At 41.2% G+C, this 144,179-nt stretch overlaps 2 protein-coding genes and 1 long non-coding RNA gene across 3 annotated transcripts; 1 reads left to right on the top strand and 2 right to left on the bottom strand.

The window, feature by feature from the left end:
* Nucleotides 1–34,721: 34,721 nt before the first annotated feature.
* LOC148037315 (uncharacterized) lies at nt 34,722–88,054 on the bottom strand. The gene is made up of 3 exons (XR_015690631.1): nt 87,199–88,054; nt 87,001–87,093; nt 34,722–35,106 (listed from the first exon to the last, which is right to left on the bottom strand). It is a non-coding gene; the product is annotated as an uncharacterized LOC148037315 (long non-coding RNA).
* On the top strand, nt 38,699–86,789 carry LOC148037316 (transcription factor RF2b-like). Its single transcript, XM_087676223.1, has 4 exons — nt 38,699–39,771; nt 40,103–40,235; nt 83,021–83,105; nt 85,977–86,789. The coding sequence occupies exons 1-4, from the start codon at nt 39,029–39,031 to the stop codon at nt 86,294–86,296; spliced, it is 1,281 nt and encodes a 426-aa protein (XP_087532349.1). The 5' UTR covers nt 38,699–39,028; the 3' UTR covers nt 86,297–86,789.
* A 6,135-nt stretch (nt 88,055–94,189) lies between the features above and the next one.
* LOC148037314 (oxygen-evolving enhancer protein 3-2, chloroplastic-like) lies at nt 94,190–95,944 on the bottom strand. Its single transcript, XM_087676222.1, has 3 exons — nt 95,599–95,944; nt 94,779–95,074; nt 94,190–94,601 (listed from the first exon to the last, which is right to left on the bottom strand). Exons 1-3 carry the CDS (start codon nt 95,885–95,887, stop codon nt 94,503–94,505), a joined length of 684 nt encoding a protein of 227 aa, XP_087532348.1. The 5' UTR covers nt 95,888–95,944; the 3' UTR covers nt 94,190–94,502.
* Between the last annotated feature and the right edge of the window lie 48,235 nt (nt 95,945–144,179).

Genomic DNA, 144,179 nt, shown 5'->3' with positions numbered 1-144,179 from the left:
TGTTACACCTAGAGTAAGGAAGACTAGGGATGTTTTGAGAGCACCTGGGAGTGAATCTACTTTGTGCAGGTCTACCAGAGCTAGGTATCCTGTGGATAGGCTGAAATATGATGGATTTACAGCCATTCACTATGCATATATGGTCAAAGTGATACAGGAACCAGAACCCACTTCTTTTGAGCAAGCCATGGGAAAAGCAAAATGGGAGAAAGCCATGGATGAAGAAATGGATGCCTTGGAAGCAAATTCTACATAGGAATTGGTACCTTTGCCTAAAGGTAAGAATGCAATTGGCTGTAAGTGGGTTTATAAGGTAAAGCACAATGCAGATGGTTCTGTGAACAGATACAAGGCAAGATTAGTAGTCAAGGGGTATGCACAAACATATGGCATTGACTATGAAGAAACATTCAGTCCGGTTGCAAGGATGGCAACCGTAAGAGCAGTCATTGCTATGGCTGCATCAAAGGAATGGTCTTTACATCAGATGGATGTAAAGAATGCCTTCTTGCATGGTGATTTGCAAGAAGAGGTCTATATGGAGCAGCCATCAGGTTATGTGCATGTTGTTCATCCTGAGTTTGTTTGCAGGTTGAAGAAAGCCTTGTATGGCTTGAAGCAAGCACCTAGAGCATGGTCTGACAAGATAGGACAGTATCTTGTCACTATTGGCTTTCAGATTTCCAAGGCAAATTTTTCACTTTATGTGAGAAAAACGGAGAAAGGTATTATGCTACTTGTCATTTATGTTGATGATTTGATTATGACAGGTGATAGTGATGAAGATATCCTTCATGTGAAAATGCTATTGAAGCAAAAGTTTGAGATGAAGGATTTGGGAGAGCTGCGTTATTTCTTGGGCATTGAGGTGATTAGATCACCAAGTGGGATACGGCTCTTGCAGAGGCAATATGGATTGGACATGCTATCCAAATATGGGATGACAGGCTATAAGCCTATTTTAGTTCCTTTGGAGCAGAATGTGAAGCTGAGCGCAGATGCAGGTGAGCTTCTGGAAGACCCTACTATGTACAGATGCATAGTAGGAAGTTTGATTTATATGACTATTACCAGGCCAAATTTGAGCTATGATGTTGGATTGGTAAGTCAGTTTATGCAGGCTCCAAGGAAACCGCATTTTGATGCGGCTAGATGCATACTCAGGTATGTGAAGTCCACATTGCAGTATGGACTACTTTATGAGACTGGGGTTCAGATACAGTTGCATGGATACACTGATGTTGATTGGGCTGGTAGTATTTCTGATAGACGATCTACCAGTGGATATGTGTTCTCTTTTGGGAGTACTGCAGTCACTTGGAGTAGCAAGAAACAGCCTATAATTGCCTTGTCGAGCACAAAGGCTGAGTATAGGGGTGCAGCAATGGCTGCATGTGAGGTAGCTTGGTTGCATAAGCTACTTTATGATATGCATCAGCCTACAGATGGGCCAGTTGTCATTTATTGTGACAACATGAGCAGTATACACTTGGCAAATAACCCAGTCTATCATGCTAGAACAAAGCACATTGAGCTGCATTATCACTATGTGTGGGAGAGGGTTTTACTAGGTCTTATTGATCTAGTTTATGTCAGCACAGAGGATCAGGTAGCTGACATATTTACGAAGGCATTGGACAAAGAGAAGCTGCGCAAGTTCAGAGACCTGCTTGGTGTGCAGGAATTGGGATTGAGCTCGAGGGGGAGTGTTGAGATATCAAGCTCCACTTGTGATATGCCAGGGTGACCGTTGTGCGTTTATGTCACCGACTTGTCAGTTGCAGATGCGGTTGGTACACCGCTCATGAATAATAGCTAGATGACAACTATCCTTATCTACTCTAGTTAGTGGCTCAGTTAGTATGCCACCTTAGTTAGTTGAGTTTGGTTTGAGACCCATATATAGGGTTCTTCTATTTCTATGTACTAGAGTTCTTTTTGGTTTACACAACTAAGAAGAGGAAAACTGTTTTCAGCCTCCACCTTTGTGTGTATTCCCCCATTGTGCAAGCAAGAAAGCTACAAGTGAGACTCCTTCCTTCTCTCCCACAATCTTGACAAATAGATCAAAGGGTAGGGATGTCCAAGATTTTTCGTATTTTAGATATTTCTATTTTGCCTCCAAAAACATCTCCAAAAAACACGAAATTTGACCAGTTGGTTTGTTTTTTGACCAAAAGCTAGGATATAAAAAATCCCCAAAATATCTTAAAAGAAACTTTCAAAATTTCATTTTCCTTGTTCTTGATTAAAAAATCAATTACCTCGTATCTAGTGATCATTTTGCATTGAAAACGAAGCACCACACTCCCGTAACTAACTCCTTTTTTAATATAAAATTTGGTTGAAAAAGACTTCTTGAATGAGGAGAGAGAAGGAATCTGAGTATATCTTTGTAGATAATATAAAAAAGGCAAAACGAGATTGCAAAAGTGGAGAGAGAGGTGTATCATTTTACTATTATTCTCTCCTATTTTCCTTGTTTTAAGGAGGAGAGGGGAGGGCTAAAAGGCCCATTTGTCAGTTCATTTTTTTCCTAATGACTTTGCACTTTTCTAATAGTGAGTAGGGTTTCTCCCCATATGGATTTGATTTTAACACTGGTCAAGATCAACTAGAGCTATCCTATGTTTTTCTAGTCCTCATAAGTGAGTATATTGTTATTAGCCCCTTCATTGATCAATGCATCAACTACATAGCTTTTCTTAATGGTAATAGAAAGGCTCACCTGTATCTATCACTATAACATAATCTATGGAGGGTGTAAAGCACTCAAGTTGACATCTAGCTCTAGTAGAGCATCTCAAAGTAGGCTAATCCTATACAACAAATGGGGCCTAGGCCACTGGAGCATCAACTACTATAAGCTATCTAGTTGGTTGTATAGGCTATTTATGCATCTTTTCCTAATGGAAAATGAAAGTATGGCTGTGGATAACCTTGAGAGCCCATGGATCCGATAATTAATAACTCTTACTACCTACATCTCCATAACCAAAAAAGATGCATTTCACGGACTTGGGATCTAGTCTATTGCCCTTGTATGTGGGAACATGGAAGAATTCCTCACAACCAAAGGTGTGCAAAGAACATATGATGGAGATTTGCAGTCTAGACCTCCTTTACAGAGTGGCAATCAATAGTAGTGTAAGGGGACCGATTGATCAACTATACGATAGTAGTAACCACCTCACCCCAAAAGTGCTAGGGTAAGCCTTCCTAGCTAAGTATACTATGGACTCTTTCCTAAATCATCATGTTCATGTGTTTGGAAATACCATTCTAGGGAGGGGTTTAGGGAGCGATAAACTGATGCTTAATATCTTGGTCATCATAAAATTACTCAAAAGCTTTTCAGACATACTCACCTCCGTTATGGGACCTTAGACATTTCAATCTATAGACTAGTTCTTAACAAGAGCAAGCCAATGCTAAAAGGTAGACAAGACATTTGATTTATGCTTAATAGGGTAAGCCCGGACCTTATATAAGTAATCATCAATGAATTTCACAAAGTACTTCATACCACCTAGTGACTAACAGGGCATGGGACCACATACATCCAAATTGACAAGAGCCAAAGGCTCACCCATGCGCTTAGTGCCAGACTCATAATGTATGCTATGCGCTTGCCAACCATATAAATAATGATCATAAGACTCAAAACACTTATAGTCTAGGGGCGATAGATATTGCAAACTAGAAAGCATTTTCATTCCTTTCAAAGACATGTGCCAAATCCAACAATACCAAAGAGATACATGTGGAACTGCAGCCACAACCAAAACATGGTCAACTGACCCAGAGACAAGCAAAGGATAGAGAGTACTATACTTAGCACCATGTGCAATAACGAGATTCCTATGTAATCTTCCATGAGGAATCACTAAAAGAGACATCATAACCTACATCATCCAAGGTGCCAACAGACATAAGGCTCTCCATGAATGAGAGTCGGTACATGACACATCATGAAGAGTGAACATGCTACTTGAACCAAAATGTAGCTAGACATCACTAATACTAACTATCTCCAATGCCAGGTTATTACCCATATGGACAAATCTAGTCATACTACGATAGGAGTGAAACCACTCTCTTTGAGGGGTCATATGAAAGGAATTCCTTGAATCTATCAATCAGCATTGAGTATATCCTGACAAAGCATCAAGCATCCAATGAAGAAGCTACCAAGATAAGATCATCAGATATAGTAGGCTGCACTACATTAATCTCTTCAATCTTGACACTAGACTTGCTAGGCACAATGATGTGATCATCATTCTTGTCATTCACTTTACCCTTTCCCTTTTCCTTGTGCTTCTCTTCGTGCATTTTATGGCATTGTGGCTGAATATGACCTACTTTCCCACAATAATGACAAGTAAGACCGGACTTACGGCCATGGGACTTACTGTGAGACTATCCACATGTCCTAGACTGAGACTTATTAGAGTTTCTACCACTGCCATTTCCATCCTATCTGTCTCTCATAGTGAATGCATGTGGCATATGGGAAACATCCACATTCTTTCTATTCACCTCTTTTGTCAAGAGGGCACTCTCAACGTCCTACAATTTTAGCCCATCCTTAGCACATAGAGCTATCAAAAAGTATCCCACACCTCAAGTAGAATACTAAGAAAAAATAAAGGATGCAAAGTATCATTGGACTCAATCTCCTGCTATATGAAGCTAAATGGTTGATGACAAAATAAAACTCATTTAAGTGTGTAGACATAGATGTCCCTTTCAGGTGCACAAATCGGATGATGTATGCACTCATAGTGAACACTGGAAGGTCCTCAAGAACAAAGAACTCTACTAAAACTCATAAACCAAGAAGAAAGGTTTGCATGACATAAGGCAAAAAGACAAATTGGGTACAATCTCCCCCCATGCCTTGTGTGAGCGCTCCACAAGGCATGTATTTATAAATGTATTAATCTCCAAGCTCAAAAATAGCCCAATTTACAATTAGCATGCTTTGGCTTTTGTGTTTGCTTTTGTCCAAATAAAGAATAAAGTAGTTGGGCATCCCAAAAATTGGATTGTGCCCAAATACAATGTCCAATAATGAAATATTTAAATCTAGCATCTATGCACATACAAAATAATAAATGTTTGTCAAGATCTTTAATAAATAAGCGTGCCTAAGTAAATATTGATGCCATGCATTTAGTGATAAGACGCATGCCCATCAAAAGTAATAATTTTTCTAGATAATCTGAACACACACCATCATCCTCGGTGCTTCCTAATGCCACCGTTGCCTACTCTACACATCAACTGAAGCATTCACAATTGTTAGAAAATAATAAGATAAAACCCACAAAAGTGAATACCTAGCAGTCTTCAACTACAAAATAATCAAATAGGTTGGAACTATATCCTAACCTTAATTAAATATGAGTGCACTCTAAACTCATAAACATCCATTAATTTAAATATGTATTTTATGGAATCACCCATGTGCACATTAAATTAACATGATGCCCAAAAAGGACAGGCTTCCTCGTCAACTTCTCACACAATGAATCCACCTTGTGTACGAGCCCCGGTAAATAAATATGGTTTTACGGAATCCACTACAAAACCTTACAGAATCTACCATAGAATAAAACCTCACGAAATCCACCATGGAATATGCCTCTTGGCATCATACCTCCCCCCCCCCCGGGTTGGGATAGCAATTGTCCTCAATTGCTATTAGCTCAATGTGGAGCAAGCAGTGAGGGATAAGCACTTAGGTCATGGGCGTACATCCATTGGGCTTCTTCAACATGATGATTTTTAAACTTAACCAAATATCTAGAATATCTACGGCCAGTTCTAGTGGTCATAAATTTGATGTCTAGAATAGTTTCGGGTTCAAGGATTTCAATTTCTTCTTCTAACAAAGGAGGGTTTTCATAAATAGGGTGGATAGGTAATTGGCCTCTAAAAGATCGTAGTAAACTGATTTGAAAAGTATTATGGATTTTCCAATGTTGGGATAGTTCTAATTTAAATGCATTATCATTGATCTTGTGAATTATTTTGAAAGGTCCATAGAATCTAGGTGTTAATTTAACAACAGGGTGTTTCTCAACACTTTGCAATCTTCTCTTTTCAATGCATAACCAAACATAATCATCAACATTGAAACTTATGGATTTTCTTTTTTTATTAGCTTATTTAGCATATGATTGTTGGGCTTTCGCAATCATATCTTTAACTTCAGTAAAAATTCTAGCATGCGTATTTGCAATATCATCAGCAGCTTTAACTTTGTTAGACAACAGTGTAGGCAATCTATGTCCATAAATGATTTCAAAATGTGCTTTTGTGTAGCTGTGTGTGGTGTATTATTGTATGCAAATTGAAGCAAATGTAAATGTATATCCTCGAGTAAGTTACTCATGAATATATGTTTGCATCACGTGGGTTCAAAATAAGATATTTTTAAAATACCATTTTTTACATACAGAAGTGTGTAATATAAGGGGATTATTTAAAGATTGAATAGAAAAGGGTTATGTTTTATTCATGAAAAATTCATAGATAAAGATATTTATAAATAGGCCTTGAACGCACGTGATGTAGATGATATACACATAGTAACTTCTCTAAGTGTGTATCCCATGTTTGTGGTTTTGAAATTGTGTATTTCACGCAAAAGATCTAGAATTGTACTGTTAGTAGCTTTTGTTTGCCCATTGGTTTCAGGATGAAATGCAAATGAGAAATCAATCTTAGTACCCAAATTAGCAAAAAAAGTAGTCCAAAAATTGTTATAGAATCTAGAATCACTATCTGAAATAATAACTTTTGGCAAACCATGGTTAGTGAAAATAGTCTTCAAAAACAAATGTGCAGCTTGAGATGCAGTTAATGTTTTCTTACATGGTAGAAAATATACTTGTTTGCTAAATCAATCTACTATAGTCCAAATTATATCATGATTAGATTGTGTGTTAGGCAAACCAGTTATAAAATCCATCGAAATATATTCCCATGGTCGTTCAGGAATTGGTAAAGGCATTAACAAACCATATTGCTTACCATGGTGTGGCTTGACTCTTTGACAAATTCAACACTCAAAAACAAAGTTAAAAACATCAAATTCCATTTATGGCTAGTAAAAATCTTCAACTAATGTTCTTAAAGTAGAAATAATACCTCTATGGCCTTGATATGGGGGACAATGAATTTCGTGCAACACAAATTATCTAAATGGAATAGTGACACAAAATCTTTCCTCATAAAACATAAATCCATCAAAATAAGACAAAGAATCAATTGGAATCTAGTTATTAGCAACTAATTTATTCCAATCCGCTTGAAAAATGGGGTCATGGTCATAGATATCCTTCATAGGAATAAGGGAATAAAAAGATAGAACGGAAATATTATGGATACTTGGTCTTCTACTCAATGCATTGGCAACATTTTCTCTTCCGGGTTGATATTGGATAAATGGATGAAACCTTGAATGAAATCTGTCCATTTAATATGACGATCAGAGATTTGTGGTTGACTAAGAAGATGTCTAATACTTTGTTGATTAGTTTTGATCATAAATTCGGATCCCATTAGATAGTATTTCCATTTATATAAGGCGTGTACTACAGCTAACAATTCTTTATCATAAGTAGAATACTTCAGTTCAAAGGGTTTAAGTTTGCAACTTGAATAAGCTATGGGATGTGAATCTTGCATGAGGAAAACTCCTATTCCTGATCCGCTAGCATCAGTGACTACTAGAAAGAATGGTTGATTAAAAGCAGGTAATTGCAAAATAGGTGCATGTGTTAAAGCATGTTTCAATAAATCAAAAAACTTTTATTGGTTATTAGACCAATGATATACAACACCTTTCTTTAATAATTTCGTTAAAGGCAATGCAAAGCAATGAAAATTTTCTCGCAAATTTTCTATAAAAGCTGGCAAGACCTAAGAAAGAATGTAACTCATGCACATTTTTAGGGATTGGCCAATTCAAAATTGCTTTTGTCTTTTTAGGATTGACTTGAATACCATCAAAAGAAACAATGTGACCTAAGTATTCAATGTGGGTTTGGAAAATTTCACTCTTGTCAGGGTTAGCATATAATTGATTCTCTTTCAATAATTTGAAAACCAAATATAAATATTCACAGTGTTCACTCTCATTCTTATTGAAAACCAGTATATCATCAAAGAAAACAATTGAACAATGCTGATACTTCAAAAATATACGATTCATCATACGACTGAAAGTAGCTAGTGCGTTGGTCAAACCAAAAGGCATAACAAGGAATTCATAATGACCAAACTGAGTTCTAAATGCATTCTTGAAAATGTCAGGTGTATCCAATCAAACTTGATTATATCCAGATTTGAGATCTATCTTGCTAAAAATAGTGGCTCCTTGTAGTTTATCCATGAGATCATCTACCCTAGGGATCCGATATCTATTCTTAATAGTGATCTTGTTTAGGACACAATAGTCAATGCACATCCTATAGGTATTTTTTTTATTCTTGACTAACGGGACAAGTGCACCAAACGGAGAACTACTGGGCCTAACAAGTCCTCGGTTTAATAATTCTTCAACTTGTGCTTGGATTTCTTTCTGCTCAATCTGATTAGTATATTTCAACCAAGGAAAAAGGTTGAAATCGGACGAGATAGCAAGACAATAGTGAGGTGAACCTCCCTTGCTATTTATGACTCTATAGGGATGCACAACCTGGCCCGGAAGGAGCTTTGCACACCTTTCAAAGTTTCAAAGACCATTTAGGTGCCCGTCCTACCATTTTATCCCTCACCACAAGTGGTGGACCATGGAAGAGTGGATGAAGACTTGAAGACTTATGGTACAAACATGGCAAAATAGGGCAAATTGTGACATTTTTGAACAGATATATAGGTCTACAAGTACTGTGAAGTTGATTCCAAGTGGATGATTGAGCCTCTAGGTCATACTTCAATGCCCATAGGTGGTTCTTGATGATCTATGACCTAAGGCATTGAAACAGGGTTCAAATAGTGAATCTACATGTTATTACAGGTTATTGTCTCATTCTGGACAGTCATAAAGAATCAATTACAAAAATGGGATATTTTTGTGAAAATTTGGTTCTTATACTCATTGCATAGAGGACAAAGTTAGCTTTTGACCCCAACTATAGTGCACCTCATTTGGACCAATGGTTCAAAATTTTTGGCCATTTGTGACAGGTGGTCACTGTAGACAACACTTGGATAGGTTAACAGGGTACACTGTTTTGATCTGAAGCAACCATATACCTCTTCCAAACTTGTTACCTCAGTAAATCTAGTATATCTACGTATTATTATCTTTTTTTGGAGCTATCAAGAACTTAGATTGGAAGAGTATAGCTTCGGTTATTGACCATTCTTTGTCAAACAATCTTGAATTACTACAGTTTCCATGATGGCTAGGAACAAGAAGAAGGAGCAGGTATTGGAGCACATAAATGATGGTTTAGAAGATTATTGTACTGAAGCTAATCCTACCATAGGGGCCACAAATTATGGACAAGAATTTATGGGCAATAGTACAACTAATGAAGAGGTCCATTGGCCAAGGGTTCCTCATGACAATGAGCCTAGAACTAAAGTAAATGCTACTCATGATTCCAATTATTTCCAACAACTATCAAAGCAAGTTGGTAACATGAATGAAGGTCTAATCCTCATCTAATCCAACTTACCCATTCAATGGATGGCAAGATTGGTAAGATGATTACACACATGGAGCAGCAAAACCATAGGTTGGATGACAAATTCGAATAGCTAGTCACAATATTCAGTTGCAAAATAATCCACCTTCTCATGATGAAGATGTACCTATTGTTCATGGCAATGTGAGGCTCACAAAAGCCCATCAGCATATACCATCCACTTTTGAACATGGATTACATTCTAAGATGAATGAAAAAATTCAGTCTCATACCAATTCTTGGAATAGGAACATGCCAAACTTTACTAATTCAAGCGATAAAGGACAACAAGATTATTCCCTGCATGATGACATAAATGAGTTTGTACATGGATATCATCCCTTCTACAAAGAGTTTGGTTCTCAACATACTCAAGTTCATCATGCAAGAGATGATCAAGGGCAGTATGCACATGATAAAGCAAGGAAAGGAGGTAATTTCCAGCATGCTGAAGTTCATGAAGATAGGCTACCACATGGGATATCCACTCATAACCAACAATCACATGGTAACTCATTGTTTGGACGTCAATCTTTTGGAAATAATGGAAATGGACAGCATTCATCTACCCCTAATCATGGACAGCAAGCAATGAGTGATTATTTTAATAGACAATACTCTTTTGGATATATCAACCATAATGAACAGCACTTTCATTATGACAAGGAATACAAGGACAAGATCAATATATCCAATTCAAAGGAGATAACCCTTCACCGACCAAACTTGAAGAATGGCTCAACAAATTGGAAATGTATTTCACTCTCTACCCATGCAACGATCAAGCAAAGATTTGTTATGCAGCCCTACACCTAGAAGGATATGCGCATATGTGGTGGAGATACATGAACAAGATTGGAGAGAATTTTCAATCTTGGGAGGACTTCAAATTGGTCATGACTCAAGTGTTCACGTCACCAATGGAGAAGGAAAGGCTTGAAAGGTAATGGTATGATCTTAGGCAAAAGGGTTCTACTGTGAGGGAATATTCCAACCAATTTCTAAACCTTTCCATGTATGTGGAAGGCATTTTCGATTCAGCCAACTTGAACAAATATATTTTTGGTCTTGATCCAAACCTTTCAGCTGAAGTTGGGGCAACCAAGCCAACAAATGTTCATGCATCCATTCAATATGCTAAGAGGTACAGCCAGAAATATAGAAGATATTTAACTTCATTTCATCCCAAAACAGAAATGAATTATCAATTAAATCAGCCTATCAGATTTGGACAGTAGTTTAGCCAACAAAGAGAGGGATTTAGAGCTGAAAAGAGGTTTCAAAATAATTTCAGCAAGGTTCCAACCTATCCTACAGTATATGCTTCAAAACAGGGCAATAATTTCAAATATAATGCTGATCCAAAAGGAGAATTCAAAAGGGCTGAAGGTGCAATTAGGCAATATCCCAATAACAACAGCAACAAGGCACTTCCCAATTACAAATCCAAGGGTCTATGTTATAAATGTGGGGAGAAATGGTCTCCTGAGTACAAGCAAAAGTGCAAAGGATATATGGCAAAGTCTAATATGCTGAATATTGAAGATTTTGATGAAGAAGGAACACTAGAAGAAAATCTTTTGCAAGTAGAGGCAATTCCTACTTGTGATGAGATCCATGAGCATGATGAATAGGACACACAGGAGGAATTAGAGCCGGTTAGTAATTTTCCTTATGATCCAGGTGGTCCATTTGATCCTGGTGGCCAGACTGAAAGAGTGAACAAATGGCTTGAGACAATGAGGCACTTTTGCCATGATGTACAACACAATTGGGATACGTGGCTCAACTTGGCTGAGTTTGCATATAATAACTCCACACACTCTAGCATTGGAGTTTCCCCTTTTGAGGCCTTATATGGTATAAGATTCCCCTTCCCACAATCTTATTTAATGATAAGATTAACCCTCAGAGTCAGGCTGAGTTGGATCTCATGCAAGCCTTACTTGAACGATGTGAAGTGAACCTTCAAAAGGCCCAAACACACATGACACTCTATGCTGATGAGAAAAAGAAGGCATTTGGAATTCCAGGAAGGGGAATTGGTCCTTTTGAAAGGGCCTAAGTCTTGCTACTCGACTCTCAAAGGGGGCAGTAGTAACAAGCTGGCCTAGCGCTTCTATGGCCCATACTAGATCCAGAAGAGAGTTGGTGACTTGGCCTACCCCTTAGAACTCCCCCCTACCACCAAAATCCACAATGTGTTTCATGTCGGCTAGATAAAACCCTTCGTGGGCTCCTCAGTGGACTATGTGGAAGAACTTCCCTCCATAGATGAAGAAGGCATCACTCAATATATCCCTGAAGCAATCATTAGGCAGTGAGATAAGCACTTACGGTCTCAATCCATTAAAGAATACCTCATCAAATGGCAAGGCCTGCCCCTGAAAGAAGCCTCTTGGCACCCAGCAACCATTGTCAATGAATTCCCCTACCTCCAAGAGGCCCCATGCTGGAAGGCTAGCCATTCATGCCCCATTTGACCACCCTCTGCCTGCAGACTGCACACTTTTTAGAACAATTTTGTACTTATTCAAATCTCATGCATGTGCATCCTACATAGGCTGAAAGTTGTAACGTGCCTGCTCCTCAAATCGCAGGACACGTCTTAGCAGTCCATCAAGAGATATATCTAAAGACGCCGCCCGGCACTCCCAAGGAATGATATAGGGTTTGCCAACTAGGGTCTCTCAAGTCTGCCCCGCAACGGAACTTATCTAGCCATTCTCACTAGGATCGACCTAAAGTCCGGATTCCTTGTAATCAGGTCTTCCTAATACAAGAGGGATGCGTCGCTCGACCTCTCTGCCCGTAGGGAATAGTCCCATTTCAGTCCCTTAAAATGGTATGAATCAGGGTTCTAACCAACATTGTCTAAGGTCATCGTCTGACTTTTCCTAATATTCCTCGTTAACATTTCCTTTTAGGAAAGCTCTCAACTAACCGAGACCACCCTTCCGTAGGATAGACCCATTGGTCACATCCACCATGCTTCCCTTGGGGGTTGTTTTAGTTATCTAATTAGATACCACATTATGTTTGACATATAAAAGCAGCTTTCTTAATTAACCCGTTAATCACAGGTTTCTTTACGTAATTTAGGGCACAGACACGAAGACAAGATAAAACAAGATCAAGCACTTCCTTAGCTTATCTTCATATTAATATTTGTCTCCCACCCATACAAGAGAATTAAGTGTTCCTTTCTGCCTCCGCAGAAAAATCCTTCCGTCTCCCGGCAACAAAACCCAAAGGTTTATCCTACCAAGATTCCACCTTGTAACTAGTATCAAGGCCTTGAGATCCCATCTCGAGTCATGTAGAACACTTGTGTAGGGCCTGGAGGCATTGGGATTTATGGCCACAGCCCCCACTGGCACCCTAGCGTCCTCCTATGGCAAGTAATTTCCACGGAGAGACCTCTCGCGATAGGTTCGGTCCACATTCCCGGCGCGGATTCATAACCCCCTTGATTAGGGTTTGGCAGTTCGTGGGGGGCAGCTAGCGCCATCCTCCTTAATTAACCCTTTAGGAAATCAACCACAGCTGAAGCAACCAGCTTAAAAACAATTAGTAGGGAAAACATGTCAAGATTGTGGGAGACAAGGAAGGAGTCTCACTTGTAGCTTTCTTGCTTGCACAATGGGGGAATACACACAGAGGTGGAGGCTGAAAACAGTTTTCCTCTTCTTAGTTGTGTAAGCCAAAAGAACTCTAATACAAAAAAATAGAAGAACCCTATATATGGGTCTCAAACCAAAGACAACTAACTAAGGTGGCATACTAACTGAGCCACGAACTAGAGTAGATAAGGATGGCTGTCATCTAGCTATTATTCATGGGCGGTGTACCAACCGCATCTGTAACTGACACGTCGGTGACATAAATGCACAACAGTCACCCTGGCATATCACGAGTGGAGCTCGATATCTCAACACTCCCCCTCGAGCTCAATCCCAATTCCTGCACACCAAGTAGGTCTCTGAACTTGCGCAGCTTCTCTGCGCCCAATGCCTTCGTGAATATGTCAGCTACCTGATCCTCTGTGCTGACATAAACTAGATCAATAGGACCTAGTAAAACCCTCTCTCGCACATAGTGATAATGTACCTCAATGTGCTTTGTTCTAGCATGATAGACTGGGTTATTTGCCAAGTGTATACTACTCATGTCACAATAAATGACAACTGGCCCATCTGTAGGCTCATGCATATCATAAAGTAGCTTATGCAACCAAGCTACCTCACATGCAGCCATTGCTGCACCCCTGTACTCGGCCTCTGTGCTCGAGAAGGCAACTGTAGGTTGTTTCTTGCTGCTCCAAGTGACTGCAGCACTCCCAAAAGAGAACACATATCCACTGGTAGATCGTCTATCAGAAATGCTACCAGCCCAATCAGCATCAGTGTATCAATGCAACTGTATCTGGACCCCAGTCTCATAAAATAGTCCATACTGCAATGTGGACTTCACATACCTGAGTATGCGTCTGGCCGCATCCAAATGCGATTTCCTTGGAGCCTGCATCAACTGACTTACCAATCCAACAGCATAGCTCAAATCTGGCCTGGTAATAGTCATATAAATCAAACTTCCTACTATGCGTCTGTACATAGTAGGGTCTTCCAGAAGCTCACCTGCATCTGCGCTCAGCTTCACATTCTGCTCCAAAGGAACTGAAATAGGCTTACAGTGTGTCATCCCATATTTGGACAGCATGTCCAATCCATACTGCCTCTGCAAGAGCTGTATCCCACTTGGTGATCTAATCACCTCAATGCCCAAGAAATAACCCAGCTCTCCCAAATCCTTCATCTCAAACTTCTGCTTCAATAGCATTTTTACATGAAGGATATCTTCATCACTGTCACCTGTCATAATCAAATCATCAACATACATGACAAGTAGCATAATACCTTTCTCTGTTTTTCTCACATAAAATGAAAAATCTGCCTTGGAAATCTGAAAGCCAATAGTGACAAGATACTGTCCTATCTTGTCAGACCATGCTCTAGGTGCTTGATTCAAGCCATACAAGGCTTTCTTCAACCTGCAAACAAACTCAGGATGAACAGCATGCACATAACATGGTGGCTGCTCCATATAGACCTCTTCTTGCAAATCACCATGCAAGAAGGCATTCTTTACATCCATCTGATGTAAAGGCCATCCCTTTGATGCAGCCATAGCAATGACTGCTCTTACGGTTGCCATCCTTGCAACCGGACTGAATGTTTCTTCATAGTCAATGCCATATGTTTGTGCATACCCCTTGACTACTAATCTTGCCTTGTATCTGTTCACAGAACCATCTGCATTGTGCTTCACCTTATAAACCCACTTACAGCCAATTGCATTCTTACCTTTAGGCAAAGGTACTAACTCCCATGTAGCATTTGCTTCCAAGGCATCCATTTCTTCATCCATGGCTTTCTCTCATTTTTCTTTTCCCATGGCTTGCTCAAAAGAAGTGGGTTCTGGTTCCTGTATCACTTTGACCATATATGCATAGTGAATGGCTATAAATCCATCATATTTCAGCCTATCCACAGGATACCTAACTCTGGTTGACCTGCGCAAAGTAGGTTCACTCCCAGGTGCTCTCAAAACATCCCTGGTCTTCCTTACTCCAGGTGTAACAATAGAAGGAATACCCAACTCATCATCAATGCTCTGTTCTGAGCCACTGGATTCACCATCCACATAAGAGTGACCTGCATTCACATCAAACATGGGCTGATCTACCTTCTCTTTTCCTTTTCGTGACACCTGCATACCACTATTTGCACTGCCTTGAGAAGATTCTCCTGATCTCAATCTGCCTATCCATGGTGAAGAATGTGAACCACTGCTAGAGGACGCTCCAGGTCCACTAATATTTTGTGACTGCTGCTGTGAATTCTGTGCAGAATTACCATTTTGTGCATCTACATCATCAATCACATTTACTGGTTTATACCAGCTACTCATCTCATCAAAAACAACATCTCTGCTCACTGTAAACTTACAAGTAGAAGGGTTATAGCATCTATACCCTTTTTGCTGCAAAGAGTAACCAATAAAGATGCACTTCTCAGCTTTTGGATCCAACTTGGATCTCAACTCACCTGGCACATGTACATAGGCAATGCAACCAAAAATTTTCAAATGAGAAATATCTGGTTTCCTACCAGTATACCTCTCCTCTGGAGTCATCCCATGTATTGCTGCAGTGGGAGTCCTATTCATTATATAGACTACTATAGCAACTGCTTCAGCCCAATAAAAATCTGGCAAGTCTTTTTCGTTGAGCATGGCATGAGATACCTCTCCAATATGCCTGTTTTTCCTTTCTGCAATTCCATTTTGTTGTGGGGTATGACTACATGAATATTGCTGCTTTATGCCATGCTCCTGCAAGAACCTTGCAAACTCATTTGAGAGGTACTCTCCCCCTCCATCTGACCTTAGGCATTTTATTTGCAGGCCTGTTTCTTTTTCAACTATAACTTTAAGAGTTTTGAAATGCCCAAAAACTTCACTTTTCTTTTTCATTAAATACACCCAAACTTTTCTGCTATAGTCATCAATAAAAGTGACAAAATAATGACAGCCTCTGAGAGATGCAGCTTTAGTAGTCCACACATCAGAGTGGATTAATTCCAATGGCTTCTTACTCTCTTGAACATGTCTAAGAAATGGTTTCCTTGCCTGTTTTCCAAACTGACTGGCTTCACATACCTTATGCATTTCTACAACCTTGAATTTAGGCAATCCTGCAACAATATTTTGGGCCTGCATTGATTTAAGTCACTGTACATTAACATGACCAATGTGTTTATGCCAGATATCAATATCTGCAACTACACTGGTCCCATGTGCAAACATTGCTGCACTCAATTCAGGCATGTCTGCATCCAATGTAAACATTCTGCCCTTCTTCTTTCCTTTTGCTATCAAGCGACCTTTATTTTTCATATCCTCAACAAAGCATCCATGAGGATTAAATCTGACCTGCAAGCCCTGCTCAACCATTTGACCAACAGAAACCAGATTCTTGGTGATATTCGGGACATGAAATACATCGGACAGGTATTTCTTTTTCCCATCCTGCATAGACAAGGGAATTTTTCCAATCTGCACAATAGGATGTGCAGTATCATCACCAGTCTCCACAAATCCTGGTTTTTTCATTTCCCTTGCATCCTCCATCCATTCTGCATGACTTGTCATGTGGTTTGATGCACCTGAGTCAACATACCATACACATTGCTTTCTTCTGCACTTGTCACAGAATTGTTCATGTGCTGTACCATGAACAAATGCTCATTTTTGTCATCACCCTGTCTACTAGAATATGCATAATTCCCTTGTTGCAGTTTTCCATTCATGATGTCATTCTGCTTTTTATAGCAGTCTTTAGCCATATGACCCATTTTACCACAGTAGTAGCATTCAACATTACTGTTTGCATTTTGACCTCTTTGCCATCCACCACGACCTCTTTGGCTCCCCCTGCCTCTAGAGTTACCACGTCCTCCTCCATAGGACTGGTTTTCTTGAGTTTGCTACATATTCTAATTTCTACCACGGCCTCCAAATCGGCCTCCTCTACCTCTGCCTCTACCTCTTCCAGCATTTGAGTAGAAGACAGCTTCTTTTGAAGTTCCTCCTGAAGAAGATGCACCACCATTTCTCTGCTCCTCAGAAATTAGAAGAGCAATCAACTCCTCAAAATCAGGAAATCTTTCACGGATGGAAATGGATATTCGAAACTGTGCATAATCCTTTCCTAGACCATTCAAGGTCACAGAAACTAAATCATCATCTTCCACTGGCGACCCAATGGAAGCAAGTGCATCTGCAATCTTCTTCACCTTCATGTGGTAGTCATTGATGCTCATATTTTCTCTTTGCACATTATGCAACTCTTGCTTGAGCTGCATTTTCCTGGCTTGCGTATTTGTGCTATACATTTTTGACAAAGTATCCCATGCCTCCTTTGGCGTACTTGCATCCTGAATATGCACAATCATAGAGTCTGAAATACTGATAGACAATCAGTACATAACTTTCCTGGCTCTCTCATGCCATGCTTTAAATGCCTGCATTTGCTGTTGATTGGAAACATCAGGAAGAACTGGTTCTTCTTCGTTTCCTGCAACAAATTCCCAATATCCTTTTCCCATAAGGAAATTCATCATTCTAAACTTTCATGCTTGGAAGTTTTTCTTGTCAAGCTTTTCAGTGACAATCTATGAGAGAGAATCAGATGCCATTACAGAACACTGCAAAAAGTTTTGTCACTGCAAAGAACACAGCTTCAGCCTCACAAGGGCTAATCTGCAAAACTGACGAAAGTGGTATTTGACCACACAGTCACTTCCTAATGACGATTTTGCATCAACAGGCAACAAGGATGATTCTGTAACTCCCAATGTCTCTGCACACAAGCATACGATGCAATTTCTACAGTATATTTTCACCGACCTGTAGAACAGTGGTCGCACAGCATAAAACTAGGCCTTTTCCTGAGTACATACAGAAAACTTTCGCCTCCAAAACAGGCCCCGAAATGGCCTCAAATCAAAAAAACAGGGTCGCCGAGAGCTAAAGCTCTCGCCCGCAGCATATACTGCCCTCTTGCTTCACCGCGAAGGGCATCTCAACCAGAACACCGGGAGCTTGGCTTGCTTTCTTGAGCTCCTTACCACGAACAAGGCTCTGATACCATGTCAAGATTGTGAGAGAGAAGGAAGGAGTCTCACTTGTAGCTTTCTTGCTTACACAATGGGGGAATACACACAGAGGTGGAGGCTGAAAACAGTTTTCCTCTTCTTAGTTGTGTAAGCCAAAAGAACTCTAATACAAAGAAATAGAAGAACCCTATATATGGGTCTCAAACCAAAGACAACTAACTAAGGTGGCATACTAACTGAGCCACGAACTAGAGTAGATAAGGATAGCTGTCATCTAGCTATTATTCATGGGCGGTGTACCAACCGCATCTGTAACTGACACGTCGGTGACATAAATGCACAACGGTCACCCTGGCATATCACGAGTGGAGCTCGATATCCCAACAAAACATCCATTTTGTTTCCATGGCAATTAGTCATCTCAGACCCGGCCATGCAATCATCAATCACACCCCACTTGGGTTAACATCCAAAACCACATATCAACCTTCCTTAGAAACCATTTCAACAGTCCCAAGCAACATGCTTAGCATAAATCAATTACCCCTAAGTTCGCTCTCCCCCTTGGGTTAGGGCTTCGGTCAGATTAACAAATTCCTTCTAGATCCTTTAAATGAACTAAGTGATTTCATCTTGACCTTTATTAATCCTGGCTACCTATTTAGGGTAGAAGATCAACCCAATTCCTAGAGTAGCTATCTAATATCATAGGTTACCAAGTGCTAACCCATATTGTTAGTACATCACCAAGAGTACATTAATGAGATTCCAACTTGAATAGCCATAGGTTATCCAATCTTCATCTATCGGCTAGAGTTTGGACAAGGATCTCTAAACGGAATTTCTTTTAGTATCACTGTTCTAACAATGTTTATCGTGCAATCCCATTGAGCGTGCAAGTTAACATATACCAACATGTGCATGATCTAACTGTTACTTTAATGTACTCTATCATCCTTGCGCTTGAAAAACTAGTTTGCAATCTTAGGATGCTATTGCATTATTTTTTTATAAGGGAGTATTTTTATCTCTTTCGATGCGAGGCTCCAATCCTTTTCATGAAAATAATGCAAGATTCGAGCTCTTTCTAAATGCAAACTAAGGTAATCCATTCAGTGTATAATACAAAAATATATTCTATTACTAGTCAGTGGAATGTTCTTCATGCAAGTGTTTGTGTCAAGCAATTCGGCATCTTATAATGTGTTTGCCTTAATCAATTTTACCTATCATTTCATTGACCATAAACATGAAATATCTTATTATTATTACAACTATCATAACTAGATTCATGCCTAGGTTCTTTACCTATCAAACCATGCAATATGAATTTTATTATGATCCCCTATCCTCATGAGATAAGCAAGACATCGAAGTAGTACCTAATTGTGGGGAGAAACTTTAGTGTTTACCCTTGGCAGTGTGTTTGCATGGGTGGTGGCCTCTTGAACCGAATCTCCGTCCATGGTTGTGGGATTCCCATTCAAGTTATCTTCTCTCTCCCTCCTTCTTCCTCTTCTTCTTCTTCCTCTTCTTCTCTTCTCTCTTCCTCTTGTTCTCCTTCTCTCTCTCCCTCTTCTCCTTCTTCTTCTTCTCCTCTCGCTCCCTTCTTCTTCTCTTTCTTCTTCTCCTTCTCCTACTCTCTCTCTTCTTCTCCTTTCTCTCCCTTCTTCTCTTCTTCTCTCCCTTCCTTTCTCTTCTTCTTCTGCTCCTTTTTCTACTCCTCTCTCTCCTCTTCTTCTTCTTCTCCTTCTCTCTCTCCCTCTTCTTCTCCTTCTCTCTCTCCCTCTTCTTCTCCTTCTCTCTCTTCCTTCCTCTTCTTCTTCTTCTCCTTCTTCTACTCCTCTCTCTCCTCTTCTTCTTCTTCTCCTTCTCTCTCTCCCTCTTCTTCCCCTTCTTCTTCCCCTCTCTCTCCCTCTTCTTCCCCTTCTCTCTCTTCCTTCCTCTTCTTCTTCCTCTCCTTCCCTCCCTTCTCTCCTTCCTCCTCTTCTTCTTCTTCTTCTTTTATTACTCACGGGGCGTAGCTGCCTGGCGATGGGGGGGAGTTTCTGTTGGACGGCCCAGGGCCATTGTGTCAAGATTGTGGGAGAGAAGGAAGGAGTCTCACTTGTAGCTTTCTTGCTTGCACAATGGGGGAATACACACAAGGGTGGAGGCTGAAAACAGTTTTTCCTCTTCTTAGTTGTGTAAGCCAAAAGAACTCTAATACAAAGAAATAGAAGAACCCTATATATGGGTCTCAAACCAAACTCAAATAACTAAGGTGGCATACTAACTGAGCCACGAACTAGACTAGATAAGGATAGCTGTCATCTAGCTATTATTCATGGGCGGTGTACCAACCGCATCTGCAACTGACAAGTCGGTGACATAAATGCACAACGGTCACCGTGGCATATCACGAGTGGAGCTCGATCTCTCAACACACTGCTGTCGCACAGAGGGGGGGGGAAGCTTGCAACGAAGGGGGTGCAACGTCTGCCATGAAGCTAAAGGGGGGCCGCTGCATGTAGTCGAGGGAGGGGGAGGAAGGCTCCCCTTTATAGGGGAGGGAGGACGGTGCCACCCGCCACCTGCGGGGGTTGCATGCCCCCCCTTCTTTCACTTCACTCCCTCTCTCTCTCTCTCTCTCTCTCTCCCCACCATGCACATGGCAAGGGAGAGAGAGAGGGAGAGATTAAAAAAATTCAAAAAATTTTAATACTCTAAGGGGGGGTTCTCATGGGGGAGGGCACGGGGGTCACGGGGGAACATTATATCCTCTCCCCCTTAGAGGAATCGAGATGTCCTTATCTCGAGAAGAAACTGGGGAAGACAAGCACTAGTGGGGCTTATGACCTGTGGGTTAGCACCCATCATGCTTCCACTGTGCAACTCTGATGATGTAGCATAGCCCTTAGCTTAAGCAGTTTTGCTCTGATACCAACTGTAATGTGCTCCTCAAATCACGGGACACATCTTAGCAGTTCATCGAGAGATATATCTAGAAGACGCCGCCCGACACTCCCAAGGAATGACACGGGGTTTGCCAACTAGAGTCTCTCATTCTTTGCATGCAAGAAGTCGATCCCCTTCACTTGTTTGTCCAAGTTGAAATGAGTCCATATTCTCTCTCTCTCTCTCTCTCTCTCTCTCTCTCTCTCTCTCTCTCTCTCTCTCTCTCTCTCTCTCTCCCCCTCAAGCTCTCTACCTCTACTACAACAACTCTCTCCCTCCACCTCTCAAACTGGGAAGGATCCCAAGAAGATGAGAAGAAAAGATGAACGAGCAAACAATAGGAAGCCAAGAACTAGCTCACAAGCCCTCCCAAGAATCCTCTCTCCCTACTTCAAAGAATGCTTGCATGCATAGATTACTTTAGAGATGGAGAACCAACACAGTGGTAGAGTAAAAGATAAGCTCGGGTTACATTAGTCATGGAATATCTTTGTAATAAGGTCTTTCACCTTATATATAAAGTTTTATTTATTTTTTGGACCTTGGGTAAGGCCTAATTCTCTATCAATGCCCATCACCCATTCTCTTGAGATCTACCTTCACGGTCCTACAACCCGCAAGCTATCTATTTCTCGAAAGAGATTGACTCACATACCTGCATTGTCAAAGGGATTTATGTCTATGGTGTGAAAGCGTATTAGCAATTCCGTCTTGAATATGTCAATGGTCTACATGCGAGATTGTGGAAGACATGTTCTAAAAGACACTTTAGTGGATTGTCCTTATTAGAATGGACAAATGTTGACCATGCTATGTTGGGGAAGGACTCGAGTAAGTTAGGAAGTAGAGTTGCATGCGTGAGACTTGAATTTGGTAGACAAGGGGGACTTAACTAAGGCTCAATAGCCTCACTTTAAAGAAAATGACAATAAGTTTGTGGTGGGTGGAAGCAACATTGGAGACGAAATTATTTCAAAGAAGAAAGACATGAATGGGGAAAAGAAGTACGACACCTTCTATAGCAACGATGATGAAAGCTTCCCTCTTAGATTTTCTGCAAGTTATCCATCAATGATATGGGCATCCTCGTGAAGAAAGAGCTAAATGGAAGTGAAAGCATGAGAACTATTGCAATTATCGAGAGAGAAAAGGAATTCACAATCATCAAGAAGGGGTCTGTTGTGATCAGTGTATGATTAGTTTTCATCGTCTTCCTCTATAATAGTGGCAATTATAGCCAACAGACTAGCCTTCCTCCCCCTCATGCCTTTGCATGGTAAAAATGGTGCAAACTTTTGACGATAGAGATCTAACATCAACATTGCACAACATAAAAGCTAACTACAAAGTTGCAAGAGCAGAGTTAAATGGAGTGTAATCCTGACTGCAATACCTTGAGCTTGTGTGAGTCATCATGTATATGAGGTAATTGCAAATTAGAGAATTGAATTGGAAGCATCACCCTTCCCAGCCACTTACTTCAATCGTGCTCTGAGCACCATCATGTGGAGTCCCAACTTGATGGAAAGCCTACAATTTTTCTTCAAGGGCATAATAGTTGGAGTGAAACCAATCTAGTATAGAGGGACTTGAAAACATATTAAGAGTTGGAGAAGCAAAGAAATATTAGGGTAATACTGGTGGTGTAAATCTATATTCTCAATATGTTGAGGTGGATGGAAAACGCATGATAACTCGAATATCTATGAGAAGGCATGAAAGCTTTTAGAAACATACTGGCTAGAGAAGGAAGAGGATGAAAGTGTTGCCTCTTGTGTCATTGATCAATAAGCCTTCAACTTTGGGGGGTATTAGTAGTATGTTCCAATTGGAGGATTCAACTTTACTTGATGGTACTCCCAAGGATTCCATAGAGGCTTCAAAGTGAGAGTTGGTGATAGTTTACTACTATATAAACTGTTTATACAATAGGGTATCTACTATCCATAGGGTTTTACATGTTGATTTATGGTTTTCAGAGACTCCCGATAAATGCCACTAATGGTCTTTGGTGGATGGATGGTTGCCAGAATCAAAGTACATTCTTTGGATTGACTTTTGGGCAACATATGTATGTTAGAGTATATCTAAGTCATAGTCTCGAAGTGTGTTTTGGGCTATCATCCCAAGTGTGCCTTCATACTACCTAGGACTTGAGCATATTATATGGATGTACTGAGATTGCTTTGTTGAGCTACATGTGATACAAGGTCTTTGGATTGTGCCTTGATCATTGTCTTTGGATTAATCTAATCTTTATATTCTCTTTATTTCATTTTGTTCCTGGACTCAAAATCTCTATACCCTTTCATCTTTTAACCCTACATTAGACCTTTAACTTTACACACATTGGCATTGGTGAACCCAATGTGAAGGTTTGCAAAAGCAGTGCGGATATGGGGGACTCATCAGGTTCCATTGGTGATGTAGTGCAATAGGTTGTGCTATTGTTGTAGGCACAACAACAGCAACAACAAAAAAATAGTTACAATTGCAACAACAATAGCAACAACAACAAAGAAGGAAGGATTCGAATAAGATAGAAACTATAGCTGTGAATGCTTTGCATGCTATGGGACAAGAGATGAAACAATTCAATGGTCAAAATGTATCATCTTTTATATGTTTGTATGCTGAAAAGAAGTTATTTTATGGGGTTCTGCAATATGCATGGAGTTGGTAATTTTCCCATTTGGCTATACATGCACTGCAGGAACGCATAGATGGTTTGTATCGTCAAGATGCAAATTGGGCACTATTTATGAAGGCTCTTAGGGAAGAGTTCTTCCTTGAGGACACAAGATTGGATACCAAGAAGAATTTTCAAGATTAGATTGAAAAGCCTCACAAGGGACTTGTAGCTACAACCCTATTATGTGAATTCAAGAGCCGTTATGCTTAGTTAGAACTGATGATCAATAGTCTTTGGAAAGTCAAAACATTGAGATGTTTTTAAAACCTACAAGTCACGTATTGCAAGAGAAGTTGATTGATTAGCTTGAAGATGCATCTTCAGACACTAGGCTTAAAACTTAGTGGACTGATGTTATGGAGGCTATTAATATGCTTGTCAAGCAAGAACGGATGAGATTAAGGCTCAGTGTAGGATCTATGCTTGCAGTTCCTATAAAAGGGGCTAAATTTGTAACCAAGTCAACTATATAGGAATAGACAATTATGCCTACTGGTCTAGCCTTAAAAGGGGATGTTATGGATGAATTAGTCAAAGGCATGCAAGATCTTCACTTGAATTTGACAAAAATTAGCTCAAAGGTTGAAATTTTGGATTTAAAAGTGGAAGAGAAGGGGCAAGCAGCAGCCTAAAGGCCTAACTAAGAGGGGTTTAAGACGAGATGTATTTGATGTGATAGCTTGTAGCATGAAAAGTGAGAATGCATGGCTTATTGGGAGGTAGAGGCCAATAAAGTAGTATTTTCAAAAGATGGGAAAATACATGCAATAGAAATAGAGCTCCCTCTTGAACCCAACTTTGGGAAAGGAAGCATGCAGAAGAGATTGGAGGAATTGGCAATTAGGATAGGATTTGCAGCTATAAACGCAACCACTTATGGGGGCTGAAAATTGAAAGGGCTGATGGAATGCTCAATGTATGTAAAGCTAAAGCAAAATCAAGAGTATGATTGCATACTTTAGACTGTGTGAAGAAGGGCAAAATAGCAAAGGCTGATTTAACAAATGCTAGTCAATCTATACTGGGCAGGACTAGATGGAATAAGCTAATCGATTCATTTACAACAATTACATGCTTGGCTAAGGTAAATAATATGGATGCTATTGTGGATTAGAAGAGAAGGAGAGATAAGGAGGCTACCTGACCTTCAATAGCAACGATAGGACCTTCCAAACGTATGACACAAAGCAAAGCTGAGCAACAAAAGGCCACTGAAAATGAAATTCGAGCATGACATGGAAGATGCATCACAAGAGAAGAAGCAAAAAGGAAAGAGGAGAGGCAAGTAGCCTAGCTACAAGCTATAGTCAGATATTGAAACTACTACAAACATCAAAAAGGTGCTTGAAGAGTGCATACTTGGCAATAGGGTTGAATTCATGCTTGGTGAAGTTCTTGGCATCGCTAAGTATGAGTTCCATGATGAGATTATTGACATAATCAAAAGAAAGAGGCAGTTTGTGGGAGAGCCCACTCAAGCACACTTGCAGAGGTTATTGAGGGTATGGAAGCATAAGGCATTTAGTTAGAATATGTGGATGCATCAACTACTATATGGAAATACTAAAGGTGAGGTTATGGCTGAAATTATCATGGTGGGCAGCCCTAATCATAGGGGGAGCGCCATGCAGAAGGGAGATGTACAACAACAGGCAAATGAGGAAGAGGATGTTCATTTTATTCCTATCAGCCACTAATCGTATACAAATTGGGCACAAGCAACAATAGAAACTATTGTGAAGATCGAAGAGTAGAAGATGCCATGCATCACTCTCTTGTGATGCAAACAAGTTTGCAATTGAGGACTTTTTATCTCTTTTTTGGTATTTTGTGAGCTAACACAATCTAGTCAACTTTGGGAAAACTTTTTAGTACCACTCATAAAGGATATAGTACATCGATTATCCTTGCAAAATAGACCAAAATGCTTATTTACAACATGAGGCTACTAACAAAACATTGATGCATATGTAGGCTCTTTTGCATCATTATGGTCGCACTTTAGGTGACTATAAAGAATTGCGTGAGATGAGGATACACCACTATGCAAACCCTTTGTTGCAGGGGGAATTAGCTTATGTAATAGAATAGAAAAAGAGAGAACTGTTTGTACTTTGGAAGCTATACTCAATAATGGAAAAAAGAATGCTTCCCTAGCTATAATGAATGCTATCGATAATGATTTAGGTGAAATATTCTTTCTGGATGGTCCAAGTGGTTTAGGGAACACATTTCTCTATGAATGTTTACTAGCAAAGCTACATAGTCAAGCTCGCATTACCTTGGATAGAGCATCTTTTGATACTGTTGCATTGCTTCTACCAAATGCTCATATAGGCCACTCCAAATTTAAAATACCCTTGCAACCAAAAAACCATTCTACTTGCAATATACTTGTTTAGAGTAATTTTGTAGAATTATTGAAAGAGACTCACCAAATTTTGAAGCGCTTGATAGGACTTTGAAGGATGTAATGCACAATCATAAGCCATTTGGGGGTAAGGTTATTTTGCTTGGTGGAGATTTTAGGAAGATCTTACTTGTTGTACCAAATGATAGTTGTGCAAACATTATGGATGCAACTCTTTGTTGTTTAATTTGTGGCAATACACCAAGGTTTTGAAATTAACATAGAACATATGGGTGACAATGGATATACATTAGTTTATCAAAGGGTTGCAAGACATCGGAGATGGAAAATGTTTGTCACATAACGATGGTGTGCTAGAAATTCCATCTAAAATGGTATTAGAGGGGATGTCAATGCAATATTTGGTCAAATGTATCTATCAAGATGTACATATCATAAATGATCACGTCTTTTTTCAATACATATCATAAATAATTACATGTCCTTTTTCATTGAGTGCACCATTCTTGCATTCTAAAATAACTAGGTGGAAATATTAAATAATCATGCATTGCCATTGATGCTAGAAGAGTTCAAACAACATTATAGCGTTGATTTCATTGTACAAAAATATCAAAACTATTTTCTGTACTCTATGGAATATCTTAATCCATTTGACCTCAGTGGAGGTATTCCTCCTCATGTCTTGCTACTAAAGATAAATGCTCCAACAATGTGGCTTAGAAATTTGAATCCTACTAAATGGTGCGCAGATCGGTCGCAGTATGCTCACATAGTGAATCCCGGAAGGTCCCCAAGAACAATGAACTCTACCTTTTTGCACAAAAAACAATGTAAAAAGCATGAACGACAAGAGCAAGAGACCAATTGGGTTCGATCTCCCCTCATGCCTTGTGTGAGCGCTTCACAAAGCATGTATTTTATGTATATTTCCATCTTTATGCTCAATAATAGCCCAATTTACAAAAATATGACAAGCTTTTAGCTTTTGAGTTTGCCTTTTACAAAAATAGGAAATAAAGCTAATGGACGGTGCCCATAGAGTCTGGCACGCCCAATCTCAATGTCCAAATAGAAATAACATATCCGTGCGCATAGGCGCATACAAAATAATAATCAATAATCAATGCCTCAATAGACATAACAAAATATAGGCGTGGCGCCTATCAAAATATAATCCATAGGTCGAATACTCGCTAGACTCCAATGCTTTCCTCCGCCACTGCTGCTATCTCTACACATCAACTGAAGCATTCACAATCGTTAGTAAAATAATACAATTAAACCGACAAAAGTGAATACCTAGCAGTCTTCAGCTACATAAATAAATCAACTGGTTAGAAATAAATCCTAACCTTAATTTATTACGAGTGCGCACTCTAAACTCATAAACGTTTATTAATTTAATATGCATTTTGCGGAATCACCCGCTATGGAATCACCCATGTACACACTAAATTAATGAAACGCCCGAAAAGGACAGGCGTCCCCATCAACTTCTCGCACAAAGAATCCACTTTGTGTATGAGCCCCGGTCATCTAAGTTTACGGAATCCACCGTAAATCCTCACGGAATCCACCGTGGAGTATGCCTCCTGGCATCATACCCCCGGGGTGGGATAGCAATTGACCTCAATTGCTATTAACTCAATGTGGAGCTAACAGAGTGGGGAAAGCATTTAAGTCTCTAGCGTGCATCCATTGTGCTTCCTCTACAGGATGGTTCTTAAATTTAACTAGATATCTAGAATACCTCCGGCCAGTTCTAGTGGTCATAAAGTCAGTGTCTATGATAGCTTCTGGTTCAAGTATTTCAGTCTCTTCCTCTAATAAAGATGGGTTTTCATAAACAGGGTGGATAGGTAATTGGCCTCTAAATGGTCTCAATAAGCTAATGTGAAATGTATTGTGAATTTTCCAATGAGATGGTAATTCTAACTTGAATGCATTATCATTAATTTTATGAATGATTCTAAATGGTCCATAGAATCTAGGAGCTAGTTTAACAACTGGATGTCTATCTACACTTTGCAATCTACGTTTTTCTATTCTCAGCTAAACATAATCATCAACTTTGAAATTCATGGCTTGTCTTTTCTTGTTGGCTTGTTTGGTATATGATTGCTGGGCTTTAGCAATCATATCCTTAACCTCATAAAAAATAATGTTATGCATACTAGCAATATCATCAGCACTCTGAATTCTATTAGACAAAGATGCAACAGGTGTAGACAATCTATATCCATAAATGACTTCAAACGGTGCTTTCTTTGTAGATGTGTGCGGTGTATTGTTATATGCAAACTGTAATAAATGCAAATGAGTGTCCCATGTCTGAGGTTTAGAGATAGTATATGCACGTAAAAGATCTAGAATGGTGCTGTTTGTGGCTTCTGTTTGTCCATTTGTTTCTGGATGAAATGCAGATGAGAAATCAATCTTTGTGCCTAGATTAGCAAACAAGGTAATCCAAAAATTGTTACAAAATCTAGAATCACGATCTGAAATAATCACTTTTGGCAATCCATGGTTAGTAAAAACAGTTTTCAAAAATAACTGTGCTACTTGTGATGCTGTTAAAGTTTTCTTACATGGAATGAAATATGCTTGCTTACTAAATCTATCTACAACTGTCCAAATCATGTCATGGTTAGATTTAGTATTTGGTAAACCAGTAATGAAATCCATAGAAATATGTTCCCAAGGTTTAGATGGAATAGACAAAGGCATTAGTAATCCATACTATTTACCATGATGTCTCTTAACTCTTTGACAAATCAAACATTCAGAAACAAAATTAGATACATCTGCATCCATATGCGGCCAATAAAAATCTTCAGTTAGCATACGTAATGTAGATATGATACCTCTATGACCTTGATATGGGGGACAATGAATTTCATTCAAAACAAAAGATCGGAATGGAATAGTAACACACAATCTCTTTTCATAAAACATAAATCCATCATTATATGACAATGAATCAACAGGAATTAAATTATTTTGAACTAATTTATTCCAATCAGAATGAAAAGTAATATCCTGGTGATATGTATCTTTCATAGCAATCAAAGAATCAAAAGATATGACAGAAATATTATGAATTGCAGGTCTTCTACTCAATGCATCAGCAACTACATTTTCTTTTCCAGGTTGGTATTGAATGATAGGATGAAAACTTTGAATAAAGGAAGCCCATTTGATATGACGGTCAGAAATTTGGGGTTGGCTAAGTAAATGTCTAATACTTTGCTGATCGGTCTTTATCATAAATTCTGAACCCATTAAGTAGTGTTTCCACTGTCTTAATGCTTGTACTACTGCTAATAGTTCTTTGTCATATGTGGAATATTTCAGCTCAGAGGTTTTCAGCTTACAACTAGAATATGCTTTATGATGATTGTCTTGCATTAGTACAGCTCCTATTCCTGATCCGCTAGCATCAGTCACAACTAGAAAGAATGGTCTATTAAAGTCAGGCAACTGTAGAACAGGGGCATTGGTTAATGCATGTTTCAGTAAGTCAAAGGATTTCTGTTGATTTTCGGTCCATTGATAACTAATTCCTTTCTTGAGAAGTTTGGTTAATGGTAAAGCAAGTAATGAAAAATTACGTACAAACTTCCTATACAAACTAGCAAGACCAAGGAATGAGCGTAACTCATGCACGTTTTTAGGAACAGGCCAATGGAATATTGCATCAATTTTCTTAGGATCAACTTTAATTCCTTCAGATGATACAATATGACCTAAATACTCAATTTCTATCTTAAAGAATTCACTCTTTTCAGGATTTGCAAACAGTTGATTTTCTTTCAATAATTGAAAAACTAATGACAAATGCTCATAATGCTCTTTTTCATTTTGACTAAACACCAAAATATCATCAAAGAAAACAATCACACAGTACTGGTATTTCAGAAAGATACGGTTCATCATTCTACTAAAAGTGGTAGGTGCATTAGTCAATCTGAATGGCATGACTAAAAATTCGTAATGGCCAAACTGTGTTTTGAATGCAGTCTTAAATATGTCAGATTTATCTAGCCTCACCTGATGATATCCAGACTTAAGGTCAATTTTACTAAATATAGAAGATCCTTGTAGTTTGTCCATAAGGTCATCAACTCTAGGTATAGGATACCTATTCTTTACAGTGATCTTATTTAAAGCTCGGTAGTCAATACATATACGATAGGTATTATTCTTTTTCTTGACTAAAAGTACAGGTGCACCGAATGGAGAACTGCTAGGTCGAATCAAACCTCTATTTAGTAATTCTTCAACTTGACTCTGGATTTCTTTTTGCTCTATCTGGTTGTGCCTACATGGTGCTTTGCAAGGTGGTTGTGTGCCAGGTATCAAATCAATCTTATGGTCTTCTGGACGTGAAGGAGGTAAACTTGGTGGTAGGTCTTTTGCAAAACAGTCCTTAAAATATGCAAGAAATTCCTTATGCCTAGGGTGCATATGATTTTCCTTTGCGTGCAATTCATTCACCCAAATGAGATATGATTTACTACTCTTGCGTAATGCACGTTTTGCTTGAGTATGCGAAAGCAGTGGAAAAACATTAGATGCATGCATACCATATAATATAATAGATTTTTCTTGAAAATTAATATTCATTGTGTGTGTGGAATAATCTATATCTGGATTATGCTGGTGTCGCCAAGGCATTCCTAAAATAATGTCACTCGACTGTAATGGAACAACTAAGAAATTTCTTCTTTCAGTGTATGAACCAATTTGAATCTCTAAATCTTGCACTTCCTGTGTACCATTATACCTAGTGCCTAAAAATGCAGCTTTTATGTGATAATGCGTAGATACAGTCTGTAATTTCAATTCCTTTACCAATTTTGCTGAAATAAAGTCATGAGTACTACCGTCATCATGCAAGATAGTCTTTTCCTTTCCATGCACCAAACATTTCATAGTCAATAATGAATGTGGAGTAGGCATACCTGGTAAAGTATCGGAAGTAGTAGTAGTGTCGTCCTCATCTTCAATGAAATCAGGCATATCCTCATGTTCGTCTTCGTCCATGGCTCCAAGATAATTGATATGAGCTGGCGGCTTCTTTGAATGACAATTTGCTGCGAGATGTCCAGGCTGGTGACATTTATAGCATACTATTGGCTTGGCTTTGGTTACATTATTTGCAATGGCGGGAAGTCTAGGTACATTTGGATTTGCTGTGGAATAGGCTTAGGATTTGGATTGACATTGGATGGTAATGCAGGTGGTTTAGCCCAATTCTTGCGGAAAGATGGTGAAGAGAAACGACCTGGATTAAACCTTCTAAAATTGGAATTGAATTGTTTAGATCCATAATTACCATTGGCTTGGAATTGCTGTGGTCGTTTGTCTCTACCGCATAACTTATCTTCAGTGTCGTGAGCTAGTGAGATGGCGTCTTCAAGAGTAGCAGGCTTGAACATGTTCACTTCAGCGTAGTAATGTCTAAGAAGTCCAGACATATACTTCCGCTTATGTGTCGTCTCTGGTACGTCCTCAAGCATGCGTAGCTGTAGGAGTGCATTCCAAAAACGCTCTGTATACTGTGGTATAGGCTCACGATCCCGTTGTTGAAGTAGATCCCATTGCTTGATAGCCTTCTCATGAAATTGCGGTGGAAGGAAATTCTGCATGAACTTCTTCTTGAAATCTTCCCAAGTAGCAGGACATTCTATGCTCTTGCGTACTACAGTCCACCAAAGTGATGCTCTGTCTACCAAATGATTAGTAACACACTTGATTTTATATTTTTTTGGATAGGTTTCCTCATGGAAATAGTCATCAAACTAACTAATGAATGATAAAACAGTCTTTCCTTCTCGTATGCCATTGAAAGTGCGAAATTTGAAACTTCGTTTACTTATCTTTGATTCCTTGCGAATGGTTTGAGCTTCAAGAGTGGCATCGATGGTACGTCGAATCAAATCTTCAGCTTGAGGTTCTTCTTTGTCGGTAGATACTCTTTGTAATTTTGTCAATTGCGCTTGCAATGCTTGCCTAGCCCTTCGTTCTTCTTCCAATTGCAGCATGATTAGATCCAGCTTTTGCTCCATGGTAGGCTCAGGTAGGTCGTTGTCAGCCATAGGATCATCCATATGTGGTTCCGTCATCCTGTAAAACTCAAAAGACCTTTCTCACTCAAAATCAGGTTAGCGGGATGAGCGTAGCTCAAATTCGGGGTTACAAGGCTATGTGTTTTTTTGTATTTCTTTCTCAATTTTCAGAAAATCTGCAATATTTCCTTCTTCGTATGCTGAACATACTTCAACGAACCTGCGTATGGGTAGAATACTTTGCCACGAACAACTTTGCAGTTCGGAGTTTCTGCGCAGGAACAACCCTTCTAGGAGTTTTGAGCACTAGTCAGTTCTGACTCCAGTTGACTAGTCTGACTTGCAGAGTTGCAGACTTAGGTGACTTGCAGAGTTGCAGACTTAGCCGACTTAGTGAACTTGCAGGACTTGATCACGATTGACTTGCAGAACTTGATTTCGGAAGTGCAGGACCTGAAGTTTGTTGACTTGCTTGTCTTGTCCAACTTGATTAAGCTTAATGATTTAAGCTTAGTAGCTTAAGCTTATGGAGGGGGTAATTCTTTGACAAACGGCGCAGTACGTGGGGGGGGGGGGGGGGGGCCGTTTTTTCCACCATGCGGAAAAATCGGAGGTCCTCTGAGACCTCATGATTCAGAAATTTGAAGCTATAAGCTTCTTTTAAGCTTATAAGCTTAACAATTAAGCTTTTAAAAAGTTGGTTTATGGAGGTTGCTCACTGGTTTTTTGACTACTTGTCTATGAGGATGTAGGAGTGGTCCTTCGCCTGTACAGCCTGGTCCTTCGCGATCTGAGAGTAGAAATAGGGGTTCTTGATCGCCAGAAGTCTACCTGTATCGACGGTTCGCGACGAGAGTGACCGTAGAGCCCGATCGTTCCAGGAGCTCCGCCTTCGCACGAGATGGGTAGCGATTGGAAGCTCTTGATCTCAGCTCCGCTCTGATACCACCGGTGCGCAGATCGGTCGCAGTATGCTCACGTAGTGAATCCCGGAAGGTCCCCAAGAACAATGAACTCTACCTTTTTGCACAAAAAACAATGTAAAAAGCATGAACGACAATAGCAAGAGACCAATTAGGTTCAATCTCCCCCCATGCCTTGTGTGAGCGCTTCACAAAGCATGTATTTTATGTATATTTCCATCTTTATGCTCAATAATAGCCCAATTTACAAAAATATGACAAGCTTTTAGCTTTTGAGTTTGCCTTTTACAAAAATAGGAAATAAAGCTAATGGACGGTGCCCATAGAGTCTGGCACGCCCAATCTCAATGTCCAAATAGAAATAACATATCCGTGCGCATAGGCGCATACAAAATAATAATTAATAATCAATGCTTCAATAGACATAACAAAATATAGGCGTGGCGCCTATCAAAATATAATCCATAGGTCGAATACTCGCTAGACTCCAATGCTTTCCTCCGCCACTGCTGCTATCTCTACACATCAACTGAAGCATTCACAATCGTTAGTAAAATAATACAATTAAACCGACAAAAGTGAATACCTAGCAGTCTTCAGCTACATAAATAAATCAACTAGTTAGAAATAAATCCTAACCTTAATTTATTACGAGTGCGCACTCTAAACTCATAAACGTTTATTAATTTAATATGCATTTTGCAGAATCACCTGCTATGGAATCACCCATGTACACACTAAATTAATGAAACGCCCAAAAAGGACAGGCGTCCCCATCAACTTCTCGCACAAAGAATCCACTTTGTGTATGAGCCCCGGTCATCTAAGTTTACGGAATCCACCGTAAATCCTCACGGAATCCACCGTGGCACGAAATCCACCGTGGAGTATGCCTCTTGGCATCACTAAAGGTTTGTGCAATGTTACGAGACTTATATGTAAGGCATTTAACAAACAGGTCATTGAGACAGAGATAACAATAGGAACCAATGTTGGGGACACAGTATTCATTCCAAGAATAACTTTTATCCCAACTACATTACAACTTCCTTTTTATGTAAATTCTTATTCATTTAACATTTGTAATGACAGTAATAAATCTCAAGGACAAACACTATCATATTTGGGATTGTATCTAAAAACCAAAGTCTTTATTTATGGGCAAGCTTATGTTGCATTGTCTCAAGTAAAGTCGCCCTATGGATTGAAGGTCTTGCTTAGTAAGAAAGAGGATATAGAAAATATCACCATCAACGTCGTATACAAGGAAGCTCTACAAAAAGTAATATAGCTTCTCATTTCCTACTTCAACAAATTGTTAATATTTTTGTGCAATTCTAAAATCTTTTATTGCCTACTTTGAGACTTGATACTTATCTTCTTTTAAGATAGGTTCATTTACAAGTGTAGAGGTAGTTTTTTAGAAGAATTATTTATTGTTAGTTTGGTTATTAAGAAAAAGATTAATGAAAATATTTTTAAATGAAATTCTTTGAGTGTTAAAAAACTTTTTATTTAGATGGCTACCTCTATTTTTGAGTTTTATTGTGCTTTTGAATACCGAAAGAAATTGCAAGATGTTACATCCAGGAGCTAGAAATGATATCATTCGTAGAAGCCTGGCACAAGTTATAGAGAGGCTGCTTGATGACCACTTTACTCATATGGGCACTCCTTTGTTTACAGAGATTAGCTACTACATCTATGTTCGATGCTATCACCTATTGCCACACACAAATCGGATTCACTATAAGTAGAGTTAGTGGGAGTTCTAGCCCTTATGCTACATTGTGACTTTACATTAGTTTCAACCCAAATCTACAAGCTATTAAAGAAATACCAAGGTTATTACTTTACCAAGTATGAATTATTCACTTAAATTTAGATTTAATAGATAAATGAGATAAATAATGCATATTCTTTTATCTCTTAGGTAAAATATCATAGTCTAGGATTGGGTATGAGAAAGCTTCGCCCTTGCATATGGTCATTGTACTAGATTTGACTAAATTTGGGAAGAAGGGGAAGCCATCCTTTACATAAATGTGTTTGTCCTTGTGATATATTCTCTTGAACTTTGGGGTTATGGAGAAATAAACTATGGCTTCAAAATCTTTTTATAGTTGTCTTTTCATCTATTTGAGATGTTGATCCCGATGCTTAGAGATATATTTTGTATTCTACTACAAAAGGCATGATATTAACATATGGTTTCTTCTAACATATTTTGTGTAATTTAGTGAAATTATTGTAAAAAACACACATATGATTTCGTTTGACAATTTTTGTGTGATTTAGAGTATGAGCCATAAAACAAATTTAGTGTAAGAGCCATAAAGCATAAGTATATTTTATTGTAATTGTAAAGGTAGACCAAGGTATTATGATGAAAGATAAATCATTGTATACGAAACATGATAATATGTATCAGCCCCATAAAAGATAGAATATTAAGCATATGTATGAAATATATATTTCTGATAGTGCTTTTACCTATCAACCATGTGAAGCATAAGTATTCGTATTTATTAGAAGCTTATGAGTAGAATATGTATACTAATAACATTCTTACCATACATTCTATTTGTGTAAATTGATTTATTAGGTCATTATATGTGTGTGTGTGTGTGCACATGATAATTTATTATTTATTAGTTAATAAATAAAAACTACTTATTTATAACTTATTTTTAAATATTTTACCTTGAAATGATTATTAACCCTCTTGCCACATAAAATGTACATTCAAACCCTAGTGTAAAGCATTGGAGAAACACTGGTGTGAAATGTCAGAGGAGAATCTAGGTGTGAAGTGCCTATTATGTATTGAGCACACATTTACATATGAACACATGCATGCGCGCGCACGCACGCACGCACACACGCACGCACGCATGCACGCACACGCGCGCGCGCACACACACACCACACGCACACACACACACACACATACACGCGCGCGCGCACCACACGCACACGCGCACGCGCACGCACGCACGCGCACACACACACACACACACACACACACACACACACACACACACACACACACACACACACACACACACACACACACACACGCACACACACAAAATGTATTGCCTCTTCCTATTTTTCTTATGCTTTGAATGTATATGCATGTGCACACACTCACAAACATACACAAAGCATAAAAATAACAAGAAGAGGCAATGCATTGTGTGTGTGTATAATTAATATTTATACATATATTTATAACAATAATAATACATATTATTATATTTAATATGTATAATAATGATAGATATGATACAATTATATATTAATTCAATAATATATGTATTGATTATAGTTGTTAATACATTCACATAATTGATTACATATTAATAATCAATATGTTTATTAATTTTTAACAAAAGATGTATAATGTATATAATAATTAGTACATAGGCTAATGTATGTATGGATCATGTATTATGTATATATGTTAATATATACCTATAATTTGTAATAATAATTAATTTCTTATTATTTTACATAATAATTATTACATATAATTATATTTCATATATTATTTGTATCAATGATAATTGTAACACACACACACACACATATAATGATACATATGAGACAATTGTACATTAATTCAATAATATATGTATTAATTATAATTATTAATACATTCACATAATTGATTATGTATTAAAAACTAACCAATATGTTAATTAATTTTGAATAAAAGATGTATAACATATATAACAATAAGTAAATAAGTTAATGTATGTACATATTATGTATATATCTCAATATATAACTATAATATGTAATATTAATTAATATGTTATTATTTTACCTAATAATTAGCCCATATAATTATCTTTCATATATTATTTGTATTAATAATAGATGTAATATATGTATTATAATTATTATTACTTCAAAATAATTAATAATATATTAATAATGAATAAAAATATATAGTTATATTTAAATTAATGTATTATACATACATATTATGTACACATGTTCTAATTATTAATCATTAATTTTTGAGAGAGAGAGAGAGAGAGAGAGAGAGAGAGAGAGAGAGAGAGAGAGAGAGAGAGAGAGAGAGAGAGAGAGAGAGAGAGAGAGAGAGAGAGAGAGAGAGAGAGAGAGAGAAGTAATTCTCAATATGATTTATGGGTTGTTGAATTTATGAGATGTTATAGGCTTAGGGTAGTATGAGGATAATACGCATGGTATGATAGGCTCAATGTTATTTCAAATCAATGTTAAATGTGTTTGTATTTGAGAAAGTTTGAGAAATGCCCATAAGGTTTGGAGATAGAGTTTAGGCTTCCCATGAACCATCTTGCCACATGAAACTTGCTTTCAAAGCACGAAGAGAACATTAGTGCAAAGTGTTGGGAGAATCTAGGCATGGAGTGCCTAGTTCGATATTAAAACCAACAAAATCACCATATTATTCATACACAAACCTCCACATGTTAATAAACAACCACATTGACTAGAACCATGCGTAGCACATTGTGAACAATGAATGCACAAACACCATTCATAGAGATAGGGGATTTCGAAATTCAATTCCCAAAGAGAAAACTACAACTGAGCAATACTACAAAAAACATTTGCAAAGTACAAGGCAGAACTAGTCGAACTACCAGAAACTATAAACCACATTTACACAAACAAACGGGGGTATGAAACAAAGCAAGGCACAACATTTTGCTAGTGGAGCGATCACTCATCTACATGCATCTATATTATTAGTTAACGAGAGGTGGGGGGCGGGTGCCATGTGGCAGCCCCCCACCTCCCCACAAGAAAAAAAAGAGAACGCGGGGGCGGGTGCCACGCGTCCAGCACCTACCCCCGCCCACAAAAATCGCGCCCGTCTGCGCGCAAAGCGCCGGGGCGAGTCTAGGCGTGGAGTGCCTAGTCATTTTGTAATTCATATACTAACAACCACTACTCCACAATGACCGTCACAATGGGAAAAAAAAACCCTCTCGATCCGGTAAAAAAAAAGGAAAAGGGAGGCCTCATGATAAGCATTAACTTGTCACTTGTGACGTGTTAACTTATAAAAGATGAAGGATAAAAGGTAGCAAGGACTCAGGAGGCATGAACCACTTCCATGGTACACTTTAAAAGCGCGTTAAAAGGGCGGGGAGGGCCCGGCGGATTTTTTAGCGAGAGCAGCTTTCTTTGACTAGGAAATCTAGTTGACTTACTTACCTGAATTTCTATCGCAGATCAATCATCCAATTTTGTTCGCGTTCGCGGGTTCATTGACTTCTCGTGTCGTGCGTTGCGCCCCCCTTCCCTTTCCCTTTTCTCTCTGCCATCTTATCTCATTTCTCTTCCGTCTTTCTCCTTAACACTTTCTGTGCAGTCTCGAAGTGCTCATGCTCGTCTCACTCTGTTCTCCCTTTTTCCATACGAGATCGTAGCTTCCTGCTACACGAGATCCATCCCCTTAGTACATAGATAATAGCAGTGCCACTGTGGCCCCTATCTGCTATATCTGTACAGGGCCCAAAACAATTCTGCTCTTTCCACTCCCCCCTTTTGTTTTATTTTGAACATCTGTCACATTTTAGCGCCCCCCCCCTTCTGATCAATAGAAATTTCGTCCCCAACATTCTGAGTCTGCAGGTGATGGAAGGTCTAGGGGAGGGCTATGAAGCTTTTGTCGAACGCCTTCAGTCTGAGTTTGCTGCAGCAAGTGCAGGCCAGAAGCCCAATTATGGGGGTTACCCTTCTGCCACCAATACCTTCACCTTGAAGCAAGACACTTCCCCCTCTTCCTCTGACTTGTCTATGCGGAGTGGGTCCGTCTCAGTTGATGTGGCCATGCAGGAAGGCGCCACATCAGCTCGTGCCCCCAGCCCCGCCCCACAGAGCTTCAGCTCAGATGTGACCCTAATGCCTGACATGCCACCAAGGGCCCGCGGCCATCGGCGAGCTCAATCAGAAATTGCTTTCCGTTTGCCTGAAGAAATCACCTTTGATCAAGAGCCAAGCTTGCCAGAAACATTGGCATTCTCAGATGAAGTAGGGGATGATTTGTTCTCCATGTATATTGATGCAGATAAGCTCAATTCTTACTCTGCAGCAGCATCTTTGGCAGGTGGTGCTATGCCAACATCCCATCCACACCATGTGAGGAGTGCCTCAGTTGATGGCTTGCTTGCAGGCTTTAATGGTGGTCAAGGGCCACAGGTTACCTTGTCAGGTGGAAGCAATGAACGAAGGGCTCGCCACCAGCATAGTAACTCTTTGGATGGCACTGTGCTCATCAAACAGGAACTTGTCACCCTGGAATCACTAGAGGCCAAGAAAGCAATGGCAGCAGATAAACTCGCTGAACTTGCATTAGTGGATCCCAAGCGCGCCAAAAGGTGGGCCAAACATATCTTCAGATTGTCCTTATTTGTGCTAGTGTACCTGATGCAACCTGTTAACGTTTAATAGCATGTCTTTGACGGGTGTGCCATTCAGTCACCATGCAAGTGAAATAAATGAGCTTTGCGGATGTCATTCTGCATGAGGGTTGGACTTCATTGAAAAATAAATTGCGCTCTTTTGGTGTTCTTAATCAGTTGAATCCAATGTTGAAGTCATCTGAATCTAAGGAACCATGCTATGATCCCTTGTCTTGTCCACACTGTGCTTTAGGTTCAATCCTTGACCGCATCTGGCTTATTAGTGGTTGTGATGACATTGTTTCAGGATCTTGGCGAATCGACAATCGGCAGCGCGCTCTAAAGAAAGGAAAATGCGCTACATAGCAGAGTTGGAGCGAAAGGTGCAGACCCTTCAGACTGAGGCTACCACTCTTTCTGCTCAGCTAACCATGTTGCAGGTATGCAACTATTAAACACAATGGATTTGGCAGTTGTGCTCTGATATATGGCCCTTGGCATGTGGGGCCTTAATGTATAGATTCAGAATTATGACATTCTACAAATGTGCGGGACTTGCAACTTGCATATTTGAAGGCATGGCCTGTGTGTTGTAACGGGACTTCAGAACTTGTCTGTTACTGAGTGGTGAATGGAAGTCAAATATATTGAATGTAAATTTAAGCTCTTTGAGGAAATTGAAGTATTGCATGTTATTCGAAGTTGTGAAAGCAAAGCCTCACTTGGATAGGAAGGCAAAGGGCCAGCTTGCTTCCATTAGGTTCAAAGTTTATGCAAGCACTCACTAGAAAGGCAAAGCACTTGCTTACTTCCTTTAGGTTTAAACTCACTAGAAACATTCAATACCATAGATTTGTGCCAGGTGCCCCTAGCCCACCTCACAACTCCAAGTTATATCTACATGGACCCACCAGCTGGGGAAAGAAAAGCTCAAATGCAGATGCCAAAGGGACAAAGAGAACCACAGAGGCAGGAAGGGCTGCAGGCTGGGAACCTGAATGCTCTCCATGGATGTTGAAAGATGAGGATGCTGACTGTGATGAGATTACTTATATAGAAGATTCTGCCACTTGATGAAACATTGCACCTCTGCGAGATATCTAGCTCCCCGACACCCTCTAAGAGTGTGCATGTGCAGAAATCCTTGTGAAAGGAAAGCATTACACAAAGCATGAAGACAATGAATATATCCTTAGATAAGGCACATACATGCACATAAAAGCGTACAAGGGGGACAGGATTTTAGGGGGTAGAGCCATGTTCACCTTGTTGTTATGCACGGATAGGATAGTTCGCAAACTGCATGAACAATGGAGCTTGATTGCATGGGTAACCTCCTCCTTGGTGACTCTACCAAGAGGAGGACTGATTAAGTGTTTGAATGGGTAGGACAAAAACACCATGTGAATGTAGGTGTCCAACCACATGATGCATCCATTAAGACTTGAATCCACAACCTCATGCTCCAAGTTTTAGCTACTCGGCCCAAAGTAAGAACACACACACACACACACACACACACACACACACAGAGGGTGAACAACAGCCAACACGAAGTTATGAACTGCCAAAATGCAGGAGCTAAGCAACATGAGCAAGTTGAGAACACCATACCAGGATCTGAACTCTCATGGGGTATAACGTGTCCACCTGTTCCCTTTCAGGACACGTCTTAGCAGTCCATCGAAAAGAGAGTCTAGAAAGCTTCGCCTGGCACTCCCATGGAATGTTACGGGCTTTGCGATCTAGGACTTCCCGTGTCTGCCACGTAGCGGAAGTATTCCGGCCGTTCCACTTAGGACCGACTTAAATTAGGGTTTTTCCTAATGGTCATTTTCCTAAACGGCAGTTAGCGTCGAACCCCAAGCGAACTACTTTACGCAGAAACGCCAGGGACAAAGCGGGTTCATGTTGCACTTGGTTCAAGGAGAATGGGAAACAAGAGGGATACAAGGCTCGACCTCTTTGCCCATAAGGCATAGTCCCATTCCGTTTTCCTAAAACAATATAAATCGGGATTCTAGTAATCTAAACTCTAGGTCAGCGCCCTTGCTGTTCATTTCCTTTGAGAAGATCTCCTTGCTGTCCATTTTGATTAAGAAAAGTTTCTGGCCAACTGGGACCACCCATCCGTAGGACGGACCCATGGCCACATCCATCGCACTTTTCTCACGGTTGCTTTAGTTGTCTAATTACCTACCACATTTAGTTGGATACGCATCAAACAGCTTCATTAATTAGCCAGTTAGACATTGGTTCCTTCACATAATCTTAGCACTTGATATAGAAAAGTAGTGTCAAACAACTTCCTTTACAATAGGTTATCTTATTTATCTTTGGAATACATTCATAAAGTCCAGTCCGCAGGCTAATTCATAATCCGCCCGAAGGCTATCCATAATCTGCCCGAAGGCTATCCAGCAATCCACAGGGATTACTAATCCAAGATTCCGCCCGTAGACTAGTATGCAAGCCTCGAGATTCAATCCCATGTCACGTTGGCCTCTTGTGCAGGGCCTGGAAGGTGAGGGATTTACGGCCAGAGCCCCCCTTGGCAGCCAAGCGTCCTCCTGCTCTAAGTAGCGCTCAATGGAGAGACCTCACGCGGCGGATTTGGTCCACGTTCCCGGCGCGGCTAACAACTCCCTTGGTTAGGGTCAGGCAGACAGTCGGGGGTAACTGAAGCTGCCTCTCCCTTCAGGCCATCAACCTGAAGCATTAAATATCTTTCCATTCTTTAGTTCCTTGAGCAAACAATGCAAACAGTGCTCCTAAACTGTTACAAGCACAATCATTTCCAGTGGTCTTTTATTTGGCCAACTGCTAAGGAGTGAATCCTTCTCTCCGAATACATCCAGCATTCGATCCGGGATCAATTGCGACTTGGCAAGATCCCCAAGGGTTTGTTTGCTCTCCCCTTTGCCCTTGAGTTAGGGCCATACCCTGTTAACCCAACTTAACCAATACCTTAGGTTTTATTAACAGTAAATCCTGGCGACCATGTCACTCCAAATTATTGATGGGTCCTTTGCTTCCAAGCAAATACCTAATTTCCCTTGGCAAATTTTTCCCAAGAAAGGTGATGTAGCAGGATGACTACTCATCCTCTTGCAAGTTAAACTTATGCAATAACTTGCCAACCTCATTCCAAGGAATGGCAAAACTCTCTTGTGATCAAACCATAAGACCATGCGATGTTGCAACTTGTTGCACAAGTGTCGCATCTATTCCATGGGATCATTTCACCCATTGAACGGCGTTTTCTCGTCAAGGAATTATGATTAGATAAGAAACAAGGTTTAGGGTGTCTTCTTACCCAACCCACTCCTAATTGCACTAGACCGAGAACGTTCAGTCCTAGGGATTTCAAACTCAAATTGAGTTTTAACATCAGGTCGAATGATCCTTAGGGTAGAAACCCTAGATCGTTATTAGCATGAGTGTCCAATTGACCAACACTTCGTGAATGTGGGTAGGATCTTCGGTTCAAGGGTTTCGTCTTGGCAACAAGTGCGAAACTAGGCCGAGTCCTTAACGTGCTAAACCCTTTCACGTAAGCACGCGATTCATTGCTTCTACATACCACTAAATTCGCAATAACTCTAACATTTCTTGTTAAGATCAGAACGCATGATAAATTGTGGCATAACTTTCATTGATCCTACTAGGACTTGCATTCAAAACTTATGCCCACAATTCTTTTTCTAAGCTTTTAAGATTTCATGCTTCAATAAACCATGCAGCCTTTTCCTAAATACAACTCTTGATGAATGAAATTTTCGTACGATGAATGTGCAACAGGCACTCCTTTCCTAACTACAACGTAGTGAAATTCATGCAAAAAAAACTAGAGTTAACCTATCCCAATTTACAATCACATGCCACACCCAAAGTCATAGAATCATTTCCACGCTCTTCTATTTCTACGGGGTTAATGACTTTCCCTAATGAATCATTACAATGAAGATTTGTCTAAAAATGCGACATGCGACTAATCTTTCCATGCCTAATCAAAGGTGCACTTTAATAATTTCAACCTTATAATGATAGACAATAGGTGTTCTAGGCCGTCACTTTGACATGCACGACAAGGCAACATACTATTAAAGACGTTAAATTAATAGACAATTTCTTTATAAGGAAAATACCAATGACCCAATTTCATGTCATGAACTAATTCTAATCATTGTTCAAATAGTCGATTTATTTCCAGTTGCATTTAACTTGAATAGGTGATTTTGAGCATGCATAGGTGCTTTCTAATCCATGAAGTTATCGTGATTAATGCAATACTTTTGCGTGGAATCAAAATTAGTAAAAACCTGGACTTGTGGGCTCGGGGAGACATCTACGTGAATGTTAGGAGAAGATCCTCCCGCAGGCGCACCTTGTGACTTCTTAGGGGCCATCGTAGGCGTGATTTCGGCTTCCGGTTTGCCTTCGCGGTCTATGAATTTGCTCGCCTTGGTATGCAGCCTCAAGATCTTGCCCTTTTCCCTCATATGTAGGAGATACCTTCACGGAACTTCAGATCTTTAAAAGACCGGGCTTGTGAGACTTGGGCTTATGGGATTTGGGTGTATGGGATTTGGAGCTTTGCTTGGGGGAATGGGGCTTTTACAAGGAAGCTTGCGGAAATGGAGCTTCACGAGAAGGCTCGTGGAAATGGTGTTTTACGAGCCTATTTTAAAACCCGGGTGGCCTCGCGGAAATAGGGCTTAAAGACACTGGGACTTTTCCCTCCCCCATGCGTAGGAAATCTTCCACCAAAATGGGTTCCCTCAAAACAACGAAGATTGCGGTCATTACTTTGGGTAAACAACGGACAAAGTTATTGACATTATTAGTCTTTGCTTTCTTTCTTTGTCTCGGGTCTTGACCTTGAACTCTCTTTGCTTGGGGCCTATATGCTCCTCTGTTCTGATCATTATAAGACCAAGTCTTGTTACTTCTTGGCCTAGCTTGCACGTCGTGAATTATGGGCGCATAGATTCGAGGCGGGTATTCACAGGTGGGTTTAAACCGGCACAAAACTTCGACACTTGTGTCATATCTTTTTGTGGCGCATACTTTAGAAGTGAGAAGAATTTTGAGTAGTATGCGTCAAGAGACAGACCCAGCTGTTTTAGCTCATAGAACTCATTCATTTTCTGCATGCGATACACAAGTGGTAAATATCTTCCTTGCTCAGCTTTCTTCAGCTTTTTCCAGGTAACGGATCTTTCTGAGATCCTTTGATCTCTGCACCATTGCTTCCACCAAAGCTTGGCTTTGCCGGTGAGCTTCAGCTTGGTGAGCATTGCCTGGTTGGCAGGTGCAGTACCGGTTGCTTCAAAGTAATCTTCCATGGACTCTATCCAAATCTTAGAATCAGCTTGGACAATCCTTTCTTTCCCGTCAAATTCTGGCGGCTTGATCTGCTTGAGAAGAAACTTCTTCTCTTGAATCACGGCCGTACTTGATGTAGGGGACGGACTGGGAACCTGTATCTGGGGTTGTGCCTAGGTAGAGGATTCTTGATGTTAATAACTCGCTAATTGTTATGATTATATTTCATACCCAATTCAGCTTTCAGCCTAGCCACTTAACTTTTTATCAATATAGATAAGACAATCATTGATAAAAAGAAGTCTTATTTCATTCATATGGGCATAGCCCTTTCGGAGTACAATATTTCCTGGGATGGTAGAGAAACTGGTACATTAGTTCGGGGAGAATAATGTTGTGCTACATTTAGCCACGGGAACTAGATAATAGTATGGTTTCGGGTCATGGATCTTCAGGAATGGATAAATTATCGGAAGATTAAGGTATCCTTTCCTTTGGTACCCATTCTTCTCGTAGCGTCCCAAGACCTTGATCCTGTCGGTGGGGATTATGCGGGTCACTTCCTCGTATACATATGAGTTCAGCTCGACTCTTCGACCTTCAACATGTAAAGTTGTGTTTACGCGAGCCTCAATAAAAATATGAACAACTTCACGATCTTCAGGTCTTCCAACCACTTGATTCTCTTTAGGTTGGTTCGAAGTTACGCAAACCGGTGGGTAGCTATGTAGTAGATTCCTGAGTCACCTGTCCACCTCCGTTCCATGTACAAAGGCGATGGACTATAAATACGGTCTAGGATGTTCATCATATCAATCCTTTGTCGATAATATGAGGAATGCATCGCGGTCATAAACATGACTTGGAACACTAAGAATCTATTCCATGCTTCATAATTCTGCAAGATAGCATCGAAAGTAAGGAAATGTTCTTAACAGCAACATTTGCTTTACTTCTTCTTATTAAGATTTCTTATAAAGATAGATCCTTCGTTGGTTCGCTCTGATACCAACTGTAACGTGTCTATCTGTTCCCTTTCAGGACACGTCTTAGCAGTCCATCGGAAAGAGAGTCTAGAAAGTTCCGCCCGGCACTCCCATGGAATGTTACGGTGTTTGCGATCTAGGACTTCCTGCGTCTGCCATGTAGTGGAAGTATTCCGGCCGTTTCCACTTAGGACTGACTCGAATCAGGGTTTCCCCTAATGGTCATTTTCCTAAACGGCAGCTAGCGTCGAATCCCAAGCGAACTACTTTACGTAGAAACGCCAGGGACGAAGCGGATTCATGCTGCACTTGGTTCAAGGAGAATGGGAAACGAGAGGGATACAAGGCTCGACCTCTCTGCCCATAAGGCATAGTCCCATTCCGTTTCCCTAAAACAGCATAAATCGGGATTCTAGTAACCTAAACTTTAGGTCAGCGCCCTTGCTGTTCATTTCCTTTGAGAAGATCTCCTTGCTGTCTATTTTGATTGAGAAAAGTTCCTGGCCAACTGGGACCACCCATACGTAGAACGGACCCATGGTCACATCCACCGCACTTTCCTCATGGTTGCTTTAGTTGTCTAATTACCTATCACATTTAGTTGGACACGCATCAAACAGCTTCAGTAATTAGCCAGTTAGACACTGGTTCCTTCACGTAATCTTAGCACTTGACATAGAAAAGCAGTGTCAAACAAGTTCCTTTAAAATAGTTTATCTTATTTATCTTTGGAATACATCCATAAAGTCCAACCCGCAGGCTAATCCATAATCCGCTCGAAGGCTATCCAGCAATCCACAAGGATTACTAATCCAAGATTCCGCCCGTAGACTAGTATGCGGGCCTCGAGATCCAATCCCGTGTCACGTTGGCCTCTTGTGCAAGGCCCAGAAGGCGAGGGATTTACGGCCAGAGCCCCCCTTGGCACCCAAGCGTTCTCCTGCTCCAAGTAGTGCTCAACGGAGAGATCTCATGCGGTGGGTTCGGTCCACGTTCCCGACGCGGCTAACAACCCCCTTGGTTAGGGTCAGGCAGACAGTCGGGGGTAATTGAAGCTGCCTCTCCCTTCAGGCCATCAACCTAAAGCATTAAATATCTTTCCATCCTTTAGTTTCTTGAGGAAACAATGCAAACAGTGCTTCTAAACTGTTACAAGCACAATCATTTCCAGCGGTCGTTTATTTGGCCAATTGCTAAGGAGTGAATCCTTCTCTCTGAATGCATCCAGCATTCAATCTGGGATCAATTGCAACTTGGCAAGATCCCCAAGGGTTTGTTTGTTCTCCCCTTTGTCCTTGGGTTAGGGCCATACCCTGTTAACCCAACTTAACTAATACCTTAGGTTTTATTAACAGCAAATCCTGGCGACCATGTCGCTCCAAATTATTGATTGGTCCTTTGCTTCCAAGCAAATAACTAATTTCCCTTAACTTGGCAATTTTTCCCCAAGAAAGGTGATGTAGCAGGATGACTACTCATCCTCTTGCAAGTTAAACTTGTGCAAGAACCTGCCAACCTCATTTCAAGGAATGGCAAAACTCTCTTGTGATCAAACCACAAGACCATGCGATGTTGCAACTTGTTGCACAAGTGTCGCATCTATTCCATGGGATCATTTCACCCATTGAACGGTGTTTTCTCGTCAAGGAATTATTATTAGATAAGAAACAGGGTTTAGGGTGTCTTCTTACCCAACCCACTCCTAATTGCACTAGACTGACAACGTTCGGTCCTAGGGATTCCAAACTCAAATTGAGTTTTAACATCAGGTCGAATGATCCTTAGGGTAGAAACCCTAGATCGTTATTAGCATGAGCGTCCAATTGACCACCTCTCCGTGAATGTGGGTAGGACCTTCGGTTCAAGGGTTTCGTCTTGGCAACAAGTGCGAAACTAGGCCGAGTCCTTAACGTGCTAAACCCTAGTTAGCACTTGGGTTATTTATTGTATCGGTCGAGCCATCCTATGCGAATCCCTTGCGGGTTAGGTGATTTAGATAATTCAATTTACTTGTCTTGCGACAAGAACGAACCATTCCTAGAGATGTTAACTTGATCTAAAGGGGAAAACTAGTTGCAACATGTCACAATTCACGTAAGCACTCAATTCATTGCTTCTACGTACCACTAAATTTGCAATAACTCTTAACATTTCTTGTTAAGATCAGAACGCATGATAAATTGTGGCATAACTTCCATTGATCCTACTAGGACTTGCATTCAAGACTTATGCCCACAATTCTTTTTCTAAGCTTTTAAGATTTCATGCTTCAATAAACCATGCAGCCTTTCCCTAAATACAACTCTTGATGAATGAAATTTTCGTACGACGAATGTGCAACATACACTCCTTTCCTAACTACAACGTAGTGAAATTCATGCCAAAAAAACTAGAGTTAACCTATTCAAATTTACGATCACATGCCACACGCAAAGTCATAGAATCATTTTTGCGCTCTTCTATTTCCTACGGGGTTAATGACTTTTCCTAATGAATCATTACAATGAAGATTTGTCTAAAAATGCGACATGCGACTAATCTTTCCATGCCTAATCAAAGGTGCACTTTTATAATTTCAACCTTATAATGATAGGCAATAGGTGTTCTAGGCCATCACTTTCACATGCACGACAAGACAACATACTATTAAGGACGTTAAATTAATAGACAATATCTTTATATGGAAAATACCAATGACCCAATTTCATGTCATGAACTAATTCTAATCATTGTTCAAATAGTCGATTTATTTCCAGTTGCATTTAACTTGAATAGGTGATTTTGAGCATGCATAGGTGCTTCCTAATCCATGAAGTTATCGTGATTAATGCAATACTTTTGCATGGAATCAAAATTAGTAAAAACCTGGACTTGTGGGCTCGGGGAGATATCCACGTGAATGTTAGGAGAAGATCCTCCCGCAGGCGCACCTTGCGACTTCTTAGGGGCCATCGTAGGCGTGATTTCGGCTTTTGGTTTGCCTTTGCGGTCTACGAATTTGCTCGCCTTGGTATGCAGCCTCAAGATGTTGCCCTTTTCCCTCGTACGTAGGAGATACCTTCACGGAACTTCGGATTGTTAAAAGGCCAGGCTTGTGAGACTTGGGCTTATGGAATTTGGGTGTATGGGATTTGGAGCTTTGCTTGGGGGAATGGGGCTTTTACAAGGAAGCTTGCGGAAATGGAGCTTCACGAGAAGGCTCGCGGAAATGGTCTTTTACGAGCCTCTTTTAAAACCCGAGTGGCCTCGCGAAAATAGGGCTTAAAGACACTGGGACTTTTCCCTCCCCCATGCGTAGGAAATCTTCCACCAAAATAGGTTCTCTCAAAACAACGGAGATTGCGGTCATTGCTTTGGTTAAACAACGGACAAAGTTATTGACATTATTGGTCTTTGCTTTCTTTCTTTGTCCCCGGTCTTGACCTTGAACTCTCTTTGCTTGGGGCCTATATGCTCCTCTGTTCTGATCATTATAAGATCAAGTCTTGTTACTTCTTGGCCTAGCCTGCACGTCTTGAATTATGGGCGTATAGATTCGAGGCGGGTATTCACAGGTGGGTTCAAACCGGCACAAAACTTTGACACTTGTTGTGTCATATCCATTTGTGGCGCATACTTCAGAAGTGAGACGAATTTTGAGTAGTATGCGTCAAGAGATAGACCCAGCTGTTTTAGCTCATAGAACTCGTTCATTTTCTGCGTGCAATACGCAGGTGGTAAGTATCTTCCTTGTATAGCTTTCTTCAGCTTTTCCTAGGTAACGGATCTTTCCGAGATCCCTTGATCTCTGCACCATTGCTTCCACCAAAGCCTGGCTTCGCCGGTGAGCTTCAGCTTGGCGAGCATTGCCTAGTTGGCGGGTGCAGTACCGGCTGCTTCAAAGTAATCTTCCATGGACTTTATCCAAATCTCAGTATCAGCTTGGGCAGTCCTTTCTTTTCCGTCAAATTCTGGCGGCTTGATCTGCTTGAGAAGAAACTTCTTCTCTTGAATCACGGCCGTACTTGATGTAGGGGATGGACTGGGAACCTGTACCTGGGGTTGTGCCTGGGTAGAGAATTCTTGATGTTAATAACTCGCTAATTGTTATGATTATATTTCATATCCAATTCAGCTTTCAGCCTAGCCACTTAACTTTTTATCAATATAGACAAGACAACCATTGATAAAAAGAAGTCTTATTTCATTCATATGGGCATAGCCCTTTCGGAGTACAATATTTCCTGGGATGGTAGAGCAATTGGTACATTAGTTCAGGGAGAATAATGTTGTGTTACATTTAACCACGGGAACTGGATAATAGTATGGTTTCGGGTCATGGATCTTCAGGAATCGATAAGTCATCGAAAGATTAGGGTATCCTTTCCTTTGGTACCCATTCTTCTTATAGCGTCCCAACACCTTGATCCTATGGGTGGGGATTATGCGGGTCACTTCCTCGTATACATATGAGTTCAGCTTGACCCTTCGACCTTCTACATGTAAAGTTGTGTTTAACGTGAGCCTCAACAAAAATGAACAGCTTCACGATCTTCAAGTCTTCCAACCACTTGATTCTCTTTAGGTTAATTCGAAGTTACGCAAACCGGTGGGCAGCTATGTAGTAGATTCCTGAGTCACTTGTTCACCTCCGTTCCATGTACAAAGGCGATGGATTATAAATACGGTCTAGGATGCTCATCATATCGATCCTTTGTCAATAATCTGAGGAATGCATCGCGGTCATAAACATGGCTTGGAACACTAAGAATCTATTCCATGCTTCATAATTCTGCAAGACAGCATCGAAAGTAAGGAAATATTCTTAACAGCAACATTTGCTTTACTTCTCCTTATTAAGATTTCTTATAAAGACAGATCCTTTGTTGGTTCGCTCTGATACCAACTGTAATGTGTCCACTTGTTCCCTTTCAGGACATGTCTTAGCAGTCCATCGGAAAGAGAGTCTAGAAAGCTCCGCCCGGCACTCCCATGGAATGTTACGGGATTTCCGATATAGGACTTCCCGCGTCTGCCATGTAGCAGAAGTATTTTGGCCGTTCCCACTTAGGACCGATCACAATCAGGGTTTTTCCTAATGGTTATTTTCCTAAACGATAGCTAGCGTTGAACCCCAAGCGAACTACTTTACGCAGAAACGCCAGGGACGAAGTGGATTCATGCTGCACTTGGTTTAAGGAGAATGGGAAACGAGAGGGATACAAGGCTCGACACCTCTGCCCATAAGGCATAGTCCCATTCCATTCCCCTAAAACAACATAAATCGGGATTCTAGTAACCTAAACTCTAGGTCAGCGCCCTTGCTGTTCATTTCCTTTGAGAATATCTCCTTGCTGTCCATTTTGATTAAGAAAAGTTCCTGGCCAACCGGGACCACCCATCTGTAGGACGGACCCATGGCCACATCCACCGCACTTTCCTCATGGTTGCTTTAGTTGTCTAATTACCTATCACATTTAGTTGGACACACATCAAACAACTTCATTAATTAGCTAGTTAGACACTGGTTCCTTCACGTAATCTTAGCACTTGACATAGAAAAGTAGTGTCAAACAAGTTCCTTTACAATAGGTTATCTTATTTATCTTTGGAATACATTCATAAAGTCCAACCCGTAGGCTAATCCATAATCCGCGTGAAGGCTATCCATAATCGGACGGAAGGCTATCCAGCAATCCACAGGGATTACTAATCCAAGATTCCGCCCGTAGACTAGTATGCGAGCCTCGAGATCCAATCCCGTGTCACGTTGGCCTCTTGTGCAGGGCCCAGAAGGCGAGGGATTTACGGCCAGAGCCCCCCCTGGCACCCAAGCGTCCTGCTCCAAGTAGCGCTCAACGAAGAGATCTTACGCGGCAGGTTTGGTCCACGTTCCTAACGTGTCTAACAACCCCCTTGGTTAGAGTCAGGCAGACAGTCGTGGGTAACTGAAGCTGCCTCTCCCTTCAGGCCATCAACCTGAAGCATTAAATATCTTTCCATCCTTTAGTTTCTTGAGCAAACAATGGAAACAGTGCTCCTAAACTGTTACAAGCACAATCATTTCCAGCGGTCGTTTATTTGGCCAACTGCTAAGGAGTGAATCCTTATCTTTGAATGCATCCAGCATTCGATCCGGGATCAATTGTGACTTGGCAAGATCCCCAAGGGTTTGTTTGTTCTCCCCTTTGTCCTTGGGTTAGGGCCATACCTTATTAACCCAACTTAACCAATACCTTAGGTTTTATTAACAGTAAATCCTGGCGACCATGTCGCTCCAAATTATTGATTGGTCCTTTGCTTCCAAGCAAATACCTAATTTCCCTTAACTTGGCAATTTTATCCCAAGAAAGGTGATGTAGCAGGATGACTACTCATTCTCTTGCAAGTTAAACTTGCGCAAGAACCTGCCAACCTCATTCCAAGGAATTGCAAAACTCTCTTGTGATCAAACCACAAGACCATGCTGTGAGAGTGCGCAGCGAAAGAAGAACACGAACACAGAGGAGAGGAGAGAGGAAGCAGAGAATGAAGGAAGAAAATCTGCACTGACTGAGATGAATGCTGAATACACTGGAATGGACAGAACAGTCCCTGCACGCAGCCCGGAGCGTCAGTGAGGGAACCAGGACAGACTGGAAGCAGAGGCAGCACCAATGCCGGAGACGGAGACGGAGGGAGCAGTGCTGAACCTGCAGAGCATGAATGCATGAATGCTGGACTGACTGGGGGGGCAGCTATAAATAGCCCCCAGCCAGAAAACTGGCCGACCAGCTAAACTGGCCGACCTGGCCAGATCTGGCCGACTATGGCCAGATCTGGTCCGACTGGCCAGTTCTGGTCCGACTGACCAGAACTGGTCCGACTGCCCAAAATAATGGGCAGTCACCCCAAAAACAGCCCAGATTTGGGCTGTAAAATGCCCAGGGCTGCATACTGACTAAGGCAGCCTAAAAACACACTGACAGAGCTCCTCTGTCTCCTGTCAGACTCTGACAGGAGCTCACAACCAGGAGATGACAGACTGAGACTAAATAAGAGCAGGCTAACACCCCCTCTCAACTCCTGGGAGAGTCTGAAGACCCAAGAACCGCATGTGATGAAGCAAAGAAGCCTGAGGCAAAGGCTTCGTAAAGAGATCAGCTGCATTGGCCGCCGTAGGACAATAGACCACCACCAGCTCCGAATCCACGATCCGCTCTTGAACATAGTGATACTGAACCTCAATGTGCTTCATACGAGCATGAAACACCGGGTTCTTGGCCAGAGCAAGAGCACTCTGGTTATCCACGCGCAGCTCCGTAGGTCCGGTCTGGGAAAAGCCAATCTCCGCGAGTAAGCGACGGAGCCAAACTGCCTCCATAGCGGTTGAACATAGGGCCCGATACTCAGCCTCTGTAGAAGAAAGTGCCACAGTAGGCTGCTTCTTGCTGCTCCAAGAGACAGCACCAGATCCAAGGGTGAAAGCATAACCTGTAGTGGATCGTTGCGAATCCACGTCACCTGCCCAATCAGAATCACTCCATCCAGAAAGGGTAATCCCATCTCCATACATGATCCCAAAGGATCGAGTCCCTTGCAAATAGCGAAGAACCCGCAAGGCCGCCTGCCAGTGATCCTGGGTAGGAGTCTGCATAAAGGAAGACAATAAAGCCACCACAAAGGAGATATCCGGCCGAGTGTGAAGTAGCCAAATTAGAGAGCCGACAAGGCACCTGTAACGGGTGGGATCGGAAAGAGGAACTCCAACTGTTAAAAGCTTGGACTCAGGGTCCATAGGGCATGAGATAGGCCGACACTCAGCCATATCAAACTCCGAAAGAAGCTCGGAGATATACCTGTGCTGCGAGATAAAAATGCCCTGTGCCATTTGATAGATCTCCAGACCTAGAAAGAAGTGAAGGATCCCTAGATCCGTCATGTCAAACTCCTGCTGTAGAATGGACCGTGTATGCTCCACTTGCTGAGTGTCGCTCCCTGTAATAATAAGATCATCCACATACAAGATGAGGAACACCGAAAGAGAATCCACAACCCGTAAGTAGAGGTTGGGATCATAAGCGGAGCGCGCAAAGCCACTCTGTAGAAAGAAGCGGTCAATCCGCTGGTACCAAGCACGAGGAGCCTGCTTTAGGCCATAAAGAGCCTTCCGCAGCCTGTAGACATGATCCTCCTTCCCCTGCACAAGAAAACTAGGAGGCTGTGAAACATAAATCTCCTCCTCAAGAACGCCATTCAGGAAAGCAGACTTGACATCCATCTGATAGACAGGCCAATGGTGATGAGCAGCAAGAGCCAAAAGCACTCGGATGGTGGACATCCTAGCTGTAGGAGCAAAAGTCTCAAAGTAATCCAACCCTGCACGCTGGGCAAAACCCTTGGCAACAAGCCTAGCTTTATGCTTGTCCAAGGAGCCATCTGCAAGATATTTGGTCTTAAAGACCCATTTCACACCAATCACCTTCCGTTTCGCGGGACGCGGAACTAGCTCCCACGTATAGTTTCGCTCGATGGAGTCGAGCTCGGCCTGCATAGCCTGTCTCCAAATATCCTGTGCAAGAGCCTCCTCCACAGTGGAAGGCTCGGAATCCTGAAGAATCTGTGACATAAGAGCATAGTTCACACATAGTGAACTGTCCCGCTGGGCCTGTAAACGGGCTGATCGACGAGGACCTGTAGAAGAAGCAGGAAAGTGAGTAACACTTGAATCCTGCATGAGCCGGCGATACCATAAAGGAATCCTGAGAGACTCCTTCTGTGAGGGAGACCAGGGGGTCTCCGAAACCTGTAAAGCACCCAAATCGGAGAGGGACTCCCCCTCACCGAGTGAAGGTAAATCCTCCGCATCTGAAGAAGGCTGTATATCCTGTGAAGATCCCGAAGAGGCGGTAGAAAAGCTCGTAGAAGACGAAGGCACATCCACCAAAGGGGAAAGGGAAGCCGAAGGAGGAGGAGGAATAGGGGGGGTGCTAAGGGTGATCCTGGAAGGAAGTGAAGGGAGAGAAGGTGGGGGGGGGGGGGGGGTCCGTCGATGATGAAGAAACATCGGAAATAGAACCATCAATCGGATCCTCAGAGGCCGAAGCCTCATCAAAGATCACATCCCTGCTCACCTCAACCTGCCGCGTCGTCGGATCGTAGAGCCGATATCCCGTCGTGGTCGTACTATAACCAACGAAGATAAGCTTTCTCGACTTAGAGTCGAACTTCGTCTTCCTCTTCTTCTTGTCCACATGGACAGAAGCATCGCACCCAAAGATGCGAAAATGGGACACGGAAGGCTTCTTTCCAAAGAAAGCCTCATATGGAGTCATGTCCTGTAACGCCGAAGTCGGAGAGCGGTTGCGTATATGCACCGCTGTAGCCACCGCCTCACCCCAAAGGAAATGAGGAAGACTCCTATGCTCCAGCATAGATCGGGCCATCTCAATCATGGTCCGATTCGCACGCTCCACCACACCATTCTCTGATGGTGTGTTCGGATGGGAATACTCCACCCGAATACCATGATCCCTGCAAAACTGAGAGAAAAGGTGAGAAGTGAACTCTCCACCGTGATCAGCTCGAACACCACGGACTTTGGAAGTTGTTTGGGTCTCTACAAACACCTGCCACTCACAGAAACGGGAGTACGCCTCACTCTTGTACTCCAAGAAATAAGGCCACACATAACGACTAAAGTCGTCCACAATCAGCATCAAATACTTGGCCTTCCCAAGGGAGGCCGTGCCCATAGGTCCGCAAAGGTCGGTATGAACCAACTCAAGTGGTGAAGTAGCCCTCCTAGAAGCAACCTGCGGGTGAGGCTGCCTGTGCTGCTTGCCCCTCAAGCAGCTAGGGCACAAAGTGTGAAGAGGAGGGAAATCAGGAAGTCCCTCCACCATCTTCCTCCTAGAAGCCCGGCGAAGAGAATCAAGGTTCAAATGACCATACCGAGCATGCCAGAGCAGCCCAAGCTCATGGGAAGTCCGCGCAGCCAAGGCTGTGAGCGTATAAAGCCCACCCTCCTGTGTACCTATCCAAAGAGCATCACCTGTAGAAGCATCCTCCACTGTGACTGCATCCTGAGTAAAAATGACGCGGGTACCTAACTGAGTAAGACCATGCACAGATAATAGGTTAAAACCCAAATCAGGCACATAGAGAACTTTGGCGGAGGAAGACCGCCTGTCAGAAAACATAGGTAAAGTCCCCACTCCATGAACAGGAACTGTAGAATTGTCACCAATGGTGACTGTACCCCCTCTGGAACGAAGATCCTGAAGCCAATCCTGACGGAAGGTCATATGTGAAGATGCTCCACTGTCGACGAGCCAAGGCTTCTCTTGTGTGGTAGAAGCTAGGGCAGTGTCTTCCTCAACAAAGAGATGCACAAACGCAGATTCTGTTGTGGTTGGGGCCGCCTTCGAGTCCTTCTCCTTAGGCTTCAAATGGGGATACTTCTGCCAACACTTCTCCTCGGGATGAGTGCCCTTCCCACAATGGGGACACTTGGGCTTCTTCTCCTTCGCATCCTTCTTATCTTCCTCCTTCTTGTCCTTGGACTTCTCCTTCTTTTGTTTCTTCTTCTTGCCACCACCTGTGGCAGCCGTAAATGCCTTGGTGGAGCCACTGGCTCCCACCTCTTTGAGTCGCTCGTCATGCTCCAAGACAAGCGGGGAAAGCTCCTCCCATAGGAGAGTCTCACGGGTTCTCGTAGTGATGAGGCTGGTGTAGAAGACATCATAACGGGGTGACGGCAGCTGAGTCAACAGTATCATCGCCATATCCTCAGACGATATCAGACGACCAAGAGAGGCGAGCTCGCCTCGCATATCCTCCATCTTCGTGATGTGCTCCTTCATGGAAGAAGAACCATCAAGACTGAGCATCCGCAACTTCTTCTCCAGAGAAATCTTGTGGGCAAATGTCTTGTGCTGATACAAAGACGCAAGCTTTGTCCATACTTCCGCCGCGGTCTTTAACCTGTGAACATGTACAAGAACAGAATCATGGAGACTCATAAAAAGAAAGGAACGGGCTCGCGAGTTGAGCCTATTCCATAAGGCTGCACGGTTCATAGAGGTGCCATCGGACGAATCCACGGGGGGTCGGTCGATGGGCGAAGAAACAAGATCCCACAGATCAAAGGTATCAAGAATGCAAGCCACCTTGCATGACCATAGGGAATAGTTGGAACCATCCAACTTGTCTTCCTTCGGAAAGGAAGGGAGAATCGGCACCTGTATAGAGGGGATCAAGGAAGGCATCCGCACAGTTGATGCAGTCTTCACTGAAGAAACCTTCGCTGTAGATGGAACCCTCTGAGATGCATGGACTGAAGAAGGACGAGTGCGAGGAGGGTCTTCCCGATGACGAACTTCACGATAGTCCCGCCTCCGCTCAGAGGAATGATGAGAAAGAAGCTCATCCTCTGAGTCTTCAAAGCCTGAAAACTGGTAAGACATCTTCCAATCTGCAAAATACCAAGAAAGTTGTGCCGCTGACGAAATAGGACCAACAGTGTGGTCACCAACCACCAAGATGCAGGCAGAGAGTGCCTACAGCCACCTAGATCTGCAAAACGCAAATAGATCTGATGCAGAACACCAGAATCGAGACCACCAGCACCGGGAACTTGCCCAGACAGAGGTCGCCTGCAGGATAGAAGCAGCCAGGGTAGAAGCGACCTGCAAAACAGCAAAACGCAAGCTGTAGGAGGGTCGCCCTGCAGCAGAAGAGGTCGCCTGGCAGCAAACGCAAGGTTGCTGCGTCACTGGATGACGTGGCAGCCCCTGTGTACAGCAAACGCAGGCTGTACAGCCTTCTGATGCAGTCGCCTGGCTGGAATAGACCTGTTGGCAGCCACCTGAAGGAATCGCCTGGCTGTTGTGGAACTGTGGGCAGCAGCAGTAAGGTATTTCTCGCGTCCTCCGTGCTCTCAATCAAGCGATGATACCATGTGAGAGTGCGCAGCGAAAGAAGAACACGAACACAGAGGAGAGGAGAGAGGAAGCAGAGAATGAAGGAAGAAAATCTGCACTGACTGAGATGAATGCTGAATACATTGGAATGGACAGAACAGTCCCTGCACGCAGCCCGGAGCGTCAGTGAGGGAACCAGGACAGACTGGAAGCAGAGGCAGCACCAATGCCGGAGACGGAGACGGAGGGAGCAGTGCTGAACCTGCAGAGCATGAATGCATGAATGCTGGACTGACTGGGGGGGCAGCTATAAATAGCCCCCAGCCAGAAAACTGGCCGACCAGCTAAACTGGCCTGGCCGACCTGGCCAGATCTGGCCGACTATGGCCAGATCTGGTCCGACTGGCCAGTTCTGGTCCGACTGACCAGAACTGGTCCGACTGCCCAAAATAATGGGCAGTCACCCCAAAAACAGCCCAGATCTGGGCTGTAAAATGCCCAGGGCTGCATACTGACTAAGGCAGCCTAAAAACACACTGACAGAGCTCCTCTGTCTCCTGTCAGACTCTGACAGGAGCTCACAACCAGGGGATGACAGACTGAGACTAAATAAGAGCAGGCTAACACATGCGACGTTGCAACTTGTTGTACAAGTGTCGCATCTATTCCATGGGATCATTTCACCCATTGAACGGCGTTTTCTGGTCAAGGAATTATGATTAGACAAGAAACAGGGTTTAGGGTGTCTTCTTACCCAACCCACTTCTAATTGTAGTAGACCGACAATGTTCGGTCCTAGGGATTCCAAACTCAAACTGAGTTTTAACATCAGGTCGAATGATCCTTGGCAACAAGCGCAAAACTAGGCCGAATCCTTAACGTGCTAAACCCTAGTTAGCACTTGGGTTATTTATCGTATCGGTGGAGCCATCCTATGCGAATCCCTTGTGGGTTAGGTGATTTAGATAATTCGATCTACTTGTCTTGCGACAAGGACGAACCATTCCTAGAGATGTTAACTTGATCTAAAGGGGAAAACTAGTTGCAACATGTCACAATTCACGTAAGCACGCGATTCATTGCTTCTACGTACCACTAAATTCGCAATAACACTAACATTTCTTGTTAAGATCAGAACGCATGATAAATTGTGGCATAACTTCCATTGATCCTACTAGGACTTGCATTCAAGACTCATGCCCACAATTCTTTTTCTAAGCTTTTAAGATTTCATGCTTCAATAAACCATGCAGCCTTTCCCTAAATACAACTCTTGATGAATGAAATTTTTTGTACGACGAATGTGAATAGGCACTCCTTTCCTAACTACAACGTAGTGAAATTCATGCCAAAAAAACTAGAGTTAACCTATCCCAATTTACAATCACATGCCACATGCAAAGTCATAGAATCATTTCCGCGCTCTTCTATTTCCTACGGGGTTAATGACTTTCCCTAATGAATCATTACAATGAAGATTTGTCTAAAAATGCGACATGCGATTAATCTTTCCATGCCTAGTCAAAGGTGCACTTTAATAATTTCAACCTTATAATGATAGGCAATAGGTGTTCTAGGCCGTCACTTTGACATGCACGACAAGGCAACATACTATTAATTACGTTAAATGGATAGACAATTTCTTTTATGGAAAATACCAATGACCCAATTTCATGTCATGAACTAATTCTAATCATTGTTCAAATAGTTGATTTATTTCCAGTTGCATTTAACTTGAATAGGTGATTTTGAGCATGCATAGGTGCTTTTTAATCCATGAAGTTATCGTGATTAATGCAATACTTTTGTGTGGAATCAAAATTAGTAAAAACTTGGACTTGTGGGCTCGGGGAGATATCCACGTGAATGTTAGGAGAAGATCCTCCCACAGGCGCACCTTGCGACTTCTTAGGGGCCATCGTAGGTGTGATTTCGGCTTCCGGTTTGCCTTCGCGGTCTACAAATTTGCTCGCCTTGGTATGCAGCCTCAAGATCTTGCCCTTTTCCCTCGTACGCAGGAGATACCTTCACGGAACTTCGGATCTTTAAAAGGCCGGGCTTGTGAGACTTGGGCTTATGGGATTTGGGTGTATGGGATTTGGAGCTTTGCTTGGGGGAATGGGGCTTTTACAAGGAAGCTTGCGGAAATGGAGCTTCACGGGAAGGCTCGTGGAAATGGTGTTTTACAAGCCTCTTTTAAAACCCGGGTGGCCTCGCGGAAATAGGGCTTAAAGACGCCGGGACTTTTTCCTCCCCCATGCGTAGGAAATCTTCCACCAAAATGGGTTCCCTCAAAACCCCGGGGTGGCTAGTGCATCGGCTGGGGGAAAGGGATAAACATAAAAAACTTTGCTTTAATAATATCCATTTTGCCCCTCCCAAGAGGGTGTTTACCCGCGGTTTGCGGATTTGAACCCCCGGCTCGGTTTGCCAATGCGGAGGTCTCGATTTCTCGCGTGGGGGTTACAGTTTAAATTGCCGGCAGTTCCAATAAGGAAGGTAACCTTTGCCCGAGTTTACGCGGCGTGCGGGGAGTCGGTTTTAGTAATATTTTTGAGCGGGAATATTACATGGGGGATTGATAAGCAGTCAATATGCAGGCTGCTGTCATCTGGGCTGACGCATACTTGCAGAGAGATGATTGCCAACCAACGTTGTGACTGACTCAAAGGGCACAACCTCATATAATCCAAAGATGGACTTCTTTGCTTTGATATACAACTCATTGTCCTTTTGATAGCTGTGAGAGAGAGAGAGAGAGAGAGAGAGAGAGAGAGAGAGAGAGAGAGAGAGAGAGAGAGAATACTACACTGATTGAAGAAGAATGTTGATACAAAGGGAATGAACTGATCAATCCTGCATGCAGGCCACAACATTAGTGAGGGCACCGGATCAGACTGATGACGATGGCAGCACCAAGCACAGAGTGTTGGAGTGTGCACCTGGCAATGAAGGAATGAAGACTGGAGAGAGAGTGCATGCAAAGTGGGGGGATGGGTGGCTATATATATAGCCACAAATGCCCAAAACTGGTTGACTAGCCCTTGAGAGTGCCATAGATGCTGGCCGACCAGCATTCAATGCTGGTCGTATTAAACAAAATGCTAGAAAAATATCAGGTGGCCATAAAAAAATCCCAATTGGCAAGGACAATGGCTAACATGTGGAGATATATTGGGAAAAAGCAGGAACTAACCTAGAAATGCATAGAGGAAGCTGACAATTGAAGGAAATGCACCTAAAACTAACAGAGATCCTATGTTTCCATTAGACTCTGATAGGAGCTCACAACCAGGAGATGACAGACTAACATGACTTGGAAGTGTCCAAAGACCCAACCACCACATGTAATGAAGCATAGAAGCCCGGGGTAAAGGCTTCATGAAGAGATCTATTGTGTTGTCTGTCGTGGAATAGTAGGTCACCACTAACTCCAAATCCACGATCCACTCTCAAATGTAGCAATATTGAATCTCAATGTGCTTCGTGTTGTCGTGATGTTATGAGGACACAGTGTGAAAAAGTATGGAATGTATCATCATCTGACTTCTTATTAATCAAGAGAGTCAATGTGATCTGAGTCATTAGTATTAGTGTGAGTTGCATGGATTATCCAAAAATACTAGATTTTTGGATAATTTTAGCATATATTTGATATTATTTAATGTAAAAATTCGAAAAAGTTAGAAAAGCTTCTAGATTAGGATGGCATGCAAAAAACAAGTTGCTTTTTGAGCCAGTTAGGAGATTTTTCATAAAAAAGACAAATTGACGAAATCGTGTGCGTTGCGATCGCTGTAAACAGGCTGAAAACTGCAGATTGAACTGAAAGAAGAAGGAGTGATTTGGAAGATCCGTGAGCCATTAGATTTGGGTTCCGAGCAGCAAAGAAATAACTGATTTTTCTGATTCATGTTTTTGGTCTACGAAGGAGCTCCAGGAGAATTAATGCCTGGAGATTGCTTCTGAGTAGTGCGAAGATTTCGGGTTCTTTCAATACATATTGATTCAATTCATTGTGATTTGTTTTCGCCGTGTTTACCACTTGGATATTCTCTATCTTCTCTTTCATCTCTTATCTCTACTTCCTTTTACTTCTGATCCTCGGTGGATTCGACCTTTCGACAAAAATCCCACCGATATTGGTGAACCCGACGTGAAAGGTCGTCACAGAAGAATGAAAGACAAGATGGGAGAATCTTCGAATACATTCTCCAGTGATGTTTTGCAACAGCTTGTGCAAAATATGAATATGCTTATGCAGGTACAACAACAACAGGTGATGCAAGCTTCAGCTTAAACAGAAAGTGTGGTGATAAATGCTTTGCAAGTAATTGAGCGTGAGGTGAAGTTATTCAATGGTAGGAATGTATCTGCATATGTACATATCTATGCTCAGAAGATGGAATTCTCTAGAGTAACTCAATCTGCATGGAGCCAGTATTTTGCACGTGTTACTGTTCATGAACTGAAAGTATGGATTACTGAATTATACTTGCAGGATGTAGACTGGGTAGCCTTCAAGAAGACACTCAGGGAAGAATTTCACATTGAGGACACGAGTTTGATTATGCGCAAGACTTTTCAAGAGTGGGTTTTACAACCCAATAAGGGTCTTGTGGCTACGGAATTGTTAAGAGAATTTGAAAATCGATTTGAGCAGTTGGATCTCGCAGAACAACAAGCTCTTGCAAGTCAGAAAATTGAATTGTTTCTACAGGCAGCTGATCCTGAGCTTCAAGAGAAGCTTGATGATTTGTTGGAGGATCAGACTACAGAGACAGGTTTGAAAACAGAGTGGAGACATGTCAAGGAAGCTGTTACTGTACTTGTGAAGAAGCATGGAAGAAGAGAAAGATTGCATGTCTCTAGCTTGCCCACTGTTACGGGCAAAACAGTTGAAGTATCCAGTAAGCCACCCGCTTCTGTGGCTAATCCTATGGTTGTATCTGCTATTGTTTCCTCTGTTAGGGAAGATGTCTTGGATGAATTGGTCAAAGGGATGCGAGATCTTCAATTGAAGGTTACAAAATTGGATGAAAAAGGACAAGAGGAAAGGGGACGGGCAGCGCCCCTAAACTTGAAAAAAGATATATGTGGTGTGATAGTTTGCAATACGAGAGAAATGATTGTGCTGCCTATCAGGAGGCCTTGGCACAACAGCTTATCTTTTGGAAAGATGGCAAGATCCATGCACAGGAAACGAGATTGTCTCTTGCTTTGAATTTTGGAAAGGGAGGTATGCAGAAGTTGTTGGAAGACTTAGTTGTCCGAAATGCTTATGCGGCGGTACATGCTTCTACTTTTGGTTTACAGTTGGATAGAATGCATGGCCAAGTGATGGTTGGTTCAAAGGCTGAAATATGGATACATGCTTTATATGTAGTTGAAAAGAGAAAGGTCACTGATAGTGAAATGTCTTATGCAGGGCAAGACATTCGTGGCATAATTGGTTGGAAATCACCGGTAGATGCATATTCAGTGTATGCATATTTAGCAAAGGTACAAAACACGGATGTACTTGTGGAAGAAAAACGAAAAAGAGATGAAGATATTGCAGGGACATCTAAAAGAATGACAAGAAGAAGTTTGGATCAACCTAAATGCATGTTATGGAAGAGATCAGTCAGGAGCGAAAACATGATAACAAACAAGAGGGCAAAAAGAAGAGCAAGTAGCGAGGATATAAGTTGCAATCTGACATTGAGACAGCCACAGATCTTAAGAAGGTTCTTGAAGAACGGATCTTAAACAGTCGGGTGGAATTCACCTTGGGAGAGGTGCTTGGCATTGCCAAGCGAGAATTTCATGATGAGATCATTGACATAATTTAGAGAAAGCGTCCGTTTCTTGGTGATACCACTAGTGCATTGTTGCAATTTGAAGAGGAAACTAGTTTGTTGGTATTTGGGCTGAATATGAGCATGAAGTAAGTACTGGATTATCTATGCAGGATGCTACTAATCAGTGGATAGCATGTGGAAAAGAGAAGAGAGTGGCTGAAAATGCAGTCTTGTAGCAATATGTATGGTGGAGTAAGGCAAATGCAACAATATGGAGAAGAGACTCTAGGATTTATTTCTCGAAGTCACTACACAAGAAATCATTGGGCTAGAGCTACCATTGAAACGGTAGTGAAAATAGGAAAACGTGAAACTCCTTGTGTTGCTTTGCTTGACCATGGGTCTGAGATAAATGTCATTGAGCGGGGATTGTATGAAAATGGTGCATGGCCTGTGGACACTGATCATGGTTGGCGTATGAGGGCTGCAAATAATTCTTCAGGGGAGCTCTATTGTGCATGTCCTAATGTAAAAGTGACGATTGGTGATGTACAGGAAGAGCAACACTTCTTTGTGCAAGATAATTCCTCATATGCAGTGATTTTGGGACAGCCCTATATTATAGGTGTACGTATGGAAACAAAGGTGCTTGATGATGGTTTTGCTTATGCAAGAGTCAGAAGCAAGGATGGGAGAAAAGCAGTCCAATTTTTTACTGTTTGTGTTAATCATCCTAGAAATCGTAATATGCTTCGAGAGTCTCCTTTGGTTCCAAATGCAAGAGAATTCAAAGATCCGGATTTTCATTAAGCACTGCTGTAATGCGGGGCTATAGTAGTGCTGTCCAGAGGGTGTACTCGCCTCTTGATGAAATGAAGCATGTATTTACTATTGGTAATTCTCAATTTACAGCAAATAGTTCATGTTGGTTTAAGTCTATGGAAGCTATGTGTAGGGCTGAACACATATCTATGAAACGGGCTATTAAGAAACTGAGAGCATTGGGATTGTTAGCTGAAAACGATGGCATTTCAGGCATCTTTTATGGGCTGAATATTATTGACACTATGGCTGAAATTTCAGCAACTATACATGCAAAAAATGAGGCTGAAAACAGTGTTGTCAGTATGTTCTTTGGATATGCATGATGTTATAGCATTGTTTGCTCAACAGGAATGATTACAATGGGCTGAAGCACTTGTGGAGACAAATACCAGACAATTGACAAAAAGGTGAAACCAATTGCTTTGCCACTTCCACTAGAGAGTGAGGGAATGTATGAAAAAGTGTCAAGGCAGCTAAGCTTACGGGATCCTAAAGATATAGGTCATCAGTTTACATTTGAAACATTACAGGAATTGAAAGTTGGAGCAGAAGGGTTTCTTTTGCCTGCTGAGAGAAACTGTTTTATGCGGATGTTGGCTAGACATGGGAAGGCATTTGCATTTCAGCCAAGTGAAATAGGTTGTGTGGATCCAAATGTTGTCTCTCCTATAGTCATATTTACTGTGCCACATGTATCATGAAACTTGAGGCCTATTCCAGTGTCTAAAGCTTACTTGCCAAAGCTGATGGATTTGCTAAATGAAAAGATTTGCATGAAGATCTTGGAGCGTTCTTCAGCCTGTCAGAAGTGGAGCAGCGGTGGAAGTATGAACATGTGCTGAAATAAACTGCTGAAACACAAGACAAAAAGAGAAAAAGAAAAGAACACGATACAGATGAGAACTTAGATGCATGCACGGGAAATGGAATCCATATGTCTGAACACGAGACAGTTGCATACAACAGTGAGTCACTGGCTGCGTGGGCACTGGCACTGGCTCCTCTCTCCACAGAGTCTGCAGATGGTGAAGATAATGTGTCTAACTGAGGAGGAGCCACTGAGTATAAATAGGCTGAAAAAGTGGGGAGCAATAATGCTGGTCGGACAGCATTAATGTTGGCCGACTGGTGCATAAAAATGCCCCAATGGCATAAAATGCCACACCAGAAAAATACCTAAAATACCTAATAAAAAATGCCCAGCCCAGATCAAGCTCAGACTCACACATGAGCAGACAAATACTCTGCTAACACCCTCTCTCAGATCATGAGTGATCTGATACAATACAATAGTACAATGAAAAGGGATCAGAAACTATACAACATAGAACCACCAAGTAGAACCATGGATACCCAAGTAGTGGGTGATCAAGCCACCACCAAGGTGCCTCGGAGAGAACCTGATGTCGATGTCGATCGTACCAAACACCTGAAAATAGAGAAGATCATAGAATGTCTCTGTGTCCATCATCAATGTCTCGTAGTAGCATACAAGACCATCCTGTCAAAAATGCCCCTGAACATAGGTGACCATGGATTCCCTGCCTTTGGCCCAGACCACCAAAGTGTCCCCTCATGTGAGCTCCAGACGAAAGCCTCCCGCTCTCTGTCAGATAACCAGCTCAGCATGAACCTGGATGTCAATCCCAGCTCCAGGATTTGATTCCGCTAGACTGAAGTCGATGCGTCAGGAACGTCCCTCTCTGGAACCTGTGCACCTGTATAAAAGTATAGATGAGGCGCGGCTGCCCCATCTGAACACCCACTCACACTCCCTCTCTGGCACAAGAGAGTCGTGAGGGATGACCTCATCACCACCACTAGAAAGCAGCCGAGGAAGGGGCCACCAAGCCCTTCCCACGATCCGAAGAAGAGGATCCCTTCCGCGCCTTGGACTTCACCTTGGTCCGAGGATCGGAGTTGGAGTCTGATGAAGGAGAGGACTCATCGGTAGAGTCAACATTCCGCTTCGTCTTCTGCTTCTTCTTCCTGGAAGCCGCTAACTTCTTGCAGTCCTTCCGCAAATGTCCTTTCTTGCCACAGTGGTAACACTAGGCCTTCGACTTCTTCTTCCCATCACCCCTCTCTGAAGCTACATAAGCCTCACCTCCATAATGTGCCGGAAGCCGCCCCTGTAATCTCAAGGATGCCTCATGCTCAAGAAGCATCGAGGTCATATGTGTAAAACTGACAGGAGTCGATGATGTCTGCGCCCGCAAAGCATTGGCCATTCCATCAAACTCCGGGGGGAGCTTGTAGAGGACCGTCCCGACAAGATGCACCTCGGGAAGAGCAGATTGCATGTGCCGAAGCTGGTCCTGTACCTGCGTAACACGAAGAAGAAAAGATCGAATAGTATCTTTCAGCTCAAACTTCATCTGCTGGAGTTGGCCATAAAGTGTGACGGCCCGCATAGTGGAAGGTGCCTCGTATATCTGCTGCAACTTCTGCCATACTTCAGGAGATGTCCTACAGGAGGTAACCGCCGGTAAGACCGCTTTAGAAATACACCGAAGCAACACCGAGTAAGCACGGGCATCGTCGGAGTCCCATGTGAGCACCGCTTCCTCATGGTTGTCCTCATCAAAGTCTTCAGGAAGAGGAAAAGGACGGAGAGGTCGAGGATTAGCTCCACAGACGATGTACCATAACCGCTTCTGCACAAACCAAGCTTTCATGACAGCACTCCATGTGAGATAATCAGGTCCATGTAACTTATCATCAGTGGAAGTGCACGGAGGAGCCATATGGAGAGGATAAGAAGGGAAGTAGAGAAGAGATGGAATTTAGAGAGAAAACACAGCCAAAACACAAGCACAGACTACAGAAAATGAGAGTTCACATGCAATAGAACCCAAAATCTGATCAATAGAAGACAAAATCTGCTGCAGAAAGTCAAAAAATCAGTCAAAAACAGAGAAAACGGCCTGAAGTAACAGTCACTCAGCCATGAGAGATGCTAAATCAGCAAAACGCAGGCTGTAAACTGGAGAAAAACAGGTAGAAAACTGTCGCCAGCAGCTGCAGATGAAAAACGCAGGCAGTAGAGGGTGCATAGGCAGCAGAGGGTGCGGAGGCAGCAGGCGATGGCAAAACTGCAAAAAACGTAGGCTGAAAACAGCCCCAAAACAGGTCGCCTGGCTGGGACAGCAGTCGTCTGATCAGCAAGGGTACAAAACAGTCCTGAAATCAGCAATAAAACACAGCAAAAACACAAATCCTGAAAACTGATATCATGTCAGAAGTGGAGCAGCGGTGGAAGCATGAACATGTACTGAAATAAACTGCTGAAACACAAGAGAAAAAGAGAAAAAGAAAAGAACATGATACAGATGAGAACTCAGATGTATGCACGGGAAATGGAATCCATATATCTGAACACGAGACAGTCGCATACAACAGTGAGTCATTGGCTGCGTGGGCACTGGCACTGGCTCCTCTCTCCACAGAGTCTGCAGATGGTGAAGATGATGTGTCTAACTGAGGAGGAGCCACTGAGTATAAATAGGCTGAAAAAGTGGGGAGCAATAATGCTGGTCGGACAGCATTAATGCTGGCCGACTGGTGCATAAAAATGTCCCAATGGCATAAAATGCCACACCAAAAAAATACCTAAAATACCTAATAAAAAATGCCCAGCCCAGATCAAGCTCAGACTCACACATGAGTTGACAAATACTCTGCTAACACAGCCCCGTACTCAAATCGTTGGCTTATTGTGCCAAAAAAGAATGGGGCTTTGAGATTTATTCAAGACATGCAACCGATCAATAAAGTGACCATAAGAAATGTGGGTGCAGGTCCTGTGGTTGGTGAATTTGCAGAGGCTTTTGCAGGGAGAGTGATCTATTATTTGGGTGATCTTTACTTGGGTTATGATCAGTTTCAGCTTGCAATTGAAAGCAGGGATATCACAACCATGAAGACTCCTTTGGGGTTAGTACGGATGTGTACTCTTCCACAGGGTGCAACAAACTCAGTGGCACACATGACAAATGCTATGAATAGGGTACTTAGGGATTTTATACCACAATTGACTATGCCCTTCTTGGATGATGTTCCAATCAAAGGGTGTGCAGTAGATGAAAAGAATGAAGAGATGGATGCTCATGGATGTAGACAGTTTGTTGCAGACCATATTGTGGATTGTGAGAGGATTTTGACACGTCTAGAAGAGGTGCATTTAACTCTTTCTGGACAAAAGTTTGTCTTTGGAGTTGAAAAGGTTTTGATTGGTGGGCATATGTGTGGGCCTTATGGGCGAAGGCCATCACCAGCAAAAATAGATGGGATTGATAGAATGCGAGATGTATGCACGAATGTATCAGAGGTGCGTAGATTCTTGGGTGCATGTGTGTTCTATTTGATATGGATTCCTCACTTTGCACATGTAGCCGATGCTCTTTATCAACTTCTAAGGAAAGGTCAGAAATTTCACTGGGAAAGGAAGCATCAGAAAGCAATGAAGAAATTGAAGCAACTCTTAAAATCTGCTCCTACGTTGAGAACGGTTGACTATTCATATGGAAAGCCTATCATTATTACTGTTGATACAAGCCTAGTCGGGATTGGATGGGCAATTGGGCAAGATGATGAGGAAGGGCAAAGATATGCAATACGCTTTGGTACAAAAGTATTGACTGAACGACATAGAAGATATCCACAGGTAAAAAGAGAATTATGGGGAATTGTGACAGCCCTTAAATGTGATAAGGAGTATTTTATGGGTGCTCATGTAGTCATTGAGACTGATTGTTTGTCGGTATTGGGTATGATTACTAGTTGTGCTACCCCGGATATTGCTATGCTCCGGTAGATTGCATACATCAAATCTTTGAACCCTGAATTTCAGCATATTGCAGGAAGAGATAACCCAGTGGCAGACATGTTATCTCGAGCACGCTATGAGAATGAAGATGGGATGATGGATGAGGAGGAAGAAGATGACTTTCTTATGGCTGAAAATGATGTTGCAAGAGTGAATTTAGCAATGCAAGGTGTTGCTACAGCATTAACAGAAGCTTGGACAACAAAGAGAAGACACTTTAGATGTTTTGCATCTTGTGTAGAAGTGTTTCTGGAAGACAAATATGCAAGAGAGTGGTTGAGAATTGGTCAATATCTCAGTACATTAACAAAGAGAGATGAATGGTTAGATGAGGAGTTTAAGAAGATCAAGAGGAAAGCCTATGGATTTTTCTTAAAAGATGGATACTTATTATGGAAACATGCTAAAAAGAAACAGGGTATGCCATTGCGAGTTTTGGGTGATAGAGCTTCACAAGTAAAAGTAATGTAAGAATTTCATGAAAGCTTGTGGGCTGGTCATAGAGGTGTTTTGGGTACTTTTACAAAGATCAAAGAAAGATATTGGTGGCATGGTATGTATAAGGATGTTGCTGACTTTGTGGAAACATGTACGACATGTCAAATGTATTCAACTGTGAGACATCGAGATAAATTGCAACCCACATATCTATTGTCTCTTCATTTTAAGTGGGTGGTGGATTTGGTCACAATGCTTATAGGTCTTTGGCAAATGAGATATCTTGTGCTTGCTCGTGAAGACTTGACTAATCAAGTAGAAGGGAGAGCTCTACGTACTAAGACGACAAATGCCGTATGTATTTTTCTCTTAGAAGAGATCTTTTGTCGATATGGCTGTGTGGGAAAAATTACAGCAGATAGGGGTGAGTTGGATGCAGATGAAGCTCATGATTTCTTTGCACGGTTGGGGATAAAGCTTGCTTTAACTTCAGTCTATAACCTTGAAGGAAATGGCAAAAGTGAAAGAGGCCATCCACCTATTGTGAAGGCATTGACAAAAGCATGTGGAGAGAAGATAAAAGAGTGGCCACGATTGCTCCCTTATGCTTTGTGGGCTAACAGAACAACTCATAGTGCTATTACGGGATATATGCCTGCAAAATTGATGTATGGTCAAAAACCTATCATGCCGATAGAAGAGATGACAGTCACATGGAGTATGTTACCTTGGGAGGAGGAGTTGAATTGAGAGGAGTTGTTGGCCTTACGCATTAGACAGTTGGAAAGAAAGTCAAAAGACATAGAGGCAACAACTGCAAAGTTAAGAGCAGTAAGGATACAGAACAAGAAACGGTTTGACAAAAGACATAGACTGAGACCAAGAACCATATAAGATGGGGATTGGGTATTGGTTTATGATAGCAGTTTAGATAACCAACATAGTACAATGCATAAAGTTTTCAAAAGATGGTTTGGACCCTATGTGGTAAGACAAGGTGTTTGATAATGCTACTTATGCATTAAATGAGCTGGATGGGACAGCCATCAAACTTCCGGTAGCAGGAAAAAGAATCAAATTATTCAAAAGGCGAGAATCTACTACCTATGAGTTGCCAGAATTGGAAGAAGATAGTGGTCCTAATACAGGGGCTAGCCAGGAAGATATAGAAGATGAAGAAGAAAAGGATATGGTTGCAGAGGATGAGGACTCAGAATCCGGTGACAACTAGGATTTTGGCACATACCGGAGGATGTGCAGGTTCAGAGGGGGTGGATGTCGTGATGTTATGAGGACACAGTGTGAAAAAGTATGGAATGCATCATCATCCGACTTCTTATTAATCAAGAGAGTCAATGTGATGTGAGTCATTAGTATTAGTGTGAGTTGCATGGATTATCCAAAAATACTAGGTTTTTGGATAATTTTAGCCTATATTTGATATTATTTATTGTAAAAATCCGAAAAAGTTAGGAAAGATTCTAGATTAGGATGGCATGCAAAAAGCAATATGCTTTTTCAGCCAGTTAGGAGATTTTTCATAAAAAAGACAGATTGATGAAATCGCGCTTGTTGCGATCGCTATAAATAGGCTAAAAACTGCAGATTGAATTGAAAGGAGTGATCTGGGAAATCTGTGAGTAGGTGTGCTGCTGTTTTACCCCCCTTTCGAAGCCAACAGAGCCATCAGATTTGGGTTCCGGGTAGCAGAGAAAAAGCTGATTTTTCTGATCCACGTTTTTGGTCTACAAAGGAGCTCCAGGAGAACTAATGTCTGGAGATTGCTTCTGAGTAGTACGAAGATTCCAGGTTCTTTCAATATATATTGATTCAATTCATTGTGATTTGTTTTTGTCGTGTTTACCACTTGGATATTCTCTATCTTCTCTTCCATCTCCTATCTCTACTTCCTTCTACTTTTGATCCCCGGTGGATTCGACCTTTTGACAAAAACCCCTCCGACAGCGTGAGCATGAAACGCTGGGTTATTCATTAGAGTTAGAGCACTCTGGTTGTCCACACGCAGTACCGTAGGTCCGTGTTGGGGAAAAGCCAATCTCTGCCAACATGCGGCAAAACCAAACCGCCTCCGTAGCTGTAGAACATATTGCATGATACTCTGTCTTTGTAGAAGAAAGGGCTATAGTAGGCTACTTTTTAGTGCTCCATGGGATAGCTGTCAATCCAAAGGAGAAGGTATAACCTTTAGTGGACCGTCTCAAATCCACATCACTCGTCCAATCAAAGTTGCTCCAACAAGAAAGAGTAACCCTCTCACCATAGATGATCTCGTAGAATCAAGTCCCTGGTAAATAACAAAGAATGTGCAAAGCCTTTCTAATGCTCTTGAGTGATAGTCTTCATGAAAGAAAACAACAAAGCCACCACAAAAGAAATATCCAGCTGTGTGAATAAGCTAGATGAGGAAGACAACAAGACACTTGCAATGAGTGGCATTTGTAAGGGGATCTCTTGCTATCAAAAGCTTGGGGAAGTTAGAAGGATTGTGTTTTGAGAAGAAATGCCTATACAGGACATCAAAGAGTGCCTGCAGTACAACAACAAATATCTACTGTAAATGACTATAAATGCAGGGAATGATGCTGAAATTGAACAGCAAGAAGTTGCCTATGATATATCACAATTTTAGTAAGAAAATGTGCCATTGGAATAGCCGGAATAGGTAGGATAGCATGCTGAACCTTTTGAACAACAATATGTTAATGCAGATTTGCAGGTTGAATAGCCAGCAAACACTGATCATTGGGTCCATAGGTTGACCAGAAATATCAAACATCCATATAGGTTTGTTCTTGGTGCGAATTATGTTGCTGATTATGTCATGTTGATAGATTATGGTAAACCGTAATGCTTCAAGGAAGCAATGGACAGAGAGGACAACAAGAAATGGCATAAAGCTATGCTGTTAGAAATGAAACCTCTAAAGAAAAATGGCACGAGGCTATGCTGTTAGAAATGGAATCTCTAAAGAAAAATGGAACTTGGAATTTAGTGCATTTGTGTAAGGAACAGAAAATCCTACCGTGCAAATGGGTTCATAAGATGGTCACCTTTGGTTTCTTGCCAAAGTACAAAGCATGGCTTGTTGCCAAAGGGTACAAGTAGGAACATGGGATTGACTTCAACGAGATCTTTTCTCATGTAATCAAAATGACTACTCTGTGAACCATATTGGGCTTGGTTGTATGTGAGGATATAGAACTCATACAGATGGATGTAAAGATTGCTTTCTTACATGGTGATTTGCATGAAGACATATATATGCAATAGCGAGAAGGTTTTATGGCTAAGGGGTAAGAAAAGATGGTATGTAAACTCAACAAAAGCTTGTATGGGTTGAAACAAACATCACGTGAATGATATCATAAGTTTGATACATTCATGCAATCTCAAGGATTAAAAAGAAGTCAAGTCGATCACTGCTTGTATACCAAGAAGGCGGCAGATGGTAGCCTTATTATATTGATTTTGTATATGGATAGCATGCTGATTGGTGGTAGGGATGTCCATGTGTTAGACACATTGAAGTAGAACCTACATACTAGCTTTGATATGAAGGATCTTGGTGAAGCAAATCATATTCCTGGGATGTGTATACTCAAGGATAGATCAAAAGGTCTTCTTTGTTTGTCACAGTAGGAGTATGTATCCAAGATTTTGCAGTGTTTCAATATGGAGGGGGGGGAGGGAAAGCAATTGGTGTACCATTGCCTCCATATATAAAACTCAATGCAGAGAACAATCCTACATCTGATGATGAAAAGGTTGAAATGGCCAAGATTTCGTATGCTTTAGCTGTGGGTAGCTTGATGTATGCTATGGTTGCTACACGTCCTGACATAGCATTTGCGGTGGGAGTAGTTAGCAAGTACATGGCACATCCTAGTAGAAAGCATTGGGAAGCATTGAAAGGTATCATGAGATATCTTAAGGGCATAAAAGATTTATGCATCTACTTTGGAAAGCAAAAGGCATCTTCCATTGGCTTGACAGGTGTAGACTATGTTGGTCAGTCTGATTGCAGGAAGTCTACTTCAAGGTACATATTTACCTTCTCAGGGGGAGCAATTTTGTGGATCTCCAGGCTATAGAAGTGTGTTGCATTGTCTACTACAGAGGCAAAGTATATGACTACCATTGAGGCATGTAAGGAGGCTTTATGGCTTTCACGTCTAGTGGGAGAGCTTGACATTACTGAGACTTTTTTCCTCCACTGTGATAGTCACAGTGCTATCATGCTAGCATGGAATTCTATCTTTCATGCAAAGATGCACATATAGGTGAAGTATCACTTTATTAGGGATGTACTTGACAGCAAAAGCATTGAGCTTGTCAAGGTACATACAGATGATAATCTTGCAAATCTTCTCTTGAAGGGACTTCCAGTAGAGTGGTTTGCTCATTGCCGATAGATGATGGGAGTTGGATAGTATATGTATTTCAGCTTTGTACATACTTAGACTTAGATTCTTTTCTCAACCTTTAGGCATGTTGCCTTTAGGTGGGAGGTTGTTGGGAATAAAGGGCCACCATGCGTTTTATACATGCTCGGGTGTAAACATATCCTTAGCACTTGTACTTTGGTACTTAACATATAACTATCACAAAAAATCAAAAAGAGGTACACTCTTAGTACCCACACATCGTGCATCTCACCCTCTCTCACTCTCTACTGCCGCTCACACACTCACTCACTCACTCTCTCTCTCAGTCCCCAAACATGTATAACAAGTTATTTTGAGTTGTCATTGCTTGCTGTATATTGTTGATAATTCTAACCAGCTGCTGTCCAAAGTACTTTCCTTTGGCTTAGCACAAAGGAAAATCAAAGAGGAACTCAAAAACTTCAATTTTCAGCTTGAATGATGAGGTTGGAAGTGGATGTTGAAGAGGATGCTGAGAATTTGATGTGAAATTGGTTCCAATATTCTTGAATGTTATGTAGGATGATGAAATAGGCCTCAATGCCAATTAATTTGAGTGAAATTCACAAAAGCCCCAAATTTTGGTGGAGAAATTTCAAAGATTTTGGCGTAGAATTGAAAAGCCCCAAATTTGGTAGAGAAATTTGACTCCGAATTGGAAAGTCCCAAATTGGTGAAGAGATTGACAGCAAATTTGAGGTGTATTGTAGAAAGCCCCCATAGTTGACAGGTTGGAAAGGTACGATTCCGTACGGTACGATAAAATATGGTACTAAATGGTATCTTAAGATTTTATAAGGTAGAGTACGATATTAGTATGAAAAAAAAAACTTGATTATTTTGGACTAAAGATAATAGATAGATGTTTAAAGTCTAAATAGTAATGATATTAGAGTATGTAAGATGAATACTTAAGGGTAACATGCCAAAACTTCACGCTACATGTGCAACATGTGCTATTGTTACCTACCAGTTGAGAGGGCTTGAGAGAGAGAGAGAGAGAGAGAGGCTTGGGGAATAAGAGATGGATCACGGGTAAGGCTAATAAAGTATGGCATATTCAGGATAGCAAAAAGAAGTGGCAGGATAGATTCATCCAGCTTTGGAAATCTAAGATTCCGTATCAGGGAAAAGTGTTTATGTGGAGGCTACTTATTGGGGCTCTTCCTACTGGGAATGTGTTGTGTGCTCGTAAGATCTTTGTTGGGCGATGTATATTCTGTACCACATGTGATGAGACAATGCTTCTTTTTTTGTCCCCTGCCCTGTTGCAAGACAGATTTGGAGTTTTGTTTCCTGTGTGTGGTTCTCGTTGACTCGACACCGGATATCAGCTCGTTCATGGATTATGGGGAAGATGACCTCCATGACCTCTTTGAGTTGAGATTATTCTTGCCTTTTCCATTTCCTTAGATGGGCAGCCTTGTGCCATATTTGGCGTACTCGGAATGCCTTCATTTTTGATTCAATATTTAGCATTCACGGTCATGTGGCCTGAATTCGGGGTTTAGTGTTGTGGCAAATCTCCTCTATGGTGTTTGCTGATCTGGTTCTTCTTGACATTGCTGCTTCTTGGCTGGATACTGTTTGCTTCACACCAGCTGTTCTTTCAGTGTGACATTTCGGTGTTAGAGTATGTGTAGACTTTCCTTCATGTCTATTAGTTTTCAATGCTGACCTGATGGTCTGATGCAAATATTTACTAAATTCAATTATCCCCACGAGAGAGAGAGAGAGAGAGAGAGAGAGAGAGAGAGAGAGAGAGAGAGAGAGAGAGAGAGAGAGAGAGAGAGAGAGAGAGAGAGAGAGAGAGAGAGAGAGAGAGAGAGAGAGAGAGAGAGAGAGAGAGAGAGAAAGAAAGTTATATTAATGTCTACAACAGGCCAAGTTGGCCTATGAGACCAAAATGTTGCATACAAATGTCTAGGAGATTTCAAAAGTCCCAGTGAAGCTAACATTTACGCTATGTTGAACTAAATTGAGTAGGTACAAAAATGATAACTGGACTAGATACAATCTAGAGGTACTCCCAGTGCGGTGTGGAACTGCTCCTGGGGTGTTCATCCTAAGATGTCCCGCATGGGTCGGTCCAGCATGGAGAGGCTAAAAGCGGTGCGGCAGGGCCCTCCGATAGGGGCGTAGTATCCCTTGTATCTTCGACCAGTGTCTTCTGCGGGGATGGGGGCCGGCGGGACGTGGTCGCCGGGCTTTACCTCTCGCTGTGGCTATTTCTAAGGTGGTCCCCGGGGGCTGGGAGGCCGGTTGGGCTGGTGGGGCCTCGGTGGTAGGGAGGGTAGCTGGTATTTGGTAGAAGTCGTTGAGTGTGCGTTGGTTGGTGGCTCCTTGTCTTTGCTCCGTGGTTCGTAGGAGGTGGTCTCTATGGCGTCGTATTTCCAGTAGAAAGAGCCCCAGGCATCTTGGGAGAGTGGTCCGAATCCTTCGCTGAATAGGCAGTGGAAGCGTCCCCGGATTTCGTAGTACACTGGGCATCTACAGATATAGTGTTCCTCTGTCTCTGGCTCGAGATGGCAGAGCTGACAGATTCGGTCTTCTGGGGGGAGGGGGTTGGCCCCGTATCTGCCCGTTTTGACCCGTAGTTGGTGTGAGGACGTGCGGATCTGTCCGATGGCACTTCTGACCCCGTGAGACAGGTGTGTGTCCATGTAGCTTGGGCGGGTGATGAAGCCGTCCGGGGAGATATGCAGGAAGTGTTCTCGGTAGAAAGCCTTCTTGGTTCCTAGTTCCGATGTGGGGGTCACCCATGTCCTGGCGGTGTCTGTCTGGATGATATCCATTCTGGTGATGCGATTTACCTCCTCTTGGCCGCGCTCCAGGTGTGGGCAGTCTAGGCTGTATTGTAGTGGGGGGAGGTGGTCCATGTGCAGGCCATGGAGCCGTAGCCATGGAGAGAGAGAGCAGCTGGTTGGCTTAAAGGCCTGATGTAAATATCCATACATTAATATACTCTTATTCACGAAGAGAGGCTTGGGGGAGAGAGAGAGGAGAAAAACAAACAAAAGAGAAAGAAAGTTGTAGGTTTGGGGGAGAGTGGCCAAAAGGGCAAAAAGTGCCAGTTTTTTTGTACTAAATGGTATGAATATTTATGGTATGGTACCATACGGATCAGTCCGTACTATGTATGGAGACAACTTTGAATGCCCCAAAATTTCAAAGGGAACTAATACAAAATTTGAGGTCTTGTGCACAAATTCCCAAATTTTCTTGATGCTGAGGTATGAGGAGCTGGCTAATGTGTCAATTTGGTGTTGACCGGCGCAGCAAATTGCAGTGCGTGACAGCTGGAGTGGTGGACAGCTGTCATACTGAAGATTGGGAGAGGCAATACACAGTGTTTTGAGGGAAAACCGAGCAGTCCTTTTGGGGTGGCATTTCCAGGCAGGTTACTTGTGGCACTTCTAGCTGACAGTAGGCTGAGATGCTGTTGATGAACAGCCAGCTGTAGTAGACCTCTTGTAGTTGAATAGAGAGTGAGAGAAGTAGAGAAGGGTGAGCTCAACCTCAATGGCATTAATGGAGGCAGCAACTATGAGCTGAGTGGAAGCTTTGCTACCATTGTCGGGTCAATGCTTAGCTGCACACACACACACATACACACTTAGTGTGAATAGTAAACAAGAGGAGAGATTGCTCGAAGGTCACATCCACCAATGTGAGAAGTGAGTAGTGAACAAGAGGAGAGAGAAGAGAGATTGCTGGAAGGTCAAATATACTAATGTGAGAATGATAGTATGAAAGCACAATCCCAAAGGTACTATAGTATGACCCCCAAAATGGGTGCTCACAGAGGGAAAAGATCCTTCTCCAGCTACAAGGTAGAAAGTGTTTGTGGATAAAGGAGCAGCCACACTAGAATAACTGGAGGAACATAACAAGAGTAACAAGAACATAAAGGGAATGGACATTAGATTCACCTCCCAGCCATAGAGCCAAATGGGCTCACCCCTGAGCTTGGGAGCTATGGATGTGTTGGTCTATGGGCCTAGAATCCAAGAGTGATGTGTTGAGCTAAAACACGCTTTTCAGCTGATTAGCATTCTTAAACAGCCCCAAAACACACTTAATTAATGAAAAACCCTAAAAAGGGGAGCGGTTCGAGAGAGTTTCAGTGGCCTTCCAAAAACCCTAAAATTTGGGCTGCCCTTCCACATCTGTAAATAGACAAGTTGCCCCCATTCAGCCTAATCCCTCCCATGCAGTTTTCTCACCCTTGTGTGCAGATCTTAGCCATCAATCTCCCGCCACGTGGTGGTCCAGCCTTCGCGACTGCTGCCATCACCTTGTTTTATTGCGGCGTTTTATTGTTGTGTTTTACTGCGGCGTTCTACTGCTGCGTTTTACTACGGCATTCTACTACTGCGTTTTATTGTGACGTTTTACTGTTGCATTCTACTAGTGCGTTTTATTGTGACATTTTACTATTGCGTTCTACTGTTGCGTTTTAGTGCGCATTTTACTGCTGTGTTTTACTGCTACATTTTGTTGCTTCGCCTACATCATCAGGCATCATCCTCTGCAATCGCCTCAGTCTCCCCACACTTTGGTGATTAGCGTTTGGTGTTTCTCTCACTTCGTTAGTCTGATTGGTGGTCACAACACTTGGGATCTGTCTCTGGTGGATGTCACACTCCGACATTGCTCTGCCCTTGAGCACACTGTACACTTTTACATTCATTTACAACATTCATTTACTTCAGAGTTGTGTTTTCTCTCTCCCTTCTTCTGTTTGTGTTTGTGTTTGAGTTTTGAGTTTTGCATTTAGGGTTTGAGTTTTGCCCTCTGTGTCTGTGTCTACCTCTTTGTGTTTTTGTCATGGTTGTACACTCTGTGTGTCCTCAATGCAAACCCTAGCAGTTTTCTTCACATGGTATCACAGCCAGTGCTCTTGTAAAGAGTATCCGGTGGATATTGTGGAGAGCTAGTCTTTGTGCGAGGCCCACAATACGACTTGTAACCGAATCACAATGTCCCAGACACCTTCTCCAATTCCTATAATGTCTTATCAGGCTTCTCCATCATTGGAGGCCCTGAGACGGCATTATGGACTCGGTGAGGAGGACAACACTCCACCTTTACCAGATTTCACTAACATGACAGAGGACTTTGAGAAGTACTATCGCAACAAGTATGGTGATGTTTACACCCCTCCTACTAGTTTTGCTACCACATTCGGACCGGTTGGTGAGATTGACCACCTCTCCGATCATGGAGGACATACAGCATTCGGAACGTGTGGTGATCCATCTTCATCATCTTAGTCAGGTTCAATGTCAGGTTTTACAATTCTTTTGAGTTGTATGAATCAAAACCCTCGCCTACTTCTTCTTTTGAGGTACAGGATCCGGATGGCTTTGCGTATGTGAACTTTAATAGAGGGGGCTTACGATGTGGACATAATTCAGGTACATCTACAACTTCTGTTTCATTTGAGCATATCACACACTCTATCTCACCTTTCTTCCCACCTCGTCAAGCGTTCCCTTGGCAGAGCCCTGCTACTGGATGTATGCGATGGTGACCGTCTTCTTAGACTAGCATGTCTCTAGGTCCTTTCGGATACCCTAGGTCAGTCTAGCATTCAATTTTTGCACTCTTAGAGTTGGGCCCATAAGATTCATTGTCCTTAGCTTTTCCATTTTTTTGTCTTTTGTTGCATTTACTCACACATATACACATTCATCGCATTTACTTTGACTTAGATTTTCTTTATGTTCTGTTTTGCTTTGGAGCATCTCACCACTAACCTCTGTGTTTATAGATTCTCATATCTTTTGCAGGATTTTTTCTTTCAATGTAGGGCTAACTTACAGATTGCTTTGGTCCTACCTGGGCTAGAGACGTGGGGATGCGCACCGTTCCTTTTACGGTTTCATTATCCTGGGAGTGCTTGCTCTTCTTTTAGCATGGCGGTTTCCCCTCCCGAGGCGGATCGTGTAGCATCTCTCTCGATGCTATCATGGTGGTGACTCCTACCTTGCTCTTCCAACGGGGTGCTTCATCTACTTCATCTTCTTTCATTCCTTTTGATTCTCGGTACCACACAAAGACCGATATCAGGCTCTTCCTTCCTCGGCATCTACATCCAGGTTGAGAGAGAGTTCCTATCCTTCTTGGTATTCTATAGGCTTCAGCACTTTATTGTCGACATCGGCTTCTTTCTCCTGTTGTACCTTACCCTTAGCATTGCATGATTTCATCATCTTTGTATTAGGGTGCTTGGGCAAGTGAACAATTTCCCCATGAGAGCCAGTGTCCAAGTGGCACCTGCTGTACGAGTATTCTTCAGCATGTAGCATACTTTGCCTCTCATTGTGCAGAGCATCACTTGAGCAGATCCTAAGTTGTTTCCACCACCGGCTGTTGTTACCACATCACCATCCTCCATCACATGGATACCTCATCACTTATTTTTCCTCGTCATCAATAGTCTGAGTGGATGGGTTAGCTTGTACTGTTTTGTGATGTGTTGGGTGTATCCTCCCTACTCTCGTCTTCTGGGTCACTATCACTCAATCGATCGCATCCCATAAAATTTACCTCACTTATTTAAAAAAAAAATTCAATGTAGTTCCATCCGCCTTTGTAGGGCTTGGTAGGCCACTGGGCAGCTGACGTGCACCCTTTGTCCAATGCCCTGTCTTCTTTGAGGTGACTACTTGGATTTCCTTGGTAAGATAACCATTGCCTCAGTAGTCTTGGTAGGCCACTGGGCGGCCGATGTGAACCCTTTGTTCGATGCCTTGGTTGCTTTGGGGTGGGACGCCTTGGGTAAATAAACATTATAGTGGTTGGCCTAACCTTTTAGCTCAATTTTGGGCCTGAGAGGGGGTGTTGAGCTAAAACACGCTTTTCAGCTGATTAGCATTCTTAAACAGCTCCAAATCACACTTGATTAATGAAAAACCCTAAAAAGAGGAGCAGTCCGAGAGAGTTTTAGTGGCCTTCCAAAAACCCTAAATTTTGGGCCGCCCTTCCACATCTATAAATAGATAGGCTGCCCCCATTCAGCCTAATCCCTCCCGTGCTGGTTTCTCACCCTTGTGTGCAGATCTCAGCCATCAGTCTCCCACCACGTGGCGGTCCAGCCTTCGCGACTGTTGCCATCACCTTGTTTTACTACGGCGTTTTACTGCGGCGTTCTACTGCCGCATTTTACTGTGGCGTTCTATTGCTGTGTTTTATTGCGATGTTTTACTATGGCATTCTCTACTGCTGCGTTTTATTGCGACATTTTACTCCGGCGTTCTACTGCAACGTTTTGTTGCTTCACCCACATCACTAGGCATCATCCTTTGCAATCGCCTCAGTGTTCTCACACTCTGGTGATCAGCGTTTGGTGTTTCTCTCTTGTTACTCTGATTGGTGGTCACAACACTTGGGATCCATCTCCGGTCGATGTCACACTCCGACATTGCTTTGCCCTTGAGCACACTGTACACTCTTACATTCATTTATAGCATTCATTCACTTCAGAGTTGTGTTCTCTCTCTTCCTTCTTCTGTTTGTGTTTGAGTTTCGAGTTTTGCATTTAGGGTTTGAGTTTTGCCCTCTGTGTCTGTGTCTGTCTCTTTGTGTTTTTGTCGTGGTTGTACACACTCTGTGTCCTCAATGCAAAACCTAGCAGTTTTCTTCGCATGATGATCACACAATTATGTGCACAATAGGGCCTTGAGTCCCATAAATAGGAATTGATTGCCCTAACCCTAAGGTGCCCCTAGTGCATTCATGCTAGGTCACTTTATGATTCGTATGACCATTGCTACTAGTGCCCATATGGATGTCCAAGGATGTAACCTAGTGTCTCATCCGATAGCTTATATCTTCATGAAGGTTATCTTCAGGTTGTGAGCCCTATACTGAGTTAGTGGGGAACATTAGGAGCTCTATCTACTCGTGGTCATTCATGTCATTTTGGTTCACTGTCCATTTCTTCTCAGCAAAACAAAAAGAAAAGTGATTTGTCCAGTACAGTAGACTTAAGACTATTTCAAAGACATGTGATAATCTTGGAGAACCATATAGGGTAAAATCTACTTGAGTAGATTAGAGACTGCTAGAGAATCTAAAAGAAATTGTATTGGGCCACCGTGCCAGTTCAGCATCCAACTAGGTTAACTAGCTAGTCTCTCCATGTTTTCAAGCATTCATCATTAGGTATCTGTTCTTTGTTAGATTGAAGTTACAAGGTAAATAATCTGGTTTTCCCTGCTGCAGATTATGTCTCAGACTCTTAGCATTCAACAAGCTTAGCTAGCCAGCCTTCATGTTTTTCACCAAATCATCAATAAGATTCTATAAGACCATTGCTATGCTTGATTAGTGCTGAGAAGATTAGTGATATATTAAAGGTGCATGAGGGAAAAGCTAGCTTTGAACAAGGCATTAATGTGCTTGTAGCTTGGCCATTGGACATCCGATTTCCATCTTAAAAATTGTTACCTGGAGGGAAAGGACCCCCATTGAAAGCCACTTTTTGATGAAACCCATTAAGGAGAAATGAGAGTTTAATTTTGATTAGATATTGAGGTGAAAATTGCATTTTTCTTCTCTCTGAAGGTGAAATTTAAAAGGCTTATCCAGTAGATTTTCTTACAGACTTGTTCTCATGGATTTACATCTAGCTTTGCTTGTTTAATGTTTTCAATTTGAGATGATCCTGACATTGTTCATCATGTGCAACTGACTTTTGAAGAGGGATACATCTGGATTAACGGTGGAAAACAAAGAGCTGAAACTGCGACTTCAGTCAATGGAGCAACAGGCTCAACTTCGGGATGGTAAGCAAGACACAAAATAATGACAATATCTAGCGAGATCAAAGTGATATAGAACCTTTTCTTTTCCCCTAATGAGTAAAATGAAAGGATGAAATCGTTCTGTACGTTGTCTGCAACCTAAAAGCTGCTTTTACATTTCCAAATGGCTTCTTTGATGTTTTGTTTGTTAAGGCTTGATAATTGGAGGATTCTCTCTCTTGTGCTACACTGCAACTTCTTGTATGCACAAAAAAGTAATTTGTAAGTAGTTAAGACTGCTCCTGTTGAACACTTGGCCATTTTTAATTGAAGCTGAACTGTGTGTCACACATGGATATAGCTGGTGGCATGTGGCAAGAAGTTAAATGTGGCTGTACTATGCATTGGTGGGATCCACATAATGCATCGAATGGGAAAGACAAAACCTCTCTCTCTCTCTCTCTCTCTCTCTCTCTCTCTCGGTGCATCTTTGTCATTCTGCCATTGCATGCAAGTGCGTAGTAAACCATCTTGTTATTTTCCAAAGGTTCAACTTTGAAAATTTCTATATTGCTGAGTAAGAGCCAATATTTTAGCTGTGAACTTTATGTTTGCTGCACTAATGCTGGGCAAGAGGATTGAGAAATCAGGACTTGACTTATGGGATATTTACCAGGTGAGCCAATAGTGCCAACCATAGGCTCAATGTCTGATACAGGTCTGTCTAGAAGTTGTTTGTGGCGTATTTGGATTTGATTGAGTGTTTTTGCTGGCCAAGAGTGTCCCAAGCATTTATAACAGCCAGAGGTAAGGCATAACATACAAGGACATCTTACCCAGTTTTTGACTTGAATGGACTGCCTGTATCGATCCAAGTTTGGTGGTGCAAATCTAGACTTTAGAGATCCATTCATGGCAATTCAAGCGACAACACAGCAGTGGCAAGTCGGAACAGATCCAAGAGCAGCTGCTGAATTAGGAATAATAGCAAAACCAAGCACTGGCCGCAGCTGGTCCTGAATAGGATTGCAAGATGTAAGCAAAGGAGGTTTCACAGCTGTGCCAATTCAGCCGTGACAAGGAAAGAGGAAGACCCACGGTTGGTTTGGCTAGTCTGGAGGCACTCTCTCAAGTTTGTCCATGACCTGGCTTTGCAAGTGCAAGGGCTGCAGATTGCAGGCATAAGTCAGTTTTTTACTTGTTTAGAAGTTTTTCAATTAGCTGTACACAGTCCAAGTTTGGTTTTTGTATCTCTAAGTCAAGCACAAGTAACAAAGATTTGACGAGTATTAGGCAATTCTGCAAGTGCTCAGTTCAAAGTTGTCCATAAACAAAGGATTATTGTTCACTGTGAACATGGAAGGCAGGTAGAGGTTCTCATCTCAACATTTTATACTTTTTTGGATTGCCAAAGTGGTGCAACATCAGATATAGATTTGTGTTCATCTTCTCTAGGACCGTATATTTGTGTTCATCTTCTCTAGTACCCTATATTCCTCCTCCTATGAACTTTCATATTGATATAGCTTCTGATCTGTTGAATGTCTTAGACCTTATTCTGAGACGTTTCGATATGAAAGCTTCGAAATAGTGATTATTAACCCTGACCTATTGCATATAGGTCTAGTAAGCATCATTCCTTATTGCATGAAGCCTGGCAAGCAGTGTTGCATAGAAACCCATTTCCTAAAGTTTGAAACACACATGAAATGTTTCATTATGTAAGCATTTCATACTTGTGAGATACATTTCAAACAAGACTCCAATTTCTGTAGAAGGAAAAGGAAACCTAACTCTCCAGATGTAAAAGAGTCGAGCTTGTAAAATTTCAAAAATCAGGGAGAGGCATAGCTTTTCTTTTATCCATATCGTTCGGTGGAGTCTTTATAATATTGAATATTATTAATTGGCATAGTCCAAGCTATATTGCCTGTAAACTGCTATTTAGTTTCTTCACTTTGCAGGAAACTTGTTTCTTGCATTTTTTGATGTGCAAGAGACTGTTTCATATGTATGAAATCTCCTGTTTCCAAAAGTCCTGGGCCCTGGGCACATTGGTGGCAAGGATAGGATTTGGAACCATTCAACATTTGGTGGTCTGCCGTTTAGTGGGCCTAATGGGATGACTATCCACTAGAAATTAATTGTACCTGTTTATAGTCATGTAGCCCTCCGATCTGTTAACTAGTTTATTTAATCCTTCCAAAAGTGAGGCAAATTTTCAACATGCCAAACTGTCATAAAGTGAAAAGACCATCAAGAAGACTACAGACTTTCTAGACAAGATGCTGATAGAATGTAGTAACAGTAAAGAGCATCTTCAGGAAATGCAATTTCATCTGTCTATGCTAGCATCTCCGTGTTACAATTGAAGCTGCAAATACTATAGGTCAAGCCCTAATATGCAAAAATTCTCAGAAAAGAGAAGAATGTTAATGAAAAAAAAAGGGGCAGTTTTGCCCTATTTGTCCCAAAACTCCAACTGCCACATTGGGCCAAAAGTCAAGAGTGTCCCAAAATTGCACGAGTTGCCTTGGGTGTATGTGTTTTGCTTGGATTTAATATTTTTAGAGTGTGTTACTATATTGGGGATGGAAGGCTAAGATTGTAATTATAGTTGTTGCTTGTAACTCACACTTCTGGCCTCTCCAAACAACTCCAAGATGGTTATCAGAATCAATCTTTTCGTTATGTTTTTGAGGAAGTTGGAAATATTGCAGCAGCATGATTTAGAATTCAAACGATTTTGTGTTTCCCATTCTCAATCATTCTCTTCCAGTCAGGTCATAGTGTTGTCTAGCTGTGATATGCATTGTTGGTGATTTTCCACAGACTAGATTGCAGTCCATCAAAGAGAACTGTTTTCTGATTTTGATTTTAAGACTGATTGATTGTGATATTCATTTGTTCTAGCTCTTAATGATGCTTTAAGGGAGGAGGTGCAAAGGCTGAAGCTAGTGACAAGCCATCTCAATAATGGGAATGGACAGATGCTGACTCAAGGAAGTCAGCCACTTTCCCTTAACCAACAATTTTACCAGATGCAGAAACTTGGACAGTCCCAGCAAAATCTTCAGCAATCACACTCTGCTGCTCTGAATCAATCTCAAGCGGAACAGGAAGGATTTCACTCCCTAGAGTTTGACACATTCCAGGGCATTGCAACTGGTATTTGTGCCTCAGGTATGAAGTCAGAAGGGATGCCGATGACCAGCACAGCCAGCTCTGTGTGACATTTTTTGGAGAATGTATTGAGAATTTTACGAGTCATATTAGCTTTGTTAGAAAATCTCAGTGCTTTGCTGGAAATGAGAAAAGGGCAGAACAACACTCCTCTCTAGGTGTCTTACGCGGTTCATATGATTCAATCATGGGATTTTCTCCATAGATATGGTCTTCTGTGCAGGTTACTGTTACTGTTTTGTTGGAGGCATGCTTACTTTAAAGCAGCCACTAGTTTGGGGCAAGAAAGGACAACCCCATTAATGTATATTCTTTCTGAAGTCTTATAGTTGCTTATGAGGGATTGCTTCTCCAAACACGCTAACAGTACAAGCATGCAATTGATAGCTCTAAGCTTAAAGTGCAGAACGATGTCCTTTGAAGTGGTAGATCTTTCGTCTTTATTTGTACTGTCCCTTTTAGCTACACATAATCAAACTACGACTTTGCTGATTCTGCCTGAGCAGTTGCAATGATTGAAAAACAGAAAACTACATTTTGCTGCTTTGGAATATATTGCCAGTAATGAAAAGAAGCAACAGCTGATATTGGCATTTCTTTTTTAAAGATGAAATTTGAGTAAACAATGCATGTGTTTGCTCATTTCATCTTCAAAGAGACCAATTGGTGTGTGATGTTTCGCTTGCCAATACGACCCTTAAACTCGCAAAAAGTGGATAAACCATAAGTGGAACAATTTGCAAGATATTATTACCTTGATGATAGGCAATGAATTTATGGCCTGTTTAACTATCTTAGTGAAATAATCGTAATTCTGCATGGATGCTTAAACGATTTGGCTTTGTTCCTGTATGACAAATAAATTTGATAAATGCCTATGTTACTACCGCATACACAAAAGATATGTATGTATACAGAAGCCAAAATCATGGAGTTGATGTGGCAAAGGGACCTGTTGCAGTTGCACTTGTCTTTAGCTTTGGGATGTGATCGCAATATCATTATTGGAATTGGGATGTGATCGCAATATCATTATTGGAATTGAGCTCTCTACACTGCACTGGAACAAATCGATATTCTGTAGGGATGTTCACAACTGCTTCTTTACAAGCCATCGCTGCTCATCCAATGGTGCTGTATATGGACGAGTTCATTTCTTTAGGGTACGTAGATCTACAGGGGTCATGTTTTTGGCATATGTTGGTGGTCTTTTCTTCATTCTTTATAGTTTGTCTGATGCTCATCAATCCATCATCCGATTGGCCCACCATATTGTTCTTATTGGCAATAATTTACATGTCATTTCACAAAACCAGGAAACCGGAAGCCTGCTCAAATAACCATATGCTGTCCTCCAATTTCTATCGAATGACAAAAGTGGTGCAAAACTTATAGATGGTTGTATGGCTTCCTAAATTAAATCAAACATAAAAGACCTACTCCTGACTTTGTGGGCTTGAATGTACAATCGAGGAGATTATGAAACACTCTGCAATACCCAAAATGTGGGGATTATCCTCGCAGAAAAAAGAAAATAGCAGGGCATTTCAGGATTGCAGGCCGTCCACCATTCTGGCTGGCATTGACTCCTTTTTTGTTTGCAGTAGAAGAGACATCAACATGTCATGACAATCGAGTGGGATGAGATTCAAATGATCGTGAGAAAATTGAGCTATCAAAGAGAATGTAATTAAAGCCTCGTTATTCCTTCATTCAACAGCCTAATCCTTCAGAACACGATAAAGAGAGAGCGTCATAAAATACTAATCCAAATTGCATCAACTGCAAATGGTTGATAAGAAAGAAGAACAAACACTTGCCTAAGAATACGAAGAAGAAGAACCGATGGTGGTTCCTTTTAATGAATTTTCCCATCACCTAACTTGGTAATTGGTGACATACTTTTAGATTCTTTGGCCCATAGATGCCTAAAGGAGTCGTTTGGAAGAGATAACCGTGATAGGAAGAGAGAGATCTTAAAAAGAAAGCAAACAGTTTTTCTTTTGAAGCCTACAAACAAAGGCTATGGCGTTGCCTACAAGCAAAACAAAATAGAAGACTTCCCCAAACAAATGCTATAGCACTTTAGCATTGTCAAGGTAGGCCTTAATTTCTAAAGGGCAACTATCTTGGTAGGGGTTTATCTCCTAGAAACTAAAGCAACCACCCCCAATATCCTACATGCATTTTCTAAGAAGTTTTCAAAATTGGTATCTTTCTAAAAAGTTCATATTGAGATTAATAAACTTTCAAACACAAGCTTTGATTTTTGAAAAAATCAGCCAAGAAGTGAGTGCAATCCTCTAAAATAATCCTTGGTGCTTCATACTTGATAGGCTTTTGTTCATGCTTCTTTCAGATTTACACATCCAATTATCCTTCCTTTTGGTGCCTTTCCTTCATCTTTGTCTTTTTCACCTTGCCCTATAGAATGGTAATATTATCCCCCTTGCTACGATGTGGTGATCCTTCCCCACTCTATGGTAGGAAAAATGCGTCTTTAAGTATGGTTAATGGTTCAATGGCAAAGGTACATGTGGTAGTTAATGTGTCTAAAGCTACACGATATTCCTTATGTATGTCCCACCCTTGAGGACCTGTGGATGTGGTGTATTGAGAAGGTTAGGTCCTTCATGCAACCTTAGAGGTAACCTATTGTTGATGTGCCTCAAAATGATATAAGGTTAGTGAGGGATTTGACCAACTTAGACCACTTAGCATTACTAACTCAATGACCCCTTGGTGCAATGGTTGTGCATCTTGTACAAAGGGATTAGAGCTTTTGCTCTCTTAACCTTTTTTTAATATTAATATTAATATTATTTGATTTCTAAATTTTTCTTCCTTTTAGATATAGTCATATATTATGGGGATGGTGATTGAGAAAGAGAGATAAGATGAAGAGATTTGTTGAGAAGGAGCAACTAAAAAGATACTTGTAGAGAGAGCTAGTATTAGAGGGAAGAACTTAGAAGAAATGGGTGAGAATAGGTTGTGGAGTGATTCTCACTCGTCTTCTAAAACTTTTATATGAAGAGGAGTAAGGTGTGAAGATAGAGCCTCAACATTGTTAGTGGATCTATTCCAACATTATTATCAAAAAGCAAGAAAGGGAGTTGGCCTTCATATATAGTATAAGGGGTACTAAGAAGGAGGATGACATGGTAGAGGTAGTTTGATGGTGGCAATAAATTTGGCTACACTGACTTAGAAGTAAGGTAGGAGATCCATAGTTGGAATATATAAGTATTTTAGGGAAGATGCACATAAATGAAGGATTTTAGGCTAATTATATCTATTTTCTAGTATCTAATCAAATGACATGAAACCAATAGGTGTAAGGGTAATGAGAGGGATTTAAGTCATTATTGGCAAAATTAGAACAATATGCAAATGATACCATCTCATCCTTTTTTAAGAGTATCACCATCAAGGGATTGATAGCTATAGGTATAATTGGCTCAATGGTTGGGGTGTCACATCTTATGGTTAGGGTAAAAGTGGTGGTAGGCTTATCTGAATGAGTTAGTGAATGAGGCGAGGGAAAACCTTGTGTTGGGATTTTGAAATAAGAGATGATAGGGATTCTCATTTTTTAGGTCAAAATCTCTAGATTGTTGTAGGTAGGAGATTGTCTCCTTCAACAATTTCAAGGAGACCCCAAGTGAGACGAATATGTATTGTATGAAGGCAATGAAGTGGTAAAGATAAGAGGGTTGTTGCTACTATTGCTACCATTGTTGGTTAGGTTGCAATGGTACTACTGCTCAAATTGTTGAGTGGTTCATTTTGTTGGAGTGGTGCATTGATCCACCTTGGTGTCATTGTAGTGGGGGTAAATGGTATTTGGGTCTCTTCCCTCAATCTCCAACAATGAGGTAGGATAGGTTGGTCTTGTTAGGCTTCTTCCTCCTTATTCATAGTGGTATTGGTGCATGAGGTTATATGTATGTCTTTAGATTGAGGAAAGATAAAGCCCATCACACTAAGCTCTACTTTGCCATATCTTGCTTCCTTAAGGATACAAATTTGGATCATGCTTGGCAAATCCCATGTTCACTCTAAGGGTGAAAGAAAAGTCATGAAGGAGAGATGCTTAGGATGTTTGGTGTTCACCTCACAACTAAAGAAGGATACAAGTTCAAAGCGGATGCATGGAGATGTAGAGTGTTGGAAAGAATTCGAAATGGATATTTAATTGTATTTCATCAAAATAATCATCTTAATTAATTAGGATAATTAAGGCATCAATTATCTTATGTTTGCACTATTATTTTTGTATCATTTCTTGAGAGCTCTGCTCACTCTTGTGCAAATTGTAAAATATCACAGAGTTAGATAAGAATGCCTATAACTATATGAGGTCATGGGCACTAATCTTCTATTTAATTTTGATAGGATTGGTCTAGTTAACGTAAAGTGTACGCATGAATTAAAAGGGACTAGTCAAGAATTTAAAAAGTAGGTAGGGTATCCAAGTTATGGGAGGACCCAACCCTATGTATAAAAGCCAAAAAGTGTGTGTATGTGGGATGAGAGAGTGAAGCACTTCTTCACTTTGTCATCATAATTAATGTCTTGTTCCCAATCTTGTGAGATGGCAGCTCAAGTTTACAAGAGGCTTGAGAGCGTAGAATCCAATAGCAAAAGGTTAAAGCTGTTAGAATCGAGCCAAATAAGGGACTTTAAGAAGAAAATGACCACTCATACAAACCACCATTTGAGCTAGCAAATTTTCCATTAGAGACCATGTTCTTCAAGAACTAATTGGATTAGACTCAAAATTTGTCTCTCATACATCCTATGTTTCCTCATGATCTTCTTCACAAATCTTTTGTCTTAGCAACACAAATTTGTCCTCTTTGTCTTGATCAATTAAGTTCCTTGCTTCATCAATTGCCTCTCAATCCTTGCCATGAGGAGATGAGCTCCTGAGGGACCATGAAGGAGAAGCATCTTCTCCTCTTTGGCTTGTCTACATCCCCTTGGTAGCATGGAATGGAACATGGTAGGAGGAGAGCTTGGTGTGTGAGGATCATATATTTGAATTGTAAGGTCATCTACCACTTTCTTCAATAGTGGACTACAATGAGAAAATGAGCAATAGTTGAGCCTACTACAAATCTTTGCTTTCATGGGATTGAGAGAGAGAGAGAGAGAGAGAGAGAGAGAGAGAGAGAGAGAGAGAGAGAGAGAGAGAGAGAGAGAGAGAGAGAGAGAGAGAGAGAGAGAGAGAGAGAGAGAGAGAGAGGCTTGGTGGCTAGAAGCTGGATTATGAGCATAAGAGTGTCATCTAGTGTCCCATTGTTGAGCTCTCATTGAGGCTAGCAACATGACTCTTAGTAGAGGTGCATGATGTAGTGTGCTTCTTCATACCTTAGAATAATATAAAGATGATTGTAGCATCCTAAGGGTACATATATATGTTAAGCATAAAATAAAGTGTGCTAGTGCATTACGGGTGCTAATAGAACTCATCCAAGAAGGCTCTCGTATCACAATCAACATTGAGAGACATATAACTTAGAAAACCATTGCATATGACCTCCCATATGTAGCATTAATGACATCCCATTTAGTAGTCGAGAAATTTAATCATAGCCTCTCAAGCAACCTCTTGCACTACTCGTTGCTAGATAGACCCTAAGTGAGGAAGAGTTGCATATAGTGAGTTGTTTGATCAAAACCTAATGTTTTTGAATTAGTGATAGCATATATAACCCTATTAGGAACACATTCAAGTGGTTTAGATGTACTCATAGACTTCTAGTACAATTTAGATTTCTACATATGGTACCTTGCAGAAGTTCAAAAGTAGAGCACATACATAAAAGTGCAAAAAGAACATAGAAAGCATAAAATATTGACAATTTACATTGAATATAGAAAAATTATGGGGAATAATAAAACTTACCAGAAACATGAAAATGAAGTATGAAACGACAAAAGGTAAGCATGAAACACAAAAATGCATAATCAATAATAGTGTGAATAACTAACATGATAGGACCTCACTTAAAAAATTATGCACTCAAAGGAAAAAATTAATATGCTACATACTTTATTACGTTTATAGACTCTCAAAGATGTGATATTTTAATAAAGTCAATATATGAGCTTGTGCATGATAAAAATTTAAGCACAATGTTTATCACTTGAGGCAAGGAGGTGAAAATAAGGGCCTTTCACTAAAGGTTACCAAATTACGATCTCAAGTCAAATCAAATCATAGAAGCGCAACAAAAAAGACATCGAGAGTCACCAAAAATCAATGATTTTGCCACATACTCCCTAGTCTTGACTATAACTTTTGCAATCACCATCTCTAACTCCACCCATCTCCTCAAATGGATCTTGCAATCAAATCAAAGGTATGTTTTTGCAATTCTTTTGTTTTTACTATTTTTCCTAAGAATCCATGGATGCTTGTAATCTTGAGAGGTGATGTATTCCATGGTTGGAACTATGTTCTTATGTCCCCACCTCAAGAAAACACTTCAAATTTTCACTTATAATCAATGAGTGCTTCTTCCATTAATCATTATACCATTTTTCTTGTTCAATTAATTCTATCATGCAAGGCCAATTTTGCCAAATCATAGATGTTGAAACAAGATTGGAGAATTTATGATATCAAGATCAAACCTTGAGGTGAAGATTAGCACCTCAAGGTGTGAACTCTAATCTTGATGTCAACGTTATAACATTCCCAACTAACACGAGAAAACCCGAAAGACTAAAATAGGATCTTTAATGTTAAAAGCTAGGGAAATTGATAAGAGAAATAAAGGGGGGAAAGAAAATCCTAATTTCTTTTTGGTGAAAATAGAGAAAAGTGAAAGATAATTTACTTTTCTTGTGCATGCATGACTCACAAAGCAAAATATAAAATAGCTTTGCCTTTTTGATAGAGAAAAAGGAGGCAAAGTATGTTATGCTCTTTCTCCTCCCCAATGGAAAGCCATACAAAACTATTGGCCATTCAAGAATAATCAATTTGCTCTTTCTCCTCCCCAATTTGCATAACGAATGCTAGCCATACAAGAATAATCAAATTAGAGTACATTATAAATGAATAAGTTTTCATTAAATTCCATTATAAAGGTCTTGATTCTCTCTCCTAAAAGCATATAGATGGTCATGTGCACATTAATCGAATGGAAGAGGCATACCTCAAAGCGATAAATAAATATGTTAAAAATAGGATTTTGTGTCCAAAACTTTATTAATTAAGAATTAATTCAAATAAAATCCAAGAGATCTAAAAACCAACTTTAGATGACTTTTTGATTTTTAGAAATGAAAAACAAGTTTAAAGCAAAGGTAGATCCATGTGTGACATGGTTATTTAGTAACTAAGCTTTGCTTTCTATTTGTGGCGTAACTATTTTTGGTTTTGTGTATGCTGGAGTTACCTTGCCCTAAATCTATTTAAATACTTAAAAGATCATAATATAAAAATTTCATGTCAAGTTTCTCATCCGATGACCATCGAGTTTTGCAATGGAAAAATGAGACATAGCAAAGGCTAGAGAGGCTTGACAGGCCCCAAAAGCAATGTATGCAAGAAAAGATCATTTGGGCAATTGGGAAGAAGGGAACTAACCTTAAGTATGCGACGACATGAGGTGTTGCATCTCTATCTTCTGGTGGGGGCATTGTTATAGATTAGGAGGAAGTTTGGCAAGAGAATAAGATGATCATTAGCATAAGTCCATTATAATCTAAGGTTAATCACACAACGGCATGATGTGGCACTTTGGGATCAACCGTTGCAACAGTATTTTCAAAACTAATGTTAGACAAAACACCATATATTCATAGCAACAAAAGGCTAATTTTTTTTTCATGTGGAAAGTATTCCATGATGCACATTGAAGAGACGGGAGAAGAGAGGAGCGCACGATGTGGTTTGGCTTGGTGTGTGACCAGCCTAAGCTATCTTCCTTCGAAGCATCCAATCATGTTTTCACCCTGGTGAACTAATTAGTGAATATATGAGTGGCTCTTTGGTGAACTAATTAGTATTCACCCTGGTGAACTATTTAGTGGATATACGAGTGGCCAAAAGAGCCAGCAAGATGTAAATAAAGAACTGAACGGCTTGATTTCCGAATCAGAAAGCTCAAAAATATCAGAGCAAATGTATTTTAAAAGCCAAGTGTTCAAGGCTAAGAATGGTGTGTTCAGGTCAGAATTCTGTAAATTACAAGGGACATACTTTCACCGCATGGAAAAAAGAAAGGTTTTAATATTCTAGCCAATTTTGGCTAGCACATCATTGAGTGCAGAGACAGTCTCAGTATAGTATTTTTCTGCCTTTGAGACACTCTTGCTCCTTGCTGCATAGTCCAGCTACAAAACACAAACAGATTGTAAGGAATTCGAATGGTGGCATAGCAGCAACAACAGAAATATCATACCAAAGCCCACATCCTAAGCAAAAACCTCCACCATTGCCGACCCCAAAAAGCCCCACAGGCCAGACCAACACCCAATGCAAAAAAGAGGCTGTTACCTAGCCATACTCACATTGTTAATACTGTCAAAAAGCTTGGTGATGAGGAGCTTGAGGGCCTTCTTTTCTTCCTTGCTTTTGGAGGCCACAACTGTGTTGAGGTCGAAGCGCAGGTAAGAGGCTTTCAATCGGAGATCATTCTGCACATATGGCCAGGACTTCTTGTCAATGAGGGCCTTGACACCTACAATATCCTTTGCAGATTCCTTGGCCCTCGCAGCTGCAGCTAGAGGAGGCAGGGGCTGCAAGTAGAAACGCTCTTTCAGAGGAAGCTCCACATCGCGAGCTTGATCGGCATTTTCAGTTCCAGCTGCAGGAGAAATTAAGAGTTCATTAGTCATTTTGCAGTACTTGTCACTTCTAAACATGGACACATTGATTTTGGACATGTAGTCACTTGAGAGCCTGTGATCGATATGTCATGAACCAGTGAAACACTGATGCAAAAATAGAGAGAAAGAGCATGTAGCACATTTCTCACAGAATTATCAGACCACACACATGCTGGAAAATTCTGTTTCTGTAATCTACGCTTCGTTGTGCACACTACATTCTTCACCAATATTGTAGGGTTAAAAAGGAAAAATTGTCTGATGCATCAGTGCGTGTTCGTGACCATATTGGGCTCCTGCAACAGAGCCACTCTAAACCCTGCGCCTGCCCTGCCCCCAACAGCGACGGCCAGGTTTGTGGTAAAATGCTTAAAAACATCTGTACATATGTGGTGCATTTCTCCAGGGTTGCAAGTGTGACGAGAAAAGATCACTGCCCCATGTCGAACCATGGAAACAGCGCAGGAAACTTTGTTTGATACATCAGTGTGTGAGAGCTTACGCAATCCACCGGAGGGAAGAGGAGCGCCTTCGAGCTTGATCGAGGCGGCATCTGCGAGGGCCTCTTTCGCGAGGAAGGCGGCAGGAGCAGATACGAGCAAGATACCGAGAAGAGCACGGCGAGAAGAAGGTGCAGGAGAACTGTGCTGCTGCTGCTGCAAATTCGCCCGAACAGGAGGAAGCAGGAGAGGCTTCATCGTCGAGGACGGAGCCGCCTGCGTCGGATTGGAGGAGAGGGCGTGGGATGCCGAAGAGGAGAGGAGGCCAGCCATGGCTACCGTGCTTGCCATAGCTGCCGTGCAAGAGAGAGAGAGAGAGAGAGAGAGAGAGAGAGAGAGAGTATCGCACTCAATGATATCTTACAACGATAGAACTTAAAACAGCGGAGATGTGCCACAGGATAAGACAAATGACGAATGGGAGGTCCACATTAAGCTATCTGAAATGACTCAAAACTATATAATTGCCATTTTCTAACAACAATACACTAGGCCCTCCGCTCCTAGACTCACCCTGCACTTCCGTCCTGGACGAGCGTGATTTTTGCGAGTGGGGGCGGGTGCTGGACGCGTGGTACCCGCCCCCACATTCTCTTTTTCTTCTTGTGGGGGAGGTGGGGGGCTGCCATGTGGCACCCGTCCCCCACCTCTCCTTAACTAATAGTATAGATTAACTCCATCAATTTCTCGCACCTACATTTGAGACCCTCTCCTCCTCTAATGTCGTATCAGTATATTAATTTTTAATACATTTGAATGCCAATCTTAGGGTTAAAATTAAGGAAATGTTTGGCCGAAAGTGAAAAAAGATGTTGTGGACATTCTGCCTCTTGCTAGCTCAAATGTGCCTTTGTTCAACATGCCATTTTTTTATTGTCTCACTTCTATTTTCCAAGCTTGATTTTTGGATACGGAGGATATCTATGATTTAGATATTTTTTTCCTCAACTCCAAGGATTTCTAGAGATTTGTCTCACATAGAATTTTTGATGGGGCCAAGTTATGTGCCACATAACCAACCCACTTACCCTAGGTGATACCCATATGAACCAACCTCCAAACATATATCCTCATATACTTTAATATGAATATGCTTATCACATGTTGTGTGCATGTGTGGGTGATTACTATGGATTTGCATGTGCGTGTACACATGTTTGCACCTATGGATATGTGGGAAACTAACATGGATGTGTGTGTGTACACCTACAAATGTTTGCACCTATGGATATGTCGGGAACTAACATGGATGCGTGTGTGTGCACCTACAAATGTTTGCAATAATGAGTGTGGCTTCATACATGGTTGTGATTGTTCGTTTTTCCTATCCATGTGTGCACACATATGACTTGTCTACACAACTTTTAATTAAGACTCTTCGTGTCCTCTCTTAAAAGATTGCCCCAACTTCACACACTCTTTCTTCAACATCTCCACTTTATCTCACTTTCAATTCGTCTCTGTATGTGGGGGAGGGGGATTCATGTATGTAAGAAGGCATAGTTCCTATAAAATTTACATCAAATTTAAGCATCTCTTCCAAGTCATCACAAGCTATCCTCATTCCACACATGTGCATGCATGTGACTTAGTGTATGTCGGTGTGACGATAACTTGCATGTTCACATGCCAACAATCATATGAAGTTGTGTATAGGTATGTGAATGTGCACATGCATATGGGATGTTTGTACATCGAATAATTTTGTTTATTACTTTTAATACATATGTGGATTTCTCATCACTATCAAAATGTCAACATGTATAGATAAATGCATGTATATGTGTGGTAAGGTTTCTCTCTAAATAATATTTGGTATTATAAGGGCTTGCATTGTATTTGTTGCACAACAACAATATTTTTTAAAGAATAATACAATAAGAATATGCTAATAAAAATATATACATCAATCTTCATAATGTAAGGGGATGATGCATAGCTAGCCAAAAGACTTAGCTATACTTGCTCAAAGCTCTATGAGCCACCCTAAATTGACGGTCTTTCTTCCCTAATCCTAGAAAGTGACGAGAACTTCTTGCTTACATCTTGAAATATCTAGACCTCCAAAAATCCTATTGCTACTAGACTTCCATATAAACCTAATAGGGATCATCCTTATTACATTCTATAATGCCAATGACCCTTCAGTTAATTTAGCTAAGTCACCAAAAAGACCTATTTTGACATAAAATTCTCCATGGAAGCTAGTAGCACCATCCACTTGCTCAAGTGGGCGCATAATTGGCATACTTCAATACATGTCCATAAAAGATGGTGAGCTATATCAACCCATTTTCTAACTCCTTTAAGATGGAGGTTGGTAAGAGAGGGATCATCTTTGCCTTCTGCATCCTCCAACCACTTAGAGTTGTGGATGATTTTCTTCCAAACCTCCATGAGCCTTTGCACTATTTGAAAGAGTTTAGGATGTTGATTCTCAAGGAGCTAACAAGCATCATGTCCTCCCAAGGCCAAAACTCCACTCAAGAGTTTGGTTGTCAACAACCAGAACCATATTATCTACACCCAAAGTTGATCATCGGTTAGCCTCTTGGCAACTCATAGAAGTATTCTGTCGGCCTTGTCTTGTGGACAATCGGCCCCCAAGCTCCTCTTCATCCTATTTGCAATAAACTATTTCCCAAACGATTGAATGCCATGATTGCTTATCTCTTGTTCTCTAAAAGAAGCCTCTAAAAAGCTTCTCTATTTGAATATTTTCTGAGATGAAGAAAAACATATTTGCCATGAACACGATAATGGATGTTGTGCTACATGAGCTCAACATAGTGGGATATTTGGCACACCCTTATTCTTTCAAGAGCTTCGATGCACGAGAATCAATAACTAGCTCTCACATAGTCTCTTGCGCACAAATGTAAGCATTCATTTGTAGTGAGTAGTATAGCCTTCCTTCAATCCCATGAAGGATGTGGTTTGCATACTCCATGATCCAAGCGAGTGCTCCTTTGACTCTCAACCCTCTACAACCTCCACATGTGAAAGATAAACAAGGGCATGGCAAGAGAGAGTGCTTGGAGAGAAGATGAGTAGAGCTTCACCCTCTTGTGTTCCCATGCTGATTATTCTATTGGTAAGCTCACCTGCTGAGTCAAAGATTCAAAGTATTGGGTTGGAAGATCTTGAAGAACAGTTGATTGTGCATCAACCTCTCATGCAGTCTCTCCCTAAGGGACAATGCTAGTCTTCTTATTATGCATAGGACATATTTTATTGGTTTGGGAGATGGGTCGATGAACTCCAAGCAAACCTGAAGTATTGTTCTACACTTGAGGATCCAAATCGTGCATAGGTTATGGTGCAATTATTATGTGAGTGCATGTGAATACTTAGGTATTACTTAGTTAGAAGGTAACTGTTCTGGTTTCTCTTAGCTATGTTATTGATGAAGAGATGGGATAAGCATCATGGCTAGCTGAAATTGCACTTGAAGAAGATTCTAAGGACGAAGATTCTTCAATAGTTGTAGTTGCTTCTAGTGAGATCAAAGAGAATGGCTGCCACTTTGCTTTATCATGGGCATTGATGTGATATAAGGAAGGAAATGTGCAAATGACCTAGGGTGTTGTTGTGTATAAAATTGTAATATACAGGATTTTATGGTATAGGGTTACTTAGCCAAGATGCGAGCCATTGATAAAAATAAGGATTGTACTGGAGTACAGTGTATTTGTCAAGAAGTTGTGGTAGTTTTACTAGTAGGGTTAGATATGTAGCAATGACAAGTAGCACACCTCCTTAATTTAATCTACTTGTAACATGGAGCTCTTATTCTGTGAGGATTTTATCGAGTAAAGGAATGTCTAAGATAAGTCCAGTTAGCACGACATTTGGCAAGTACTTGGAGGGAAGTCAGAACTACAAAAGTTGGGTCAATTTGGGATTTCTAGATGGTTCTCTTTGCTCTGAAATGGTCATGAGATGACTTCTAAGTTCAACCATTGTTTGAGGTTCTCATGGTGTACCATATGTGCTCGAATGAGCTACCACTCTCTGCCCTCTCTTTTATTGTTAATAATTCCTTGATGGTTAGGGGGCACAGTGGATTACAAAAGGTGGGGACCAAATGATGTTCCTTAGCTTCCTTCTCCAGAATGAGTTGTAGAAGGTTATATAGTTGATCATTGTATTACTTGCAGAGATGTTTCTACTCTTCCTAAGATAGTGGACACACTAGGTAATCCTCAAATTCCTCAGGTAGGATTCCAATATCAAACTGGGCATAAACACGAGCAAAGAATGTGATTTTATCACTCGATTCCTTAAGGCCAGTTGATTTTCATTGTGGGCAATCTCTACTGCAATATCCTTTAATCTTCTTAGTCATGTAAGTTAGGTTTCATTTGTGAGCTAGAGACTTTGGCCGAGTTGGCTTGACTTGAGAGCTGCTAACTCACTTGGGCTCATTGGTTTGGTGTTAGTAGCAATCTTTTTGAGGTAGTAGGCTATCTTTCTTGACGGAGTTGGTGGGCTTAATCACAACTGGAAAGTGCAATTGTTGTGCTTCACATCTTGCTGGGAAGTAGCAACTATCGAGTCAGTGGTTTTGGTACTAGTAGCAATTGATGGCACCTGTTGTTTTAGATCTGAGGTTTGTTTGGAAGGATTCTTAGGGTTAAGGATGCGTATCTCTAGTTCCTTGTGGGTATGTCTTTAAGGGCAATGATTTATTCCCTTTAGAGTCCTTGTTCAGGGTTTCTTTATGAGGTATATATTCTTGGCCTAGATATGAGAGATGATGTTCTATTCCAGACATGTGAGGGAAGGTCATGGGTGAGTCACTTTGCCTTTCATTCTTTGATGAAAGAGTGGATTGTGCATGTGCAAAGTTAAGAGGTAGATTAGGTTTTGTGGCACATGACCAACATAATAAACCACTTGAAGAAGTGAGGGTTGTATTGAAGCGAAGTATAATTATCTAGAATTGTCAAGTCTTGGGTAAGGTAACATACATATGCATTGACATCAAGGACCATGCTTCCTACTCCTAGGCTGCTATCCATGTGGAGGTCTTTCTTCGAGAAGAAGTTTATTGTACAAGGGATGATTTTGGATAGTGGCTATAAATTCGACATCATGGACAATTGATAACACCTGCATGGAGGTACGAGAAACATATGTGAGGTCATGTAGGGAGGTCCAAAGAGCTTTTCTCTATTTGGCTATCATCATTATTGAGAGTATAGGCATATGAACCCTCCTTATGCACGAGTGGATAAGGGCAGGCATGTGTGAATGGTCCTGACGGGAAGGGGAAAGCCTAACCCTAGCCGGTTGGGGCCATACAAGCAGCCCAGGGATCTACATCAAGTTTTGAGTGAGAGTGACCCAAGTTGTACTTTCGTGAGCAATTGAATAAGCAAGACTTGTTCTTGTACTTGTGAGCTCTTCTCTCTCGCTTGTGCACACTTCAATCTTGGCTTCCACTCTGATTTTCATATGTTATTAGAGCCATCTCTAATCCTTTAGCTTTCCTTATCCTCATTACACCTCTAAGTGCACATGAGCCTTCATATTCTTCTTCTTGCCTCTTGACCTCCATAGCCATAGCTTGACCCACCTCTGTTGGAGGACCTTGGGAGAGCATTTCAGCTCAAGGTTCCTTTTGGAGACTTCATCCCTAGCTCAAGGCGCTTCATCATGACACTTCAAATGCAGAGATTGGGCAGCCAAGAAGACATCATTGCTAGAATTCATGAATCTAGCGTAGATTTCGCTGATGCCAGTTCAACTCCTTGGCACGGCTTGTTGTGGGCGCAATCTCGGTGGCTATCATAGGGCTATCATAGCCCCTATAGTAGGCCATCTCCTTCTAAGAGGGTTTGGCCTAATTCCTCTCCTACTTTCTGCTATGCTCAAAACCCTAGCCGTGGGTTTCCTAGCAGCCATAGCTAGAAAGCTTCAAGCTTTCTTATTCTCATTTTTTTCAATTTGGGCATTATCAATAGTGATTCTAATAACTGAAAAACCCCTGTCAAGATTTGTTAGTGCCCTATGGAGCTTAAATGCAGAGTTTCTTCTCATTCCATGGGCACTACTAAGCTTGTAAAGATCGACCTTGATTATGAGTAGAAGAATGGAAGTTAGTACAAGTGCTTCTTAGCACTGCTGATGCATTTAGCGGATGTTTCCTAATGTTTGCCTGTTGGTAAATCAAAGAAATGAGTATTATTGTACTCTCCTCTAATTCATAGCATAGAGTTGATTGATAAGCCATGTTCCACCAAGAACTCCCCTAATAGGCCACACTATCGAGAGGAGCCAGAAGTGCAGTCTAAGCTTACTTCATTAAAGCCAAGGAAAACAGTCAAGCAAAAAAAAAGGGTTGGTCAAAGGCAAGGACCACCTAAGTCCTATTTCGAAATACTCCATATGTGTGATTTTTAACCATTCTCAACCTTGAAGTTTTAATTGCAAAATCTACATTATTGTTATCCTTGCACTAGTGACCCTTGTAAAGGATTAGACACTACTACTTGCACTAAGTAAGTAGTAAGACCTTCCTATGGCCTCAGCCTATGCCGACCTTTGTCTTCAGATTCGTAAATTTGATGGCAGAGACTTTCACCCATGGCAAGTACTCATTAAGTACAAAATGATGGAGAGCTTATTGGCCTCTCATTCAAGGGACTAGAGCTGTTGATATCAACGTGCTCAAGAAATAATCATGTTACACTTAGATGAATCCTTGATTCATCATGTTGATCAACTCTCCACTACCAAGGAAAAATGGGATGAGCTTGAAAAGCTCTATGGTGCTACAAGTAAAAACACTAAGATTTTCCTTAAGATTTAAATCTTCAGCCTAGAATATAGAGAAGGAGAAGACTTGGAAAAAATTATTTCTCATATGAAAGGCCTCATGACAAGCTTTCTTCAGTGCGAGCACCAATTCATGGTGAAGATGCTATTGCCATTCTTTTAAAAGCAGTCAAAAAGGTCTTTCCCAAACTTATAACAACCCTAACTAATATTCCCAATCCTACCTTTGCAAGTACAATCCAATCCTGTTTGGATGAAAAAAAAAGGAATCACAAAGAAGGAAGTGCTAGTTAGACATCTACTCCAACATCCTGTGACCAAGCCTTGGTGCATAGTTGTCAATAAGTGTACCTTTTGTAAAAAGAAGGGGCATATTGCAAACAACTGTTGGAGAAAATACCCAGAAAAGATGAAATGTAATAAATGCAAGAAGATAGGACATATTGCAAGTAAATGTCCTAACCATCCTAAAGTACCTAAGGAATTGCAAGCCAATTTTGCCTCCCAATCCATAGATGATCGACTCTTCTAAGTCATGTATCCCTTCTACCTATAACCATCCTTGTAAGTGTGTTCTATAAAGGCATCCTAATTTGGGTTAAAGGGGGGGCATTCTCTTATGCTTTGTATTCCAATGCCACCTGGCATTGGGGGGGGGGGGGGGGGGGCGTTGAGAGTATAGGCATATGAACCCTCCTTATGCAGGAGTGGATAAGGGCCGGCATGTTTGAATGGTCCTGAGGGGAAGGGGAAACCCTAACCCTAACCAATTAAAGGCATCCTAATTTGGGTTAAAGGGGGGGCATTCTCTTATGCTTTGTATTCCAATGCCACTTGGCATTGAGGGGGGGTGTTGAGAGTATAGGCATATGAACCCTCCTTATGCAGGAGTGGATAAGGGCAGGCAGGTGTGAATGGTCATGAGGGGAAGGGGAAACCCTAACCCTAGCCAGTTGGGGCTATATAAATAGCCTAGGGGTCTACATCAACTTTTGAGTGAGAGTGACCCAAGTTGTACTTTCATGAGCAACTGAATAAGCAAGACTTGTTCTTGTACTTGTTAACTCTTCTCTCCCTCTTGTGCACACTTCAATCTTGGCTTTCATTCTGATTTTCACAATCATTAGTTGGTGGCCAATTTTAGCTTCCAAAGTTTGATTAGAATGCCATGTGTGTGCACATGCACCTTGTCATTTCCCTTTTCACTGTAATGCTTTGAGCTTTTACTTATTCATCTCATAGAGGACAATGTAGAAAAAAGGAATTAAATGCAGCTCTCTAGCTATGGATTTTGGCATACCTTTCATGATTTCCTTGGCAATGGTTGTGTAGCGAGAGAAAATTTGTTGTTGCTTGTCCCATGTCAATGGCTTTTCTAAGAGCTTTTTGTGCCCATCTGTTGGTTTTATAATGTCCATGTAAACACATTCTCATGTGAGCAATGTTAGTTTTGCATCGAGTTGGACTAGACAGTTCATTGTTATCTCTATAACTCATTGCATTATCTTGTCAACCATCTCCACAAGAGTTTTCTTCTTGTATGTAGGCTTGAGGTGCATTGGAGGTTTTGGAGGTGATGAAAATGTTTTGTGAAACATGACTTCTATGAGTGGGCTAACAAGGGCTTGTTCCTATGTGAGTGAGGGTATTGTCATGACCAAAGGCTGTGACTATTAATATCCCCTTTGGAAAGTAATAGCTATTTCCATTGGTTGAGATAGATTGCTTAGTCAAATCCTTATCCTAGAAGGGTTCGACAATGTTCTTGGCTGATTTTTGTGAGTTTATTCACATAGGTTGAGTAGTTGCATGAGGTTGCTACTATTGGGCTTCCTATTTCTACATAGGTAAAGAGCAATAAGGAGATTTGGGCCTCTTAAGCGGGCTAGTCAATGCCTTTAGTGGCTATTCATTACTTCTTGATGGTGCAACTTTTTCCTCTCTTGGACAGTCACGTGTAGTGTAAGGAGTACAATGAGATGGACACTTTGGTTCCCCTTTTGTGGTTGTTGGCTTAGGAGTTATTACCAACTTTTCCTTGTATTTGACAATTGCATTAAGTGGTTGTACCTAATATTAGGCTGATTCTCTTTTTTTTGATAGGTGAAGCTTGGCTTGTTGATTTCTATCTTAGCTTGCTCAATCTCTCGAGTGGCTTTTGTCCTAGGCCATGGTCCAAGTTAGGGTTGTCTCCTTCACTTCATTTGGGCTACGATTGAAAGAGGTGGTAATGTAGGTGGTTTGGGTAACCAAATCCATTGATTTTCCATGTAATACCATTGTGCATGTAGTAATGCTTTGGATACCCATCATGGTGTTGTGCTAACTCTCCATTGGCATTTATGGTGGTCTCCTTAGGAGCTTTGTCATTTCTTGTGTGGGGGTCTATTTTTGGCAGTATTAGGAATGATATTGGAGTTGTGGGATACTTGGGTTTTCATGTCAGGACTAGGGAACTTCGGATTGAGGGGCATTTGCTTTCGATCTTGTGCTTTCAAGAGTTCTCTAAGAACTTCATGACTCTTCACTTGAGTTTCGTTGGTAGTTCAGAGACGGGTTCTTGCCCTTGTTTTGAGCAACATCAAGGTTGCTTGTGTTAAATACCATGATGATCTTGACATTAGGAAGGGTCAAGTGTATTCGTTGTGCCTCATGGCCTACATCACACTTAGTTGTGCATTTGAAGGTTTGCTAAGGAGGATTTCATTTCCAACATCCTCTCTATTAAGAAGCACATAAAACATAGCTAGAAAGCTTTTAGTTTCTAAGGCCATGAACTTTCTTGCATTTGCCTAAGAGAATGTATGGTGATCCTCTGTAATGAGTGACTGTAGCATTTGTAGGCACTAGTTTAGGTTGCCCTATGCAAGTCCAAGTATGATAGGTGAGGATATTATAACTAGCTCCTTCATCAATGAGAGCTCCAGTGATGTGCTCTCATTTCGCAATTAATTTGACCCTAATGTAGGTAGGTGGGATTAGCTCATCATCTTCAAGGTCAATAGTGATATCCTTTACCATACAAGTAGAAATTCCAGGGTTGATAAGCATAGGGAAATTGCTACTGGATATTGCATGCTCTAGACATTCACGACACATGGAGGTGAATGTGATGCATTGAGTGTCCATCACATCAATTCTTTGCTATGGGCAGTAGCAGGCCACATGGCTAGATTGATGGCAATTCAATCATGCTTTAGGCTTGCAAGGCTATCTGGTAATGATGTACGGGGTGGGCCATAAGATGATTGCATGGTAGTTAGGTTTTGTTTGATTTGGGCACATATACTTTGCATTTTATCTCAGAGTTGGTTTATTGCGTTGTGGAGTTGAAGAAGGAGTTTGGCAATTCTAAGCATGTTATCTCTATTCGAGTTTTGATCGTTGGAAAAGTGTAGGTTTGTTTGATTTAGGTCAATTGTGTTGGTGGTTTCCTTTGTGGCAATAGAAGGGTACTCAATTGTGTTGGTGGTTTCCTTTGTGGCAATAGAAGGGTACTCAATTGTGTTGGTGGTTTCCTTTGTGGCAATAGAAGGGTACTCAATTGTGTTGGTGGTTTCCTTTGTGGCAATAGAAGGGTACTCAATGTTACGACTTCTTGGAATGTCCACTTCATCATTTACCCTTGTAGCTCTTGAGATCATTGTGGAGAATTTTGATATCAAAGTGTGTTGAGAAGGATCCAATGTAATCATGAAGGAATTCAAGAGTTTTTGTTGGTAATTTTCAATGTTCAAGCACTCTTGGATATTTGATTAGTTCCCTTTTATGCGTCCCTAGACTTTGTGTTTGTGTTGGTTCTAATTTCCACAGTCACATGTTGACTATTATGCAAAAAAGATTACACTTTCTCTTGTCTATGGGTATTACCACAGTCTTTAAAATATCTTGCATCACTTTAACAAGCTAATCATAATTCAACAATGATAGTAAGGATTGTGGTACCTTTTGTTCTTATTGGCTCTTGAGCTTCTGGCCTTGGTGATTTGATTTTGTGTCCTTTGGCTCCTCGTATCTTTGATCTTGCTTTGCTCAATTCCTTGCAATTCAGTGCATTACAAACTCTCCAGCTACGTTGCAATACCTTGCTCCTTATACAGGAGCAGCTCTAGCTGAATACTTCATGTATCGTAAGCAACACACTTTGATCATTTACGACAAACAAGGTTTACATGTACAATGGTGTGATCTAAATTAAATGACTTCGTTCTAGGTGCATGTGGGTAGGTGGTGCAATGTGAATGTGTAGGTGTGTGGGTTAGTGAATGTATGTGCATCTATTATGTGTCTTAGTACTTCTATATGCTAGGGGTTTTATAGTGACGTTTGCACCTAGTATAGTTACAATTTATGCAATGTGTGTGACTAAGTGTATGGTCTATGATGTATGATATGTGCAAGTGATTGATGGTAATTTGATTGTGTGATTGGTGAATGATGGTGTGTGCTCTAGGTATATGACTATGCGTAGTGTAAAAGTGCATCATGTGGTCTAAAAATGCACTAATGTCCTTACGTGCATGGGCGAACATGCATTTACATGTACAGACCCTAGATGTAATGCGAACTATGTGTGACTATGTGCAAATGTACATGCACATGAGTTTATGTCACTAATGCGGGATGCATTCAAGCATGTGTGTGGTGGGGGAATGAGGTGCTTAAGCATGAAGTGTTCCTAGGTGAGGGGCTAGTGCAATAATGCACTAGGTGTGGTTGGTGTGCAAGCACACTTACAGGCACGTGAACGGGTCCTATGTGCGAGGAGGTGTGCTAATGCATTGGATGCACACGTGTCCTAATGTGCATGAGTGTGCCTACAAGTAGTGTGGGTGCATTATGTATGGTGTGCGTAACTAGGGGTTTAGCTCCATGCATGACAATGGTGTAATGTGTGGGTGTGTGTAGGGTGGACTATAGGCACTTGTATACATAATGCATAGTGTAGTGCTCTACAAACGGGATATACACATGTAAATGGATGCTTAATGTGTACTATGTGCACCTAAGGTGCTATAAGTATATGCACACACATGATTGTGTACATATGGGGGAGTGGTTTTATACATGTGTGGATGGATACATTGACATGGGATGCACATATGCATCTATGGATGCACACAGTAAGTGAAGGCACACTGGTGTGTGGATGTGCACATTGTGTGTAATCGGATGCACACTTGTGTGGATGTGATGCAAACTATAGATACACACGGATGCACTGATGCATGAGTGGATATATGGATGCAAAAGTGGATGTGTGAGTGTTGAAGGGTGTACTGCAATACATGTGGATGAGCACATGTGCGATACATGGATGCACTATGTGTGATTGAACTATACGGATGCACATGTGCGATACATCGATGCACTACATGTGATTGAAATATACGGATACACATGTGTGTAGTCGAGCGGATGCACATGGATACACATGTATGTAGTTGGATGCATGTGGATGCACATGGATGGACTATGTGAGGTGACTAATACCCATGAGAGCACCTTGTGGTGATGGATGCAGTGTGGTTGTCTAAGGGCATTCCAATGCATGATGCATGTGAGTACCTCTTTTCTCTCTCTATCCTCCCTTAACCCTCCCCTTTGGTGGGGTAGTACTAGAATAAGTCGAGAGCAAAGTGCACACACATATGATATGTGCGGCATGCATGTGTGTCACATGAACTAGGTGGTGTGTGTGTATGTTTGGTGTCCACGTGTGCATGTGTATGGCGTGTGTTGATGTGTGTGGCGTGTGTTTATGTGAGGCTAATTGTGCCTATGGGATGGTACACATGTATGTATGTGCATGCGTGTATACTTGTGCCTATGGGTGGTACATATGTGCTTCCCGTCGTCCCACTTTTACTCCCTCCTCCCCTTGACTTTCCCCATGTGAGCCGAGAAGTGCTAGGAGTGAGTTGGAAGCCAAGTAGTTGTAGGTACCTTGCATGTGGTGTGCATGTGCGTGGGTGAGAGTTGAGGGTGTGTGTGTGTGCATTTATTGCATGGCGGATGTAGATTTAGTATGTGTGTGTGTGTTTGTGACTTTAATGGGCTGTGCACATGGAATGCATGTGTAGTGTATGTGGGCTTTGTGTGTTTGCGTGCTTGCATGTGTGTGAGGTCTATGTGGGGTGGGGTGTATGTGTTTTGTGCGTGCAGTGCATTTATGTGTTAATGGTGTGCGTATGTGTGTGTATGGTATGGGTGGTGAGGGGATGGGGTGGGCGTGTATATGTGCTTATTTATGTGTATGAGGGCATAGAGTGTGTTTCAGTTGTGGGTAGTAGTGGTGGCAATTGTGGTTCAAACTAGGTGGTAGCGGCGGCATTGGTTATGGACAGAGAAGGATGAGGTAGTCAAGACGGCGGCTAGACCAAGTGGCGGTGGCTAGGACACAGGCCGTGGCGGGTGGGGATCCGTTGGTGACTGGGGAGTGGAGAGGAGCAATGTTGGTAGGGAGAGGAGGTGGAGATGGGAGCGGGGATGGAGTCGATTGCAAGGTGGCTGGCAGCTAGGCAGCAACGGGCCAGGTGGGAGTGGCCCTTCACTAGCGACGGGGAGGAGATGAAGGTGAAGACGAAGGTGGGCAAGTTGGCCGGGAGGCATTGGAGAGGAGTGGGCAGGTGGGCTACTAACCCACGTAGGGTTGTCGGCGGGGCAATGTGTGGCAGGTGTAGGCGATAGGGGGGCAATGCATAGAGCGTCCGGGGCCCGGGCTGTACTTGCAGGCGCAGGTGGAGAGAGGAGTGGGCTGCAGATTGGGCGAGGGTGGCACGGAGTGCAGGATGATGAGGGCAGAGGGAAGCGGCGGCGGGCGGGGGGTCATAGGGTGGAGAGGAGGTGATAGGGGGCAGAAGCGAGCTAGACGATGGGCCAGCGTGGGGCGTGCGGCCTTGGGCCAAGCTGATGGGCGTCAAGCGAGAGGTGACGAGAATGAAGGCGGGCTGCCCGGGGTGGTGCAACAGATGCGAGAGGTGGCGAGGACGGTGGAGATGGAGAAGGGCGGCGAGCTGGAGGAGGCCGCGGTTGCAAGCCCTTGTCCTGTACCTAGAGGGTAGCAGCAAAACCTTTTTTTTTTTTTGCCTGTTGGGTGGATTTCTAGGGTTAGGATTTCCTTGTCCCTCTTGATTTTAGCTCATTTAAAAACCATAAGAATCTCTGCTTTTGGATGATGTCATAACCATGCATGCACCCTAAATATAAAAAAATTCCACCCTTCTTTTGTAGCTTGAAGTCATAGTTATAGATCTATCCTTTGGTTCTCCATGACCTATGAGTAATGAACTTAATCTTTGAGAGGTTGACCATAGATCCAAAAATAGCACAAAATGTGTTAAAGAGACCAACTAAAGTATCCAACTCCTTCTTGTTGGCTTTAATGATATCTATATTATCAATAATAAAAACTACGGGCCAAAATGACCACCTGTTGTGGAAGAGGGAGAGAGTGTAGTGAGCTCCTCTATATCAGCCAATCAACCTTTCTCAACAAGGGATTAGAGAATACTATTGCAAATAAGAGGGGACCAAGCAACATCTATGATATACAGACCTCCTCAAAGAAAATAAACTAGACAGACTCCCATTGATATATACAACCATGGAGGCATTCCAAAATAGTACTAAGACCATGCTCTCAAAGAAGATGTCACAATCCATCAATTGTAGGACTTTGATGATAAATTCCCAACATACCCTATCATAGGCTTTGTCAACGTCCATGTTGACTAAGAGATAGTTCTAGCCAATTTTGACAATGCCCAATCAATGACAATTAAGAGGTTCAAAATAGCATATTGAATCTTTATTTTGAAACAAATCCATATTGGTGAGGATGTAGAAACTTGGATAGGATGGACTTTATCATTAGGGCAAGCACCTTGACCATTATTTTGTAAGAGAGGGTAAGCATGGCAAGTGGCCACTATTGAGTGACTTTGCATAGGAAGTTGACTTAGGAATTAGCTTTATGATTGCTTGATTTATCTCAAGAGGGATCAAACTATTGTTGAAACAATAGTTAATAAATCTAGTGCAGTCCTTTTTGAACACCTCCTAAAGAGACTTATAAAACTTAACTTGAAAGCCGTCAACCCCTTGCAATTTTCCATCTTTTGTGGAATGGACTACAAAGTCAACTTCATTCTTTGAGAAAGGGAAGCTAATTTGCTCCGCGATTTCTTTAGGGATTACTTTACTACATCCATAAAAAACTCATTGATCTTTTCTCCATAATCTATAGAGGGACCAAAAATCAAGCCTACAATGGATGATAAATACTTTTGAAAGACCGCCTTAATGTTTTCATTGTGAAAAATATTTTGTCCATGCTCATTTTCAATAGGTGATAGTTGTCCTTTGAACCTTCTTCTTCAAGGTATAGAGGAAATATCGGAGGCATCATCCTTTGCTTTCCACTTTGACTTCAACATGATTTTAGTATTTTAGATTCTATGATCTTCCTGATTGTTAAGGATAGTCTCACACTCTTGTAGTAGTAATAGGGTGAACAATAAAAGGACCATGAGGAAAGTAAGAAGTCCTAGATAACAAGTAACCTCTAATTTAGGAAGTAGCATCCATTTTTGTTGGCCTTTTATGAGCCATATCTCTACCACACTTCTTTTCAAAGGTAATTATAGCTAGGTTGCATCTAAGCCAAGAGATTGTTGGGTCATCTTGCCCCTTTTTAGCCTAAGTTCACATGTGTTTAGCACTCATCACAAAATGTGGATCATCAAGAAAGAAAGAGTTATGTCGAAATGAGGATGGGCATTTGTTGTCGCTATCATAAGCCACACATGCCGGACTTAACGGAACACCTATTATTTCAAGTGTTTCAAGCAACACAACTATAAGCTAGCTCTCACATAACCATTGCAAGCTCTCCAAATGAATGTGATAAACTTACTAATCTACCCTCTATCTGTGAAAGGCTCGTCAATGGCTCCACAATCCTTATAATGCATCTCAAGTAAACTCCGCCTCCTTTGCTTTGATCATCACGCGAGCCCCAAGAAGAAGAAGAAGAAGAAGAAGAAGAAGAAGAAGAAGAAGAAGAAGAAGAAGGAGAAGGAGAAGAAGAAAAAGAAGTAAGAGTTTCTCCAACCAGTCTCTCACTCTACCTCACACTCTCCCTCTCTCCCTCAATCTCTCCCTCTACCTCACACTCTTCCTCTCTCTCTCAATATCTCCCTCAATCTCTCACTCTACCTCACACTCTTCCTCTCTCTCTCAATCCCTTCCTCTCTCACACAAGCAGAAAGCATGCAAGAAGCAAGAAGTCAACTCTTAAAATTTCATACCACAAAAACGAGCGTATCCATTCACTTTTCAGTGTTTATACATAGCCTCAATCTTTTAGGTGTCCTCATATTATAGTAGCTTAGATTGGCCTTCTCTCACCTTGCATACACCATTCACATTTTTACAATCATTTTTTGACTTGCTTGGCTGAAACACATTGAGCTTATGCCTCATTTTGGACTTTACAACTTGCATAGGAGCAAGCCTAGTGCTCATTTACAAAATAAATCCAAATAATTCTCTCGTTAAAAAATTGCATGCATTATATCATTGCTTCATTTATGCTACTCTTGTGCATTTGTATTTTTAAATTTTTTTTTGCCTTCTTCATTGTGCTTCCTTGGTTGCGTCTTCCTAGAAGGGGTTAACATTACCCCCCTCCTCGAATTGTGTCGGTCCCATGGTATTTTGTAGTCTAATGGAATCTATGTACAACCTGTGTCGATTAGAAGTGTAGATGATAGCCATTAGTATCCTTGTGCTTCAAGCCACTATTGGTGGGAATGGGATCATCTTGGATTAGTATTTGTTGGGGATTGGCTTGCTATTGAGGTAAGAAAGAGAGAGATCAGGATGATGTGGGCCACAAATGTTGATGCTTTAGTCAAATCACTCTTCAAGCTGAGTTCTCACCATAGACAAATGTGTACACTTTCTAAGGAGGTGTCTATCTTATTATGTTGTGATTCTTGTGTGCATGTGGGTGCAATTGGGAGATGGGTCAAGCCCCAAGCAAGCTTGGAGTGTTATTCCACACTTAAGGACCCAATTGGTGATAGGGGAGGGATGGTGCAAAGCTTAATGTAATAGGCACCTCAAGGGTGTCCCACCCTTGAGGTGCCCTGAGTTTATAAAGTGGGGAAAGGGATAGGGGTTAAGGCTCCTTAAGTGTTGAGATTGTGCATGGGCTCTCTTTCCTTTTCTTTTCATTTTTTCCATGTCTTATTTTTCTTCTTCTTCTTAGTATACAAATAAATGATGAGGACTTTGTTTTGGCTCTCTCTAATTTTTGGTGGTGGTCGAGTTAGTGGTCACAATAATCTTTATAAGTATGCTTTGCTCATCATGTCCATTTTCAATGATGGAGACCTTAGTACCAAGGGTGTTGATGGAAGGAAGGCGTGGTTGCAATTGGTGAATTGGCTGACATTCATGTCCTCTAATAGCTTAAAGTAATATGTTGATAGTAGCACAGTACAAAGGAGCAACCTTACCATGGAGTACCTATCTATTCCTGCATTTAGATCAAAGAATAATTAGTGTAGACCCTCCTCCTTTGCTGTCTTCTTTTGGTTAAGAAGTTGGAGAAGAAATCTTGAATAATTACATGTGGTAATGAAATTGAGGTCTGGGTAGGTTGAGAAATCCTCCACAAACCATTTGAAAGAAGGAATCAATTCCTTCTCTTGAAACTTGAGGCTATGTTCTACCTTTTCTACATTGATATTGAATATTAAAGGGAAATCATACTTGCCATGCTTTGTAGAGTCATAGTTAACTCAATGCCTTCTAGGACAAGGCATGTGGATGGGATTCCCTCATTCAAAATGAAAGGTGAGAAGGATCAAAGCTTGCTTGGAAGAGCTACAGTGGGAGAGCAAGAGCAAGATCAAGAAAAAGAGAGACTCACAATATGGGAACTCCTACATTCACAATGTGTGACTGGGCCTTTCTTTATTCAAACGGTCACTAAAATAATAAAGAATAAAGTGATGATGACAGGCACCCGCCACCTGTAGTGTGCAGTGGTGGGTACTGTCAATGTAGTAATACACGGGCGACTAGGCAAAGGTGTCTTTACTCCCAACAACCTCCCACTTAAAGGCGAATCTACCCCAGTGAGGAGTAAAAAAGAAAAAGAAAAGACAGTACAATGTACACATGTACAACAGGATGAGGAAAACATCTCTCATCCAATGGCCATTAATCTCTTGAGGAAGGCAAAGTGCTCAGTAGTGAGGCTTTTCATGAGCAGATCGGTAGGATTTTTGTTGGTGGAGATCTTGACAAGGTCAACATACTTGTCCTCCACGACCCCACGTATGAAGTGATACCTCATCTCAATGTGTTTTGTCTTCGCATGGAAGATTGGATTCTTGGCTAGTTGAATAGCGCTCATAGAATTCGAATGCAACGTAGGTATAGAATCAATCCCAAGGTTATGAACCGAATGGCCCAACCATATGAACTCCTTGCAAGCCTCAGTGGCTGCAACATACTTGGCCTCAGTGGTAGAGAGAGCCATACACTTTTTGTCAAGATTGTGGGAGAGAAGGAAGGAGTCTCGCTTGAAGCTTTCTTGCTTGCACAATGGGGGAAGACACACAAGGGTGGAGGCTGAAAACAGTTTTCCTCTTCTTAGTTGTGTAAGCCAAAAGAACTCAAGTACAAAGAAATAGAAGAACCCTATATATGGTTCTCAAACCAAACTCAACTAACTAAGGTGGCATACTAACTGAGCCACGAACTAGAGTAGATAAGGATAGCTATCATGTAGCTATTATTCATGGGCGGTGTACCAACCGCGTCTGCAACTGACAAGTCGGTGACATAAATACACAACGGTCACCTTGGCGTATCACGAGTGGAGCTCGATATCTCAACACTCCCCCTCGAGCTCAATCCCAATTCCTGCACACCAATCAGGTCTCTGAACTTGTGCAGCTTCTCTGCGCCCAATGCCTTCGTGAATATGTCAGCTACCTGATCCTCTGTGCTGACATAAACTAGATCAATAAGACCTAGTAAAACCCTCTCTCGCACATAGTGATAATGCACCTCAATGTGCTTTGTTCTAGCATGATAGATTGGGTTATTTGCCAAGTGTATACTGCTCATGTTGTCACAATAAATGACAACTGGCCCATCTGTAGGCTGATGCATATCATAAAGTAGCTTATGCAACCAAGCTACCTCACATGCAGCCATCACTGCACCCCTGTTCCAAGTGACTGCAGCACTCCCAAAAGAGAACACATATCCACTGGTAGATCGTCTATCAGAAATACTACCAGCCCAATCAGCATCAGTGTATCCATGCAGCTGTATCTGAACCCCAGTCTCATAAAATAGTCCATACTGCAATGTGGACTTCACATACCTGAGTATGCATCTAGCTGCATCCAAATGCGATTTCCTTGGAGCCTGCATAAACTGACTTACCAATCCAACAACATAGCTCAAATCTGGCCTAGTAATAGTCATATAAATCAAACTTCCTACTATGCGTCTGTACATAGTAGGGTCTTCTAGAAGCTCACTTGCATCTGCGCTCAACTTCACATTCTGCTCCAAAGGAACTGAAATAGGCTTACAGCCTGTCATCCCATATTTGGACAGCATGTCCAATCCATACTGCCTCTGCAAGCGCTGAATCCCACTTGGTGATCTAATCACCTCAATGCCCAAGAAATAATGCAGCTCTCCCAAATCCTTCATCTCAAACTTCTGCTTCAATAGCATTTTCACATGAAGGATATCTTCATCACTGTCACCTGTCATAATCAAATCATCAACATAAATGACAAGTAGCATAATACCTTTCTCTGTTTTTCTCACATAAAGTGAGAAATCTGCCTTGGAAATCTGAAAGCCAATAGTGACAAGATACTGTCCTATCTTGTCAGACCATGCTCTAGGTGCTTGCTTCAAGCCATACAAGGCTTTCTTCAACCTGCAAACAAACTCAGGATGAACAACATACACATAACCTGGTGGCTGCTCCATATAGACCTCTTCTTGCAAATCACCATGCAAGAAGGCATTCTTTACATCCATCTGATGTAAAGACCATCCCTTTGATGCAGCCATAGCAATGACTGCTCTTAAGGTTGCCATCCTTGCAACCGGACTGAATGTTTCTTCATAGTCAATGCCATGTGTTTGTGCATACCCCTTGACTACTAATCTTGCCTTGTATCTGTTCACAGAACCATCTGCATTGTGCTTCACCTTATAAACCCACTTACAGCCAATTGCATTTTTACCTTTAGGCAAAGGTACCAATTCCCATGTAGCATTTGCTTCCAAGGCATCTATTTCTTCATCCATGGCTTTCTCCCATTTTTCTTTTCCCATGGCTTCCTCAAAAGAAGTGGGTTTTGGTTCCTGTATCACTTTAACCATATATGCATAGTGAATGGCTGTAAATCCATCATATTTCAGCCTATCCACAGGATACCTAGCTCTCGTAGACCTGCGCAAAGTAGGTTCACTCCCAGGTACTCTTAAAACATCCCTAGTCTTCCTTACTCCAGGTGTAACAATAGAAGGAATACCCAACTCATCATCAATGCTCTGTTCTGAGCCACTGGATTCACCATCCACATAAGAGTGACCTGCATTCACATCAAACATGGGCTGATCAACCTTCTCTTTTCCTTTTCGTGATACATGCATACCACTATCTGCATTGCTTTAAGAAGATTCTCCTGATCTCAATCTGCTTGTCCATGGCGAAGAATGTGAACCACTGCTAGAGGACGCTCCAGGTCCACTAATATTTTGTGACTGCTGCTGTGAATTCTGTGCAGCATTACCATTTTGTGCATCTACATCATCAATCACATTTACTGGTTTATACCAGCTACTCATCTCATAAAAAACATCTCTGCTCACTGTAAACTTACGAGTAGAAGGGTTATAGCATCTATACCCTTTTTGCTGCAGAGAGTAACCAATAAGATGCACTTCTCAGCTTTTGGATCCAACTTGGATCTCAACTCATCTGGCACATGTACATAGGCAATGCAATAAAAAATTTTCAAATGAGAAATATCTGGTTTCCTACCAGTATACCTCTCCTCTGGAGTCATTCCATGTATTGCTGCAGTGGGAGTCCTGTTCATTATGTAGACTGCTGTAGCAACTGCTTCAGCCCAATAAAAATTTGGCAAGTCTTTTTCATTGAGCATGGCACGAGATACCTCTCCAATATGCCTGTTTTTTCTTTCTGCAATTCCATTTTGTTGTGGGGTATGACTGCATGAATATTGCTGCTTTATGCCATGCTCCTGTAGGAACCTTGCAAACTCATTTGAGAGGTACTCTCCCCTTCCATCTGACCTTAGGCATTTTATCTGCAGGCTTGTTTCTTTTTCAACCATAGCTTTAAGAGTTTTGAAATGCCCAAAAACTTCACTTTTCTTTTTCATAAAATACACCCAAACTTTTCTACTATAGTCATCAATAAAACTGACAAAATAATGATAGCCTCCAAGAGATACAGCTTTAGTTGTCCAGACATCAGAGTGGATTAATTCCAATGGCTTCTTACTCTCTTGAACATGTCTAGGAAATTGTTTCCTTGCCTGTTTTCCAAACTGACAGGCTTCACATACCTTATGCATTTCTGCAACCTTGAATTTCGGCAAACCTACAACAATATTTTGGGCCTGCATTGATTTAAGTCGCTGTACATTAACATGACCAATGCGTTTATGCCAGATATCAATATCTGCGACTACACCGGTCCCATGTGCAAATATTGCTGCACTCAATTCAGACATGTTTGCATCCAATGTAAACATTCTTCCCTTCTTCTTTCCTTTTGCTATCAAGCGACCTTTATTTTTCATATCCTCAACAAAGCATCCATGAGGATTAAATCTGACCTGCAAGCCCTGCTCAACCATTTGACCAACAGAAACCAGATTCTTGGTGATATTCGGGACATGAAATACATCGGACAGGTATTTCTTTTTCCCATCCTGCATAGACAAAGGAATTTTTCCAATCTGCACAATAGGATGTGCAGTATCATCACCAGTCTCCACAAATCCTAGTTTTTCCATTTTCCTTGCATCCTCCATCCATTCTGCATGACCTGTCATATGGTTTGATGCACCTGAGTCAACATACCATACATCGTTGCTTTCTTCTGCACTTGTCACAGAATTGTTCATGTGCTGCACCATAAACAAATGCTCATTTCTGTCATCACCCTGTCTACTAGAGGATGCATAATTTCCTTGTTGCAGTTTTCCATTCATGATGTCATTCTGCTTTTTATAGCAGTCTTTAGCCATATGACCCATTTTACCACAATAGTAGCATTCAACATTACTGTTTGCATTTTGGCCTCTTTGCCATCCACCACGACCTCTTTGGCTCCCCCTGCCTCTAGAGTTACCATGTCCTCCTCCATAGGACTGGTTTTCTTGAGTTTGCTGCATATTCTGATTTCTACCACGGCCTCCATATCGGCCTCCTCTACCTCTGCCTCTACCTCTTCTAGCATTTGAGTAGAAGACAGCTTCTTTTGAAGTTCCTCTTGAAGAAGATGCACCACCATTTCTTTGCTCCTCAGAAATTAGAAGAGCAATCAGCTCCTCAAAATCAGGAAATCTTTCACGAACTGAAATGGATGTCCGAAACTGTGCATAATCCTTTCCTAGATCATTCAAGGTCACAGAAACTAAATCATCATCTTCCACTGGTGACCCAATGGAAGCAAGTGCATCTGCAATCTTCTTCACCTTCATGTGGTAGTCGTTGATGCTCATATTTTCTCTTTGCACATTGTGCAACTCTTGCTTGAGCTGCATTTTCCTGGCTTGTGTATTTGTGCTATATATTTTTGATAAAGTATCCCATGCCTCATTTGGCGTACTTGCATCCTGAATATGCACAATCATAGAGTCTGAAATGCTGATAGACAGCCAATACATAATTTTCATGGCTCTCTCATGCCATGCTTTAAATGCCTGCATTTGCTGTTGATTGGGAATATCAGGAAGAACTGGTTCTTCTTCATTTCCTGCAACAAATTCCCAATATCCTTTTCCCATAAGGAAATTCGCCATTCTAAACTTCCATGCTTGGAAGTTGTTCTTGTCAAGCTTTTCAGTGACAATCTGTGAAAGAGAATCAGATGCCATTACAGAAGACTGCAAAAAATTCTGTCACTGCAAAAACCACAGCTTCACCCCCACAAGGGAAAATCTGCAAAACTGGCGAAAGTGGTATTTGACCACACAGTCACTTCCTAGTGACGATTTTGCATCAACAGGCAATAGGGATGATTCTGTAACTCCCAATGTCTCTGCGCACAAGCATACAATTCAATTTTTACAGTAACTATTCACTGACCTGTAGAACAGTGGCTGCACAGCATAAAACTGGGCCTTTTCTTGAGTGCGTGCAGAAAACTTCCGCCTCCAAAACAGGCCCCGAAATGGCCTCAAATAAAAAAACAAGGTCGCCAAGGGCTAAAGCCCTTTCCCGCAGCATATACTGCCCTCTTGCTTCACCGCGAAGGGCGTCTCAACCTGAGACAATGCACTCTTGCAATTTCCGGCTGTGCTACCTGCAGAGATCTGCTCCCAAAACAGAAAATGAAAGCAACACTGCTCCTCTTACCAGAACACCGCGAGCTTGGCTTGCTTTCTTGAGCTCCTTACCACGAACAAGGCTCTGATACCATGTCAAGATTGTGGGAGAGAAGGAAGGAGTCTCGCTTGAAGCTTTCTTGCTTGCACAATGGGGGAAGACACACAAGGGTGGAGGCTGAAAACAGTTTTCCTCTTCTTAGTTGTGTAAGCCAAAAGAACTCAAGTACAAAGAAATAGAAGAACCCTATATATGGGTCTCAAACCAAACTCAACTAACTAAGGTGGCATACTAACTGAGCCACGAACTAGAGTAGATAAGGATAGCTATCATGTAGCTATTATTCATGGGCGGTGTACCAACTGCGTCTGCAATTGACGAGTCGGTGACATAAATACACAACGGTCACCCTGGCGTATCACGAGTGGAGCTCGATATCTCAACACTTTTGAACCATGGACATCCAAGAGATAGCACCTCTAGCATAGGTGAATACATAGCCAGAAGTGGACTTCCTACTATCTGCATGTCCTGTATAATCGAAGTCTGTGTACCCCACAACTCTTGTATCCTGGCTGCCATAGAAAATACACATATCTGCTGTGCCTTTCAAGTATCTTATGATACCCTTCATGGCATCCCAATGTTTATTGCCAGGTGTAGCCATATAGTGTGCCACAATACCAACTACAAAGGCAATATCTGGTCGAGTGGCTATCATGGAATACATCAAACTACCCATGACTGATGCATAAGGGATCTTGACCATCTCAACCCTCTGCTCATCCGTCCATGGACAATCGGCCTATGAGACCTTCACATAAGAAGGTAATGGATATCCAATAGGCTTGACATCCTGCATGCGGAAACACTCAAGGACTTTATGAACGTACTCCTGTTGTGAGAGGTAGAGTAGTCCCTGATGCATGTCGCACTTAATGTGCATAACAAGAATGTGAGAGGCCTGTCCCAAATCCTTCATCTCAAATCTCTTCTTTAGTTGAGATTTAAGAGCATCTAGCTCATCATGAGCTTTCCCTGCTATTAGCATATCATCCACATAAAGTACCAAAATAAGCAATGAGGCATCACAGGCTTTCTTCGTGTAAAGACATGGATCCATAGCACTCATGATGTAGCCCTGTGATTGCATAAAGGCATCAAACTTATGATATTACTTCCTAGGTGCCTACTTTAAGCCATAAAGTCTTTTCTTCAACTTGTATATTAGGTGCTCCCTGGCAGGTTCTGCAAATCCCTTGAGTTGCTCCATGTAAATCTCATTATGCAAATCCCCATGCAAGAATGCAGTCTTGACATCCATATGATACATGTAGTCAAGCTATGTGACTAAGGCCAAAATCAAGCATAGCGTGGTCATCTTGACCACAAGAGAAAAGACTTCATCAAAGTCAACTCCATGCTCCTGTTTAAAACCCTTAGCAACAAGTCTTACCTTATAAGCCCGCTTGGGGTGCCCAAGGGTACTTTTTAGCTTGTACACCCATTTGCATGGCAAAGCCTTCTTGGCGTTAGGCAATGCAATCAAATCCCAAGTCATATTCTTATGCAGAGAGTCCCATCTCAAACTACATAGCCCTCTCTTAGGAGTGACAGTCACCCTGCACATAGCCTCATCATAGGTGAGAGGCTCTCCTGCATCTGTAACAAAGACATAATGCATCGAGGGCTCAAAGCGATCAGGTGGACATCTAGCTCTAGTAAACAGTCTCACTGTAGGCTTTGCTGCATGTCTAGCATCCTATCCAACACCCTGGCCATGTGTGCCAACTGCTGTTGCTGCAGGCTATCCAACTGGCTTTGTAGGAGCACGAGGCTCCTACTGGAATATAACCATGTGTATCTCTACCACCTTCTTAGGCTACCTATGCATCTTGTCTTCATGGAAGACTACATCATGGCTGCGGATGACTTTTCGCACCTGCAGATCCTAGAGGCAGTAACCCATCTCACCTGCATCTCCATAGCCAAGGAAAATGCATTTGACACTCTTAGGATCCAACTTAGTCGCTTGTCCTTGGACACATGGAAAAATGCCTCACATCCAAAGACATGTAGATGCACATAAGACAAAATTTCCCAGTCTATACCTCCTCTCTGCAACCTAGAAATCCAAACCACTAGAAGGTGATCTATTGATGATATGCACAACTGTATTGACTGCCTTAGCCCAAAAGCTTTGTGGTAGGCTTGCATAGCTAAGCATACTGTGTATACGCTCATGGATGGTTCTATTCATCCGCTCAGCCAAACCATTCTGGGGCCTGCTTGACGGGCTATTAGCTCAGTTGGTAGAGTGTGCCTCTGATAATTGCATCGTTGCGCTTGGGCCGTGAAGACTTTTAGACACATGGGTAGTTAGATGTGCCCATCAGCCCTAAGATGGGTATAATCCAATTCTATTACCAAGGAACATTAGCATGGCGTACTCCTCCTGTCTCGACTTTCGGGATCATAGGGGGCCTATAAAAAAAAAGTACAGTTAATAGAGAATTGCAGCTGTACATCCCCGATGCCAACAATAGCAAGTGACCTATCATCACCCAAGTGAATTGAACCAGAGACAGTGCGGTAGGAATGGAACCACTCACGGCATGGTGTAACATGAAATAAAGCACTAGAATCCAAAAGCCAGCACTGCGCATACATAGAGTGAACCTCGGTCAACAACATAGCATCACAAGAATTAGCTGCAAGTATGTACTCCCCATCAAAGTCATCAGTTTGCATGACATTTATCTCCTCGATTTTCACACTAGATTTTGCAGCCATAATGCTGCAATTAGAGGAATTTTCATGTACTTTGTCTTTCCCCTTCTCTTTGCGCTTCTCATTGCGCAACTCATGACACTGTGGGCATATATGATCCTTCTTGCCGTAATGATGACATGTCACATTAGCATTTCTCCCACGAGACTTGATGCATGATTTACCATGTGACTGAGACCTAGATTTCTACGAGTCTCTACCACGTCCATACCCACGGTCATTCTTTCCATTACCATCTCTACCTCTAACAGTCAAAGCATGCGACACATGAGAGGCATCCAAGTTCTTATGGTTGATCTCTTCCTGCTGCCGAAGAGCACTCTCCACATCAGGCATGTTCAAAATAGTAGCAGGAGCACATAAGGCAGTGTAGAATACATCCCATGACTCACTTAAAGTCCCAAGCAAAAACAATGGAGTAGCCTCATCATTAAAGGTGATGCCCTGCAAAGTCAAGTTCTTGAGAATAGCATGGAACTAGCTCAAATGAGTAGACATTGTCATATTCTCCTTCATGGGTAGGTCCATAAGTTGCTTTAGCCAATACATTTGACTTGTTGGACTTTTCTTGTCATAGAGGTTCTTAATTTTATCCCAAAGCTGCCAAGCACTCTGTGCTTCCTCAACCACATTGTAATGAACCTGTTCAGTGAGAGACAAGATGAGGGTGAACTTGCATAACTCATCAAGCTCATCCCATTCGTCATCAGTCATAGTTTCAGGCTGCTTGCCATGCATCCTTAGTGCCTTTATCTACAATTTGTGCACCAATACCTGCCAAACTTGGCTCTTCTAATAGGCATAATTCGTACCATCAAGCTTATTGATGTTGAAGATAGCACTATCAATGGAAGAAGATGCCATATTGTAGTCCAAAATGGTGCAGACAGTGCAAAGCTGCTTGTTGTTTTCTACTGTGAACAACGAAAATATCACCAAAACCAAGGCAAAATGACCACGAACTGATAGCTAATGATGCTGCCCACAAAGTACCATCAAAAGGACATAAAATCAGGATATTTTAGCATGAAAATGCCATATTAGTCCATGCATAACTGCTTTCTGTAATAAATTATAGCCAGGTACAATGAGAGCAAATTGTAGGCAAAATGAATGCACCAAGTCAACGACTGATTGCCAAAGCATAACTGGCATCAAGTGGGCATAAATTAGCATGTGGCAGTCATATGGACATCGAGCAAACACCCACACCCAAGCATGTCAAATGAATCCGTCAGTAAGCCGACACACCCCTTGTGTAATAGGGCAAAGTGTACACAACATTGGCAAGACTTGACACAAAGAGGTGTATACTCAAGGAGTGAAAAGCCCAAATCAACCCAAGTACATCTGTGAGGACCACAACATATCAACTATGCAACATTCACGTGAAGATCCCAATCTTAAGTATCCGAATGCACAAGTAGCATAAACTGCCTACTCAATGTCTGTTAAGCATATCAAGACACTCCCATTGGCAAAAAAGCCGTAAATATCAAGAAAATAAGCTCAACAAGGGTATATGATAGCATCACCAGAAGATCCAAGATCAGGCATCAATAAGACCTCATGAGCATATAGGCCATGTAGCATCCGTACATAGCATCCATAGACATCAAGTACATTTAAACTATAACTATGACAAGCTGAGAAATAGCCAAAGTAAGCTTTGGGAAATAAAATGTCAAGCCAAAGCAAGGCTTAGTAGCATCCAACTCCAAACAATGTAACGGGCATGCAGTAGTGGCATAAGCCAAACATGTCAAGACCAGTCAAACATAAGCAAAGTACATGCCATAAGTACAACAGAGATGAAGATCCAAATGCTATGTGAAGTGAGCTTAAGAAATGATTCGAGATCAAATCAAAGCTCAAGCTCAACCAATGATTTGAGAGCAAATCCAAGCTCTATGTCGATCCCTGGCCTGAGAGTCACTACATCAATGTATACATCCAAGACATAGCTCGAATCCAACATGCATATCCAAACATAAGCAAATAAGCTTCAGCCCTGAATATTCTAGTAGCAAATAAATGTCCAAAACCGAGCAAACAATGGCTCAATCCAAGCTCAAAACTATAGACAAACCATAGGCGTACTTTCCCATATGTATAGGTACCAATCGGGCATAATCGGGCAGCATCAAATGACTATGTAGCATGAGCATAAAGTGTAATGAGAGGGGGCTGCCTTATTTTGGGATGTCTGTGGATTGTGTAAAATAGTCAATGACTGAGAAAATTCAGCCCAAAAAGAATCTCATATCATAGGCATACATTCCCCTAGCATTCGGGGCACAATCGGGACCAACCGAGCAACCAATGTCAATGCCAACAACGCATAAACATAAAGTGCTGATGTAACATTGTTTGTGGATGCCTATGGATTGTGGAAAAAAATCTTGGATTGAGATAAATCAGTCCACAAATCAATGCCAATGATAACCACTAGTGTCGAGCATCAAGGGGGTGTTCCCAAGTGCCAAATGAAGTGTTTTCAAGTTGTTAATGAGTGCTAAGGGAGGGTTGAAGTAAAAAAGAAATTTTTGCAAGTCTTCAAGCTGACCCAAACTAATCTAGGGCCTGTGGAAGGGTTGGGTAAGGTCAAGGCAAGGTTGGGGGAGTAGTCAAGGATCCCCAAGAGCTCCCTCTTGAAGGGCAAAGTCACCGGTAGAGAGTAGGCATCACAAGAAGCAAGAGGACATGGCTACCCTGCTTCACAAACCTATGGAATGAAGTAAAATAACAAAAAAGAGAGCTCCAATACCTCTAAAGAAATGCCTTGAGGGTGCCCAAATGGGCCGGGTAGGTGCTTAGGAAGCTGGGGAGTGACGGGAGCTCGGGAGAGTCGGCTATAGCTGCCGCCGGGAAGGAGACCCATTGAGTATAGGTAATCAATAGGAAGCTGAAGGAGTCATGAACCAAGTCGGAATGCTTGAGCAACCATGCTTTGATACCAGTTGAAAGGTGAGAAGGATCAAAGCTTGCTTGGAAGAGCTATGGCGGGAGAGCAAGAGCAAGAAAGAGAGAGAGACTCACAATGTTCCACTCCAATAGTTACAATGTGTGACTGGGCCTTCCTTCATTCAAACTGTCACTAAAAGAGTAAAGAATAAAGTGACGATGACGGGCACCCGCCACTTGCAGTGTGCAATGGTGGGTACTGTCAATGTAGTAATACACATGCGGCTAGGTAGAGGCGCCTTTACCCCCAACACAAAAGGTAGTGAACTACAAAAGGCTATGCATGCTTCCATATTGTCATCCAAGATGTTCATTCTCTAGGCTAGTTGAGATTCTTAACTCTTCATAGTCTTTGGCACCTCAAATACTTTGTCATACTAAAATCTACTGATTCTCATTGCCACAATCCAAGGTTTTGAATCTTTTGCTCTAGCAAAAATTTCCCTAGTCTTAATAACATTTAAATTACTTTTTGCATATCTATTAATGGAAATACCCTTTTGAGCCCACAAGGAAAGTTAAAATGCAAATTGCATAGGACATTCTTGAACTTCCCACTTTTCCCAAGTGGTGAGCTCCCTATCCTAATTGATCAAGATGTACTCCACTTCTTTTGGAAAGAATATATCCGGTACTGGTTGAGACTCGGCAATGAGTTTTCTTCTACTTTTCTCCACTTGCTTCCTTCTTCTTTGCATGGCTTTCATGATATTTTTTGGAGGGGTGGGTGTCCTTTCCATCTCTACAGCAGTTTCTGGTTGTGGAGATAGTGGCTACACATGTTTTTCTGGTTCTCAATCTATCTTAGGTGCAAGGGGTGATGATGGTGGTACTTCTATGGTTTGGGTAGGCTCTTCAATGATGTCCATTCTAGTCATTCTTAGCTCATCTTCCCTAAGCTTTTGCACCTACTCTCCCCTTGTCATGTTGTACTCCCACTAGGAAACTGTAATCTCTAGATTGTGCTTGAGTGCTTGCTTGGTGAGTTGCAACTTATTCTTGAGATTGTCCATAGTGTCATCCTCACACAGCTTCCACACTTCAAGTAGCATGTTAAACAAAGCTTTGCTATTGAGCTTGCATTACTGCCTCTATTGCTTTAACTCTTTCTACTACCAAGTTTTTTTCACACTTGGCTTCTTGTGCTAAGGGGGTGGCCATATTTTGTAATGCATCAACAATCTTCTCCTCTCATAGACTCACCTTCTCCATTGCTAGCTTTAGTTCTTGGTTCTACCACTTAGTAAGAACTTCAATTGTGGTTGTCTATTCTCATCAAGTTTGGGCTAGAATGTTTCTTCATTGCACTTCATAATCCAGTTGCTTTTGGAGTTGAACGTAACCACATGTCGAATTTTTGATCTTATTCTCCAACTCCATGAGTTATCTAGTGTTCTATTGGATCTCCGCTTTTACTTGCTTTGCTCCTTCCATCTCCCTTACTCATTGTCCTTGGAGTTGCTTCATCTCCTCTAGTTCTCCTTCTATCTTGGATTTATCTTTCATGGCTTGGGCACATTGGCCTTCGAGTTGCACACAAATTTCCCTTTCCAATTCAAAATGTTCCTACATCTCTTTATATATCTTCTATTTATCATTAATTTCCTTTAGTGCAACCAATTTTCTCTTTAGATCAAAAGGTTCTCTTGTATTTTGTTGTCTAAATGTTGTATGCTCTTTTTTTTCCCTCTCTAAGGCTTCTAAAGTTGACTTCCTCTCCTCATCTCCAGCTAGTCCCTTTGCTCCTCCAACTCTTTTAATTGCTCTTCAAAGGCTTGTATTGGGATAAGGGTAGTCATAGGTAGAGAAGTTGATGATCTTTCCAACCTTAGTGTCTTAGACACTTTTTGACCAAACCCCACATCTACAACTACAAATTGTTCAGTACTTGTGGATGTAGCTTCTTTTGATCTCACCTATGAGAGCATGAGGACTTATGTGGCAAGCTCATAAATCATACTTTTTAGCCTATTCTAGCCAAGTCTTCTATTGTGGGGGGCTAGGATGGTGATATGGTAGCTATTAGTGAAAGGAGGGGCATTTCTCTTGGAGTCTAACCCTTGCTTATGTTTGGTGGCCTTGCGACAAGTCTTGTTGCATTGGTGCATGCTTTTGAAGAACCTCCTAGGCTAATTCATATCAATGCTAGCTCTTTTGCCATTGAGGGTTACTCCATCGATCTTTTAATGGCTAGGACTATGTTCTCCTCCTCTTGTTTCCTAAGGCACTCTTCCTCCTCTTGTTGCTTTAGCCTTTGTTCCTCTTCTTCCTTCTTGGATGGTTCTTTCATTTTTTCTAGTTATTTTTGCTCTCTAGTTGTGCTCTTCTCTTGTTCGGTCGACACTTTGATGATACATTTTTCCTCTTCTTCCCTTTTGATTGATACTGATTGTGGCCTCTATTGTTGTTGTTAGGTTTCTAGCTTATGGTATTATGGACCTTGGAATCTCTTGCTACTCAGTTTGGGCAATTGCTCCAGCACCATGGCTTGAGCTTGAATATCAATTGTTATGGGCGTTGATTGAGTTGTTCCTATTTTCCAACTAAGCTTGTCATAGGGACTTCAATTGCAACTCTCTTACTAGGGACTTCGATTGCAACTCTTTCTTTTACTAGGGACTCACCTAGTCTAAAGCTTCTATCATATGGTTGCAAGCCTTCTCACAATCTCCTCCTCCTCCAACTGCAATTTTATGTTTTTTTGTTCTTCTTGCTCTCTTGAGGGTCCCTATCTAGTGTTTGAGTGTGTACGGATGTCACCTCTTGCATTGATGTGTCTACGGATTCTCATGTCTATGATTCCTTGGTGACCTCTTGTATAATGATTATTAGCTGACCCCCTGAAAAGATTTCTATAGCACACCCCCAATCCCTGGCTTTGCTTTCTACTTTCTTTCTTTCTACCTCGGACTCTTAGGTAAGTTGGGGGTATGGAGTTTTTAGCTTTGAGGTTGAGCTTAGTGATTCTAACCACTCGTATGGCAAAAGATGATAGTGCCATTTGGGGTTCATGTAGCAAATGTACTAGTGATATATTTCTTGATTTGACTTCTGTTGAAGAAGCCTATGCATTTTCCATCCAATGCTTTTAGCTCAACATTGTTGGTTCTACTGACTCGAAAAGGGCCTAAGCCACAGAATTTCATTTTTTGCTTATGTTCCTTCAAGTAGAGCAACACAAGGTCACCCTTCTTAAAATCCCATTGTTTGACTTGTTTATCAAACTAAGCCATTTGTTTGTGCTTTTTTGCAACAATAAAATTGTGTCTTGCCAATAATCAGGTTTCAAACAATTGTTCTAATTTTGTTAAGTGATTGGTCCAAGCTTCTCAGCCTTCCCATCATTTCTGTATAGTTAGTCGCAAGCTAGGAATAAAGAATTCGACTATCATAATAATGTTATCAATATTATAAGTGAATTTAAAGGGGGTTTGGCTAGTTGTAGTCTTGTAGGCTGTGTGATAAGTCCATAGTACTGCCATCAGTTTGTTGTCCTACTTGCTTCAAGAAGTGGAGATGGTTTTAGTTAGGACATTTGTCAGTGTCTTCTTGATTGCTTTAGCTTGATCGTTTACTTGGAAGTAGTCTAGGGAAGATTTTTGGTGTATAATCCTGAATGTGGATAGCAAGTGTGCAATCACCTCATTGATAAAGTGTATGCCTTGGTCACTCACAATCTCAATGGGGTAGTTGAACTATGAGATCACTTGCTTCCATAAGATTTTTGCTATTGTTCATGCATCATCCTTTCTTGTGGACCTAGGCTTAACCCATTTGGTAAGTTAATCAGTAACAATGATAATGTACCTAGCCTAAGGATATTAAGTTGCAGGGCTTATAGTCACTACAAAAATCTATCCTCCACTTTTCAAATGCTTACTATGTAATCACTAGTGTTAGCTCCATCTTGTCTTTTCCAACTGGTACTTTCATGTGATGGCATTCATCGCAGTGTTGCTTGACAACCTTGTAGCATCATAGAATAGGATTAGCCACCATAGCTAAGATTGCAAGATATTTTGAAATGTGGAGTCTTTATCAAAGTGACCCCCCATAACTCCAATGTATTCTTTAATCAAAACTTCGTGGACCTCATGTTTGCAAATGTAATGCCTCAAGAGGTTGTCTTGGCTTAGCCGATACAAATGTCCCAATGATCAATTGATAGGGTTTCCCTTTGATTATGAGTCGGCAAAGTTGAGCTTTTTTATTTGTCAATCAAGTATTCCATTTCCCAAGATCTCAGTAGTGTCATTAGCCTAGTAGGATGCAACATCAACTTAAAAGCGATCCTCTATTTTAGATATTTTGAACAAATGTGCATTTGGTAGGTAATTTGAAATGGTCCTTTTCCATTGGCTCTCCATTGAGTATTCAAAACATATGATCAGCCATGCAATGTTCTTTTCTATTGGCTCTCCATTTAGTATTATATTGATTTAAAAAAAAAATCAACTTATTCAAAGAGAATCGGATTCCTTGTAATTGTAAATGAGATTCATGCAAGGATATTAGAAGTAGTGGATAATGAGTCTACATCAAAATGGAAGACCTAGCTATACTTTATGTTACTTTGATATATGGTGTTCTAGCAGCTATACTATGTCAACATACATGAGGGAATCCCTTACATTTGGCAATGATTAAGGCTATTAACCCTCTTCACAAGCTAAAGCCAAATTACCTTACTCTTCTCCAAGTATGCTACTTGTTTGAATTATGAAGCTATCTAGCACTTGGCATTGAAGATTACAACCTTAGTTGGATAGATTTGCTTCAAGTAGTTCATAGTTCAGAATTTGAAAGGTCTCACTTTGCACAAACTTGATGCATGCTTAGAAATAAGAGGCTTTGAGAATCATAATTTGACCCATGATGTACTATACAGCTTTGTTATGTTTTATCTTGTTGTGGATTATGTAATTTAGATGATAGATTATAACGTTTGTTGAATCCCATTTTTGTGCCAATCTAGTCACATCAATATGAATATAGTTGGAAATCTTTGTAAACAATAGTGCTACCCTATTTATCTACATATATAGTAGTCAATTTTAGTATAAATTAGCCCCAAACATTAGTCTTGCCCCAAGATAGCAATGAAGCAAGAGGCATCAAAATAGTCTATGTTTATCTTTGTTGCTTTACAACCAAGAACAAAGATCAAAGAAGATTTTTATGACAGTAGCGGGCTGCCTTCAAATTTGTGTTTGCCCCCATATATGATAATAAATTTTAGTATTAAAATAGTTTACAAAGAAACCCTATTGAACCATGAAGTATCTCTCAATGTTCAGCTTCATAAAGTGTAGAATGCTTCTCTCTTCAGTCATAACCAAGAATAGATTTCTACCCTTGAAGATCCTCAAAAATACTTATCCATAGCAGCCAAAAATAGGTGCAAACATACCATAAACAACAACCAATGTTTTTTTTCTCTCCCACCTATTTTGCCCATGCAAAAAGCATGGCTGACTCAAGTAAGTCCCCCTTCTCTCTAAGGTTCTACAATATGCCTATTTTGTTTGGTCCATGAAGGTTCAAGGCATGTAGAGACTCGATCTTTCTTTGATATGTTGGTGGACACTTGGCAATGACTCAATGGCATGATATTTAATTGTCTTAACACTTCATGCAGACATGCAACTAGTATCTTGTATGCATATAGGTAAAACAATGTCGATGTGCCTTTCCATTACTTTCCTCCACTAGAGTTGTAGTCACAGGACGAATGTTGGGGTATTTATCATGTATGGCCAAAAGTTGCTAGGACTCAAGTAAGAAGAGTTTGAAGTACAGAGCGAAGAGATTTCATAGAAGAATACAATTTGAAATAGTAGAAATCTAGCCTCAGGTTGGATTGCACGCTGCAACTCGGAATTCTCAAGCTCGTTTGGAATATATGGTTATTAGTTTATGATTATGACATAAAAGCTTGTGCCTTAATCATATATGACATATACATTAGTATATAAACCATAGACCAAGCCTATGCCTTAGCATAAACCTATTTATATTCAATATGTATGCTTCATAATCCACCATACATGAATTTACGCATCAAACAATATATCCATGGCTCCAAAATAGCCCCATACATTCATTGAGAATAGCCCATTAGTTATGCAATCCATATATATATATATATACATACATATATATATATATGTGTGTGTGTGTGTGTGTGTGTGTGTGTGTGTGTGTGTGTGTGTGTGTGTGTGTGTGTGTGTGTGTGTGTGTGTGTGTGTGTGTGTGTGTGTGTGTGTGTGTGTGTGTGTGTGTGTGTGTGTGTGTGTGTGTGTGTGTGTGTGTGTGTGTGTGTGTGTGTGTGTGTGTGTGTGTGTGTGTGTGTGTGTGTGTGTGTGTGTGTGTGTGTGTGTGTGTGTGTGTGTGTGTGTATATATATATGTATGTATATATATATATATATATATATATATATATATATATATATATGTATATATATATATATATGTATATACATATATATATATATATATATATATATATACAATCCAATACATTTGTGAGAACATCTTGATACTTATGCATACATGTAAAATTCATATTCCGGGTTTCCAAAATACACCTCTTTCAATCCAAAACATCAATCTTGTATCATATTACAGTAGTAAAGTAAGGTATATATATATATATACAATCCAATACGTTTGTGAGAACATCTTGATACTTATGCATACATGTAAAATTCATATTCCGGGTTTCCAAAATACACCTCTTTCAATCCAAAACATCAATCTTGTATCATATTACAGTAGTAAAGTAAGGTAGATCAAAATAGTCTTATATAAAAAGCCTTGTTTTGGGATAGTCAAAAACGGTCTTGAGCACATAGAAAACTTTATGAACATAGTATTGCCCTGTTTCTTTGTAGATACAATAGTGAATTTCAACATACATCAACTCTATAAACATTAATTTTGCATCCCATGATAGCAATGAAGCAAGAGGCATAACAACAATCCACATTTTCCCTTGTTTTAGGGTAGCCACCAAGAGCAAAGATCAAATATGATTTTTATGACATCAATGGGTTGCCTTAAAATCCATGTCTACCCCCATATATGACAATAAATTTCAGCACTAAAAGAGTTCACAAGGAAGCCCCTATTCAGCCCTAATATATCCCTCAATGTTAAGCTTTATATATATATAAGGTATGTTAATGCTTCTTTCTTCAGTTCCAAGAGTAGCCTTTTACCCTTCAAAACCCTAAAAAATACATGCCATAGTAGCCTACGAATATATGAAAAATTGCCATGAAATAGCATCCCATGTTTTTTGCTCTCCCATCTCAATTTGGCCATGCAAAAAGCATGCCTGACTTAAAGTAAAGTCCCTTTTCTATCTAAGGTTACACAATATGCTAATTTTGTTTGGTCCATGAAGGTTTGAGACATGTAGAGACTTTATGTGTCTTTGGCATGCTAGATACTTGGCAAAGACTCTCTAATATGTTATTTAATTGGCTTAATGCTTCATGCATACACGCAACTAGTGTCTTGTATGCATACAAGTAAAAAACTACTGTAGACAGTTTTCCCTTTCCTCCATTGGACCTATAGCCACATGACATATGTTAGGGCATTTATCATGTATAGCCAAAAGCCACTAGGACTTAGATAATAAGAGCTTGAAGTATAAAGAGAAGAGATTTTGTAGAAGAAGATGGTTTGAGACATTAGAAAGTCAATTTATGTAAAAAATGTTAACTATAGTTTATGATTATGACATGAAACCTTATGACTTAACCATATATTGTTATATATCGATATATAAACCATGATTTGAGGCTATGGCTTAATATAAACCCATTTATATTCATCTATATGATAGTAAATTTCAGCATTGAATTATCTTCCAAATTCAACCTTTCTTCATACTATAGATATCACGTAGACTGCTTGCCTCTTTCTTTTTCAACAATTCTTATCAAATAGCAATGGTTATGGACATTTTCTACCATAGTTGCTTTTTTTCTTTAGCCTTCTTCACATTTCCCCCTACTTTTTGGCTTTTTAATCTAAGTTCTTACTCCTAAATATAGTAATCACTTATTCTTCCCTTAGCAAAGGTTGAAACCTTGCCTAAAACTCATGAAATATTAACATAGGATGTATGTCACCATCAAGAGTTAGGACAAGTGCAATCCCCTATGCATACAACCAGGACAAATCTTTCAAATATGAATTCTATATCTTTATGAGTCTCATTTGATGTATTTGCCCAACCGATTGTAAGATTTCTTTTATTTAGATAAAAAATCACCTCACTTGCTGAAGTGTGAGCTAGAACATTAGCCACATATTCTATAACATAAAATTATAGATAGGTCCTTAAAGGGATCCTTGGTCATGCAACATAGTAAATGTAGGAAAACACGAGATAGATAGGCTCCTTTCCTCACATGCATTGACTGATTGTACATTCTCCAGGTCATCAAGGGAAGTTAGGGCTCAATCAAAACTTTATAGAGGAGCCTCTACTCTCTCCTCTACATGAAAGGGTATCATCTTGTCTACCTCTTTAACCTTTCTAATAGTAATGACAAGTTGTATTTTGTACTTAGTATGCAATGCTTGTGAAGTATCTTTTGAGTCATTATCATCTTCTAGGAGATGAAAATAGCAAAGGAATGCAAATAACAATTGTAGAAGATGATAGCTCTTTGAGTGTATTGGGCAATTCTCTATGTCCTTATGTGCTTTGCCATGTAGTTTATGTGGCAGCTTGGCTAACTTTCTCTTCATGATTTTGTCAGTTGTGAACTCATGAGCGAACATATTCTTGTGCCTCTATGATCATTATGCTAGTTGAAGTTATTCTTTGGTATTCCTCCATGTGGATAGTCAACACATTCCTACACAAGTGCAAAACATTCTCAGTAGGAAGTGGCGAAGTAGACATATATGACAACTGAAGACCATGGGAATGGGTGCATGCATTATAGAGGGATGTAAAAAGATTTTCAAATAGGGTTTTCTCCACATCCTCCTCAAACTCATAGCTTGACCATCATCTTGTTTTGTGCTTTTACAGAGAAAAACAAGCATAGAGTGAAAAACTTCTCCAAGCCAAACAAACCTCCTAAACAAAATTCTTACCCTCACCACACACGAGTACCATCATCCTATGATGTAAGGGCCCATATTGGGATGGGCCTTTCTCTCTTGGTTGTGATCCATGGAATGTTCACCACATATAAGGATCATGACCAAGTGATATAGGGACCCTCCACCCTTGGAAGGGGCCTTTCTCACTTGGTAGTGAACCGTTGTGGTCACTAGATAGCGACATGATGATTCTCCACTTACCAGAGGCACCTCTCACTTGGTGGTGACTCATTGTCGATTGACATCACATGAGGGTCACCATCAAGCCTACCCTAAACTGCCCCAATTGAGAGCATCCCCTTTAGGAAACTAAACATGTTGATTTAAAGAGCATCTAGATGTATGATGTTTCTATTTAGTTTGGTTAGAAATACCCCATACTTGCTACATTGTCAGATGGCACCTCACATAAAGAGTAGGCCTCCATCATTGTTAGGCACAAGTTGACTTGATGGGCAACTTGAAATGGCACTCATGGGAAGGTAGAAAAAAGAGCACATCGACTTTGATGGTAGTGGTGCAATAATACAAGGTGATAGATTAGCTGAGGATTATGATAGAAGAACTTCATGACAACATGGGAACTGTAAGCTCTATAAGGATCAAGGAAGAAGTGTTGTGATCTTCTCCTATTTCTCAGTCTTTTACATTCACTCCCTTTACTCCTCAAGTTTTCTTTATATAGAATCTCCCTCAGGTACCCTGAGCTTGTCTCTCTCCTCTTGACTTAACATCCATTTGTCTTCCTCTTTACTTCCTCCTATGACCTATTGTTTGGGTCTTGACCTTTCCTAAACCCTAATGAACATTATGTAATCCTCTATTGTTGTGCAAGTAGTGATCAAGTAGTCCAATTCACTGCCATGTATTTCATCTAAGTAGATAACTCCAAAGATGAACTACATGTTCAATGCCTGTCTCATTAGTCCCTTGTATACATTTTATGGAATATATGAGGATTCATTTTTCTAGCATACCCATGTGTCGAGTCTAGGTATGATAAGGCTTTGTTATCTCGCAAAGCTGGTACAGCTAGTTTACACCTGACAACCACACTCAGTGTTTGGATCCAATTACACATAGTGACCATGTTGGTCTCTCCCACATGAATAATTCTCCATGCACATGTATTTACAAGGTCCATTAGAGGACATCCACTTTGTGTTCCCACAGTGGTCTGGGTATGAGCAGCAGCATTGGATTATATGTTTTGAGGGAACTTCCTTTCTCTATGATGACAATGTTTGAGCAGAACAATCCAATTTGTAGCCAAAAAAAGAATGCTTGTGCTCTATTCTATATCTTGGGATATGCACCTTGGTCCACTAGTCACCCTTGTTACACCACTAAAGCTCGTAGGATTAATATTTACGTAAGCTAAAGTGGTAGTGGTTTTACCCATTTTGTGATGCGGTATCCTAGTTAATACTTGGATGGTTGTTTATGTATAGATTCTGTTTTTGAAGTTTGTTGGCTCACCATATGAGGACTTGGATGCCTTAGGCAATTCAAAGTGGCATACATTGTCAATTATCCCACCCAAGTGGATCCTATCCACAAGGTGGCAGTATTCAAGTCGTCGCATAGAAAGAGGTGGCAGCTTGGCTTGCAGTGCAAAATGATAGGGCAATGTATAATGATGTCCAAATAGCATTTCGTTCTTAGTTCCAACTAGACTTAGAATGATTGTGTAGGCTAAAACAAGGTACTACCATAGTCCAAAGCCATACATCTTGGTTTAAAGTCTTGAGAGGACGAATGTCCTAGTGTGCCCAACCGAATGGTGAAATGTTGCACTCCTTGTATATACAAGGCTTGAATAGGAAAATCTGTGAAGTGTTAGCTACGGAAGACCTATTTGATCATGACTTAGATTATTTCTACCAACGTGCACTTTGTGTCGATATATTCTTGGGCAAAGAGAAGACTAAAAAAGGTAGAAAATTAGCCAATTCTATTGACAAACCTTGTTGGATGGAACCTAGTGACTCTAGTATGGATTTGGACATAGAGGAAGTAAGTAGTAGCGAGGAGGAATCTAAGGAAGAGGAATACTAGAAGTTGACTAAGCCCAAGAGAAAGAAAAAGGCCTGCAAACCCCCAGAGGGAACTTGAAAAACTACCACTAAAACCCTCTAGTGTACCAAGTGTAGTAATTTGGGTCACTTTACTACCAAATGTGGTCTCAATCAATAGTGCTCTTCACTTGCCATACAACCACACACAATACCGATGTTTGCCAATATAATACTCACAGTTAGATGGGTAATATAGGGTCCTAGCATGGTGCCAAAGGAGTGTAACCAGTTAGTTGGAATCACCTTGGATCCTTTGTTGTGTCGTGGGCCCAATAGTATCCTATATACAATAGGACTATTTGTCTCTTACCATAGCCCACACAGGATGAGGAAGAAATTAGGGAGGCAAAGGAAAATATTATCACCCCCCAAACAAACAATGTTTATTTTGTAGATAGGAAGGCCATTGGAGATTTGAATGTCTCAAGTGCTAGCAATATGATGCCTAGAAGTGGTAGAGTCAGGAACAAACTCATCTGCTAGCTATCAACATGGTGGAAATCAAAGAACTCCGTGAGCTAGAAGTCAATGTGGTTACCCAATCAAGTAAGAATATAAAAGGCAAAGACAACAAGCCCACATAAGTCTCTAGTTTGCCACCAAGTGGTTGCATGGGTGACAAAAGAACTAGCGACACTGAGAGATCCACAACTATTGCCAATACCAAATTCTAGACCCGCAAGTGTGGAAGGGGATGTAGGAACATTGGCACCACAACATAGATTGCCATCACGGACCGCTATTCGACCCTACCATTCTGGTCATCTCTCTTTGATTGGGCTTTGATTCTGGAATCAGGTCATCAACAATGTCTTGTTGGATAGTGCATCTTCGAAGCCAACATCATTATGGTGGCCACTTGTAAAGATTTTGGGTTGATGAATGGGGAGCCAGCCCCACTCTTGGTTGGAATGGCAAACCAACAAAGAGTGTGACCACTAGGCCTTTCAATCAATCTTAGTGGACCAGTGTACCATTCCTAATTTCCTTGGTAGTTCTTAACATGGAGTATGCAGGTGCAGGTTACTACCTCTTGCTCAGATGACCCTGGCTGCAACAAGCATCAGTTGACTATCTATTGAGGTCACAATAAAATATGAATCATCCTAAGTAAGATTCTATCTCCATCAATAGCCTGTTGACTTGTAGTTGCAAAGATAATCAATATGGTGGATGACCTAGATGATGATGTGAGGAACCTGCATTCTAGGCAACCGATGCCCACTTGGAATCATTTTGCCTAGTGGATGTGCTCTAGATCAGCCAATAATATCTAAATCCGTACTCCCCACTCCATCCAACCTTGGAGCCAAAATCAACCAAGGAGCAGAATCCTAATGACCCAAAAATTCATAATCTAAACTCCAAGGTAGAAGTGGCTCAAGTTATAGCTATAGCCAATTTTGAAATTTCGGATGTGCTTTGACAAGAAAGAGAATTTGAAGCTCAAATCCAAAAAGTCACATGAGTCAAGGATGACGCTCTCACCATAGTTTACCTTGTAAACAAAACTATTGAAAATGAGTGCTCTGTAGCCTAACTTCCGTGACCAACTAGTTGCCCTCTCGACCGAATTCAATGATATTTTCACCTAGAATTATTCTAAAATGAAGGGATTGGATCCTCAATTTTACCAGCACTGGATTCTTCTCAAACCAATGGTACGCCAATCTGCATGTAGAGATACTGAATGAATCCCCACATGGCAAAGTTAGTGAAAGAAGAGCTGGACTAACTCCTCCAAGTTGGCTTCGTCAGCCCAACAGATTGAGCAGAGTGGATCTTTCCCATTGTCATTGTTCCTAAGAAAAATAAGATGCTCAGAATCTGTATAGATTATAGGAAGCTAAATGCTGCATTCTTGATGAGGTTATTGGTCACGAGATATACTCATTTTTGGATGGATTGAGTGGTTACAACCAGGTTAGTCTTGCTTAAGAGGATTAAGTTAAAACTACTTTCATTATGGCCTAGGGTATGTATGCCCATATAGTAATGTGGTTTGGGCTAAAGAATACCCTTACTTCTTCCAACAAGATATGCAGGTCTTCTTGGATACCCTTACTTCTTGGATGCCCATATAGTAATGTGGTTTGGGCTAAAGAATACCCTTACTTCTTCCAGCAAGATATGCAGATCTTCTTGGATGACTTCAGTGTCTTTGGAATACTCCTATTCGACTTAGATCACCTTCGGCTTTGTTTCACCAAATGTTGGGGAGGAAGTCTGAACCCCATGAAATGTGTCTTTGTAGTGAAAGGCAATGTCCTATTGTCACATAAGTTCTGGCAATGGCATTTCTTTGGATCCCAACAAGGTAGGTGCCATCATGCAAGCCCTCATTCTTGACTCACCAACTACAATGCTACGGTTTCTAGGGCAATTCCGATGACACGAATGTCACTTGCACCTTCTAGTCCATGTAACTATTCCCCTTGACACACTCCTAAGGAAAATTTTCAATGGAATGAGGCAACAAACCTCACATTCTGATGCCTCTAACTACTCTTGTCCAAGGCCTTAGTATTAATTCCATTGGATTGGACAAAACCTTTCCAAAGTCTTTGTTAATTCCTTTGATAGGGCAATCAATAGTGTGCTTATGCAACATGATGCAAATGGCTGGTTCCATTCCATTTTCTATGCTAGTATATGGCTCCCCACTATTGAGAAGAAATACTCTATGCAACTAAAAGAGAATGCCTTGGAATGATCTATCCCGTCAAGAAATTCCACCACTACTTACTTGGCCATTCTTTTGTCTTCCATGTGGACCACTTTGCTCTTTCTATTTGGTTAAGTAGTAGAATGTCAAAGGAAAATTGGCCCATTGGATCTAATTACTACAAGAATTTGATTTCAAGATTGTACATTGGCTTGGTAACCAACATGTGATTGCCAACTTCTTGTCTTGTCTTGATTCTGGAGAAGCTCAGATTGGAGTAGATGACAACTTTTTAGATGCCCAACTATTCCATGGAGCTATTGAAAATCCAAAACTCGATCCACCCAATCCTCCCTAGACATGCTAGGAAGAATTGTTGGTCTTCCTCGACTCATGATAAGTATTGGATCATATTCTGATGGACAAGCACAAATGATTAGCTCTCTAGAGTTGATGTTATAAATCTATCCTAGACTATCTCTACCATAAAATATTGTCAAGAGTATTGCAATGTGTGGTTCTACCCATTGAAAAGGATGCAATCATGGAAGAAGCTCACCAAAGCATTAATAGAGGTCACTTTGTGTGTTGATGTTACAATCTAGAAGATTCAACAAGTAGGACTATGGAGGCCTACTATACATGGTAATGTCCATTTATTTGTCTAGATGTGTGATGCATGCCAACAACTCGGTCAACTACTATCCTATCGATGATGATCGATTACCCCTGCATCCAATTCTACCCATGGAACCCTTCTAGAAATGGGGACTTTGTTGGTCCTATCAAACATGCTACATCATACACAAAAAATAGGTAGATCCTCATAGCCATAGACTACTATATCAACTGGGTCGAAGTACGGGCACTACCCAACAATTTTGCATAGGTAGTAGCCAAGTGACTCTTCAAGGACATCTTGACTTGCTATGGTTATCTGATTCAAGATAGGGTAAGTCACTTTGTAAACAAGGTCATCAAGTCTATGACTTCCACCTTCATGGTAATTCATAAGAAATCATCCCTGTACTATCCACAAGCGAATGACCTGGCCGAATCTACAAATGAAACTCTTTGTAAGATCCTTACCAAGATGGTTGAGTATCATTGAATAGATTGAGATACTAAGCTGCTAGTAGCCCTTTGGGCTTATTGCATTTCATTTAAAGTAGCTACAAGCCTCACCCCATACAAGCTTACCTTGGACATTCAGACAATTATGCCTCTAAAGTTTGTAGTCTTGAGCCTCCGAATTGCTATTGAAGATTGCCTTTTCCTTAGGGATCCTTTCTATTTCAAATAGAAAACTTGGCTTAGCTTGATAAGAACTAGATTCAAAGTTCTTACCTCCTCTCTAAAGTCTAGTCCAAGCAGAAGTACCAATTGGATTTCTTCTCCAAGAAGTGGCTCTTCAAGCACAAACAAGTCATCCTAGTCTTCCACACTCACGTGGGCAAGCTTCCTAGAAAATTGAAAATGTAGTGGAATGGCCCATTTTGGATCTTTCATGCCACATCCATTAATTCTTTTTACCTCACTAATTTGCAAGGTAATCTGCACTTTCAACCTATTAATGGATTTTGCTTGTGGCATTACCATGTGGATGGACTAGTGTGCCCCTTCCCACATACTCCAAAGTGCCTTGTTGACACTACCACACTTGACTCCACACATCCCTTCATAAGTTCTTCACCTAGTCTTGAATTCCCCACAAGCACCAAAATCTAGATTGAAACCTATTAATGGATTTTTCTTGTGGCATTACCATGTGGATGGACTAGTGTGCCCCTTCCCACATACTCCAAAGTGCCTTGCTGACACTACCACACTTGATTCCACACATCCCTTCATAAGTTCTTCACCTAGTCTTGAATTCCCCACAAGCACCAAAATCTAGATTGAAAGTGATTCAGATCACACCTTTTTGGGTGACGTGGCCATTATTAATTACCCCTCATCATACAATTACATGACCCTCATTACAAGTGATGGTACAATGTATCGACCATGGTGCCACACTCATTATTCCTTACAGTCCTATCTGCTAACATGGCACACATGCATTGGCCATATTCAAACCACCCACTTGCCACATGCATTCACCCACCTCATAAGCAAAATTCTCTTTGCCTTTCCCTTCATTGTAATTTCTATTCTCAACTCTTTATAATTTCAATGCCCTATCACACTTATCATTTCCTTGCCTTAGCTCACTTCTTACCATCCATGGTATCACTCTCCTCTATCCTTTTCCTCAAAAGATTTTCCCATCTCAACCACAAGAATAAGGAATCTACGGGTGAATAACTTATGCCTCAACACCTTCCTTGTCCTTCCATGGGAGATGACCCCAGTGCATCCTAATGCGTGCAAAGGTCATCTTGCTTCAGTTGCATAGAGGCCCCCATGTGCACCTTGGTCACTAGGGCTATGAGCTTACTCCGTAGCACAAGCAAGAGAAGTTTCACCTCCTTATGGATGGTGCACCAGACACCCCCACTGTGCTTCGAAATCGAGAGATGAATGCCCTCTTCAACTCGGTCTACAAAGGCAAGTATCGCCTTAGCTCCATCATTGAACACCACAAACCAAAGCTCGAGGTACTTAAATTTTTCATCACGGTTTTTTACTTGCAAGACAAAGCCTTCAACATATCATGCAGAGTGGCATCCCTCTTCTTTCTCCCCAACAACCTTGCCATCACAAGGATCAATGTCTTCGTAGAGTGCCTCCGCATTGAATGTAGATGCGTGGCCCATAACTATGCCAAATCCATGTGGGTGATGTGAGGCTAGCATTTCACCTTCATGTTCCCTCCTACCATAGTAGCCCTTTCTTGCTCCCTTTGCATTGCTAAGGTAGAACATCCCACCTTCATCCCCACCAACTCCTGCAAGGGCTGCCATAGATGGACAACCAAATGTAGTATAGGAGGAGGCAACATGAACTTTTGTGGAAAGTCCCTAGCCAATCACCATAGAAAGCATGCATACCATCCATGGGATTATTGATAGCCCTACCCACACCATATTAGAAGTAGACCCCTCTAGTTCTAACCACAACAATATGGACTTCAAGTCCTACATTGCTTTACTAAAGGAAACTACACGGGCCCAAAAGCACCCTAGAGAGGAGGATGCACATACTATCAACCACTCCACTGATATTAGAGTTGCAACTACTATCATGGTAGTTTTCACAACCACCCTAGATCCCAACCTCACCTCCTCTACTTGCTCGATCTCATAATTCTAGTGGATTTCTTCGTAGAGATCATCTTATGTTGCCTCAAATATGTAGCAAAAAGTCTCCACCGCTACGAGTTGTGCTATAGCAATAGTTGCAGTCCTTGCAAAGTGAGGTGCAATAGGTATGACAAGACAACAAGGCCCTCAAGACCTAGGTTTAGTAGTAGTAGGAGGAGCTTCATGACGAGTAGTAGTGGCATCTCTAGGCTTGCCACAAAGCTCGGTCAGTGAGACAATATCTCTAGGCTTGCCATTGTCGCAAAGCCCAGTTGGATTTGGTTGACTCCCTCTAGGACCAATACTAGGCGAGCTATAGTAGAGTCTACATTCCTATGCAAATGACTATAGTCACATATCTAGATAATGGCCACTTCATTGATCTAGATACATTGTAAGGCTTGCAAGCCATCTTTTAGATGGACTTATGAAATACCTTGAAAGATTCAAGTTGAAGATTCTAGGATACCCTCTTGGATCCTTGTTCCCAACTGCCACCTCTCTTATGTTTGGACAATGAGTTGCATGCCAATGCTAGTACCAACCTTTGGCCTAGCTCACCCTCTCAACCATCCACATCTGCCCTTGCAACCTCCCCTTTTGCCACCACTAGCTTAGTAGCATCGCTCTAGGAGTAGGCTATAACCTCCACCCCAACCCCTATTCCCCAAGGTATACCCATAGAACTTGGCAAGATGCCAGTGGCCTTTTCTCCCACTCTAGTTGCCATACATGTTGTAGCTCGAGGTAGAGAAGGCTTCAAATCCCTTCTCATCCCCTGAGTGCAATAGCTCGGAGAGAGGGAGTATACCTTGCGAACACCCTTCGCATGGCATAAAACCATCGAGAGGCTAGATGTAGCTAGCAAAGGGAAGACCATCAACAATGAGGAGGTCATTTCCCTTGGTGATGATGAGGCCCTCCTTAGAAACCTTGCCTAGGACTTCTTCGACTTCACAATCGGTTCTTCCTCTCAAGATCCCAAAAGGCTAATGCTCATGCAACATTGTAAGGCTCTTTAGCAACAATGAGATGAGGCCCTAGAATGTATTGAAGTCCTATAGAGCAACCACCACCAACTTTTGGCTGATGCAAATGCCGAGATCAAGTACCTCATGAAGCATATCCCACCAATAGCCTAGAAAAACTTGGAGCAGACCATGCAACAAGGACAAACACCTCCTAACTTGATACCCCACAACTAAGTTCTAGCAACTGTTGCTCTTGCCCTAATCAGGAAAAAACTTGGAGCAGACCATGAAACAAGGACAAACACCTCCTAACTTGATATCAAACCCCACAACTAATTCTGAGAGGGATTCTTGAAGTTTTGAGTCCTAAACCCTAAATTGATGATCCCCTTGGCAATGCAAGGTAGAATTGTACAGTTAATGCTCCCTCCATGGAGTTGTTGAGTGATTCCCTTTTAGTTACATTGCTTGCTTGAGGTCCTATATTCTACTTTTTAGAATTAATGGAAGGGGCACTTTTTTAGGATTCTCTTTGGTTTTTGGTTTTTTGGGGGTAGGGTTATATTTCTAGCCCCAAGGTCCCATTTTTCACTTTTAAGAATTATTTAAAGGGGAAAATTTCAAGGATTCTCTCCTTTTAGGAAGGGGGGCTTAAAAAATGTAGTAAAAGAGTAAAATGTATACATCTATTTTTCTTAAAGGATTCTCACCCTACAATACTCTTTGTTGCTTTTTGTTCCCCACCACATGGCCAATCCACATGCTCTCCTCCTCTCATCACTTCACCATATTAGTCGGAGGTGGTCACTCTTGGTTGCATCCTTGAGGCACGGGGGATTCACTAGTAGTAATAAGGAGACGTCACCTGCATGCAAGAAATATATGAAAATACCCCTTATCTACCCCCTATTTATGGGACCTTACCTTATAAAATGTACCTTCCTTCCCTTAAATAACCCCCTTCCCTTACACTCACGTGGTACCTTACGGTAAACCCTAGTGGACCCCCCAGGCCTCGAAGGGTCTTGATCTTGGTCTCATTATATCATCATTCCCATATCATGTAGGCCTAATATTTGAAGGTTGAAACATCCTTTAGGAGGGATTTTATCCATCTTTTTCCTATTTTTGGCTACTTAGAAAGCAAAGATAAGTGTAAAAAATTTCATCTATCAATGGCATGTATTTTTGGAGATGATACCTAGCATTTTTTTTGGCATTACATATGCTAGTCTTGGATTTCTACACAATGTGACACTTAGTCTTTTGCTCTATGCTCCCCTAGCAATCTCTCATGCTCGTCATTAACCAA

This window comes from Lygodium microphyllum, chromosome 4 (genome assembly GCF_053477565.2).
Source record: "Lygodium microphyllum isolate KBCC chromosome 4, Lygodium_microphyllum_v1.1.10, whole genome shotgun sequence".
In the NCBI taxonomy this organism is placed as follows: domain Eukaryota; kingdom Viridiplantae; phylum Streptophyta; class Polypodiopsida; order Schizaeales; family Lygodiaceae; genus Lygodium; species Lygodium microphyllum.
This window is presented reverse-complemented; position numbering and strand designations above follow the sequence as displayed.

Bases quoted from the DNA above. Each gene is read 5' to 3' on its own strand.
- LOC148037316 (XM_087676223.1), top strand. From the start codon at position 39,029: ATGGAAGGTCTAGGGGAGGGCTATGAAGCTTTTGTCGAACGCCTTCAG. The intron at 39,772-40,102 runs GTGGGCCAAACA...ACATTGTTTCAG, and splicing joins GATCCCAAGCGCGCCAAAAG to GATCTTGGCGAATCGACAAT. The intron at 83,106-85,976 runs GTAAGCAAGACA...CATTTGTTCTAG, and splicing joins ACAGGCTCAACTTCGGGATG to CTCTTAATGATGCTTTAAGG.
- LOC148037314 (XM_087676222.1), bottom strand. From the start codon at position 95,887: ATGGCAAGCACGGTAGCCATGGCTGGCCTCCTCTCCTCTTCGGCATCC. The intron at 95,075-95,598 runs GTAAGCTCTCAC...TTTCTCCTGCAG, and splicing joins TCTTCCCTCCGGTGGATTGC to CTGGAACTGAAAATGCCGAT. The intron at 94,602-94,778 runs GTGAGTATGGCT...TGTGTTTTGTAG, and splicing joins TTTTTGACAGTATTAACAAT to CTGGACTATGCAGCAAGGAG.